Below are 129,732 nucleotides of genomic sequence, written 5' to 3' on the forward strand. Positions count from 1 at the left end.
TTCCAGGACTGGCCCTGTACCCAGTCACCAAATGGATGTAGGACTAGCCTAGCTGCCTTGCCGTATGCTCCCGCAATCAGGAAGATGGGTGCCATCCTGGGACCCACCGTCATTTCAATTTCAACCCTGCTGGCCCAGCCCCTTCCGGCACCGCCTCCATCCTGCTCCAAATGAAGCCAACCTTGATGTTCACCTGGCAGCTTTATAGGAGCTCTGAGTCTCAGTGGGATGGACGTGAGTGGTTCTGCCTGCTCTCTTGCCCTACCTTAACTCACCCATCAACCATCCCCCCAATTAACCTGCCAGGTGATGTTAGGGAATGATGTGCACTTGGGGCTCTTACCACTTAATATTTTAACCAATTCCCTGCTGTTGCCAATACAACTGAATTGTAATTGATGAGGTCCGTGATCAAAGGAGTGAGACATACAAAGCAAAGGTCAAGCAAAGCTTTATTTTGCGCCAGTATTGAGAATCAAACCGACCGGTCAGGGCCGTCTCTTATGGAAAGAGCAACCCCTCCCAGCCTCACAGACTAACTTTTATAGAGCAAAGGCCATGTGGTTGAGCCTGGCCACACATCGGGGGCCAATGAGATTGTAACAGATTGTAACACACAGAGAAAGTTGCATAGTGATGCTAGGTCACATACGGGTGGCCAAATGAATTACAATTCACCCTATAGTAGCTGTTTGAACTAGCCTATCACCTTGGTCAGTATTAGCCCCCAAGTTTGGCGCCCAAAAGGCGGAGCCCACATTCTTTAGTAGTCAGAGAGATAGTATGTGTGCTTTACTGATTGGATGTCTCCACCTGGCCTGACTCGTCCGTGTATTCTGGGCTCTGTTATCAGGGACTGGTCGACCATATTTTACTGGTTTCCCAGACTTGCTTTTAAGTACGTTCCTCTGGGCGGGGGGAGGCAGGGTCAGTTTAACTTTTACTGCACAAACAACAAATGGCTGTTTAAACAAGATGGAGTCGCTCCGGCTAAGTAGGCCCTTACAGTAATCACTGTCCAAACCTAGGCTCCTCCATCATGGTCTTCTTGGCCTAGATCCCTACAAATGGATTTGCAGTAAAGTGTAAGTTTGTAAGTATGGGGAGTCATTTTTTAAAAAATGGTATTTGTTATGTCTGTCTTTTTTTGTTGATTGTTTCCAAGTTTCTATCATTCTTTGATTTTGCTACTAAAATCATTTTTAGGGGGGCCTGGTTTGTTCCATCAGTTGAGGGACTGTCTTTGGCTCAGGTCTTAATCTTGGGGTCCTGGGATTGAGTCCCTCATCAGACTCCCTGCTCAGTGGATAGATTGCTTTTCCCTCTCCTTCTCCCTCTCCCTGTGAGGACTGCCTGCTTGTGCTCCCTCTCTCTCTGTCAAATAAATAAATAAAATATTTTAAAAATATATATTTTTTTAAGATTTTTATTTATTTATTTATTTGACAGAGATCACAAGTAGGCAGAGAGGAGTAAGCAGGCTCCCTGCTGAGCAGAGAGCCCGATGCGGGGCTCGATTCCAGGACCCTGAGATCATGACCTGAGCCGAAGGCAGAGGCTTTAACCCACTGAGCCACCCCGGCGCTCCTTTAAAAATATTTTTAAAGCACTCAAAAAGAGCAAAGGATCGCGGAGGGAAATTGTGGGAATCGGGGCAGTTAGGGACAGGAGCTTAAGTCCCCGGACCCAGGACAGCCTCCCCTGGTGCTGAGCCAGAGGGAGTGCGGCAGAGAAACCAGGTCTTGGCTCCTGAGCCGCCAGTGCGCCCAAGAACGCATAGGGTCCAGCTCCTGTGAGGGGCTGGGAGCCTCGCCAGATGGCAGAATGCCACGCCTTGCTATCAGAGCCTGAGACGCACGCACCCAACACCATCCCCTGAGAGAGGTGTGCACAGGTGCTAGCCTGGTGCTCTTAGACCCAAGACATCTATCAGAGCCTGAGACGCACTCGCCCCACACCCTCACCTGAGAGAGGTGTGCGAAGGCGCCAGCCCGGTGCTCTCGGACCGGAAAGACCAGGCACTCCCAGCCCGGGCCAATGGGAAAATCTAGTGTGTGATCACTGCTTGGAACTCTCTGGCACTCTGGAGCTGCCCAGAGAGCCGCCGCTGCCGTGGTTTTGGGTACAAGCAGGAGAACCTGCATCCCCAGGGACCATGACTCAGCACCTGCTCTGCCAGCGGCTGAAGGGGAACTTAATGTGCTCTGGAGACCCAGAAGGGAACAGACTGAGGCTTCTCTCTGAGAGGGAGGTCGGGGTGCAGTTTGCTTTCCTCTAAACCTCCAAAAAACATCAAAAGCTGTCAAGGTGAGAGAAAACAAGTGAACAAACATAAAAACCTCCAGAGAACAAAAGCCTGAAAAACCGGTTTCCTCAGAGCCCACCCCCTTGAGGGGGGCAGGAGGACTTAACTCAGGGAACATCACTGACTGAAAACCCACGTGGCAGGCCCCTCCTCCAAAAAACCAACCAGGAAAGAAAAAAAAAAAAAAAAAAAGATGACAAGAGAACAACCACCACTACTTCATAGATATAACTTTTATTTTTAACTCGTTCCCACTATTCTGGTTCTTTTTTTTTTTATTGTAGATAATTTAGATAATTTAGATAATTTTTTAACCTATTTACCATCACAGTGAGATGTCCAGTACATCAAATTCCATAATAATCTTCTAACCTGAACTATTTGATACATACACCCGTGTTTTTCTTTTGCTTTTTTATTTTTTTAATATTTTTTAAATTTTAGTTTAGTTTAGTCTAGTTTATCAGTCTTTTTGTTTGTCTGTTTTTGTTTGTATACTTCATAAATCTTACCTTGGGACCCATTTGGGCTGAACCTTCTCTTTTATCTTCCCTTTTTTTCCTGTCTCTCTCTCTTTTTCTTCTTTTTCTTTTCTTTTTTCTCTCATTTGGGTGGGGACTCTTGATCGCTCAGAAACATTACAGGGTGCACCTTGACTGCACCATGGTCGATATATCCAGTTACATCCGTTCAGTCATCTCTCACCAAAATGACTAGGAGGAGGAATGCCCAACAGAAGAAAAATACAGAGGATGGGTCTTCTACAACAGAGCTAATGGCTATCGACATAGACAATATGTCAGAAAGGGAATTCAGGCTAACAATTACCCAGGCAATAGCTAGGTTGGAGAAAGCCATGGATGACCAAACGGAATTGATTAGGGCAGAACTGAAAGCCACCAGGGATGATGTTCACAATGCTCTCAATGAGTTCCAATCTAATCTAAATTCTCTAAAAGCTAGGGTAACTGAGACAGAAGATAGAATTAGTGATCTGGAGAACAAACAGATAGAAAGGATCAGGAGGAAGCCTGGAACAAACAGCTTAGAAGCCACGAAAACAGAATCAGGGAAATAAATGATGCCATGAAACATTCCAATGTCAGAATTATTGGAATCCCTGAAGGGGAGGAGAAAGAAAGAAGTCTAGAAGATACAGTGGGACAAGTTCTCCATGAAAATTTTCCCAATCTCACGAATGGAACCAGCGTTAATGTACTAGAGGCAGAACGGTCTCCCCCCAAGATTATAGATTCTTGAAAGTCCTTGAGACACCTAATAGTAAGAATGAAGAATTATAATTGTAGGCAGACCCTCTTGAAAGCAGCTAGGACAAAGAAGCTCCTTACGTACAGAAGAAAGCCCATCAGAATAACATCAGACCTGTCCACAGAGACCTGGCAAGCCATAAAGGGCTGGAAAGATATATTCAGGGCACTAAATGAGAAGAACATGCAGCCAAGAATACTTTATCCAGCAAGACTGACATTCAAAATGGGTGGAGAGATAAAGAGTTTCCAAGACCGGCAAGGCTTAAAAGACTATGCAACCACCAAGCTGACACTGCAGGAAATATTAAGGGGGGTTTCTATAAAAGAGAAAAAATCATAAAAATATCATTGAACAGAAATATAGAGACAATCTACAGAAAGAAAGACTTCAAAGTTAACACGATGTCAATAAAAATGTATCTATCAATAATCACTCTCAATGTGAATGGCCTAAATGTGCCCATAAAATGACACAGGGTTGCAGATTGGATAAAACGACAGGACCCATCCATATGTTGTCTACAAGAGACCCGTTTTGAACCTAAAGATACACCCAGACTGAAAGTGAAGGGATGGAGAAGCATCTTTCATGCCAATGGGTCTCAAAAAAAGGCCGGGGTAGCAATTCTCATATCAGATAAATTAGATTTTAAACTAAAGACTGTAGTCAGAGATACAGAAGGACACTACATCATTCTTAAAGGGACTATCTACCAAGATGATCTAACAATTATAAATATCAATGCTCCCAATATAGGAGCAGCCAATTACATAAGAAAACTATTAATAAGATAAAGAGTCATATTGATATGAATACATTAATAGTAGGAGATCTTAACATGCCTCTCTCAGTAATAGACAGATCATCCAAGCAGAAAATCAATAAAGAAACAAGAGCATTGAATGACACATTGGACCAGATGGACCTCATAAATATATACAGAACATTCCACCCTAAAACAACAGAATACTCATTCTTCTCAAGTGCACATGGAACCTTCTCCAGAATAGACCACATACTGGGTCACAAATCAGGACTCAACCTGCATATTCTCAGATCACAGTGCTTTGAAACTGGAGCTCAATCACAAGGAAAAGTTCGAAAGGAACTCAAACACCTGGAACCTAAGACCACCTTGCTTAAGAACGCTTGGATCAACCAAGATCAAAGAAGAACTTAAACAATTCATGGAAACCAATGAGAATGAAGACACTTCAGTCCAAAACCTATGGGATAGAGCAAAGGCAGTCCTAAGGGGGAAATACATAGCCATCCAACCCTCAAAAAAATTGAAAAATCCAGAATACACCAGCTGTCTCTACACCTTAAAGAACTGGAGAATCAACAACACATCAAACCAACTCCACACAAAAGAAGGGAAATAATCAAGATTAGAGCAGAGATCAATGAGGTAGAAACCAGAGATACAGTAGAACATATCAATGAAACTAGAAGCTGGTTTTCTGAAAGAATCAATAAGATCGATAAACCATTGGCCACACTAATCCAAAAGAAAAGAGAGAAAGCTCAAATTAATAAAATTATGAATGAAAAGGGAGAGATCACAACTAACACCAAGGAAGTAGAAACAATCATCAGAAGTTATTATCCACAGTTATATGCTAATAAGCTAAGCAACCTAGATGAAATTGATGCAATCCTGGAAAACTATAAACTCCCAAAATTGAATCAAGAAGAAATTGACAACCTGAATAGACTGATATCTAGTAACGAGATTGAAGCAGTAATCAAAAACCTCCCAAAATACAAGAGCCCAGGACCTGAAGGATTCCCTGGGGAATTCTACAAAACTTTCAAAGAAGAAATAACACTGATTCTCCTGAAGCTGTTTCAAAAAATTGAAGCAGAAGGAAAACTTCCAGACTCTTTTTATGAAGCCAGCATTACCCTGATCCCCAAACCAGGAAAAGACCCTAACAAAAAGGAGAATTTCAGACGAATATCACTGATGAATATGGATGCTAAGATTCTCAACAAGATCCTAGCAAACAGGATCCAACAGCACATTAAAAAGATTATACACCATGACCAAGTGGGATTCATCCACCGGTTACAAGGATGGTTCAACATTCACAAATCAATCAATGTGATAGAACAAATCAATAAGAGAAGAGAGAAGAACCACATGGTCCTCTCAATTGATGCAGAAAAAGCATTTGATAAAATCCAGCAACGTTCCTGATTAAAACACTTCAAAGTATAGGGATAGAGGGAACATTCCTGAACTTCCTAAAATCTATCTATGAAAGACCCACAGCAAATATCATCCTCAATGGGAAAAAGCTTGCAGCCTTCCCGTTGAGATCAGGAACACGACAAGGATGCCCACTCTCACCACTCTTATTCAACATTAGTATTAGAAGTCCTAGCAACAGCAATGAGACAATAAAGAGAGATAAAAGGTATCCAAATTGTCAATGAAGAAGACAAACTCTCTCTCTTCGCAGATGACATGATTCTTTATATGGAAAACCCAAAAGACTCCACCCCCAAACTACTAGAACTCATACAGCAATTCAGTAACGTGGCAGGATATAAAGTCAATGTACAGAAATCATTGGCTTTCTTATACACTAACAATGAAAATACAGAAAGGGAAATTAGAGAATCGATTCCATTTACTATAGCACCAAGAACCATAAGCTACCTGGGAATAAACCTAACCAAAGAGATAAAGGATCTCTACTCAAGGAACTACAGAACACTCATGAAAGAAATTGAAGAAGACACAAAAAGATGGAAGACCATTCCATGCTCCTGGATCAGAAGAATAAACATTGTTAAACTGTCTATACTGCCTAGGACAATCTATACTTTTAATGTCATTCCAATCAAAATTCCACCGGTATTTTTCAAAGAGCTGGAGCAAATAATCCAAAAATTTGTATGGAATCAGAAGAGATCCCGAATCGCTAAGGAAATGTTGAAAAACAAAAATAAAACTGGGGGCATCACGTTACCTGATTTCAAGCTTTACTACAAAGCTGTGATCACCAAGACAATGTGGTACTGGCATAAAAACAGACACATAGACCAGTGGAACAGAGTAGAGAGCCCAGATATGGACCCTCAACTCTATGGTCAAATAATCTTCGACAAAACAGGAAAAAATATACAGTGGAAAAAAGACAGTCTCTTCAATAAATGGTGCTGGAAATACTGGACAGCTAAATGTAGAAGAATGAAACTCGACCATTCTCTTACACCATACACAAAGATCAACTCGAAATGGATAAAAGACCTCAATGTGAGACAGGAATCCATCAGAATCCTAGAGGAGAACATAGGCAGTAAGCGCTTCCATATCAGCCACAGCAACTTCTTTCAAGATATGTCTCCAAAGGCAAAGGAAACAAAAGTGAAAATGAACTTTTGGGACTTCATCAAGATCAAAAGCTTATGCACAGCAAAGGAAACAGTCAACAAAACAAAGAGGCAACCCACGGAATGGGAGAAGATATTTGCAAATGACAGTGCAGACAAAAGGTTGATATCCAGGATCTATAAAGAACACCTCAAACTCAACATACACAAAACAGATAATCATATCAAAAAATGGGCAGAAGATATGAACAGACACTTCTCCAATGAAGACATACAAATGGCTATCAGACACATGGAAAAATGTTCATCATCACTAGCCATCAGGGAGATTCAAATTAAAACCACATTGAGATACCACCTTACACCAGTTAGAATGGCCAAAATTAGAAAGGCAGGAAACAACATGTGTTGGAGAGGATTTGGAGAAAGGGGGACCCTCTTACACTGTTGGTGGGAATGCAAGTTGGTGCACCCACTTTGGAGAACAGTGTGGAGATTCCTCAAGAAATTAAAAATAGAGCTTCCCTATGACCCTGCAATTGCACTACTGGGTATTTACCCCAAAGATACAGATGGAGTGAAAAGAAGGGCCATCTGTACCCCAATGTTTATAGCAGCAATGGCCACGGTCACCAAACTGTGGAAAGAACCAAGATGCCCTTCAATGGATGAATGGATAAGGAAGATGTGGTCCATATACACTATGGAGTATTATGCCTCCATCAGAAAGGATGAATACCCAACTTTGTAGCAACATGGACGGGACTGGGAGAGATTATGCTGAGTGAAATAAGTCAAGCAGAGAGAGTCAATTATCATATGGTTTCACTTATTTGTGGAGCATAACAAATAACATGGAGGACATAGGGAGATGGAGAGGAGAGGGGAGTTGAGGGAAATTGGAAGGGGAGGTGAACCATGAGAGACTATGGACTCTGAAAAACAACCTGATGGTTTTGAAGGGGCAGGGGGTGGGAGGTTGGGGGAACCAGGGTGTGGGTATTAGGGAGGCCACGTATTGCATGGAGCACTGGGTGTGGTGCAAAAACAACGAATACTGTTACGCTGAAAAGAAACTTTAAAAAAAATATTTTTAATCACCAGTTCTTCAATTTTTATAATTGCATTGTTTTGCCTTTAAATCCTGTATACCACACTATATACCCACTTTATTTTTAAATTTTCCAAAGTTTAATTCCAGTTAGCATACAATTTTACATTAGTTTCCACTGGGCAAGCAATTTTAATTAAAAGACTTTTTCTTGACTTTTTTTCTTGAATAATCCTAACCTTGCCCACTGCTTTGAAGTCCCACCATAATTCTGTAGAAACCTGTGTGCTCCCTTAGTTCTAATTCCGTACTCAATTCTGCCTTGTCTGGTGGGCAAGTAATAAAATGCTATATCTTGAAAACATTCTAAAGAATGTTTTGCTATATCTTGATATATCTTGCTATATTTGCTATATCTTGAAAACATTCTAAAGACTAGAAAAGCCTAAATAGGCTAAACACATGAAAATCCCTGGCTGTTTTTTCAAATGAGTCATAGTCATTGCCTTAAGTTCCAGAATATAATAGATTCTATTAGCCTATTACTTTGAGGTTGGGTTGAATTTAGACATTGATTTACTTCTTCTGAGTTGCAGAGCCCTCACTAAGATTTTCCTGGAAAACCCTTGTGCTCATAAATGATTCCAAGGAAGACGTGTGTAGATGTCCAGGTTACTGTGAAGATAGCACCACAGAAACCAGCCCAGGTGCTTTCTGGATAGTGGCCATGCCTAGTGCGTGTTCCGGTTGGTTGAAGAGTCTGGGTTGTCTGGTGGAGGGCAACCCAGGTGAGAGGGTATAAGGAGAAAACAAGAGAATCAGAGGAGAAAACTCTGGAATATTGACTCAGATGAGACCCTCCCAGACATCACATGTGGACTGGGTGTGTGCCCTGCCCTGAGTCCAGCCCAGTCCTCGGGGGGGCATAAGAGACCCTTAGTAATTACTTCCTGGTCCTGTATTAAGCACACCTGAAATGCATCCTTCAGGAAGTACCTACCTCTTAATGGTACTTGGGACTCTTTCCAGTAGGTCTTCTTCCTACGCCTTTCAGAGAAGTTGTACCACTTTCTGCCCACTGGTGTTACAGGTCCTGCACTTGGTTTCTTCCTGAAGGTCAGAGTCTGCACCCCTACTTATGATTGGCCCTTCACCAGAAGAATGTAAGGGCCTCAAGGGAAAGGACTTGATCTGTTCTTTCCCTGCTCCTTCTCCAGTAGATATAATAGTGCCTGGTCGAGACTATGTGTTCAGTTCACATGTCAGAAGAGAATGGATGGATGCATGATTCAATTTAATGATGAATCTGGTGGGAAATCTGACAGATTTATAACTCTTATGAACAACCCCAAATACCAGAGAGTTGATCTGATTACCACTAGGTTCCTGATGACTTGCAGGAATCTGCCAGTGTGCTTTCTGGGCAAAAAAGGAGGGGAGGGGCACCTGGGTGGCTCAGTTAGTGAAGCACCCAACTCTTGGTTTCTGCTGAGGTCGTGATCTCAGGGTCATGGGACTGAGCTCCAGGTCAAGCTCTGTGCACAGCATTCAGTCTGCACGAGATTCTCTCCCTCCGCCCCCCCGCATCCCCTCCCCCAGCTTGCTCACTCTCTCTCTTTATAATAAATAAATAAATCATTTTAAAAAGGAAGGGGAGGGCAGTGGGAGAGAAGGTGGTATTTAAGCTGGAAAATCGGGGATACACGGGCAAAAATCAATAGATAATTAAATGCAATTTGGAAAAATATTTTGTAAATATCTTGGATCGACACGTGTAGTATATATGTATGTATGTATGTATTTACACCTGCATGGAGAAAACACAAATCTCACACCAAAATAAACCTAATGAAAACCAGCCAATGCAAGAGGAGGATGAATCGGGATGTGCAAAAAAAAAAAAAAAAAAAAATACATAGAATAAGTAAAGAGGTGGTTCATTAAGAAACCAAGGGAGCAGCCAAACCACCACTGCATCCTAATTAAGAGAAAAAGAAAGCGCTGAGAATCTTTGAAGGGAGAATGAAGAAATGATCACAGAGAGGGAGCAGGGATGATAAGAGAATAATTAGCATGCCTCTGCAAATGAATGGAGAAACCTAGGCAAAAGGAATGGTATTCCACACCACTCTGCATAAAATCACCTTGATCACTCTCCCCCTCCTGGCTTCATGTTCCCCTCCCCGAGCTTGCCCCCAGGTCTTTGCTTCCAGGAGGGTAGATCTCAAGCTAGAAGTTCTCTCCCAAATAAATAAGTAAATAACCACAAAAGAACACAAGATCATTTCCGGATGGCTATTTTAAGGTTTTGCAGGCGAGGTAAACACAACACCAGGCGAGGTAGGCTTAAGGCAAGATTTATTAAAGGCACTCTCAGGTGAAGTTTCAGGGCTCGGGAGAAGGGGAGCCAGGAAAGTTGCACCTGAGAGTGCCTTTAATAAATCTTGCCTTGTGTCTACCTCGCCTGGTGTTGTATTTTTCATTAACATCTGGTCCCTGTGGTGCCACCGCCTAACCGCCCTGGTGGTATATGATTAAGTTGTTTTTTCAGGTTTTAGCTAGTTCCTCTTATCTCAAGTCACGTACACAGTGTCATCCAGTTAGGGATGCTCGGTAAAATGGCTTCCCGGCCTTCAGATTGGCCATTCTTATGCTAACCCACTCTTACAGTACTAATATTGGGTCCCCAGTTCCGGGAATGCAGGAGGAACAATAGAAATGACCTCTGGGGCCACCATCTTCCAGTCCCCTCCACCCCTTCCTTAACCCTAGACTCTCCCGACCAAAGGGTGTATGCCCAGGTCACATCTCCATAGGTAACCCGATACCTATGCAGGAAACAGGAGTATCAGGAGCCCTCACCTCATACCTTCCCATCACCAAATATGGATGTGAGCCCATGCCCTACCTTGGCCAGATAAAAACCCCCGCCAACTCCCTCCCAGTGCGACTTCCTCGACTCCCCCTTTCCGAGTCACAGAACCTCGCTTTATAAACCCTTGGTTCTGAGAACTCGGGGTCCTTGTTGAAACCCTCTGCGCCGGGCAGATACTTGGACCCCAGCTAGCTGGAAATAAACCTCTCTGTGTGACTTGCATTATTGAGAGTGTTCTCTGTCTAATCGAGGGGTGGTCGACTCCATACCCTAACAGTACCTCAGCTATAGTGATGGTATGTATGTGTGTATGACCACATTCAACAATGTGTGTACAGTAAATGTGTGCAATTTGTTGAAGAAAAGGGAGAGAGAGAATATAAAGTCAAGGCATATCAGGGAAGAATACATCAGGATGCTTTTGCTGTGCTTGAATTTTCCCTGCAAGTTTCAAATTATATCGAAATTAAGTTACTTAAAATGTTTAAAGGGGCCTAGAGCTGGTGAGTAAAGCTTCTAAATTTCTATTGTATCGACTGAGAGGAGAGGCAGAGCGGAAATAAAAACAGAAGTATTTATTTGGGGTCTCAGGATTGCAGGTGCCAGAGCTCAGATTTGGGCAGCAACCCAAAAAATGTTGATGAAAACAAAAGGCAAGAAAGATGTAGTTTAAATTAAATCTCCTAACAGTTTGCAGCCCACTGATACGGACCTGAAATAGGCAGAGTGTGACATGCCTCAAGGAGTTCATGGCCACCTTAATGCCTTCATGTTTCTATTAAAGACCAAAATTAACCTTATCTTGACAATAACTAAATCTTCAAGGTCCTGTAAGACACTTTCTGCATACAGAAATTCCTTAGAAACCTATGTTATCTCTACCATCTCTCCCTCCACAAAACTTAAAATATATAATCAGCCTCCCCTCGCACCTGTAGCAGCACCTCTTTCTACCCATAGGTCCTGTCCCCGTACTATAATAAAATCACCCTTTTGTACCAAAAATGTCCCATGCCATTCCATCATGAACCCAAAACTTCAAATCACATCATTTACATCAGTGTTCCCCCACCTCCTGAGAACAAAAGTAAAATGGTCTTTTTTTAAAAATTTTATTCATTTTTTTGGCAGGGAGAGAATGGATAGGGGAAGGGCAAAGGGAGAGGGAGAAGCATACTCCCTGCTGAGCAAGGAGCCCCAGGTGACTCACCATCCCAGGACCCTGGGATCATGACCTGAGCTGAAGAGAGTCTCTTAATCAACCGGGCCACCCAGGCATTCCCAAAAGTAAAGGGTTTTTTAAAGACAAAAGGGAATGCTTGTATATGTTATTTACAAAGAATACAGATTACAAAGATCAGTGTTGGTAGCAGAAAACTAATCTTGGCTGAACACACCTGGTTTTGAAGGTTAGCACAAAGCAAAGTCTCTTACTATAGCAAGTTCCAGGTGTTTGGGCTGGGTCTCTGGAATATTTGCAGTTTGGCCCAGTTCAGACACTCATGGTTCTCCTACAGGTAAAAATCAGATGGGCATAAGGACCATCTCCTTACTGGCCTCGGGCTCTATTTTAAAACCCCTTGATGTAAGCGACGATTTCATTTCACCTTTTACAATGTAATACATCAAAGAAGATAATATTAAGAGGCCAGAAGTGAGGCTTGGGCTTAGATTAGTGTTATGTTAAAAGCACCAAGGTCCCAGTAAAACTCCGAGGAGGAAAGTAAAAAGGATGGCTATGGACTGGTGCCATCATCTGTCCCTAAAAGTGTAAATAAAAGGTACATGATTGGTAAATAGAGAACTTGTTGCCACCAGCTCATAGCTGAATGTTGGCAAGCCTATTCTCTGCCCAGCTGAGATTGCCCATGATAAATGGGAGCTCTTTGGATTGTCAAGACCACCTGTTGTAGTAAATAGTAAAGAGTTCTGATTTCCAAGAGGACAGTGGAAAACCTCAGCTCTGATTCAAATGCTACTAAATTCAAATACAACTAAAACACACCCAGGCTGGAGGTTCTGAAAGAATTCTGTGCAGCTTCGTAAGATGACAGCTGGATTTTGGATTAGAATACTTACTGATTCCACGGTTGGATGTGACTTCTTAAGCATCCATGCTATTGACACAAAGGACCTCAGATTATATGGAAGCATAAAGAAACTATTAGGTCTTGGAGTGGTATGGAAAAGTCATTCTAGAAAGACGTGTGCAGCAAAATTACTCTGTAAAATGACATATGCTAAGAGTGGGGGTATTTCTGGAAGCATGCAAGCAGATCAGGTCTCTGCCTCTGGGACTGGTAGTAAAACCACCTAAGTCCTATCTCCATTGTAGAGCTGAATGTTCTGGATCTTTCCCCCACTGAATTAAAGCAAGATGCTTAGCTCTCTGAGGGAGTTGTCACATGGCAGGACTTCATATCAAAGGTAACTGCTCTTTGCTCTGTGGGTAGTGGGACTAGTTGATGAGCATAGAGTTAAGTCTTTGCAGTGGGATAGGTGAAGAATATGGTAGTACAGGAAAAGCCTGGTTCTACCCCAAAGGGTAACATTTGGGTATTGAAAGAATCCTAAGTCGTAAGTAATGACTATACAATATGGTCAAACAAGCTCATGATAAACATGCTGGTGTAGAGTGTTGAAAATTCCATTTGAAAGCCCCATGCGGCTTCTGAAACACAATGAATGTGGGCCACATAATTGCCCATGTAAATGCAAAAGTAATCTACTTACCTAAGGCTGGGATGCTGAAGCGTGTGCCTTTGCTCAGCCCCTGGAGGTGGCTACTTGGGTAAGTGGGATGAATGGGCAGAGTGGGGTCCAAGTCACAAGACCTCTAAGGAGGAAGGGGTCTACCCTTGGAACCATAATTATTGGCTCAGGATGGCGAGAAATCAGAACCCTTGTGCACTGTTGATGGGGATGTGAAATGGTGGAGCAGCTATGGAAAACAGTAGGGAGGTTGCTCAAGAATTTGAAAGCAGAATTACCATAGGATCCAGCAAGCCTACTTCTGGATATACATCCAAAAGAATTGAAACCAGGATCTCAAAGAAGAGGTATCTGCACACCCATGTTAATTGCAGCATTATTATTCCAATAGCCAAAAGGTGGAAGCAAAGTCCATGTCTATCAACAGATGAATGGATAAAACAATGGTGTATAGACATACAACATGCCCATCCTAATGGTCCTGAGTTGATATTTCAATGTGGATTTGATTTGCAGTTTACTCTGATTATTGGAGATGTTGGACATCTTTTCATATGTTATTGGCTATTTGTATATCTTCTTTGGCTCCTCGAACAGGGCTGTGGATGGGGCTGGGTCAGAGGTTTTGACAACCAGTGAGCCAACCTAAAAGCATCTCATGGTGATTCTCACGACTCAGGGTCCATGATCCCTGGATTTTGCTCTTTGAAGTAAAAGCCTGGGGATGGGAGCACTTACCCAAAAGGGAAGGCCCCAGGCACCAGTCTCAGGCTGGTGGGAATCAGGTAATTTTGATCCCGAAAGATAAATGATATTATGCATTTCCCATGTTTGGGACTCACTCATTTAGGCATTCCCTGTACCAACAATATTCTAGATACCCAGTAACATCGGTTGATTGAATGAAAGACAGAATTATAAGTCATAATTACCTTCTCTTCTTCCAGTTCTGTGACCCTTTGTCAGCATTCTATTCTTCTCATTTGAATTCTGGCTTTCACAATGCGGCTACAGAAGTTACACCATGGCTCATGGAACAGAACCAAATTGCAACATAATTTTCTAGGTCACCCCTCCTCATGACATTGACTTCCCACAGCCTCAGAGTCCAATTCTGTCTCATACTGGGAGAAAACATGTCCCCTAGGGGTGTCCATCTCCAATCAGCTACACTCTGCATAAATCAATCTGAGAGCCTCCTTCCCCTGAGGTCATGTGACCACAGACCCTGGCTCTTTAGGCAACTTGGTTGGTGATGTCCAAAGACAAAATTCACAGTGAACGTTGTGTAAGGTATGGAAGTTTTGAATTACTATTTGGATACCTGAAACTAATACAACATTGTATGTTGCCTTTACTTCAATTAAAAAAAAAAATTCAATCAAGTAAATTTGAAGATCTAAGTGGCCATATTAAGTGGTCCACAGATCAGGCAGTACTTTACCAAGCAAGTAGAGAGATGCTCCAAGGAGTTGTACAAAATGGAAGGTTTTTATAAGGAAGAGGGTGGGGTAAGAAGAAAAGATTGTTGCAGCCAGGACAACTTCTTTGGGTCGGGGGAGGGAGTGTCAGGGTTTTTACCATGCACCTCACTAGCACTCATTGGGAAATTTCAGATTAACTTACAGGGTAGAAATGTGAAAATATGCCCCTTACCATGGACTTGACTGTGGTCTCTGGGTAGCTGTATTGTCAGTGCTGGGCAGGCTCTTTAGGACAGTTCAGAGGAACAAATCAATTTAGATGTGGAAAGAAAACGACAGGAAGAAGCTGATTATGGTCTTAAAGGAAATAATAGTTGGTTCCCATTTGGTTTTCTTGTAGGGATTCTGTGTGCCTGGCATGGGTTTGTGTCTTTCAATGTCACTCAGTCTAGTTTATGACAAATGTGTTAGATTTACAGCTAACTGAAACTTCAAGCTTTTACCTTCCCAACAGCCTGGACAAGTTGTTACTTGTGAAATACATCCCTTCATCTGTGTGTCTATTAGTCTGTTTGTCCATCCATCACCCATCCATGGATCTGAGGTGAGAGTTCCAGATGCTTTTTCCCCAGCCATGATTGTGTTAAACAATCCATCTTGATTGATTGGGATTAAGCAATCCTACCTTCTTCCCTTATCTTATTTCTATTTTCCCCTAATAAATCTTCTCTTCCAGGCAGGCAGATTTCTTCACTTACACCCACAAACACCAAACTGCCCACAGATGCAGTACCATATTTCTACCACCTTGTGGACAGAAAAAGATCGCTTTTAAAGACTTATTTCTGGGGCACCTGGGTGGCCCAGTCCGTTAAGCATCTGCCTTTGGCTCAGGTCATGATCTCAGGATCCTGGGATTGAGCCCCCATTGGGCCCTCCACTCAGCAGGGAGTCTGCTTCTCCTTCTCACTCGCTCTCTGTGCTCAGCCTCTCACTATCTCTCTCTTAAATAAATAAAAACATTTTTAAAAAGACTTACTTCTAAAACATTTATTTCCTAACTCACTTCCTTCATGACAATTTCTCCAACAGTCACCCCCAACCTTCGTCTTTGTTTATCTACTATTTTAAATGCTATTCATTATATTTGGTACTTTGGGACATGTTGTCTTGAACTGCACAGTAACTGATTTGATTTGGTTTGGCTTGGGTTGGGTCAGGTTCTTTGACTCAAAGACAAGGTCAATGCCTTCTCCTCCTTTTGTTTTTTTTATATCAGTGATTCACAGTAAGACTGGTGTATAGTTCTCCTTTCTTCTACTTAGTCTTCACCTGATTTTGGTATTAAGGTCACAGAGTTCTCATAGAATAGATTGGCAAGTAGCCCCTTCCACTATTTCATGGAAATATTTCAATCAGATTGGAATGATATCTCCACTGAAATTTTGGTATTTAGCCAATAATACCAATAGGGCCTGGTATGTGTGTATGTGTGTGTGTGAGAGAGATAGAGACACAGACAGACAGACAGACAGTTAGATGGACAAATGGACAGAGACAGAGAGAAGCTTTTAAACTACGATTAAATTTAGTCAATGGCTATAACACTATTTAGAGTTTACATTTCTTTGCAGATCAGTTTTGGAAAGATATGTTTTTCTAGGACTCTGTACATTTTGTATATATTTTTCAAATGCATTGGCATAAATCTGTCCATAAGATCTATTTGTTATCTTTTCTATCCCTGCTGTATCTATAGCTATGTCTTCTTTTTAATTCTTAATATAATTTTTTGTGATTTCTTTTTTCTTCAATAAATCTCATTAAAGACTTACTCCGTTTTTACTTTCCTCAAAAAGGCAATTTTCAGCTTTATTTCTACTATCATCCCTATTTTCTATTTCTTTACATTCTGTTCTCATTTGTGTACCTTGCACTGTCACTATATGAGTTTATTCTGTCATTGTTTCTGTAGAGAGCAAGATGGAGTCACTCATGTCAAGCCATGATGCAAACAGCTAAGGGCCCTGTGGTAGACCAGACATCACCAAAACAAGCCCAGACTAGCATCATCAGGACAGATAACCAGCAAAGCCAAGAGAGCCTGGAAGGACCTAGAGCTGATAATCACTACTAGAACTAGAAGTGGCCAGTAGGGCCCCAGGCCTGATTAAACTCCCTTAAAAATGGGAAGACTTTTGAAGCAAACTGTCAGGCCCTCCAGATGCTGACTCTTCCGCGTCTGACTACATTTGAAAGGCAAATGCCACGAAAGGCTGTGTCACACTGATCTCTGAAATAACAGACTCTCCAAGGCTTGAAAAGAACGAGCAGGAAACGCCTTGAGGAGACCCAGACCAGACTCAATCCTCATCACAAGTGCATGCTCATAGACTGACTTCCTCTTTGGCTCATCAACTTCTTACTCCTTGTTCTATCTTGTTTGTTGTGACTTTGTGTTCTGCTTTGCTTTGTGTGACCTGTATGAAGCCAAGCAAAATGCGGAGTGAAACATCGTTGAGTTTGGAATCCTGAACCTGCTTTGCAATGACGTTAACCTTGTTTTATAATTGAATAAATTGAATTGAATTTATAATTTATAACTTATAAAATTTATAATTGAATAAATAAATTGTGGAAAGCCACAACTCATGCATGCACATTCATAGTGTGCTCTTGGTAGTTTCTAACTTAAGTTGGATTTTCTAATATAAACAATTAATGCTATAAATTGGTGTCAAAGTAATGCTTTTGGTGCATCTCACAGCATTTAATCTCTAGAATTTTCCTTAATATTTATTACCAAACTTTGTCTAACTTTAATATTATTTTTGTAGACATTTGAGTTTAGAAGTGTGTTTTAAATTTCCCAACACTGCAACAGATGATCGTGTATGCAAATCTTTTCATATTTTTGCCAGTATGTCTTTGGGATACATTTTGAGAAGATTCTTGAATCAAAGGGTTAATACCTGTGCAGTTTTACTAGGTATTGTCAAATTCCCCTCCATCTGGGGCTGAATGATGCTTTCTGAACAATAATGTGTGAGAGACCCTATTTCAGCACAGCCACACTAACATAGTATATTATGAAACTTTTCAATTTTTGATGGAAGAGACGTAGTATCTCAGTGTAATTTGCATTTGAATTTGTCTTTTTTGAACAAGGTTAAGAGTCATTTGTCTTCTTTTCCTCTGAGCTGTTTATTCATGTTTCTATCATGTTCTGCTGGAACTGTTGACAGTCTCTTTTCTTCCTTATATTTAGGAAATATTTATAACTTAGAACTTTGTGATTTAAGATACAGATTTTTCCCATTTTGTGATTTATCTTTTTTACTTTGTTTTTTGAATGTTATGCCATGCAAAATTTTTCCATTTTTATATAATCAAATGCATCTGTATGTTCTCAGGGGTTCTTCCAACACTTACAAGTGGTTATAGTCACTCTTCATAGTGATCTTTCTTGCATTGGCAAGGATCAGGCAGCTATCAGTTGAAATAAGAATTCTATTTCCCATGTTCTAGGATGATTTATTTATTTTCCTTTGTTTTGCATGAGCCTAAGGAACTTGGATTGTCTTGAGAGGCTTATGACTTATTCTTCAGTTTGCAAAAGAAAGGCCCTGTGCTAAGCAAAAGGGTAGTGGGGGAGCAGCCCAAGAGGGAGCTGATGGACTAATTTGAGAAGTACTTGTATGGGACCACAGTGAACATCAAGGCCATCTTCCTCCTGTCAGTGCCTGCCTTCAACCATGTCTGTTCGGCCTAAACTCTTATCTGAGATTCTGATAATATTTATTAAATGAAACATAATTTTATAGATTTTTGCTTTCATAGTTTCTTTTGTTGTTTTGGGTTTGGGGGCTTTGTTGTTGTTGTTTGTTTTTATTGTTGTTGTTGTTGTTGTTGTTTTGGTTTGGTTTGGTTTGGTTTTGGTTTTACTATTGCAACAGGGAGATGAGCACCTGGCATTTTGTCTAATGAGGTGACCATAGACTAGAATTTTTGCCTTTGTTTCTCTTTGTCAGTAAAGAAAGAGGGTACAATTTAGAAAGTCAGTGGAACGGAGTCAAGTCAGTGTGCAAAGAACTTTGGTCTAAATTCTTTGCTTGATTCCCAGTTCTCCATGAAGTTTACCCTGCTTTGCACTTGTTTTCTGCAGTTTCCAGAGATTTCCATTTGGAAAGAATTGCTTCTCTCAGCTCTGCCTCACCTAGCAACCACCTCATCTATAAAACAGTGATCTTCTTTTATTTCAAATCTTCGGAAAATAAAAATATTTCTATTAGGGGAGGATGTGCACACTAGAAATCCTAGTTATAAATGAATATATATTTACATAACGCAACCTGGTTTTATGTGTTGTCTCGTGGCCAGACTTTACACAAAACATATGGATCATTTTTATAAATAGTTGTACCACTAATCTATGGGATGGTTTACCATACTTTATCCACAGAGGAACGGTCACATTGTTATAGATTATTTGCTCTTATCAATACAATTGAACAGGGCACACCTGTATATTCATCAGTTGTTATAGGAGCTAATTTTTTTCTTTAATGATTGGTCTCAGAAATAGAATACTAAGGAAATAGTATGGATATTTAATATCTGGTAAAAATGAAAGATTCATGTGCCAAAAAAGAAGTCACTGATTTATATCCTCACTATCAGCATACAAGAGTTCCTATTTATCCACATCCTTAATTACAGAGAATATTATCCATCATAATTAGTCAAATAGGTGATTGAGAAATAATTTTTCTTTTTAACTCCTTTTTCTCAAATGATTAGTGAAATTATGTATATTCACATAGATCTATTTGCCATTTGTTTTATTCTTCTTTTTTTTTAATTTTATTTTTTATAAACATATATTTTTTTCCCCAGGGGTACAGGTCTGTGAATCGCCAGGTTTACACACTTCACAGCACTCACCATAGCACATACCCTCCCCAATGTTTTATTCTTCTGTCCCTTCCTTGATCTTCTACCATTTTCTATTTATTGTTTATTAGAGAGGTGGGAGGGGCAGAGGAAGAGGGAGAGAGAATCCCAGGCCGACTCCCCACTGATCACAGAGCCCAACGTGGGGCCCAACATAGGACTGGATCTCATGACCCTGAGATCATGACCTAAGCCAAAAATCAAGAGTCAGATGTTTAAAGAATGGAGTCACTTCTGTCATTTCTATTTATAGAAAAATATGTTTTATATAGTCTGTATGCTTATTTGCCTATGAATTGCAAATGTTTTCTCTTAAAGTCTGGGTCTTGACTTTTAGCTTTGTGTTGTCTGTTGTGGTACTGACACTTTAATTTTTTAAAATTGTGCTAAAATACACATAACATAAAATTTACTGTCTTAATTCTTTTTAACAGGACAGTTACATTGTTGTGTGTCCAATCTCCAAAACTCCCTTCATCTTGCAAAACTTTCTCTGGCAACCATCATCCTATTTTCTCTCCCTGTGAATTTGGCTACCCTAGGGACCTCATATAAGCGGACTCTTACAATATTTGTCCTTTTATGACAGGCTTATTTTCACTTACATAATGTCCACAAGGTTTATCCAGGTTGTAACCTGTGACGGGATGTCTTCCCGTTTTAAGGCTGAATATTATTCCGTTGTTTTGTATAGTCCACATTTTCTTTATCCACTATTCATCTCTTGATGGACATTTAGACGGCTTTCATATATTGGTTTACAATGAATAATAGTGCTATGAATATTGATGTACACATGTCTCTTCAAGACCCTCCTTTTGATTCTTTTGGGTATATACCCTGAAGCAGAGTTCCCGGATTATATGGTAATTCTATTTTTCATTCTAGGAACCACACTGCCATTATCCATAGAGGCTGCAGGACTTCACACTCCCAGCAACAGTGCACAAAGGTCCTGCTTCCTCCACATTCTCACCAACATTTGTGTTTTGTTTCTTTGATGGTAACCATCCAAACACGTGTGAAGTGGCATCCACTGTGGTTTTGATTCACATTTCTCTAATGATTAATAATGTTGAGCATCTTTGGGGTCCCTGGGTGGCTCAGTTGGTTAAGGGGTTAAGGGTCTGCCTTCAGCTCGGGTCATGATCCCAGGATTCTGGGATGGAGCACTGCATGGGGCTCCGTGCTCTGCAGGGAACCTGCTTCTCTCTCTCCCCCCACCCAACCACTGCTGCTCTCTCTTGCACTCTCTCAAATAAATAAAGTTTTTTTAGAAAATGTATAACTTTAAAAAAATAATGAAATAATGCTGAGCATCTTCTCATGTGTCTGTTGGCCATCTATATATCTTTCTTAGAGAGACGTCTATTCAAGTCTCTCGCCCATTTTTTAATTTTGCCATTTATGTTTTGTTCTTGAGTCGTAAGAGTTGTTTATATATCTTGGATATTAAACACTTATCAATGACTTGCAAATAGTTTCCCCTGTTGCATAGGCTGCCTTTTTCACTCTGTTGATTGTGTCCTATGATGAACATAAATTTTAAATGTTGATGGAGTCCGTTTATCTGTTTTTATTCTGTTGCCTGTGCTTTTGTTGTCATAACCAAGAAATCATTGCCAAATCCAGTGTCATGAAACTTTTGTCCTGTTTTCTTCTAAGAGTTTTATGGGGTTTGCTTTATGTTTTGATATTTGACCAATTTTGAATTAACTTTTGCATACAGTGTCAGGTGAGGGTCCAAGTTCGTGCATGATGCCTTGAATATTTATGGCTTTTCTCCCTGCTTCTGCCTCAGCCTCAGCCGCCCCAGGCACAAAGTGCCCGCCCACAGCCAGCCCTCTGAGCCCCGTTATTGCTGCGCGGAGGCGGCTTGTTTGCAGCCGGGATGAAGAGCCACTGGGTGGCGCGGTTGCCTTGCGAATAACGACGAGGATCGCTCTCCCAGGCGCTGGAGCTCCTGGAGCAGGCTGAGTGAGGGCTTTCCGTGGGGTTGGATCGCTCAATCCTCCCAACCACCCCTGGAAGGAGGCAGGGAGGTACAGAGAGGCCAGGTTGCTTTCTCGAGGTCACACAGCTTGGAGCTAATGGACACAAGACTCAAATCCATAAACCAGTGGCAGAAGTTATCAACTGTCCCTGCTTGGGAAGGGCTATGATTATTTTTTTTTTCTGAAGTCACATCCTTCCTCCTCTTTATGAGTTAAGATGATCTTCCTTTTCGGAAGTGATGGGAATAAATGGATGTGTAGTGCTTTTGTATGTGGGTGCAGGTGTCCTTAATCACCAGAAGGAAACATTTCCTGCCTGATACCTTTTTCCCCCAATTTTCAGTGCCAAACATGAAAAACTGAGGACCAGTTCCTGTAATGAACAAGCTAGAGTGCTCAGTTAGGACTTTCAGATTCATGTGGAGCCAAGAGAATTTTGCTGGTAATCCATTCCTACTGGAATATGCTCAGTGAGGCAACATGTATAGTTACAAATGAACCAAATGATGAGAATTATAACAAAAGGTTTTTGTATCGTATCAAAAGCAATCATTCATGAAGAGGAAGAGATAAATTACAAATAGAATCAAAGATCAGGTTCTCAGATTATTTGATAACCTAGTTAAGAAAGAGGAGTAAATCTGAACATCTTGAAGAATAGAAACATTTTCTTACTGGTTTGACGAGAAACCAGTAGAAAACTCTTTGTGAATTTACATTGGTGACAAATTAGCTAATGAGTATCCCTACTTCGAAGAGCATTAAAATTCAATCAGTTCACCAAAAAAAAACAACCAAAAAAAAACCTCAAAAAGCCCAGATTATGGACATTATCACATGCTGATAGAAGCTCAGTAAAGTCTTTCCCACATCTGACAACAAGCTCAAAAATTTAGATGGTGTCACAACTGAGGACACACCATTTTCTAAGCTATCACTAAGGAAGAACAAATTTCTATCTTCCACATCAGAGAAAAGACTGAAATTTATTTTACTTGTTCTACAAAACATACTAGAAAAAGCACTCTCCGGGGGCACCAGGGAGGTGGCGTAGGTTAAGTGTCCAACTCTTGATTTTGGCTCTGGTCATGATCTCAGGGTCGTGAGATCTAGCTCCTCCCAACCCCCATTGGGCCCCCCATTCAGCAAGAGTTTCTTCCTCCCCCCTTCCCCTCCCCCTGCATGTTCTCTCTCTCTCAAATAAATAAATAAAATATTTTTTAAAAAAGAAAGAAAAAGAAAAAGCATTGTCCTCAAGAGAAGCGATCCAAGACCATGCAAGCAAAATAAATAAATAAACAAACAAGGAGCGGGTAGAATACGGATGGCAGGCATACGGATGGCAGGCAATATACGAAACATTGTTTTCTGGGGTTTGTGATGGCGTGAATATTTTGAAGTTTTCTTAACTCTGCAGGTTGTCACTTTTAAACCAAAATTTGTTTTTGCAGTTTTTATTTTTTCCTTAAAATGATCCACAAACTTGGGGAAGTTTCAGACCCTGTGAAACGTGGATTGGCACTGGCAGGCATCAGCTCATCCTGATCCCGTCCCCATGCCTTGGCCAAGGACGCCATCTTGCTCACCCCACATTCCCAGGTGTCCCCAAAGTGCTCAGTATATATGTGCCTGAGGAATGGTTAATATTTTGTTATTACTGGCTGTCGTCATTATTATTAGCAACAAAAAGGAGAGGAAGAGGTTTCTGACATTTTGTTGAGGATATTTGGGCAAGGGGGGCTTTGAACTTGTAACACAAAGAGCAGCTGAGTTTGCACACCTGTGGCATTATATTCTGGAGCAGAAGCACTAAAAAACACGGCCACCCATCAGAGAAGATTTAGAATCATCCATGCTTATCTTGGATAAGCCTGTTCTAGAGCACCCTAATGAGAGGGGCCAAGGGGGGAGAAAATTCCAGACACCCCAGAGAGGTCAGAATTTACAGAAGCCACTGGAGCCCACTCTGCAGGTGTGTCGAGAGCTCAGCGGCTGCTGACTGGACTCCAGCTTCCCACGAGCTGCTTCCTGATCCACCTGAATGCTGCAGCTGTCCCCTATGGTCCCCAGGACCCAGCATGATGCATAACACATGGTGGGAATTTGTAAGAATTTGCTGATTAAATAGTTGTGCCATTTGAGATGTGATTCTGTTGGTTTGGGATATCTGTGGTTTTTAAGAATCCTCTGCAACAGAGACTCTTAACTTAGGGTCTAGGAAGCTCCTGAAACTGAATGGAAAATAGAAGGTTTAAGTGTGTTTTTCAGGGAAAGCATCTAGGAACTCCCCATATCCTCTACAGTGCTTAAGGCTCCAAAGAAACCAAGGATCATGGAGAAAATGAAGAATGGGCCCCTGGAAAGTTCTCCCTAAACCACTGTCTTACAGACAGTGGCACTCCAGGACTGGAAGGGACCCTTGGGATGGCACAGTGTGGTTGAGCCAACCAACCCAAAGATGAAGACCCAGATGGATGCCTAGATGGGACAAACCTGAGGTCACAGGACATTCTTTGTCCTCCACATTCCCTGGGATGGACCACAGAAAGTCTTCGGACATAAGTGCTTCTATAACCAATAGCAGTTCATTTGTTCCATACTAACTGAGGCTGTACTCTATGCCAAGCTCTGGGCTAGATGCTGGGGACACATGGCGATGAGATTCCCAGGAGGGTGGACACAGGGCCAACTATCCATAGAGTGAGTCTATCTTATTCATCTCTGTATTCTCCAAGCATTGGCTGCTGTCCAGCACATAGTAGACATTCAACAATTAGCAACTGCCTTAAGCAATGGGACAGGATCCTGGTTGAGTCTTTGGCATTTGGAATTTGGGAACATCAATTGGAATCACAGCTTGTCCACTCAGGTGCTGTGTGACTCTGGGCAGGTCACATCATCTCTCTGAGACTCGATTTCCTGATATGTAGTAGAGAAGTCACTTCAAGGGGTCTGGGGGCGGTGAAGAAGTTAATTGGTGAAGGGGCGCCTGGGTGGCCCAGTTGGTTGAGTGTCAGACTCTTGGTTTCAGCTCAGGTCATGATCTCAGGATTGTGACATTAAATCCCGTATCAGTTCCATGCTCAGTGAGGACTCTGCTGGAAATTCTTTCCCCCTCCCTCTCCCTCCCCGCTGCTCCTACCCACCTCCCCAGCTTGCATGTGTGCGCTCTCTTTCTCTCTCTCTCTCTCTCTCTAGTGAATAAATAAATAATCTTTAAAAAAAAAAAAAAAAGAAGAAGAAGAAGAATAAGCAGAAGCAGCAGCTAATGGGTGAAAAGAGCCTGACACACACTGGGTGCTCATCAAGCCACAGCTATTGGAGTCAATACTGTCACCATAATATCAAAGAGCCCAGGTAAAGCCTTGCATCTCCACGCATCTTCTGGAGAATGGGGAGGACTCAGCAGATGGCCTCTCTGCCTTGTCCACACAGGGACCTCAGAATCAGAAATGTGGGCTGTTTTTGGTGGCCATAGAGCAGCATCTAGTGGAAGGGAAGGAAAAGTGACAGTGTCATAGGATATCGGGAAGAGAGAGTTTTAAAGGCAGGGACAAAGCTTGGCAGAGAAGCCAGGAAAGTGACTGGCCTGTGCTGGTGTCTTCAGCAAGGGGAGGTCAGACAAGGTCTCCTGATCAGGACTAGGGACTCTGCCTGCCTGAGCCAAGGGAGCGATGGAGGAGAGGACCTCCCCCTCTCTCCCCACTCCCTCCCTCCCTCCCTCCCTCCATGAGTGTCAGGTTCCCATCTGCACAGCACTGTGTCACCTCCACTGCCCCCAAGTCTCCAGCACCCAGGATGTCAGGGCGGAGGAGGACTCTGTGCAGGACACAGCCAGGCCATCTCCATGGCTCTTGGCCACTTGTCAGCAGCAGTGTCTGTGTCCCTCTGATACCAGGTCCTTGGGTTTCTGGCTCTGCTGGCCTGTACAGGGATGCTCACCACACTATCCCTTCCCCTTGCCCCATCCTCCTGCCTCCCTTCACCCCCCTGCCCACAGCCCTCCCTCCTCTTCATCCTGCCCAAAGAATCCAGAACAAGCCAGCCTTCTCCCCTGGCCTTGTCTGCCACCAAGAGCAGGGACCTAGCAGACTACCTCCCCAGGTTGTGAGAAGTGATTGGGAGAAGTTGTAGAAAGCAGGAAGCACGTGTACAGGCACACATGGAATATTTCAGAAGTAGAAGCAAGTACAGCATCTTCAGGAACATCATCAGTGAAGAAGCAAAGAGCCCCCCTTTCTCCAGGAAGAGCTTCCACGTATTCATGGAAATTCCTGTGTGACAGTTACCACTTCCAGTCCATTTTAAGGATGTCCATGGATATAAATAGTAATATTTTAAAGATATGTTAATCATATGTTGAAATTTGCAAGCCAGAGGCTCTGATTTTCTGAGCACTTTCTAAGTGTCAGGAATAGCACAGAGCACTTGCTGTCCACCTCATAATGCAACAAGCTTAGATTGATAATTATTGCCCCATTTTTTGGATGAGTAAACTGAAGTTCAGGAAGGTCAAGGGTTGTGAAGAAGGTTACATAGCTAGTAAGTAGCAGGGTGGAAGTTCAGTTATGCATATGTCTGACCAGAGACTGTGGTCTTAACCTTTATTATGTGGTGCTGCCTTTCTTAGTGGACCCCACCTCTCTTTAAGGCACCTCAATATTCAATAGGCCGCTCCCCAAATGCTTCATGCTAGTTCTCACCTCTGAGTGCCTCATTGTTCTTCCTCTTGTTTCATGTCCTCCCTGGATCTGCCACTTCAGAGCGGTTACTCCTTGGGCGTATCTCTCCATGTCAGGGACCTCAGTTTCCTTGTGTGCCGAATGGGAAACACAGTGATTATAACACTTACCTCACAAGGTCCTCGTGAGGCTCGAGTGATGACCGTGAAGGCAGTTTATAAACTTTCAAGCCCTGTGCCGCCTCAGTGAATGCAGTCGCAACAGTTGATGCCTGGGGGCTCAGACAGGAAGGGAACTTCAAAGAGCTGCTGTGTCGAACTGGCAGACGCAGAATTGATCTATAGCCTAGCTGCAGAAATAAGCTTTGTAAAAGTGCAAATAAAAATAGCAAAATCGGGATAAGGGCTATTAAAGAAGCAAGGTGGGAAGCAAAGGCCAGCATGGGGCTGATCCTTTGAACTCCAGAGAGAGGAAAAAAATCAACACGTGCAAGAATTGATCGAATGAGTTTCAGGGTGGGGAGAAAAATGGAAAGTCACTTTAGAGGTGGTTGAAGTGGTCCAAGCAAATGGTGATATTACAGGCAGAAGAGTTCAAGGAGGAACAGGGGGTCGAGAAGTGGACAGATTCAACACCCCCAAGACTTGCAGAATCTTACTCAGGGGTGTAGGATTGAAAGCTCTCTCTTAAGATCAAGAATAAGACAAGGATGCCCACTTTCACCAATTCTATTTAGCACTGCACTGGAAGTTTTAGCCACCCCATTAGGCAATATTTATCTCTATTTGTGAGGACACAACCTTACATAGAGAAAATTCCAAAGAATATACATACACAAGCTATTACAGCTAACTAATAAATATATTTAGCAAAGCTTCAGGATATAAGATCAATACACAAAATCAGTAGTATTTGTGGGGTGCCAGGCTGACTTAGTTGGTAGAGCGTGTGACTCTTGATCTCTGGGTTATGAGTTCGAGTCCCACATTGGGTGTAGAGATTGTTAAAAAAAAAAAAAAGGAGTTGACAAAAATTAGTCTAGTCATATTTCCATACACTAACAACAAGCAATTTGAAAAGGAAATTAAGAAAACAATTTCATTTACAATAGCATCAACAAGAGTAAAGTAACTTGGAATAAACTTAACCAAGCAGGTATAAGACTTATCTGCTGAAAACTACAAAATGTCATCAAAAGAAATTTAAAAAGATACAAATAAATGGAAAGATATCCTGTGTTCATGGATTGGGAGATGTAACATTATTAGGATGACAATACTATCCCAAACTACCTATAAATTCCAAGCAATCCCTACAAAAATCTCAAAAGCTATTTTTGTAGAAATGGAAAAACTGATCCTAAAATTCATAGGGAAGATCAAGATTCTCCAAATGGCCAAAACCATCTTGAAAAAGAATGAAATTAGAAGGATCATGCTTCCTTACAGTAATCAAAATCGTGGTACTGCACTAAGAACAGCTATTGGATCAACTGAGTAAAACAGGAATCCAGAAATAAAACCATACATCTATGATCAATTGGTTTTGTTTATTTATTTTTTTATTTGAGAGCGAGAAGAGAAGAGAAGAGAAGAGAAGAGAAGAGAAGAGAAGAGAAGAGAAGAGCAAAGCATGAGTCAGAGGGAGGGGCAGAGGGAGAAGTAAACTCCCCACAGAGCAGGGAGCCTAATGCAAAGCTTCATCCCAGGACCCCAGGATCATGACAGATGCTTAATGACTGAGCCACCCAGATGCCCAGATCAACTGGTTTTCAAGAGGCTGCCAAGACCATTCAATCAGGAAAAAGTAGTCTCTTCGGGGCGCTTGGGTGGCTCAGTGGGTTAAAGCCTCTGCCTTCTGCTCAGGTCATGATCTCAGGGTCCTGGAATCGAGCCCTGCGTCGGGCTCTCTGCTCCACAGGGAGCCTGCTTCCTCCTCTCTCTCTCTCTCTCTCTCTCTCTGCCTCTCTGCCTACTGGTGATCTCTGCCTGTCAAATAAATAAATAAAATCTTTAAAAAAAAAAAAAGTAGTCTCTTCAACAAATGTGCTGGCACAACTGGATATCCACATGAAATTAAGTTGGATCCCTACCTCATACCATATACAAAAATCAACTTAAAATGATTCGAGACTTAAATATAAAATCTGTAACTATAAAAAAATCTTAGAACAACACATAGGAGCAAACAGTCATGATCTTGCATTTGGACATGGTTTCTTGGGTATGACACCAAAACCACAAGCAACAAGAGAAAAAAGATAAATAGGGCATTATAAAATTCTAAAACTTTTGTGCACCATCTGAATAGGCCACTATCAAGAAAGAGAAAAGGCAACCCATAGAGTAAGAGAAAATATTTGCAAATCATATATGTAATGAGAGTCTAGTATCCAGAATACGTTCAGAATTTGTACAACTCATCAAAAAAAAAAAAGACAATCAAACTTAAAATATGAGCAAAGCCCTTGAACAGAATTTCTCCAAAGAAGTTCTACAAATGGCTCACAAGCATATGAAAAGATGTTCAACCTCATTAGTCATTAATGAAATGCAAATCAAAACCACAGTGAGATACCACTTCACACCCACTAGGATGACTCTAATTAAAAAAAAAAAAAAGTAAAGTAAGTTTAGGCAAGGATGTGGAGAAATTGAAATCCTTATGCATTGCTGGTAGGAATGCAACATGGTGCAGTCACTATGGAAAATAATTCAAAGGTTCCCCAAAATGTTAAATGTAGAATTACCCTATGAGCTGTGACTTAATCCATTCAGGCAGCTATCACAAAGTACTATCAGCTGGGTGGCTTATAAATAACAGAAATTTATTTCTCACCATTCTGGAGGCTGGAAAGTCCAAGATCAAGGTATTGGCATATTTGGGGTCTGGTGAGAGCCTATGACCTGATTTATAGACAGCTATCTTCTCATTGCATCCTTGCATGGTGGAAGGGGCAAGAGAGCTCCCTGGGGTCTCTTTCATAAGGGCACCAATCCCATTCACTAGGGCACCACCCTTCTGACTTAATAACCTCCAATAAGACAATAAGACACCACCTCCAATACATCTCTAAGTATACTGGGGATTAGGTATCAATATATGAATCTGAGGGGACATAAACGTCCAGTCTTTATCACTCAGCAATTACACTCCTAGTATATATCTAAGTTAAATAAAGTTATATGTGCCCACACAAAAATTTACACACAAATGCTCATAGCAGCCCTGTTCACAATAGCCAAAAGGTGTAAACAATCTAATATCCATCAACTGATGATGAACAGAGAAACAAAATGTGTTCTGTCCACACAATGGTATATTGTAAAAACCCATAAAAAGGAATGAAGTACAGACCTTTGTTATGACATTAATTAGTCTCAAAAATATAGCGATATCTGAAAGAACCTAGACACAAAGGCCACATGTGGTATTTTCCATTTACATGAAATATGCAGAATAGGGACAGAAATCAGATTAGTGGTTGCCAAGGGCTGCAGGGACAGGAGAATGGGGAGTGACTGCTTAAGGAACACAGGATTTCCTTTTTTTTTTTTTTAAGATTTTATTTATTTATTTGACAGAGAGAGACCCAGTGAGAGAGGGAACACAGCAGGGGGAGTGGGAGAGGGAGAAGAAGGCTTCCCGCCAAGCAGAGAGCCCGATGCGGGGCTCTATCCCAGGACCCTGAGATCATGACCTGAGCCAAAGGCAGATGCTTAATGACTGAGCCACCCAGGATCCCCAACAGGGTTTCCTTTTGAGGTGGAAGAAATGTTCTGGAACTAGATAAAGGTGATTGTTTCACAACATTGTAAAGGTACTAAATATCACTGAATCGTCCACTTTAAATGGTTAAAATGGTGGAGGTGCCTGGGTGGCTCAGTCAGTTAAGCACCCAAGGCTTGGTTTTGGCTCAAATTATGATTCCAGGTTTCTGGGATCAAGCCCCGCGCCCTGTCCGGGACCAAGCCCGGTGTCCTTTTAGGCTCCATGCTCAGGGGGAGTCTGCTTCCTTTCTCTCTCCCAATTCTCCTCCCTCTGCTTGTTCTCTCTCTCTCTCTCTCAAATAAATAAATCTTTTAAAAAATAAAATAAATCTTAAAAACAACAATAAAATAAAATAAAATGGTTAAAATAAAATGGTAGGGTGGGGTGACTGGGTGGCTCAGTCAGTTGAGCATCTGGCTCTTGGTTTTGGGTCAGGTCATGATCTTGGGGTCCTGGGACCAAGGCCCATGGCGGGACTCTATGCTCAGCAGGAAGCCTGCTTGAGATTCTCTCTCCCTCTGCCCTCCCCCTGCCCTCTTTCTCTCATAAATAAGTAAATCTTTTAAAAAATAAATAAAATGGTTAAAATGGTGACTGTAATCACCATTAAAAAAAAAAAGAAAGAAAAAGGCTTGTTGATGGACAGAAGGTGGGATGAAAGTGCCAGAAGGAAATCAAGAGTCTCCTGGTTCCTCTGGGGAGTTATGGATTGGAGGAGCCCTGAGTCCTCACTGGGTTTCAGGCTCCACTGCATCCTTTCTCTTCTTTGTCTAGGCACAGTCAGTCCCACCCCAGGCCCTTTGCACCTGCTTTTTCACACACCTGGAATGATTTTCCTCCAACTCATGGCCGGCTACTGCCATCTCTGAGAGTCATGTCTCAGCTGTGTGGTCATTCCTTAAACACCCTTCCACAATTTGGACTGATTCCTCCTTATCTCCCCAACCCCAAAATCCCCAGTGTCATGCCATCCAGTTCACATGTTCCTCAGCATTGATCACAATCTGTTATTTTATGGATTTGATTACTTGTTTATTGTCTGTCTTCCCCCAGCTCAACTGTGAGTTCCATGAGAAAAATAACATCCTATTGTCAGCAGCTAGACCCCAAGACCGAACGTTACTCACCTGCTTCTACTAACTGACCTTTGTCCTACAGTTTTCCTTATGTTCTTCTTTCCAGTTTATCTCTTAATCTAGACAAAAGACCCTAGGGTCATAGCATCCCATGATGGAGAACCATCTAGAGAAACAGAACCAACTGGATTTACTTATCTGTTTTTACAAGGAATTGGCTTATTCAGTTATGGAGGCTGAAATATCCCAAGACTGGCAAACAGGTGACCCACAAGAGCCAATGGTGTATTTCACAGCAAGTCTGAAGGCTCAGAACCCAACAAGAGCTGAGATTTCTCTTTGAATCTGAAGCTCCCAAAAGACAGATGCTTCAGCTCACACAGTCAGGCTGGAAGCATTCCCTCTAACTCAGACTTCTTTGTTCTATTCAGGTCATTGGTTGGTTAGCTGAGGCCTCTCCACACTAGGGAGGACCATCTGCGTTACTCAAATGTGAATCTCATCTAGCAACACCCTCAAAGACACACCCAGAGTAAAACTGAACTAAATATCTGGCCATCCCGTGTCATTATCAAGTGGACACATACAATTAACCATCACAGCAATGAAGAGTAAATGCTACATGGGGCACAAAAGACAATGTTCACTAGACTTACTCTCTACAGTAAGTAGGTTAAGAACACCTTGGCTTGAATCCAGTCTCTCTATGTTCTAGCTTCATGCCTTTGGCTAAGCTGTTTAACTTCTCTGGGAGCTTCAGGATAAAATACAGATGATGAGAAAAACCTACATCATGGGGTTTTTTGGTGCATTAAATGAGCTAATATGTGAGAAGTTCACAGCCCAGTGCCAGACACATTTAAGTGCTCTAAATTACAGTTATTATCATTGTTATTATATCATGAATTGTGAGGTCATGCCTTCTGCCAGTTATCAGTGTACTGCCTCTCAGCTCCAAATTGCTCCTCTGATGATTGTTCCTCAGTAATAGGCAGGACTTCCTGAGCATTTCTAATTTGTACTGAGCACCCTGCTGAGCTTTCTCAATAGAGGGCACAGAAGGGACAAGGCAGGAGAAAAAGGCTTTCCACCTGGTTCTGGCTGCAGCACCACTGGGCAGTGACACGGGATGAGGCATAGCCTGGGAAGCATGAGGAAAACTGGCACCCAGAAAAGTTTTTCTGCTCTGGCCAGAGGGAGAGTCCCATCACTTCCCAAGATGATGCTAAGTGATGGCGCCCCTAGTGGTGAGTGGTCCAACTGCAGCGGACCATCCATGCCCAACTTCCTGCTGCTGTCAAACCAAAAACTACCAATTCTTATATCTTGGAAGAAAACCTCCAGGTTTTCAAGAAAGGACCAGCGCAGCGCCGGTCAACTTCCCAGACTTAGTGTTTGGCTGAGAAGGCAGAAACGTGGGCTCTGGAAAATGGCTCCCTACAGTGATGCCTAGCCACCCTACTTTTCTAAAGTACCCTAGTTAACAGGGGTGCAGTCAAGGGGAAGAACCACTGAATCAGTCTCTTGGATCCTGAGGTTGTAATTCTGGCTGTGGCTCCCTTGCTGTATGAAGTTGGACAAAGGTCTCTCTAGGCTTGGCTTTCTTTTATAATACAAAAAAAAAAAAAATGAGTGTTGAGGGGTAGGGAGACAAGAAGATCAAGCAGACACACCTAAAGCCCTTAACACAGTAGCTAGCACATAGTAGGTCCTCCATATATGGTTCTAATATATGGTGGGAGGGTATTTGGCTTCCAAGCAACCATTTCACATTCTCTGGGCCCACGGCGGACTTGCCACATTCTCATTGGAGGTAGTGGGTGGGTGGGATTGTGACTCAGAGTCCCCTTCCTTAGCAAGGAGCAGGTGTGTGTCTCAGTCGATGCTCCTTCTTCAGAACAGGAACCTCCAATAGCTATAGCTCCTTTCACCTGAGTGGTGGCGCCCTGACCACACTGTCCTCATCACCAGGTGACTATTCCCAAAGATTTCTCTTTCTGGAACTGCCTTGCTTTCAACCCATTTCCCCAAGTGCTTGCCTCCCCTTAGTGAGACCCACCCATCTGCTAATAATGGTATTCCCATTATCCTTCCAGTTTTTCCCTTTTCACTAAGTTAGCCAAAACCACCTTCTCTGGCTTGTGGCCAAAGACTTCCGACACTGACAAATGGAAAAGAGGGGATTCTGAAACCGGGGTGGGGTGGGGCCTCTTGAGAGCAGGACGAAAGTCTTTAAAGTGGACTTCAAGGCCATAACAGGACCTTGGTCTTCCACCATCCTCCTTGTTCATGCCACTCCAGCCCCACTGGCCTCTGAGATGTTTGTCACACCCAGTGGCACACTCCCACCTCAAAGCCTCTGCACTTCATGTTCCCTTTGCCCAGAATGCTTTTCCTCCAGAAATCCCCACAGTCTATTCCTTCTCTTCTTTACTCAGATGTCACCTCCTCAGTGAGGGCCCCCTCAAGCACCCTACTTCAAAATACAAATCGCACCTGTGTGGGCCCTCCCCGTCTCCTTTGCCTATGTAATTTTTCTCCAGAAACTTCCAACATGCCGCATGATCTGCTTATTTATTTTGTTTTCTGCCTTCTAAGCCCTGTGAGGGCAGGCTTTTGTCTGAGTTGCTCACTTTGGTATCCTCAGCACAATAACCTGACACATAGTAGGTGCTCAATAAATGTTTGTAGACCTGAGTTGCAGTCTGGGTGGCTGCGGTCAGGAGCTTGGTGGAACAAGTGCTGGTCCCAAAGGTCATTGCCTGCCTGGCCCTGGAGGTCCTGGCTCACAGGTGCCCTATTAGGGTCCTGGGACGATCTTTCCCAATAATCTGTCTGTGGGGGAGGGAGCCACTTAAGGCCTGGCCATATCTTGCAAGACTCCTAATAATAATAACAACAATAACAACAACAACAACAACAACAACAACAACAGCTATCTTTTACGGTTGCTGGCCTTTTTTCCTCGGTCTCCATTAAGTGCTTTATCTTTACTCTCATTTATGTCTCATATCATTCCTATGTTATCAAATTATATCCATTTCAAAGGCGAAACCCCTGAGGCTCAGAGCGTCAGTAACAGTCCCGCCATCTCCTACCGCTTCCTGGAGCCTGGCACAGAGCAGACCTCCAATAAAGGATGCCTCCCTGTCCTGCCCAATAGAGGTTGTGAGGGACTTGGGGCTGCGGGCGCGGGGGTTGGGGGGCGGGGGGCGGAGCTTCCGCGGAGGGCGGGGCGCTGGCCTTGGGACCTGAGCCTGCGTCTGGCCCCAGAGGAACCTCCGGCCAGGAACCCGGACGCTCAGCGGCTGCTCTCTGGAGGGGCGGGGCAGCGGCGCGGCGGGTCCTGACGTCACCCGGCGCTGGGCCCCGCCCCGCCGCGGCTGCAGCAGCAGAGCCAGCGAGCAGCCTCCGCCGCCGGCTTGACTGGGAACGCAGCGTGCGCGGCCATGGCCTCGGGCCCCCCTGGTAAGCGGCCGTGGGACGCAGGGGTGGCGGGGGGAGGTGGCGAGAGGACAGCCCCGGGCCTCCGCCTTCAGCTCTGGGCTGACCGGCCGTCCCCCATCTCGTCCCACAGAAGCGGACACGCGACAGAGGCTGCTGCGCACTGTCAAGAAGGAGGTAGGTGCCAGGGCGGGGGCGGGGGTCGCTACCTTGAGGGAGGGGTCTGCTGCAACCCCGCACCCCTACGCTGGGGAAGGTCTCTAAAGGAGTGGTGGCTCCTGGCAACGGGGGCGGCACCTCCGGTGTGGCGCTCACCTGGGTAGGTATTTACCTCCTGCGGGACTGGAGGCCAGTGAGTTTGGGGGTGGGAGCCTCAGGTATTGGGGGGGCTCTGAATGCAGCGGGAGGGCCCCCCCAGGTGTGGGGTACACCTGGATGTGCCTGGGTAGGACCCCCTCTTGTGGAGGAGCAGATGGGTGGGTCTCACTAAGAGGCAAGCACCTGGGGGGGCTGACTGGACATATTGGAAGGTGCGGGGCCTGGATGGGGCTGCAGAAGGAGGACCAGACTTCGGAAAAGGGGAAAGGTTCACTTTGGGAAAATAACAATCCCCCATTCCCCTTCCCCACAATTCTCAGTCCTTGGAGCCACCCTCAGGAGCCAGGGGACTCCCTCCCTGGAAGTCCCTAGTCAGTGGCTTACTCCATTTGTGGGCATGTGCCAGGGCGTCTTGGCAGGTGGGTTCCCCTCACCCACCCCTCCCACCCCCTACCCCCTACCCCCCACCCCCCACACGCAGAATCAGTCCAGGCTCAGCTGCCCTTCTGCCCCTTCTCTCTCCTTGGGGCCAGCTGGGAGCCAGGTCTAGCCTTTAGCTAATAGCACTTGACTTCCCACAAGGGGTGAATCTATAAGCATGGGTTCCTGGGAAGCATTTAGATGCTTGGAATGTGTGTGTGTGTGTGTGTGTGTTTGTGTAGAGCACACTCACGCCTGTGTGGGCGAGGATATGTGGCTGTGAGTGTGTGTATCTGAGAATGTCTGTGCATCTGTCTGGAGATATCCAAGTGCATCTCCGTATTGTGTGTACATGTGTCTGTTTATTCATTTTTGTGAGTATGATGTGTATCTGTGTGATGCATGAGTCTCTGTGTATGTGTGTGAGGCTGTGACCATGTATGTGTAACTGTGTGTGTGTGTGTATCTTGCCTTTCTTATGTCACCTCACATCCCTCACCCTGGGACCCCATCACTGCTGAGCTGATCACCTATCTTGGGTCTTTAGCCTGAGACCAGGAATGGCTGCAGACCTCAGGGGCTGGCCTGATTCCTTTGCCTGTGTGTGTGTGTGTGTGTGTGTGTGTGTGTGTGTGTTGAGGGTATCAGCCTTTGGTGTCAGCACCAAGCACCAAGAAGGCCCTCCCCACATGGTGGTAGACAGCCATCAAAGACAACCTTGATGCTGGGACCTGTTGCTGTCCCTCCCTCCTTGGAAAGCATGGGCGTATGTCTGTGTATAGGTCTCTGTGTGTGGCATGTCCCACGTTGTTTAAAGAATTAGCTCCTGGGCTGGTTGTACACTCCATGATTTCTGAGTAAGGATGCATAATAGGATATGTGAATTCCTCAGAAAGGCCCAGAACTTTTCAGTTTAGCCCTCTTAGAGGCACTGTGGGGACCTGAAGAAAGCTCTGTCTGGATAGACCATCCTTCCAACAAAACCCACAGACCTACAATAGTCTGATGTCTGTGTCAGGGGAGGGTGTCTGTAGAACCTGTTTGTTCATTGTTTAACTAAACCTAGTTAGTTTAGGTCAATTTGTGCTTCCCAGATATTTTCACCTGGAATGGCGATGGGGAGGAAGGTGCCTCTGGGCAGTGCTCAGCTGGGGCCCTGGTCCCAACTCAGCCAGCAGCTCCCTCAGTGCCCTGACCAAGTCCCTTTGCCCTCTCAAGGACTCAGTTTCCACATCTGGAGAAAGAGGCATTGTTCCACTGTTCTTAGAGATCCCACCCATGTTAGTCTACTTTGGGATAGTGGCAGGCTGTGGGGGATACTTTGCCCCTGGTGACCAGAGTTGTGAGCTTGCATCCTCTCTCCTGGGAGCCGCCAAGTTTGGGGCTTGGAATGAACTCTCTGCCTGGCATAAGGCCGAAGCCATCACCTGATCAGAGGGATCCCTTGGCACCCTGCTTGGTGCCTGAAGGGGTCAGGGATAGAACCTTGCAAGTTTGGGTAAAATGCCTCAAGCAGTCCATGACCTGCAGCCAGAAGGCAAGGGTTATGGTCACAAGTTGGTGACTGATTCTAAATTCTGCTTTTCTTGGGTCATTTCAATAATCAAGAGTTGCCATATAGTGGGGGCTACTCTGTGCCATACCCGATGTACATAGTAACTTTATGAGGTGACTGAGATTGTTCACATTTTATGGACCAAGGAAACCAAGCCTAGAGAGGAGGTATGAGCTGCTCAAGGGAACACAGCCAAGAAGGTCCAAAGCCAGGGACTTAAACCACCAGGTCTGTCTGACATCAGAGCCAGTCTCTTACCTCCCATATCCCAAATGTGCCCTTCCATGTCTACATGGCTCCAGAGTCTCAGCATGTGGGTGGTATGATTTCCATCGCACAGAGCTGAAATGGCCCAGACAGAGTAAGTGATGTCTCAAAGGTACAGAACCAGTAAAGAGAAGACAAGTTCAAGTCTTCTGTGAGGTCTTTGTTCAGCATGGGTGCCCCCAAGGGCATGGCGACAAGTCCATGCCCCACCAAAGCAGACCTCCTGTCTCCTTTCCTTCCTCTAACAACGTCTTTGGGGAGCTTCTCTCCCCAATATCAGAGAGCCGGTCTCCAGTGGAATGGTGGAGGGAAGCTTTTTGCCTAGAAATCTGGAAGTCAAGTCTGCTCTTCCTTTTTCCCCCATCTTTCTGGGTTCAGAGGAGCCACATGTCTGCCAGAGGCAACTCCCATCATTCTTTCTGGAAGGTGGCTTAACAATCGGTTTCTTTAGATAAGGTGTGCAAGTTTGGGCTGAGCCACAGAAACAGCAAAGGCCAGCAGAGTCCGTGGGGCTGGGAGCTCGGTCCAGTGCTGACTCTGGGAGCCAGTATGACCCAGTAACCATGAAGCAGGTCAGAAAGGGGCTTTGGGCTCACCCAGAGCTGGGTTTAAATTCTGGTGTGTTTGGGGCAGCGCCTATGTGCCAGACACCGGGCTGGGCTCTTTGGCTACAGCAGCAAACAAGATAAGTCTTGCCCTCTTGGGGCTGACATCCCAGTATGGTAGACAGACCCCAATAGACATTCTGACTGTAATTCAAGGGATCATGACAGGCTTTGCACCAAAGCGTGAAGTAGAGACGCTTGGCACCACAAGAACACACAACAGGGTGATTAACCTCATGCAGGTGGCCCAGGAAGGTTTTCTGGAGGAAGGGATGTTTAAGAAGATACATGAGGGATGAGTAAACCTTCTAGGTGGAGGTGGGAGGTGGGAAGACACAGAGGAAAACCCTTCCTGGCAGAGGGAACGGCATATACAAAGACTTTGTGGCTGGAGGGAGCCCCATGAACTTGAGGGACGAACAGACTGGGTAAGTGGCTGGAGTACAGAGGGAAAGGAGCCTGGTGCCAAATGCAGAGGGGCAGGGCCTGTGGTCTTATCCTAAAAGCAGAAGGAGAGGAGTGGGGAGGACATGAGCTATATGGAGGTAGAGGGTGGAACTAAACTTGACGGCTTGTAGGTTGTATAGTCTTAGACAAACATCTGTCTTTACCTTCACAAGGGTCCTGAGTTTCAGTTTATTCATTATGAGGATGAAGATTACTCACCTGTCAGGATAAGCCACGTGGAAACGCCCACTCCGTTAGGCTGTGCTGCTTCTGGGCAGGCATCTTAATTTTTCTCTGTCTCCCCAATGTTGCCAAGGGAAAACTGGAGACAGGGTGGCCTCGGCACGGGCACAATTTCCTCCAGTTAAACCCAACCAGCTCCATCCTGGCTCCTTCCTTGCTTGTTTCACCCTCCCCTCCTTTCCTCTCCCGCCTCCACCCCTTAATTTTGTTTTGGTTCCCAGAGCTGTGGGGACTGGCTTCTCGTTGCCATGACAACTGCCAGTAAAGGAGCCAGCCACGTGACCGAGGAGTTGATAAGGGAAGCAAAGTGACTAACTGCCTTGTTTTCTTGCCTGGTGCTGGGCCTGGGAGGCCTCTTAATTGGAAGGGAGAAGGCTGCTGCTGGAGGGCAGGAGGAGAGACCCTGGGAGGAGACAGGGGTTACGAGTCAGGTGCTTGAGAGGAGGCTCCATGTACCTCTGCCAACTGGGTCTGGTGTGAGAGCTGCCATGGGGAGCCCTTGTCACAGTGGCTGAGTTTGGGGAGCTATGCCTCCCAGCCCTCCTCTGGGGGGTAATGGGATGGGGGAGGAGGGCATCACATCCTAAAAGATTGGAGGAAAGTGAGAGAATCAACCCATGTTTCTACTAAGACCCCCATGGTGCTTCCACTTTAATCCAGGGGTGCTCAATGAAAGAGGCGTGACAACTTGCCCTCCTCCCCCCGGGTAGGGTTGTCAGATAACATATGGGTCATACAGTTAAATTTGAATTCCCCATACACAGTAAATACTTTTTTTTTTTTTTTTTTTTTTTAGTGTAAGTATGTATTGCTGGATCCGCCAGTCCTACCCCAGGGGACATTTGCTAATGTCTGGAACCATTTCTGGTTGTCAAAACTGGGGGTCCTGCTGGCATCTAGTGGGGAGAGTCCAGGAATGCTGCTCAGCTTCCCGCAGTGCCCAGGATAGCCTCCCCACCACGAAGATGTGTCCAGCCCAGAATGGCACTGTGGTTGTGATTGAGAAACTTCTGTGCAGACCATGTGCTGAGTGCACCCCCAAACGTTCCCTCCTTCACGCTCCACGACAGCCCTGTGAGGAAGAATAATTATCTGCTTGATAAAGGAAGAGCTGGAGGCACAGAGAGGTTAAGCAGCCCCCTTTAAGGTTGCACAGCCAGCCCATGGAGAAGCTAGGATTCAAAACCTTCTTTGTCTGGCTCTGAAGGGTGGCTTCACAGAGGTTTGTCGAGTCCCGGGAAACATGGCTTAGGGTCAGATGAGTGTAGGGGAAGAGATGAGGCAGGACAGGTCCATTTGATGCAGCTTGTTCGGGGCTGTGAATTGCCAGGCTGCAGCATTTGCTCCATCAGATAGTGTGGAGCTAGAGAAGACTTGGGAGCAGGGAGGGTCTGGTTGGACTTGGACTTCAGAAAGTGTCAGCTGATAACAGGGGCCAGGAGGGAGCCTTTTGCCACTTCTTGGAAGAAAACTTTCTCCTTCCTTCCTCTCTCTTTCTCTCCCCACCTCTTCTCTCCCTGCCCCTTCTTCCATCCCTTCCTTCTTTACTTCTTCCTTTCTTCCACAAATATTTATTGAGCATCAACTATATACCAGGTACCACTCTAGGAACTGTAGAGAAGGAGCAAAGCAGCATCCTTGCTCACATGCTGTCATGAAGCATATGGTTCAGTTGGGGGACAGATAGATAAACAATAAAAATATGCAGGCACACCTTGGAGATGTTTTGGATTCTATTCCAGGCCACCAGGAGAAAGCAAATATTGTGATCAATTGAGTCAAAGGAATTTTTTGGTTTTTCAGTGCATATAAAAGTTATGTTTATACTATGCTGTAGTCAATTAAGGGTACAAAAGAATTGTGTCTCAAAAAAACCAATGTATATATCTTAACTTAGAAATACTGTTATGTTATTATATAAATTATATTTTATCTTATTATATACATTGTATACACTTTAAATATATTGTATACTTTTTTTTTTTTTTTTTTTTTTTTTTTTACAAACCCTGGTGTCGAGGGCTGACTTTCAAGAGATCACAGCGAGGGAGCTGCTCTGCTACGTACAAAACCCCGATATACATTTTTTAAAAGATTTTATCTATTTATTTGAGAGAGAGGGGGGAGGAGAGTGGGGTGAGGGGCAGAGAGAGAAGCAGACTCCCCATGGAGCAGGGAGCCCCATGTGGGACTTGATCCTGGGACTCCGGGATCACAACCTGAGCAGAAGGCAGATGCTTACCTGACTGAGCCACCCAGGCACCCCATATTGTATACATTTTAAGTAGGAGATACAGGCTTCCCCCCACAAAAAAACATTTTACTGCTAAAAAATTGCTAACCATGATCTGAGTTTTCAGTGAGTCATCATCACTGATCACAGATCACTGTGATAAATATAATAATAAAGAGAAGCTTGGAAATACTGTTAGAATTACCAGAGTGTGACGCGGAGACAGGAAGTGAGCAAATGTTGTTGGGAAAATGGGGCTGATATAGACTTGTTCGATGCAGGATTGCTAAAAAACCTTCAATTTGCTAAAAAAAAAAAAAAAAGGAAAAAGAAAAAGAAAAAAGTAGTGTCTGCAAAGCACAATAAAGCAAAGTATGCCTGTATTAGAAGCCACAAGTACTGTGAGGAAAATAAAGCTGGAAAGGGAGTGGAGAGGAGGGAGAAGGGCTCTCCAGAGGAGGTGGTCAGGGATGGCCTCTCTGATATAATGACATTTGAGCAAGGACCTCAAGGGAAGGAGAGAACCCTACTGACATCTGCAGGAAGGGTGTTCTTGACAGAGGGAACAGCATATGCAAAGGTGCAGAGTCAGGAGCAGTGAAGGGTGAGGAGGCCAAGGAGCCTGGAGTGGAGTGAACAGAGTGGAGGAGGAGATGAGGTCAAAGAGAGAACAGGAGGCTGCTCCTGCAGGGTCTTATGGCCCTCAGACATGAGATAGCAGCCATGGGAGGATTTTGAACGAGGGGTGGGGGGAATAGGAATTCACCCCTGTTGTAGACTGCTCAGGCTATAGGCTAGTGATAAATGCGGGGGACGAGTGGGGGCACAAGGTCATTAAGCAAGAGAGGAAACATCTTGTTCTTTTCTGAGCTTTCAATACTCAGGCTAGAAACCAGAGCCCCCCAACTCTGCCCAGCTCCCCCACCAGCCAAGAAGGGGTTCCAGAAATGCTTGCCAGTCGCATAGATGCAGGAAAACTGGGTGCAGATATTTTTGGGCTTTCTGATGCTTATAGGGTTGACTCAGATCAGTTCGCATGTATCGTGTTTCCAGGCTTAAGATGGCAGGGTTTCTCCTCATGAATCATGCAGCCACAGCCGTGCCGTGCGTTTGATGCTTTTTTCAGGGCTCTGGCAGTGTGGCTTCCTGGAGCTCCTGCTGGTGCAGGGCCTGGGTTTCAGCACCATGGTCGGATGTGACGAGGGTGACAGAGGGCTTACAGCTTGGTTATGTCTCCTGCACGGTCTGGCTGGGTCTCCCTTGCAGTGACCTCATGAGGGGCTCCGGGAGAGGCTGGTCACCTCTGTTGCTGGTTGGCAGGTAGGAAAGGGCATTTTTGTCACCCTGATGGGCCTGCAGACCCCAGGACGGGAAGGGAGAACACCGGAGCCCTGTCCCAACTCTGTCCCTAAGCATCTGTGGCCTTCGAACGGGTCCCTTCTCCCTGTGTCATTCTGCTTTCTAAGTAGACAAGGTTGGACAGCCCCAGGATTCTAAGAACCTTGAGCCATCAAATTTGGCCAGCATCTCTTTCCGAGAGCCAAGTCTCCCTGCATTTTGTCAACTCCGAAGTTGCCAAGCCTATACTTAAGACCTATTAAAAACTCAGTAGCTGATGAAACTATTCAGGAGCCTTCATTCCACTCAGGGAAAACAAGGGTCAATGAAAGGCATTCTAATGGGATAAAGATTTTTTTTTATTTGTTTCTTAAGCAGCATTTACTGGGCATTTTATATAGATGACCTTGTTCCATTGTCCTGATGCCACCACATGAAGTGGAAAAAAGGCTGTCCCTTAAAGATAAGGATATTGACACACAGAGATGGCAAGTAAATTGCCAAAGATCACAGACATTGTCAGTAGTACAGCATGGGGTTCTGGCCCTAGAACCCTGCTCTGCATTACTCCAGAGCTGAAACCGATGACCTACTTATGGTTAGGAGATACCCTGAGTATGTGGAACTGGGGAAAGGTCCAAGCTTTGGAACTGGACCACTTTGAGTTAAAGTTCTGGCCCTGTCATTTAGCGGATGCATGAACCTCTCTGGCTCCGGCGTCCTTGGGCATCACATGGCAAGCGTACCCTGTACCACACACCACTGCTATTATGCCATCATTTCAGGGCATTCATCAGTATTCATGAAGGGCCCTGGCATACGGCTTGGCTCACCCATTTAAGAGTAAGACAGAACTCAGTTGCAGAGGGACATTGTGCTGCCCTTTCTGGTCAGACACATCTGAACTTGCAGATGTTCTCGGCATGGGATCTGGCTCTCTGTGGGTAAGCCCTGGGCTGGGGGGTGCAGCAGCCACAGGCTGGGGAGAGGTTATTTCATGGGAGTCTGGAGGAATGAGCCCTTGAAGGGGGGCCAGGAAGGCTGAGTCTTGCCTGGCTGCCTCGCCATCCTGAGGCGGGCAGTGGGATCTTCCCTCTAGGTCTGGTGGCTCCTTGGCCTCATGGAGGTGATCCCTCAGCCAAGGAAGGTCTGACCCCCTCATCAGCCTGCTGGCCCCACCACTTGGCTGCTCTGAGCCCACTCTTAGCTCTGAGCAGCTAAGAGTGCTGAACTCCAATGGGAGGCAGCGTATTTTTCTTTCAGTCATACAGAAAGACAAGACATGAATAGATTCTTGTGCTTTGTCTTTGGCGTACCTTGAAGGAACTCAGGTTTATAAAGGGCAGTAACAGTTCCTTTAGCCATGAGTCCCCATTTAAGAATCAAATAACAGAAGCCCCAAGAGTGAAGAGACGTGGTGATACCTGGGACGTTGAATGGATTCTCCTTTAATTTTTATTAGTTAGTAAATAACATTTAATTAGTAAGCTAGAATTACAGCAACTATCATGCATTTTTTGCCCCCCCTTTTTTAGACATAAAGATATCTTTACAACCACCATTTATTAAATGCTGTTCTAAATTGCTTTGTTTGATCTCATTTAATGCATCAAGCAAGCTTCCTTTAGACTAGGTACAAATAGCAGCTCTACTGATGAGGGAAATTGAAGCTGAGAGAGGTTAACAAACTGGACCGAGGTGGGGCGCCTGGGTGGCTCAGTCAGTTATGAGTTTACCTACGGCTCAGGTCATGATCTCAGGATTCCAGGATTGAGCCCCATGTCGGGCTCCTTGCTCCGCAGAAAGTCTGTTTCTCTCATCTCCTTTCTGGTCTTACCCTTTATTTGTTGCTCTCCCTCTTTTTCTCTCAAATAAATAAATAAGTAAATAGTCTAAAAAAATTAAAACTGGACCAAAGTCACACAACTGAGAAGCAGCATAGCAGGGAATTTTTAGCTAGCTGTACCCATTTCAATTTGAGTAATAACTTGCTAACAAAACCAGCTAGAACAATAAATACATATATAAACATAAAACCAAAAGGAAAAGAGAAGCTAAAAAAAAAAAAATCAATTCATTGGTTCAGACGTTTGGGAATTTGGAGTCCATCCAGCTTCAGGTACGGCTCTATCCAGGGGTTCCGATGATGTCATCAGGACCCTGTCTGTTTTCATGTCTCTGTGCTGGCTTTCTGCCTTGCCTGTCTGCGTGGGGAGGGAAAGCGTTGCCCCAGCAGCTCTCAGGATACAACCTGCCAGCTTGGCATCAGCAGGCAGAGAGCTTCCTCTTCCCTGTGGTTCTCTGGGAAGTTTTAGGATTAGGTCTCATCGGACCAGCTGGGTCACATGTACCTTTTGCATCAATTGCTGTTGGGTGCATTGGTCTGCTAGGTCGGGCCTAGAGGGACGGTGTGTTGTGGCTTCAGACCAGTGAGAGTGAGAGAGGGGATCCCGGGGAGTGTCAGGGTAAAGTGACCAGACAGGGACATGGGAACCAGGCAGAAAAGCCACACATGTCCACCTGGACAGGATGAGGGTGCCGGCATCTGGAGCCCAGCCCTGAAGTACAGAGGTTGCCCCAGTCCTCCTGAAAGTGCTACTTGAGGGCCTACTGGGTGCTGGGTGTCTGTGGAATCAGATTCTACTCCAGCATTGTGCACAGCCCTGAAGTTGTACTTGCTGTAGGAAGACCGTATCCTCAGTACCTCTAAGGAGTCCACCGCCCCCCAAATCCAAAATGGTTTAGAACCACCTGGCAAGATGCTGGGATGTGAAGAGGAACATAGTTTACCCGACCTCGGCTCACTCACTCAGAAATGAAATCCTCCCTAATCTCTCAGTGAGCCCTCCAATCACAACCACCCCTACTAATAATCATAATTAGCATTTATTGGGCACCTGCTGTGTTCCGGACCTGTACTGTCCAATGAGAGCCACTAGTCCCATATGCCTCCTTACATTTAAGTAAAACTCAATTAAATAAAAAATCCTGTTGTTCAGTCGCATTAGCCGAGTTTCAAGTGCACAACAGCCCCATGTGGCTAGAGATCCCGCTTCGGACAACACAGGCTTAGAGCATTTCCAGAAAGTTCCTTTGTGCCCTAGACATTGTGCTAAGTGCTTTACATCCATTAACACAGTTAATCCTTAAAACATCTCAGGAGGGTAGGTCCAGTTTATTATCTCCCTTTACAGGTGGGTACATGGAAGCGTGGAGGAAGTGAAATGACCTACCCAAGGTCACACAGCTGGTGAAGGGGCAAAGCCAACGTCCTAACTCAGCCCTTGGATGTGATCCTGGACTGCTTTCCATCCTAAGCTAGGCTAGAGGCAGTTTGTGTGTTTCCTGGTGCGCCCTGTGCATGTTTGAAGCAACCTTCTGGGAATTCCGGCTCTTCTTTCCTGCAGCTGCTCAGAGCCCCAAAGAGAATCGAGGCTGCTCCAGACTCTATGTGTGCCTTCCTCATCCACGAGGCCCATGGGTCTGTGGAAGCGAGGCGCGTTGTCAGGGGAGGCGCCTCCCGCAGCAGGCAGAGCCCCCAGGAGAATGCTGGCTGGTCTCCAGGGGGTGAGCTGGGAATGTGAGACACACAGGCCGTTTCCTCTGGGAGTGGAGGGGCGGCAGGGGATTGACTCTGCACAGCTCCATCATCTCCCTGAGTGGCCGTGTGTGGGAGTAGAGCTGGAAGGAACTCTTTGCCAAGATGCCTCCAGATAGATGCCAGGCATGGCAGCAGGGGCGGGTGGACCTCCTTGTCAGGGGGTGTCTGAACACCCGTGCAGGGCTGCGAGGGGAGGCCTGTGTGTGGGAAACCCATCCTCAGTGTCCAGAATGCCAAGCTTCCAGGTCAGAGCAGGTTGGCGCGTCCCTATACCATGAGGGAAGGATACGTGGTGCCTGTTTATAGCATCCTAGTAAACCATTAACTGGGACCAGCCTAGCAGCTGCCCAGTGAAAGAGAAAGGCTTTTGCTTTTTGCTTGCAAGGCCCACAGCCACGTTTAGGGCAGGTCAACAAGGAAGTGCGGGAGGGAGGACTTTTCTAGCCCTCCGAAATCCACGTGCCGTGGCGACATCACTTACGGGAAACCCCTCCCTGGTCCCCTGCTCTCTCCCACCGCACAGATGGGGCTGCAGAAGGACCGTCCTGTGTCTTGGCTTTCATCTTCCATCTGTGTGGATGTGGAGGGTGGGGTGGAAGTGTGTGGATTGGAGGGCGGGGCAGATCTCTCTGGAATTCCTCCAGGAGAGGAAGCTCTGATCCATCCATCCACCAGCGGCTGCTGCACTCCTGCTGAGTGCCAGACCCCTGCAGACCCCTTGTCTGAGAAGACCCCAGCCCAGTGCAGGCCATGATGGTCTGAGGGCGTGGAGGACCCCGTCTGGGAGGAGGCAGTTCGCCCGTGTGCCACAGCACGGCACACATGCTGACATCCTGTACTAGCCCCAGAGTACAGGAAGGATATTTCCTTTTTCCTTTCTTCTTCTTCTTGTTTTTTTTTTTTTAATAGACTTTATTTATTTATTTATTTATTTATTTAGAGCTAGTGGGTTTTTTTTTATTTTTTATAAATATATAATATATTTTTATCCCCAGGGTTACAGGTCTGTGAATCGCCAGGTTTACACACTTCACAGCACTCACCAGAGCACATACCCTCCCCAGTGTCCATAACCCCACCCCCCTTCTCCCAACCCCCCTCCCCCCCAGCAACCCTCAGTAGACTTTATTTTTTTAACAGCAGATTAGGTTCACAGTGGAAATTGAACAGAGAGTACAGAGATTTCCTATACATCTCTTTATCTGCCCTAAAAATCCTCTGTGCTTTGCCTATTCATCCGTCCCTCCCTCCAACCCCTGGCAACCACTGATCTTTTTACCGTCTCCATAGGGTTGCTCTTTCCAGAATGTCCGGCAGCTAGAATTGTACAGCATGTAGCCTTTTTCACATTGGCTTCTTTCATTCAGTAATAAGCATTTCAGGTTGGACGTTTTCCCTTTGTGATCATGATTCTCCTTTGGAAGCCGATGTGCAGCAGGGAGAGGGAGCCGTGAGGCGCTGGGCATACCTGGAGGAGGTCAGGGATGAAAGGTCATGGCAGGACAGAGGTGGAGCCGGCTGGTGCCCTAGGACTGGGACGTGGGTAGCAGTTGGCCATGACTATGACACTTGGCTGTACAGGGCCGAGGGAGCAGGTGCACTGGCCACCTGGAACTTTGGAGCAGGAGACCTTGATTCAAATCCCAACCTCTTCTTGGGCCAGATGGTCTCTGTCCCTCCTAGGTCACCTGCCTCATTGGGAAAATAGAATAACAACAGTGACACCCACATTGCATGCTTGTTGTGAATCTTTGGGTTCATGGATGTGAAACACCCACCTGGCTTGTGGGATGCACCCATCGTGTTGAATGAATAAATGAACCTACTGTGTGCCAGGCTCAGTGCGAGGACAGTTAGTCTTAGGTTCGAGTCCCCACTCTGCCATTCAAAAGCCATGTGCTCTTGGACAAGTATTTAACTTCACCAAGACTCAGTTTCCTTATCTGTGAAATGGAGTCCTCATACCCATCTCACCTAATTGCCCTGAGGAGTAAATGAAATAATGTCCCCAAGCATGGTGCCAGGCTCAGTAAATATCTGATCAGTATCTGAAGCACTTACTCTGGGGCTGCCACCCTGTTAAATACTTTCGATGTATTATCTTATGCCTGTGAGGCAAATAGCTGAGACCTATTTTACTGGTGGGAATGCTGAGGTTCAGAGAAGGGACACAATTCGCCCAAGATCATGTGTGCAAGAGCTGGGGTGTGAATTCTGGAAGTTTGCCTGGAGAACCCAGTGCTCCTAGCTGACCATAAGAGCTTAGAAGAGGGAGGAATCACATCAATTCTGGGGGGGTCTCAGGGGGGTCCCCATCCTCCAGAACTCACTGAGGAGAAGGGCACCTCAGTGAGTTCTGGAGGACGGGGTGGCTTCTCCAGAGCTGGAGATGGAGATAGGAGTGGGTGGGGATATCAGGTAGAGGGGCGGCACAAAGCAAAGGTGGGGCCTGGGAATGGTGAGTCACAAAGAAGGAACGGCACCTGTGACTGGTGGAGCTGGGTGCAGGAAGAGGAAAGGACAGGATTTGGCAGGAAAGGAAGGTAGGGCCACACAGTGGAAAGAGTCACAGCTTGCAGCCCTGTTCTAGCCTCTCCCAGCTCACCTCCTGGGCGCCCCACCTATAACAAATTAAAAAATAAAAAGCCGCCGGCTATTTCCGTGTAGTGCTTTTCCCCGCCACACTGTCCTTACATCTGTTCCTTCCTTTGAGCTCCATGGTGGCTCTGTGGGGGCGGTTGCAGGGGAAAGCTTTTTTTCCCCTTTGCTTTAGAGTTGGAGAAACCACAGACCAGAGAGTTCAGTTCTGTTTATACTTTAGATCTTTAGTTTATACTTTATACCTCCTCCAGGAAGTCTTCCCTGACTTCTTGACCTACCTCACCAGGTCAGGTTTCTTTGTTATTTGTTCTCATGGAACCACATTCTTTGGCTGCAGAGAACTGGCCTCACTTTTTGTTGTAATCTCCCCATTTGTTGGATTTGGTTAATGTCTATCTTGGTGCACTGTCACCTCCAAGAGGACAGGGCTTCTATCTGCTTGTCACCTTGTACCAAACTCATAGGAAGTGCTCCATAAATGATGAGTGAATCAGGGACAGCTTTGTCTCATGTGATAGGTGCTGGGAAGGCAGGTGTTAGCAGAACATGGGAGAGGTACATTTATCCCTGCTTGGGTATGGAGAGTCCAGGAAGGCTCCCAAGAGGAGGAGGTGATATCTGGGCTGAAGCCTGAGTTGCACTTAGTGAGTTGGAGCATGAAGGGAAAGACACCTGGCAGAAGGCATCTGGGAGCAAAGGCACAGAAGATCCCACGGCACTGCCTTAGGGAGCTGCGTCTTAGGGTCAGCAGTCCAGGGCAGGGCTGGAGACGCTGGTCTACTAGGGGACCTGCATCTTGTCCTCAGCATCCAGAGTGCCTGCATGGGAGGCAGAGCCAGCCCTCTGCTCACTGCCCTCTCCTCCTCATCTGGCCCAAAGGCTGAGAGCTATTTTTAATGCCACCCTAAAGGCCCTCCAGACATCCTAAATTAACTGGCCTTTCCGCTGTGAGTTTCTCACAGACGTGAGACTCTGGGGGCCTCCATCTCATTAGCTGCTGGGGGCTCAGCATTACTCACCCACCTGCACTGCCAGCCGCCAACCCTCTGAGACCCCAGCCGGGTATGTTGTGCTCTGAGTCAGGACCAAGGCAGCAGGCCTTGGAGAGGAGCAGGTGGCAGCTCGGCTAGTTTGTATTTTGGCCGCAGGTGCACTACAGGCACAGTGCTGGGTGCTTTATACCAGGGGTCTCCGTGGGCCAAATCCAGCTCGGGTGTATACTGCCCTTAAGCTAAGAACAGTTTTGACATCCTAAAAAGGGTTGTGAAAACAGGAGGCGATGGGGCATAGGCTGTATGTGACCTGCAAATTGGTTTAATGGATTTAGCAAATAAAAATCCAGATGGCCTGATTAGATGTGAATTTCAGAAAAACAACAAATAATCTTTTAGTATGGATAGGGTCCATGCAATATTTGGTACATCCTTAACACTAGAAGAAATTCCTTACATATTGGAAGTTTAGATGTCACTGGGCAGCCTGTATTTTTCTGGCAGTCCTGCTGTCAAACCTGATGTGTTTGCCCGAAAAGGTTTGCCTGCCCTGGCCTTGAACACACAGCAAATGAGATCAGGTGTCAGAGGGACTTAAAGACACTGCCTGGAACCAAACTTGATGAGCATTAGCTGCTGGAGTCAGCATTGTTAGAATCATCAGAGTGGTCATCAGCATATATGGAGTACCTGCTGTTTGCCTGGCACTGTCCTAGAGGTGTACACTACTAAATAGATAAGCGCACAGATATATAGTGAAAGTCAGGCTGTCATAGATTCTAAGCAAATGTATACAGCGGCAGAAGAGGTAGCAAGTGCCATGTGTGAAGCTCTCTTTTCCATAGGGTGGTGGTTCTGAGCTCCTGCCCCCATTCTGAGCGCTGTGCATGGTTCCTTCATGAAATCCGCACCTAGCAGCCCTGACAGGTGGTGTGAGCATCATCTCCATTTTACAGATGAAGAAACTGAGGCCTGGGATCACCCAGCCAATGGCAGAATTGGAATTTGACCTGGGCCTGTTGACACGTGAGCTGACTTTTACTGACTTCACTCAGGTGCCTCCCTTTCTATGGTGCCAGCTGTGTGCCCAGTCCTGTTTGGGGCCATCTGCTAACATGTTTCATAATCCTTAGGACAGCCCTGCTGACTGGGCTGGACTTTTCCTCTCCAGGCATAGGAGGGGTGAGCACAGCACTACGTGGAGAGGCAGGGGGCAGTAGTGAGTTGACCTGAACCTGGCAGGGTTCCAGGTAGGCAGCATGAGGGTACCTGGGTAGGGGTGGACAGGTGGCAGGAAGGAGGCAGGGGGTGTCGGGGAGACAAAGCAGGCCTGGGAGCCCTAGGAGCCCCTCTTCCGGCTTTGGGGGTTGGCCCCATTTCCCTGCCTGACTCCCTCTGGAGAGTACTCCTCCTCTGTGCTATTTAAATATTTGCAGGTGGAAGGTGGGAGGGCGTGACTGGTTTCTGAATGGTTGCAGGGTGGGCCGGAGGTGGGCAGTGGCTGATGCTCAGAGGTCCCACGTGGAGGGGTGGGTCCAGGCCACTGCCCCAGAGGCCAGCAAAGTCCTGAAGAGCCGCATGGATGGGAAGCTGGTGGGAAGCTGGGGTAAGTGCATAGAGCTGAAGGGCCCCTTAGCAACTGTACGTTCTCCAAACTCACACTTACAAATACCCACTGGGTGCCTGGACCATGACCCGGGCTATCCCTGTTATCTAAGACTGGCTCCTCTTCGTAGAATCCCTGCTGTGTGCCAGGTGCTGTCTCCACAGGCTCATTCAAGGCTCCCATTACCCAATGAGCTGGGCTCCAGCATCACGAGTGGTCAAGGATTCGATGCCAGGTCAGTGTCTCCACATTCTGGCTCTTAGCCTCTCAACTGCCTCCTAACATCCTGTCATTAGAGCTAATAAACTGGTTCCGAAAGAAGTGAGCTCCCCATCATTGGAGAAATGCGAGCAAATGTTGGAGGTCTCTTTGAATGGATGCTGGACAGGGATGAATGCTTCCTGACCACTTTGACCTTTGAGGTCCTCTTGTCCCGGAAAAGCCCCCACGGCACGTGGTTGGCAGTGTCCTGACTCCCAGTTCAGTGCTTTTTTTGGTCCCCACATTGGGTGAGACTGAGGAGCCACTTTTCATAGGTTTCTCAGCACCTTGGGGTTTCAGAGGGCCTGACCCATTTCTGGGTAGGGCTGGAGGCATTGCTGACCTGAGTTCAAGTCCTGACTGCTCCCTTTCCTGGTTTTGTAACCTTAGGGCAAATTGCGTAAACTCTGAGCCTCAATTTATCTGTCTTTAAAGCGGGGCTAATGATGTTCCTGTGCAGAATAAATAAAGTATTCTATACAAAGTACTCCGCACATGGTAGATGCCCAGTAAACAAACGGTCTCACTCTAAGCTGGACAATAACAGAAGTATTTTGTTCAAAATGACCTCCAGCTTCTGTGATGAGACAAAGTATTTGTTAGAACAAAGGTCCTGGGTCTGATCCTGGCTCCTCTGCATGACCTTGGGTGGGTTATCTAATAGCTCTCTGCCTCAGTTTCCCCATCTGTGAAATGGGAATAATTCAGTAACCTACTTCATTCAGGTGATCATGCTAGAAACAGTCCCAGGAAAACAGTGAGTGCTCAAAGGAAAAAAAAATGAGCAGCAAGCTTCAGCATCATAAAACTCCTACTGTGTGCTAGCCAGGTCTGCCCTTTTGTAAATAACAGCCCATTTAATCCTCACCCCTGGACACAAGGGACTGAGCTGGAACACAGATGTTGGTCTGTGTGACCCCAGAGTCCCACTAGCCTCAGCCACTGTGCCTCGTGAATCAGGCATGATTCCAGGGCCGGAGCATAGAGAAATCACAGACGCTGCTGCAGGGAGCCAGGGGGGCCACGCTGCCACTGCCGCCATCCCTAGACCACCCCGAGGTCCCTCACACCTGTCGGCCTCCACAGCGGACCAAGGCCAAGCCCACGCCTGGGAGCCCAAGAGACGGAAGGAGATGGAGCTAAATTTCGGAGGCCTTCTGTGGCCATCCACCCCGTGCCCACAGATCAGATCAGGCTCCCATGATGGCCCCCCACCTCACAGGCCTGGACACAGCCTCTTCCTCCCCTGTAAGGCTCTCACCAATCTTCCGGTGGAGGCCTCCACCCCACTGCCTTTTTAATTTCCTCTTCTGGCCTCAGGCTGTCAGCCTGTTATTAACTTCTGGGGGCCGGTTCTAGCCCACAGCTGGGAGCCTGTGAGGGTGGGGAGGCACCTCACTTCTCTGAGCCCCTCCCTAGGCCGAGTACTAGCCACGGGTGCTGCCTTACCCCCTCCACCGCCCACCCCACCCCCAGATCCATCCCCAGAACGAGAGGCCTGGAGCCAGCCTTCCTTGGGCATGACCATGGCTGAGTTTCAGGGTCCACAGTGATAAGCAGACAGCCTCCTCCCCTCAGCAGTTTGGACTCGAGACAATGTGCATGTACAGTCTGGGTAACAATAGGAAACAGATGATTCCCCCAAACTGAGTACAGTAAGGTGCATTTAATACAGGCACTCCTGACCAAGGCAGGGTGGGGGCAGGGTTGGGGGAAGGATGCAGCACCCTGTGGTTGTAATAGTGGGAAACTGGGAACTATTAGCTTCCCTAGTGTGACCTGGGGGCAGGGAGAGGTGCCAGAGAGGACTAGCTGTGTGGGGAAGGTCCCAGAAGGGGCAGGAGCCATGACTGCTCAGTATCTTCCTAAGGATTTTGGGACAGCTCCTTGTTTTCTATCCTCCCCTTAAATCCCCTGCTGTAATCTGAGCATGCACGAGAATCCCTTGGAGCCCTTGATGAACCACCCGGAGCTGCTGACTGCATGGGTCTGAGGCCGAGCATCTGTATCTGCAGCCAGGGCCAAGGCTGCTGGGCCCTCTGTCAGCAGCTCTGCTTGGCCACGTTGCACCTACCCGTGCCTGTCTTAGCTGGTTCCACCTTTACCTCACTGGAGTGAGCGGTCTTCCAGGGCGGGACTGCCTGGTTCCATCCCCGCCGCTCTGTGTGCTCAGGGTAGGGGGGCTTCTTGCCTCCGGCTGAACTGAGCTCCCCGGCATTGGGAAGTGTGTACAGCTTGTCCCTGTTGGCGGTTGTCCTGAGGCCTAGTTGCCCCTGAGCGAAGGCCATTGTCGAGATGGAGGTCAGCATGCAGGCTTGTTTGGGGTTGTCTTTAGGATGAACACCCAGGGAAGCGAAGTGAGGCAAGCAGGAGGGACCCAAGGGAGAAGATGGGCCATGAGGCTTCCATGGAAACCCTGCAGGACATTCCCAGGGGGCCGGGATGGCCCTTCAAAGCTGTCCCAAGCTGGGGCAAGGAGGCCAGATCTTACAGCCCACATGTTCCAGCTACAGGGTGGGGGCCACCCCGGGAAGCAGTGAGGCCTTGGGGGAGCTCTCTGCCTTTGGCCGAAGGGATTCCCTGTCCCCTAAGGGACTAGTAGCTGAGGGTTCTCTTGTAGATCTCCAGCAGCCTCCAATCCCGGAGGGGTCTGTGGGGCACACTGTGACATGTGCCACACCATCTGGACTTGTCCGAGGAGCCAGGGAGGGACCAGAGGCCTCCCTTCCCTATCCCTGAATCCTGTGGCCCCTGTGCCCCAAACCAAAAATGTTCTCACTATCCCTCAAGCACACAGAAGCCCCTGACTGTGGGTTTGCCAACAGCTGCCTTCTGAATCTTCATTTTGCTGGGCCAGGCCATCTTGGGACACAGAGAGGCAGAAGCCCCCCAGACTCCACCCTGGCTTGTGCTGAGATGCGGAATAAATGCATCAGTATTGTTACCCGCCATATGCAGTGGTTAGGAGTCCCCTGGGCCTTCTGGAGACAGGGAGAGGGATAGGAAGGGATTGTGTCTTCTCTCATGTAACTGAGGCTGGCAACCCCAGTGAGAGCATCTGACCCCTATTTCTGGGGCAGAGTGTGGTGGGTAGAGGCTCCCCTTGGAGTCAGAGTGACCAGCATATGAACCTCAGCAGGGTGACCTTGAAGTTTTCTGATGACCTTGGCTAGGTAGTCACCGATACCTCTAATTTCACCATTTCCTTGTCTGTTAAGTGGGTAGGAACTGTGTTGTGGGGATTACATGGGGCTTGTCATGCATCTCAGGTCAGGCTGCTGCAGCAGAAGACCACAGATGGAGTAGTCTAAGCAGACATTTATTTCTTGCAATTTAGAGGCTGAGAAGTCCTGACAAGGTCAGGGTGCTCGCTGATTTGATTCCAGGTGAGGGCTCTCTTCCTGGCTTGTAGACCACTACCTTTTCACTCTTCACTGCTCTGATTTCTTCCTCTTCTTCTTTTTTTTTTTTTTAAGATTTTATTTATTTATTTGACAGACAGAGATCACGAGTAGGCAGAGAGGCAGGCAGAGAGAGAGGGAGAAGCAGGCTCCCCACTGAGCAGAGAGCCCGATGTGGGGCTCGATCCCAGGACCCTGGGATCATGACCTGGGCCGAAGGCAGAGGCTTTAACCCACTGAGCCACCCAGGTGCCCCCCCTTTTAAAAATATTTTATTTATTTATTTGTCAGAGGGAGAGAGCGAGAGAGTGCTGCACGCGAGCACAGGCAGACAGAGTAGCAGGCAGAGGGAGAAGCAGGCTCCCTGCCAAGCAAGGAGCCCGATGTGGGACTTGATCCCAGGACGCTGGGATCATGACCTGAGCCGAAGACAGCAGTTTAACCAACTGAGCCACCCAGGTGTCCCTCTTCCTCTTCTTTTAAGGACACCAGTCGCATGCTGAGGCATCACCTTCATGTCCTCATGTCACCCTAATTGCACCCCAGAGGCACCTCCTCCAAATACCATCACACAGGACTGAGGGGTAGGGCTCCCTCATGTGACTTGTGTGGACACAACCATCTAGTCCATACCAGCATGTCTGCTTAGCATAATGCTGTGCACATAGTAAGTGAGAATAGTATTAATTACTATTTTCAGAGACAAGCCATTGGCTGAAGCTTCTAGAGCAGCATCAAGAGCCCGGGTTTAGATTCTGCTTCTGCCTCCTGTTCACTGTGTGACCTTGGGCCAGTTGCTTAGCCTCTCTGATCTTCATTCTCATAAAAATAGAACCAAGCCTCCAGGGCTTTGCAGAGGGTACAGAGAGTTGATAATACGGTAAGCCTAGAATTCGTTCCCTCGTTCAATCCTTCATTCTCTGGCAGAGAAGTGCTCAGAGGGATGAGGGTGAAGAATGTGATGGCGAGGATGCTGCTGGCAGCTTTGGCATTCTCTCCTGGCTGCTGTCACAAGGTACCACATCCTGGGGGCGGGCGGGGCTTAGACAACAGAAATTTGATTTCTCACAGTTCTGGAGGTTGGAAGTCTAAGATCATAGTATCAAGCGGGTTTCGCTCCTTCCAGGGTCCTCAAGGGAGGGCCCTGGGGGAGTCTTCATGTGGTCTTCCCTCTGGAGTGGGCTGTGTTCACATTTCCTCTTACAAGGACACCAGTGGTACCGATGATGACCCACCTTAATGACCTCATTTTAACATAATTACCTCTGTAAAGATCTTGTCCTCAAATAGGTCAATCACATGCTAAGGTACTAGGGTTTATGATTTCAGCATATGAGCAGAGGGCAGGGACACAGTTCAGCCCATAGCAGTGGAAGAGGTGACAGCCTGCAGGATCTGAAACGTGGGTAGAAGAGGCGTGACACAGAAGTGGTGCAGATCTTTGAGCCCAGAGGGTAAAGTGAGGCCCCAAGGGACAGTGCCGGCCTGAGGACGCCTCCTAGTTGGTATCCCCGCCAGAACATAAAGCTGAGGTATTTTCCATCCTGGCTTCCTTGTGTGGATGGAGCAGATGGTGCCTGGCAGTCTCTGTGTTTGCCACGAGGGGAGGACACAGATAGGTGCAGGGCCCCTGTGTCAGAGTGGTCCCAGCAGGCGACAGGCAGATGGCCACCACCGAGGAGCAGGGGGACCTTGGTAGGAGGACTGCAAGCTGCCTAAGAGAGGGCTGGACCCTGGGAAGAGCTGAGGCTGGCCCCATGCATGGTATGGTCAGCCGTGTTAGTGCTCACCCCAGAGCTGTCCCCACTGTGTCCCCACTTAGGTCCCCAAGGCAGGCAGCCTGGGCCACCCTGGTGCCCCCAGGCATTCTCATGTGGGATCTGTGATTTGGGAAGACACACTCCCATGCATTCCTCCTTTATCTCACACTCTTCCTGCATGACCCTGCGGACCCTAGAGGGCTGTGGGTTTCCTACATGTTGGGCAGGTCTCTGGCCCCAGCTGTGTGGCCGGCCACTGAACTGAATTCTGATTCTAGTGACCTGGAGTCAGTGTCAGATCCCACAGGTTTGGGGCCCAGTCCTGCAAGCCTGCCCCCCGCTTCAGATACAAGTCCTAGATTGTCTCCAAGCCACGCACTTTCGGAATTTTTATGGAGGCTTCATGACATAGACATGATCAATAGTTAATTCAGTCTCCATCCCTTCCCCTCCCCCCATTCCTGGAGAATGAGGGATGATGCTGAAGGTTCCAAGCTTCTCACCATGGCTTGGTCCTTTTGGTGACCAGTCCCCATCGTAACATGATCCAGGAGCCCATCAGGCATCACCTCATTAGAATAAAAGACATTCCTATCACGGAGGAAATTCCAAGGGATTTAGGACTTCAGTGTCGGGAACTAGGGTCAAAGGTCAAATGTCAGACCAGAAGATGCTCCTGGTGCTATTATCACTTAGGAAATTACCAGGGCTTTATAAGCTCTGTGCCAGAAACTGGAGACCAAGACCAATAGATAACATATTTTTTATTATTTCACTGTCAGCAAACTCTTGCCCAAAGGACAGAACTGGCCCTCCACTTGTTTTTGTAAATAAAGTTTTATTGGAACACAGCCACACTCATTCATTTACATGTGGCTGCTCTCATGGCACAAGGATGAAGTTGAATCATTGAGACAGAGACCAGATGACCAGCAAGGCCACAAATGCTTGCACTGTAAATCTCTACAGAAGAAGTTTGTAGACCCCAGCCCTTGGGCCTTGAGGTCCGTAGTTCTGGGTGCCGTGTCTGCCCCCCAAACTTCCCTGTTGTGCCAACTTGAGGAAGTGTCTTAGTCCATTTGGCCTGCTATAACAAAAATACCATATAGTGGGTGGCTTAAACAACGAACACTTATTTCTCATGGTTCTGGACATGGGGAAATCCAAGATCAAAGTGCCGGTAGTTCAGTGTCTGCTGAGAACCTGCTTCCCGGTTCATAGACGGCTGTCTTTTCTGTGTCCTCACATGGCAGAAGAGGGAAGGGGGCTCTCTGGGGATTCTTTCATATGGGTACTACTCCTGTCCTTGACCTTATCACCTCCCACAGCCCCTCTGCCCCATACCATCACACTGGGGATTAGGGTTTCAACATAGGAATTCTGGGGGGAATATAAACGTTTAGTCTATGGCAAGGAGCGTCCTCCTCCCCAGAGTCTCTGTTTCTTCCTCTGTAAATGGGGAGACATTCACCCTAAATTGTCAGGATGATCCAATGAGGGAAGGCAGGCAGGAGAGCACTTTACAAACTGGGACACTTTTGGAACTTACTAGCTCTCCTTCTCTGCATTCCACTTGCTTATAACACCCCCCACTTCCTCCCAAGGCAAAGCCCCTTCTTCCCACACTGCCTGCAGCCCCGCAGGCTGCCTTTGGTGCCTTTGGTGCCTTTCCTCTACAAGATTGATTTTCTTTCATTTTAACCTGGTTTTACCTGCATTCATGTGTTGGATGAGCAGAGGAGTAGGGTGCAAGGACCAGAGTGACTTGTTCAAGCAGCAGGCTGTCTGCATGATCATTATTAAATTGCCGCTGTTTATGGTGGAGCATGTACCCTCTATCAGGCATTACGCTGAGTGCTCTTTCTCACCTCATGTAAACATCACTGTGGGAGGTCCACATTCCTCCCACAGATACTGCATGCCTACTATGTGCCAGGCATTCTCCAGGTCTCGAGAATAGGGCAGTGATTGACATATGTGGAATTCCTGACCTTGTAGATGGTAGAAGCCCATGAGATTGGAGATGCCCAGGACAAAATAAGCACCATGTGTAGCGGGTTAGAGGCGAGAAGCGCTCTGGAGAGAAATAAGCAGAAAACGAGTACGTTGAGTGTTGGGTGCGGGGAGGCAGGCAGTTGTAAGTAGCACAATCAGGGGAGGTGGCATTTAAGCACAGAGTTGAACTGTGTTGATCTCTGGGGAGAGAGCGTTCCAGCAAAGCAGACAGCATGTGCGGAGGGCCACAAGATGGGCCTGCGCCCGCGGAGCTGAGCAAACCACAAGGAGAAGCGGTATGTGGACTGAGTGATGGGGACAGCTGAGGGAGGAAGTCAGAAGGTTGGTGGTGGGTCGAGGTTATGCAGATCCTTGTGGCCCATGGTGAGGACTGGGGCTGTCATTCTCAGTGAGATGAGAGCCCTGAAGGGTTCAAAATATTCATTTATTTACACCATGTTAACACATAATATCCATACTTCTAAAAATTGCAGTAAAATACACAGAACATAAAATTTTCCTTCATCCTTTTTAAGTTCAGTAGTGTTAAGTAATTCACATTGTCGGGTAGTCAGTCTCTCTCCATCTTAAAAAACTACAACTCTGTACCCATTGAACAGTAATTCCATTAAGCCAGAATTCCCCATGCCCTCCTCCTCCCAGCCCCTGGCAAGTGCCGTACTTCTTCCTGTCTCCATGCACTTGACTACTCCAGGGGCTTCCCATGAGACCACATCTCTTTGTGGCTGGCTTGTTTCTCTTGGCATGATGTGTTCAAGTTCATCCATGCTGGAGCAGGTGTCTGAATGCCCTTCCTTTGTAAGGCTGAATTTCATTCCCTTGAATGTGTCTGCTCCATCTTGTTTATCCATTGGTCCAGCGATGGCCACTCGGGTTGCTTCTACCTTTGGCCCTTGTAGTTAATGCTGCCATGAACACGGGTGTGCAAATCTCTCTCCCATACTCTGCTTCCAGTTCCTTGGGGTGCATACCCAGAAGTAGAATTTCTGGATCCTACAATGATGTTCTGTTTAGTTTTTTCAGCAATTGTCCTACTATTTTCCTTAGGAAATACCTGATTTTACATCCTTGTAGCAATGCACAAGGGTCCCCATTTCTCCACATTACCACCCATGGTTATTCTCTGTTTTTGGATAGTAGCCCTCCTCATGGGTGTGAGGTGGTATCCCATGGTGGTTTTGATCTGCACCTCCCTGATGATGAGTGAAGTTGGGCACCTTTTTGTGCACTGGTTGGCCATCTGTAGGTCTTCTCTGGAAGACATGTCTGTTAAGGTCCTTTGCCCAAAACAATCGGGTTGTTTTTTGTTGTTGGACTGTTTGGAATTCATCATCAATCTAGACATTGGCTCCTTATCAGATATACGATTTGCAAATATTTTCTCCCACTGCATGGCTTGCCTTTTTCACTCTATAGTGTCCTTTGATGTACAGATGTTTTTTGCTTCAATGTAATTCAGTTTTTTTCACGTTACTTCTGCTGCCTTTCCTTTTGGTGTCACAGCCAAGAAATCATTGCCAAACCCAGTGTCATGAGTTTCTCTGCTATTTTCCTTTGAGGAGCCCCATGGTTTTCACTCTTCTGTTTAGGTCTTTAACTCATTTTGAGTTGATTCTTATGTGTGAAATAGGTGAGGGTCTCACTTCATTCTTCTGCATGTAGAGATCCAGTTTTCCCAAGAGCATTGTGTAGGAAGGACTGTCCTTTCCCCCCACTGAATGGTCTGGGCACCCATGCAAAATCATTTCACATATACTGATAGACATGAGGGTTTGTTTCTGGGTTCCCTATTCTTTTCCACTTATTTTTATGCCCATATCTCACTGTTTTGATTAACATAATTTTCTAAAGGTTTGAAGTCAGGAAGTGTGAGACCTCTAACTTGGTTCTTCCTTTTCAAGATGCTTTGCCTATTCACGGTCCCTTGAGATTCCATACACATTTTAAGGATAGATTTTCCTTTCTTTCTGCAAAAAAAACAAAAACAAAAAAAAAATGCCCAGAAACAACAATAAGGGCAACAAAATGCCATCAGGATTTTGATGGGGATTACATGACACCTGCAGATGGCTTTGGGTTTTATTGACAACGATATTCAGTCTTTTGATCTCTGAACAGGTGGGATGCCTTTCCATTCTTTGCCTCCTAACAAAGTTCTCTCAGCAGAGCTATTAGAGCTTTCAACACCCAGGCCTTTCCGTTCCTTGGTTAAGTTTATTCTTAAGTATTTTATTCTTTTTGGAGTGCCTGGGTGGCTCAGTGGGTTAAGCCTTTGCCTTCGGCTCAGGTCATGGGATCCAGCAGGGAGCCTGCTTCCCCCTCTCTCTCTGCCTGCCTCTACCTACTTGTGATTTCTGTCTGTCAAGTAAATAAATAAAATCTTTTTTAAAAAGTATTTTATTCTTTTTGATGCTCTTGTAAATGGAATGTTGATATTCTTCTTTGGATTGTTCCTTGTCAATGTTTAGAACTACGGCTCATTTTCACATGTTGATTTAGTATCCCACAACTTTGCTAAATGTATTTATGATGGCCAACCGTTTCCTTGTGGAATCTTCGGGGTTTTCTGTGCATAAGATTGTGCCATCCATCAACTGAGATCATTTTACTTCTTTCTCTTGGATTTGCATACCTTTGATTTCTTTTTCTTGCCTTAATTCATCTGGCTGGAACTTCCACTGCTATGTGAAATAAAAGAGACAGGAATAGGCAGCTTTTTCTTTCTTGTTCTTGACTTTGCAGAGAAGCTTTTGGCCTCCCACCATTGCAGTGAATGGTAGCTCTATTAAGTTGAGGCAGTTTCTTGCTATTCTTAGGTTAGTGAGTGTTTTCTGAAGAAAGGGTGTTGGATCGTGTCAGATTCTTTTTCTGCATCAACTGAGATGCTGGTATTTTTTTTTTTCTCTTCATTTTGTTAATGTGGTATATTACCTTGGTTGGAATAGCTTGGAACCATCCCTGCATTTTAGCAGTTAATCCTAACTTGGTCGCTGTGTGCTATCCTTTCTAGATATTGCCAAATTCTGTTTGCTAGTGTTTTGATGTAGATTTTGACATCAACATTCATGGCTGATGTTGGTTTGTAGTTTACGGGTAGTATCTTGCCTGGCTTTAGTTTCATACAACAAAGTATCCCCTCTTCTTCAGTGTTTTTTGTTTGTGTGTTTGTTTGTTGTTTATGGAAGAATTTGAGGAGGATTGGTGTTAATTCTGATTTTAGTTATTTGAGTCTTCTTTTTTTCTTAGTCAGTCTGGCTTAAAGTTTTGTCAATACAGCTGATCTTTTTGAAGAACCCACTCTTGATTTTGTTAAAATTTCCCATCATATTTGTTTTCTATTTTGTTATCTCTGCTTCTTCTAGCCTTGGGTTTAGTTTGTTCTTTTTTATAGTTCCTCATGGTATAACAATAGATTCTTGATTTCAGCTCTTTCCCGGTCTTTTAACATAAGCACTTCCGGCTATAAATTTACTTCCTATTACTGCTTTCTTTACATTTCATGGATTTGGTTATGTTGCATGTTCATTTCCATTTGTCTCAAGGTATTTGCGAATTTCTCCTGTGAATTCTTTGAACCATTGGTTGTTTAAGAGTGTGTGGCTTAATTACCACTCACAGGGCTGGTCTCTAGTTTCATGCCATTGTGATCAGAAAAGATACCTGGTATGATTTCAGTCTTTGAAGATTTGTTAAGACTTGTTTTGTGCCCTCGTCTGTGACATGCTCTATCCTGTATGAGCACTTGAGAAAAATGTGTTTTCTGTTCTTGTTTGGTGGAGGGTAATGTATGTCTCTTAGGTCCAGTTAGTCTATAAAGTTGTTCAGGTTCTCCATTTCCTTATTGATCTTCTGTCTGGTTGTTCTGTTGACTTACCTTTTAACAAGATCCTTCTAGTCATGTTAAGATGAGTCTCTCAGGAGGTGGAGGCAGGGAGACAAGCGAGAGGGTGCAGTGTCAATCCAGGAGAGACGTGACTTGGAGCAAGGCCACTTGGATCAGAGAGGTCCTGATGGAGAGGATGAGAAATGGTCGGGTTCTGGGTTGGCAGAGCCAACAGATTTTATTGACTCTGGGAGTTGGTCCTAGGTAAAGGAATTTGCCTAAGGTCCTATAGCTAGTAAGTGTTTGGGCTAGGATTTGAACTCAGGCCTGTCTGGCCCCGAGTTCTTAGCTTTTAAAGAAACACTGTGTTTTCCGAAAGCACTCCTGTCCCAGCTGCCTGGAGCCCCCATTCTACTCCCAAGGGACGTCCAGGTCTGGGTGCTTGGCAAACCCCACCTGGCAGGTTCCACAACCTACTGGGTGGTAGGCCAGCATCACTGTACCCTGCTTCAGGGGAGCAAAGGAACAAAGGAGGCAGGTAGTGGGAGGCGGGGGGGTGGCTAAATTCTCTGAGATTGTGTGGGCTTAATGGCCTGTTGCAAAGGAACTCAGCCCCTAGAATCAGACAGACCTGGGTCTAACTAACCCTTGACTCTCCTCCTCACCAGCTTTGTGACCCCAGGCAGATGACACCATCCCTCTGTGCCTCTCTGTGCTCCCTTGACAAACAGGGATGTTGCTGCTGCTGCTCTCTATTTACCCACAAATATGGTGACAGGAAAGCATTTTTTCCAACTAAAATATTCTCCCAACGCAAAAGCCAGTCATGGTCTTTCAAGCCATTTGATCCTCAAACTGAATTTTATTGAGCACCTAAGATGTCCCCGAGCCATAGCTGTTCAGCAGTGTGCTCTCCCCTCATGAGGTCCACAGGCAGGCTGGGAGGAAGAAATCAATATAAATCTAATGCGGGTTAGCAAAGCAGCCACTGTGGGGGCCTTGAAAGCTGGGGAATTTATTCTCCTCAGCAGGCACTATTTTAGCAGGGACCAGAATAACTAAAAAGAGGGTTCAGAGAGGGGAGATGCATGCGCAGCTTTAACATTTACCACAGGCCCCTCTGTGCCAGGTTCTGTGCTCAGCACACGGTGAGCATGACTTTGTTCTGTCTTCCCACAGCCCCTGGAGGCAGGTGCTATTCTCTATGCCCTTCACCCGATGGGAATACTAAGGTTCAGAGAGGTGATGTGACTGGCCTGAGGAAGCACAGCTAGAAGCTAAAGGGGACAAGCTATAGCTGCTGGTGCCAAGATCGAAGAAACCAGTATAAGTCAAAAGTCCAGTTGTTGCTTCCTAGCCATGTAGCCTTAAGTCAGCCTGTTTGCCTCCCTGAGCCTCAGTTTCCATACCTATGAATAGAACAAGTTCCACGGGTTTGGCTGGACAGTTTTCAGACTTAGGAATGCAGCTGGCAAAGTTCAGCTTGGGGGCCCTGAGCTCCAAGGTCAGGAGCTGTTCACAGGGAGGGTGCTGACTTGGACGCGTGGGGCAGGGACCCACAGAGTGGGACCTGGGATATTCTGTATTCTGCCTTCCCCTCCAGGAGGCAGGCAGAAGGAGGAGAGAGAAGGACATGTAGGGCCTGAGATTGCTCTCTGACGGGGGCATGGCTGAGCAGGCCCGGCTGAGGCCGAGGCAGAGTGGTCCACAGGCCAGCCAGGAAGCCCACAGAAGGGGTCGGATTCAGAACTGTTCCCGTCACCTCTGCATCACAGCGTGGTGATGTGGAGCTGGAACCGGCATTGGAGGTCATCTCTCCCAATCTCCTCAACCTCAAGGTGGGGAAACTGAGGCCCTAGAGAGAAGAAATGTTTTGCTAAAGTCCCATAGTGGTTCTGGGCAGAGTGGGACCTAGGATCCAGCAAAGCAGAAGGGTGTTCAAGTCACCAGAGTGTCCCCTCTGTGAGCAGAGGCATAGTTGCCCTTTCAGCACTGGGTCCCCCGTACCTGGTATATCAGTGGTGCTCAGAAAATATTTGTTGAGCATGTGAGGATGGTAGGAAGAGCACAGATCTGGGGATTCAGACTCAGCCTGGAATTCTGTCTCCACTCTGGGCCAGCTCTACTTCTCTAGGCAGATCACTTCCCCTCGATGAGCCTCAGTTTCCCAAAACGAGATCACAAACTCAGCTGGTAGGTGCCTGAACAGGGATTTAAACCCAGGTTTGCCAGATTCCAGGGCTGAGTTGTCACTCTGCTTGATTCTTTTCCATACTTTTTTCTTCCTTCCAAAAATATTTATTGAGCACCTGCTATACACCAGGCACTATTCTAGTCTCCGTGGATATAACAGGCAGATGAGGCCCTGCCCCCAGGGAATTCGTGTCCTAGAGCAGGGAGATAGTAAGTAAATAACACGGGACAGGAATAGGATAAGTACCCAGAAGGAGCTATAATAAGGTGTGGATGGAGTCTTGGAGGGGGAGGAGGGTGGTCTCAGATAATGGGGCCCAAGAAGGAGATGACATTTCTTGTGACACCTGAAAAGAACACCCCCCCCACCATGCAGAGCACCCCAAAAAAATAATTCCATAAATTGTGAATTGTGACACTGTGACAGGCCTCAGGCTTTCAGAAGACTCGGTGAGGAGGGCATGGAAGGAAGGCAGTCAGCCAGCCGCCCCAGCTGGCCTGAGAAGGCCCAAAGAGGCAACACAGCCCTCTGGGGTGACTGCACCCTGGGGCACATTTGGGTCTCCCTTTCAGCTGCCTCTGCCTTCCAGGTGAAGCAGATCATGGAGGAGGCTGTCACACGGAAGTTTGTCCACGAGGACAGCAGCCACATCGTCTCCTTCTGTGGTGAGTTCGCGGCCCGTGGCCTTGAAAATGGCTTCTTTCTCCGTGGGCTGCCTCTGGGGGAGTGGCATCCCCCCCGCGAGCGAGCGTTCTGACACTGCTTCTTCTGCTCTGTGACTCCAGAGTTATTTGTAGGTTCCCAAGGGGCTCCATTAGGGAATTTGGAAACATGGAAAAGTCTAGAGAAGAAATGAAGCATGGCCTCTGCACCCCACGGGGAGTTAATCACTGTTGACACTGGAGGGACTGACTGCCTTCCCCTCCTGTTGGCTCAGAGCATGGCGACTCACACCCGTAGTGACGCTGGTCTCGCATCTGACGAACGCCCTTTCCTCACCCTGCCTATGGCTGTTGCCAAATAAAGGGAGAGGATGGATGGGCTTTAAAAATATAGGGAATTAGGAGCTATCAACCCCCCCCCCCCACCGAGGGATCACATCCAGCTGACTCAGCAAAGGTAGCAGCCCCGGGGGCTCGGAGCCTGACTCAGACTTCTCTCCTCGAACCAGCTGGGCTCACAAAGTTTCCAGAAATAACCATGCTGCCAGGTTCTTACTGTATTTCCTCCGCAGCTATAAACGTAGGTTTTGCGTGTCCCCCAAATCAGGATTCAGCTTCTAATCTGTCTGTACATGTAAGTAGGGGTGTTTCTCCCTGAAAAACTTTTTTAATTCGTGACTAGAGTGTCTTGGGAGAAAGGACATGCTGTAATTCCCCTCTCTTGGTCTTGGCCTCCTGCAGAGGCCCCAGCGAGGAGACCCGGCTGGTCCTTCAGCTTCATCCCCACGGCTGGGCGCACCACCCCTGGGAGCACACTCCGAGACCTGGGAGCCCGCTGATGTCTGTTCGGTCCCTTTGCAGCCAGGCAGACCTGGGTTCAAATGCCTTCTCTGCCACTTGTTTTATGGGTGACTTTGGCAAATTTTATTTTATTTTTTTAATGATTTTAATTTTATGTTTTAATGTGTTTGTTTAAATTACAGAGATAGGTATATTTGTGTACTTGCATTTGTATGTGTATACGTAGGGGTGTATATATACACATTTATATGTCTTTGTATACATGTGTAAATATATATATATATATATACACATGTGAATTTGGGGATATTCTCACCTATTTTTTTTTCTTTTGAACATCTCTCTTTGCAAAGAAAATAACAGGCATGCCCATTTCAGAATGTGTGGCCATATCTACCTGTTAAAGACTTAGAGGAATAGAAAGTGCTAAAAATCATGATAATCGTCTAGCTTCAACCACTGTTTTGGGATGAGAGAAGAAATGTAATGGCACTGAATAAGGCCTGCAGGGTCTCCCTGAGATGTCTCTGATTCATTGTTCCTTATGGGCCATTGTTGGAAAGAATCAACCAAGACTCCAATGCCTAGATGATTAAGTTGTTGCAGTAGAGACAAATGAAAAGTGTTGTGCGTATAAGCAAAAATGAAGCTGTGTAGAAGATGCTTACCCAGAATATTTTAAGCCCATAGGCAAATTAGACAATAGAGTGGAATCCATTTAAAGTCATAATTGCCGGGGCACCTGGCTGGCTCAGTCGGTAGGCACACGTCTCTTGATCTTGGGGTTGTGAGTTCAAGCCTCATGTTAGGCATGGAGCCTACTTAAAAAAAATAATAATAATTTTTTAAAAAGCCAAGTAATTGCTAACAACAACAACAACAACAACAACAACAAAATACCCCAAGACAAGTAGTTGAACCAAAACTTCTCAGGATTTTTCCTGGTGCACAGCTTGACCTTGGCCAGGCTCTTCACCCTCGGATTGCTGGTGTTTTCCTTGTATGAAGTGACAGCAACTAGAACACTCACTTCACAGGGTTTTTCCACCAGGAGTAGGGAAGGTAAACTTCAACAGTGGTTGACACCCAGCAGATACCCACTAAGAAGTAGCTCTTACAATAGACTCCCTTTTCCCATCAACACTGACTATGCTTCTGTTACATAGCAGAGTGAGCTCCCAGTCTACTGTGTAAGACAGAGGCAGGAAAATACTTATTAGAGGCCTGCTGAAAGTACCAAAAAGAAGACTGGGGCCATCTGAATGGCCTACACAGGGACTATTTTCCAGGAGGAAAAACTAAGGCCCAGAGAGGGAAAACGATTTGCCTGAGGTCACACAGCAAGTTAGTGGTAGAGCACAGGTGACCACCCAGGGGAAACACAGACACTGGAAGAAAATGACTGCATCCTCTCTTAAAATTTTTCATGGAAGCATAAGTGTTGTGAGCACACCTTGGGCTCAGGCCTGGGTTTGAATCCCAGCTCCATCACCCATTTGCTAGGTTTGGGCACTTCAGCTTACCACTTAGAGCCTCAGTTTTCACATCTGAAAAATGGGGATTTTTTTCCCTTTCTTGGCTGTGACAGAGGTAGAATGAGATGCATACTGTTTGTTCTTACTGGAATCACAGTAATGACGTTGGTGTGATTCTTTAACCCAGAGAAAGCTTGACAGTCCTGTGGTCCAGTCCCTCTTCCCTCACTGGCAGGAGTAATAACTCATGTTTCTAAAGCACTCTCTATGTGCCAGATTTTACATGAAATGCTTTCCATGCATTTTTCCCACCTCATTCTCTTTTTTAAAAGATTTTACTTATTTATTTGAGAGAGGGAGAGAAAGAACAGAGAAAGAGGAAGAAGCAGACTCCTCCTGAGCAGAGAGCCCTATGTGGGGCTCAATCCCAGGACCCCGAGATCACCACCGGACTTGAAGGCAGATGCTTAACCAACTGAGCTGCCCAGGCATCCCTTTCCACCTCATTCTAAAAGCAACCTTTTAAGACACTTGTTTGTACTATCCCCATTTCACAGATGAAGAAACTGAGACACAGGGAGGGTAAGTAGTTGCCCAAGGTCACACAAGTGGTTAGTATCTGGGAGAGGACATCAACACAGACAGTCTGACCTTGGGCAGTGAGCATAGGTTAACTGCAAGCTCTCTTGTTCCCTTTTGAGGGAGTGGGAGGTAGGGAGGCATATGTGCCTTTCCTTAAGAGCCTTTCACGAATTTTGTGATTCTAGGGCCCGCAGCTCTCCAAGGTGCCTCTGTGTGACTGGAGTTCTGAGCTGGGTGCAGGGGAGTGTGGGCAGGGCAGGGCCTGCTGACTGACCGTTGTGTCCCTACAGCGGCTGTGGAGTCCTGCGTCTTGCATGGGCTGCGGCGCCGGGCGGCTGGTTTTCTGCGCAGCAACAAGATTGCAGCTCTCTTCATGAAAGTGGGCAAGAACTTCCCACCAGCCGAGGAGCTCAGCCGCAAGGTGCAGGACCTGGAGCAGCTGATCGAGAGCACGTGAGTGTGGAACATGGGGTATGGTCAGGGCGGGCCTGCGGAGGACAGTCCATGCTCCTCCCTGAGCTCTGCGAGCACCCCTACCTCCTGGCACTCTCTCTAGTCTCCTTTCTGCTCCCCAAACCTGACAGACTCTTTCCTACCCCAGGGCCTTTGCACATGCCATACCCACCACCCAGTTCACACACCCCATCTTCCATGGCTAGTTCCTTGTCATCATTCAGGCCTTCCCCCAGTTAAGGGTAAATTCCAGCCCTCACCCCATTTCTCTTTTAGATCATCCCCGTTTATATACTTCCCTGTGGTTATCACCACCTCTAATTATTCATTTATTTTTTTGCTTGATACTTGTCTATCTCCCCCACTGGACTCTGAACTCCATGAGAACAGGCAACTAAAATCTGTTATTCCCCATTATGTCCCCAGTGCCTGGACAGTGCCCGGCACCCCAAATGCTCTAGAAATGATTGTTGAATGAGTAAGTGCCTCTTGGGACCCAGACCCCATTCTGAATGCAGGGAGACCAAAATTTAATGAAACTAATATGGTCACTGTCTGCATGGACCGCGTGTGACGCTGAGGCAACCATTGAAGGGGAGCAGTGACTTCACTCATGCATCTCAAGGCTGATTGTGTTCGTTGCGGGGAGACTCATGGCCTGAGTGTGTATATGAGTGCCTTCCACCAGAGTTACCCCCAAAGTCCCAACTGTGCAGCCACAGCCTCCATCTGGGGCCTGGTCAGGGATGGCAGATAAGTTTCACCTCCAGTTCGTGTTAGAGGCCACCGGAAAGACCTTGTTTTGAAAGATTCTGGAGCTGCTATTGGGTTTCATGGGAAAGAATGCGTGGATCAATTAGCCATGTCTGTTCCGGGCAAGAGAAGGGAGAGAGGCACATATGCCATGTTTGCCTTCTCTGCTGTGGGTGATCACTCCACATCACTGGATGGGAAATGGCCCAGTGCTTCTGGACAGATCTGCATGATGGGCCAGCATGTGGCTTTGGCGTTGCCAACTCCTATTTTGGAATCTGACTCCTCAGCCACATGGTCTTCAGGTGCCTTCCAATCCCTCTGCTAAATTCCCAGGTGTTTGCTCATAACTTTAAAGGGATGGATTTCCATGGGCCTTCCATAATATTGGGAGAGATTTTCTAATGGAGGAATTAGAGATACCCATGCCAGGTGGTAAGCGAGAGCCATTCATTCATTCATGCAGTCACTCATCCATGGCAGATAGAGGGGGAAGAGAAAGAGAGAGAAAGAGAGGAGAGGGGAAGAGAAGAGAAACATCACTATAAGAATCTGGCTTGTCCATCAGCAGTTTATTAAAGTGTCTGTTCCACTGCAACTTTACGCTCACTGGGTATTGTGACTTTTTTCAACTCTTTACCCACTTGCCAGGAGCAATAAGGGCTCCTGTTGGTTTAGTTGCCATTCCTTCATTTCCCAGAGAGGTAGAACATTTCGCCAGTTGCATATTGGTCCTGTGGGATTTCCTCTTTTGTGAATATTCATCCTCCTTCTTTACTGGCCTTGAAGGCGAAACCAGATCCAGGGCCTCCAGGAGAATGTGCGGAAGCTTCCGAAACTGCCCAACCTGTCCCCACTCGCCATCAAGCACCTGTGGATTCGCACTGCCTTGTTTGAGAAGGTGCTGGACAAAATTGTGCATTACCTGGTGGAAAACAGCAGGTGAGCCGGAAAGACTAGACTCCTGGGTGTGCTCTGCCGCCACCTGCTGGGAATTGCAACCTATTACACAAAGCTTTATTTTCTTTCCCTTGATACGTACTTGATTTGAAAGAGATTAAATAAAGGCTTTCTGGATGTTTGCCTCCAGATTAGCCTAGTATAGAACCTTGGGAAAATTCAGGTGCTTACTGCCAATGCAAGGTCTTCAGATTTGGAGTGGGATGTAGTATCTTGCTATCTGAGGCATCTTTCTTCTCCCATGAATTAAGCTACTGTCTTCTTGCTAACTATGGCCTAAGAGGAGTCATCTAACTCCTCTGTCTCTGCTCTCATTTGGTAAATGGGACAGGGATTGCTGCCATTCTGGAGAAGGGGAAAGAATGAGAGTTAGTGAGTACACAACATTTTAGAAATAATACTTTTTTACATTTTCTTTTCTAGCTCAGATCAACCTGGTGTAAAGATTTTATAGCATGAGCCCTCTTGGCAAGCATTTACCCATCCATCCATCCATCTATTCATTCATCCAGTAAATACTTAATGACTGCCTACTATGTGCCAGGCACTAACCTAGATGCTGGGGATACATTCATCTCAACTGTCATGTTCAAAGCTTAAATGTTATGCTAAGGGCATGGGGCAGCCAGATGAATGAGGAGACTCTTCATGGCCAGTACTCCCTTCCAGCCAGAGAGAGGGGGTGGAGAGAAGGAGGGAAGGAGAATATAAGGGGAGTATCTGAGAATCTCTGTATCTCTTGGTGTATGAAAGTGCTTGTTTAACCACATCTTCACATGCAATAGGTATTATGATCATCTTTTATTCTTAGCCTGTTTGCTAGGAAAATGTGCATGAAAGTGTAGAGCGAAGTGCTTCTTCTCATGAACCTCGTATTGTAGCAGGGAAAACAGGTAAGTGCTAATTGGGATAAGATATGATGAGTATTCCAAGTCAGGTGGGTGGTGTTTTATCTCCACTGGGTGGCCTGGGAATGTGTCCTGGAAGACATGGCAGTTAAGCTTCCATTTGAAGGACATGTAGGCTTTAGCCAGATAAAGGGGGTATGGGGAAAGAGTGATCCCAGCAGAGGGAACAGCTGGTGCAAAAGCCGGGAGGCAGGAGAGGAACTGAAAGAAATCCAGGCCTTGGAGTCCAATTAATCTCTTCATCTTCTTGTGACACATCTCTGCCCTGTGTAGAGACATGGGTTTAGAACCTAAATTCTGCTAAATTCCCAGGGCCTCTGTAGGTATTCCCTTTGGCATATGACCTTGTGTTTTCTCAGTAAGTCAGTCAAAAGGAATTAGTGATTTATTTCAGCAATAATGTCAACCTCTTTCTTCATTAAACTTATTTTTTCAGATTCACATAGAAGCTATAACATTAGAGTCTCTTCTACCCTAGGTGATAACATCCTCCATAACATAGTACAAGGACCAAAATAGGGAATTGCCATTGGTAAAATACTGTTAACTGAACAACAGACTTTATTTGGATTTTGCTAGTTTTTACATACCCTCATTTTTCCCCCTGTATTGTTCTATGGAATTTTAATACATGCATAGTCTTGTATAGCTGACACCACAGTCAGGAATAGAACTGTTCCAGTGAAACCTATCACTGCAGAGGAGCTCCCTTGGGCCACCCTTGATGGTCACATCTTACTCCCAGTCCTACCTGCTATTTTTCAAGGCAGTATTCCCAAGGTTCATGATCAGGTAACTGTGCTGATTTTTGGAATGGAAACTGAGCGGCAGAGTGGAAAGTGTCTTGACACCTTATCTTCAGCCAAAATGTATAAGCTTGCTGCTGAGCGTGTACAGGGCAGGTCAGTTCTGCCTCAGCCAATATTCTGGTGGACAGAAGATTCCTCTGGGGTAAAATAACCATGATGTTGCCACCATTTCATGAGAACTTCCTGGAGATAGGGTCTGTGCTGTTGCTGTACAAGCAGGCCTACCTTTAATCCTCCCAACAACCTGGCTAGGTGAGTTTCATTGTTCTTCCCATTTTACAGCTAAGGACACTGAAGCTCAGAGAAGGTAGTCACCTGCCCAGGTGGGTAGGTGACTTCCGCCACAGCAAGGATGGAAATGGCCGAGCCTGGCGCCCCATCAGTCTGTCTCCTGTCTCCCTCCCGATCCTGTGGTCTTCACCCCCTGCTGTAGGATGGAAGAGCCAGGCTGGCTGGGTGTAGCCTACAGCCACCTGCTGTGTGGCCTCCAACAGGTCACTTTCCCTCCCTGAGCCTGAGCCTGAGACCTCTCAGGAGGGTAGAACAAGGTCTTTATCAACTCTAAAATTCTGTTTCTAGATGGTATGAATTAGCAAAGAATTAGAAGCCACTCCACAACAACTCAAACAAAGAAATGAAAAGCAAAACAGCAGGAACACTGTATTGCCTGCATCACAAGTTGTTGGGAAGAGCCAGGAGCCAGCAGGCGCTCATGAGCACATCAGGCAGGCATCACCTACATGGGCTGTCTGGGCAGGAAGTCTCCTGTTAATACATCTTTTCAGTGCACACAACAGCTAAAAGGCATCTTGCTGCCTCATTTGAAGGGCAGACAACATCCAAGCCCCTAAGCAATTTGCCGTCTGAAATGGAAGATGCGGTAGAAATTGATAGAACCAGCCAGGAGCCACTTTGGTTTTTGTTGTTGTTGTTGTTTGTTTGTTTTTTATTTTTTTAAAAGATTTTATTTATTAATTTGACAGAGAGAGAGGGAACACAAGCAGGGGGAGTAGGAGACAGAGAAGCAGGCTTCCTGCTGCATAGGGAGCGTGATGTGGGGCTCCGACCCAGGACTGTGAGATCCTGACCTGAGCTAAAGGCAGATGCTTAATGACTGAGCTACCCAGGCCCCCGCAGGAACTACTTTGTAATCGTTATTCCTGTTACTCTCATTCCAGCCATTCCATGCAAAGCACAGTGCTAAGTGCCTCACATCTGTTGTCTCTCTCAAAAGGCTTTCCAACAGCCCTAGGACATCTATTTTTATTACACCCATTTTACAGATGGGGTATCTGAGGCTCAGAGAGGTGACTAGAGGGAGACCCAACACAGTTCGCTTTTAACCAATAGGTCAGAGTTGATTGTGCACTCTCTGCTGGTCACCATCCAAACCTGCCTGTCCTTTTCTCTTGCTAGTAAGTACTACGAGAAGGAGGCCCTTCTGATGGACCCCGTGGATGGCCCCATCCTTGCATCTTTGTTGGGTAAGTGGTCCAGTGCTCTGAATTTTATCTGGGTCTCTGGGTTCTGCTCACTGTTGTATCCAAAGGGCCTCTCTCATTGCCCTCCAGCCTCCTCCACCAAAACGTACCTGTTCCCTGGCTCTGGCTCCCAGGGTTTAGTACTGGCCTCTCCTTAGGAAGACCCTGGGGGTACTCACTAGCTGGAGGGGAGAAGTGGTAAAATTGGTGGCCCATGGCGGGGGAAGGTGGACCATCTGAGACTCTAGAGTCCCAGCCCCCATATGCTCTGCAGTGGGGCCCTGTGCCCTAGAGTACACCAAGATGAAGACTGCGGATCACTTCTGGACTGACCCCTCGGCCGACGAGCTCGTGCAGAGACACCGCATCCACAGCTCGCACCTACGGCAAGACTCACCCACCAAGCGGCCGGCCCTCTGTGTAAGGGTGGGCTGTGGAGACCTGGGAAGGAGTTGGGCTGGGTTCCAGACTAGGTGGGGAGGTGGGGGAACAGAGTGGGACCCTGAGGGTCACCCTAGGCGTCACCCTCCACCTCCTCTCACACTGCCAGATCCAGAAGAGGCATTCGAGTGGCAGCATGGACGACCGACCATCCCTTTCTGCCCGTGACTATGTGGAGTCCCTGCATCAGAACTCCAGGGCCACACTGCTCTATGGCAAGAACAACGTTCTGGTTCAGCCGGTGAGAGAGATGTTGGGGCCCAGGTCTTCTGGGGTGGGGAGTGTCCTTCTTCAAGTTACAGAGCAGAAGTTCCCTCTGGCTCCAGGTTGCTCATCCATTCATTCATCCACCTACCCACACACCTGTGTCTTCATTCATCTGCCAGTACTCCATTTCTCTATCCATTCATCCCTGTGACAACATTTCCTTCTATCCATCCATCCATGCATCCATCCATCCATGCATCCATCCATCCAACTGTTCATTCATCCATCTTTATCCATCCATTCAGTCATTCATCCATCCACCTACCCACATACCTGTCTCTTCATTCATCTACTAGTAGTCCATCTCTCCATCCATTCATCCATATGACATTTCCTTCTATCCATCCATCCACGCATCCATCCATCCATCTTTATATCCATCCATCTATCCCTCTTTTTTTAAAAAAAAAGATTATTTATTTATTTATTTGACACAGAGAGAGAAAGATCACAAGTAGGCAGAGACACAGGCAGAGAGAGAGGAAGGGAAGCAGGCTCCCTGCTGAGCAGAGAGCCCGATGCGGGGCTCGATCCAAGGACCCTGGGATCATGACCGGAGCCGAAGGCAGAGGTTTAACCCACTGAGCCACCCAGGCGCCCCTATCAACTCATCTTTATAGCCATCCTTCAACCCATCTTTACATCTATCTGTCCATCCATCCTTATATCCACCCATTCATATATCCATCCGTCAACTGTTCATCCATCCATCCATCTTTACATCTATCCATTCAGTCATTCATCCGTGCATTCATCCATCCACCTTCCCACATATCTGTCTCTTCATTCATCTGCCAGTACTCCAACTCTCCATCCATTCAACCATATGACAACATTTCCTTCTGTCTATCCATCTATCCACATAGCTATTTACCCATCTTTATATCCATCCATCAACCCATCTTTGCATCTATCTGTTCATTCATCCATCTTTATATCCATTCATCCATCCGTCTGTCTATCCATCCATCCTTGTATCCATCCATTTAGTCATCCATCTATCCATCTACCCATCCATTCATCCCTCTATCCATTTACCAGTCTTTACATGTCTCTCCATCCATCCACCTACCCATCTTTATGTGCATCCACCCATTCATCCATCCATCTATCCAGCTCTTTGTCCTTTTATCTTCCAGTCCATCTCTCCACCCACCTGTCCACCCAACTGCCTATCCATCCATTCTCTCTTGTTATCACTCACTCATTCAGCAGATATTTATCCTGAACCTTCTATGAATTAGATGCTTAGGATATCAAGATAAACATCTTCATGGTTAATACTTATGGAGCACTTCCTATATGTCAGGCACCATGCTAAGTTCTTTTAACTGTACTGACTCATTTAAAGCTCACAACAACCATTTGAGGCAAGGAGTCTTATCGAAGGTGAGAACACAGGTGTGCACAGTGGAGAGGAAGGGATAAAGTTATGCTTTGAATTCAGGCTGTCTGCTGTGAGAGTCTGTGTCATTTATCATTCACCTTCTATGCCCAGGACTGGTCCAGGTCCCAGAGATGGGTGGTGAGCAAGACACATGAGGCCCCTGCCCTCAAGCAATAGATATCCCTTTTGCTGTTCCCTTCCTGAGACCACCTGGATCAGTGTGGTGTTTGGGCTCAGTTTGGAGGAAGAGGAGGGAGAGCTGTTGGCTACTCCACCTCTGAGGTCACAGTTGTGACCACCGGGTGACCCTGAGCAAGTCACTTCTCCTCTGAGCCTTAGTATCGACATCCCAGTGGGTACAAGATCCTATCTCCTCAGATCTAAGAAGCTGTGAACTTAAGACATCCCATTTTAAAACACAACCGTCAGGAAGGAAAGTGCTATTAAGTTCTATAAAATGTTTTCTCACTACTTGGAAATTTCATTTTACACTTTTTGAAAGAGCTCTTTGAGATTTATTTGGATATACTTTTTTAAAAATCATATATTATACTTGTAACTACACACAAGGTAACATATAATTTTTTTTAAAGATTTATTTATTTGACAGAGAGAGGGGCAGAAATAGTGACAAACAGAGAGAGAGCACAAGCAGATGGAGCAGCAGGCAGAGGGAGAAGGAGAAGCAGGCTCCCCACTGAGCAGAGAGCCCAATGCGAAGCTCAGTCCCAGGATCCTGGGATCATGACCTGAGCCGAAGGCAGAGTCTTAACCCACTGAGTCACCCAGGCGTCCCCTAATCTTCATGTCACTTTTTGACTGAGAGACATCACTGTCTATATTTTTCCACCAAATATTGTCTTCTGTTCCATCAAAAGAAGGGGTCAACAAACTATATAGCCATGGGCTGAATGCAGTGCTCTGCCTGTTTTTGCCAATAAAGCTTTATTGTAACCCAGCCATGCCCATGACATATTGTGTAGGGCTGCTCTCAGGCTATAAGGGAGAGTGGACTGGTTACCGCAGAGCCTATATGACTCCCAGAGCCCCAGTTTTTCCCTGTCTGAGCCTTTGTAGAAAGTTTTCAGACCTCTGATCGAGAGCGTCAGAGGTTTGCAAATATGTGCACTTAGTTGTTGCTTTATGAGAGAATCTGGAACTGCGGGCATCTGTGCAGCCATGACTAGTGTGTCTGCTTTGCCAATAATCACATCAGTGCCCTTTTGCTCTGTTGCCAGTCTTTCTGCACAATCACTTTTTGATTCAAAGATGAATCAGTCTAGTCTTTATAAAAACATTTAAAATAACACCTGTACTCCACACATGAAGTAACAACCATGCTCAGAATTGAATGGAGGGGTGCCCAAGTGGCTCCGTCAATGAGGCATCTACCTTCTGCTCAGGTCATGATCCCTGGAATAGAGCCCCGTGTCAGGCTTCCTGCTCAGCGGGAAGCCTGCTTCTCCCTCTCCTTCTGTAGCTGCTCCTGCTTGTGCTCACTCACTCACCCTCTCTGTCTCTGTCAAATAAATAAATAAATAAAATCTTAAAAAAAAAAAAAACCTGAATTAAAGTAACAACATCTGAACAGCTAGGCCCGAATTTGCGTGAGATCAGGCAGTGGCCGTGATTGTGAGATGCCACTCTATCAGGTGCATCCCCATTTCAGGTGCATTACTATGTGAAAACCAGTCATGAAATTGTGCTCCATCACGGGGCTGCAGGCTTGTGTGGTTAAATGGGGACCGTGTCCCTGCAGCCGAGCCAGGCTTGGTGCACACACTAGGTGCTCAGTAAATGCCAGCTGTCTATCTCCCCATGGTGTACAGGCTAATTTGGTGGAGAAATCACCTCCTCTATGAGTGAGGCTTGGAGATAGCCCCCTCCCTCACACCCCACTTGGGGTAAAACAGAGGGAGCAGGTGAGAAGCTCTGAAGGCTAACTGGGAAGACAGAGGATTAGGCTGCTGGGGCAGGGAGTACAGTGTGGGTATTTGGGGATTCTGGAAAATGTCTGTGGATGGGACATAGAGCTCAGCTGCCCTCTTTTTCCCCCTTAAGACTGGCCAAAATGATGCCAGATAAATGTCTTCTGTTAAGGAGAGGATAGGGGTGAAGAGGGGTAGAGCTCCTTCCTAATTGTAGAGAGCCACCAGCCCTGCCTTTGCAGCAGTGCTCCTGGACCTTGGTTGAGGGGAGGAGGTGTGAGTATGAAAGTCGGGGAGGGGGAAGACAGTTTTCCTAGCTGGATCTACAGAACCCATCCTGAGGGGTTGGTTACAAACTGCTTTTCTTGGCATGGCCACCTGGAAGGAGGTTCAGGATCTTCCAAATGGCCATGGTCTTGGAGGGCATGACGTAGCCTCTTGGTTCTAGTTATGCATCCTAAGTCAGATGGGCCAGGACCCACAATCACTGTGACACTTTGACCAAGCCTGCACCCTCTCTCTGCAGAGGGATGATATGGAGGCTGTGCCAGGGTACCTGTCCCTGCACCAGACAGCTGATGTCATGACCTTGAAGTGGACGCCGAACCAGCTAATGAATGGGTCGATGGGGGACCTGGACTATGAAAAGAGGTAAGGTGCCGGGTCCCTCTCCTACCCTTCACACAGGGAAGTTTGTGTTCTGTCTGTCATGCCTTGCCCCGGCCCGCTGCTTAGTCGGTTGTTGCAGCCGCGTGGCCCAGCCTGCCTGCCGTGGTGGCCTTATAGGGAGCTCATTGGGAGGATCTAGAAACCAGCAAGAAGAATGTCAGGGCATGGGAGTTAGGCAGACCCTGGTCAAAGCACCACGCAGTGGGAGAAATCTTAACAGAGATCTCGGAAGCCTGCCAATGGCAAATATTCCCCCATCTGCTGCCTCCCTTCCCATCACTTGGTCAAGAAGGAAAGCGGGAGGCCGTGGTTGGTGGGTATCTGGTCTGGGGCTGCATCTCCCTGTGATACCCTGGGATCTGTAAGGCTCAGCAAAGGCTTTGGGGTCATGCTCTGAAGAAACTCAGAAACCAGGGATTCCCTGCTCCAATCCCCTGTCCCAGCACAATAAGGAAGGGCCCTAGAAGGAACACAGACAGAAGACAGGCACTGTGCAGAGTGTGTCCAGCCTGATTATTTCAGCTCAAGGAGTCCTGGCAGCTACATATATAAAATAAGGGCTCTTTACACGGAACATAAACAGAACACCCTTATTGTGTTCTGTTTTGTGTTAGGCTTCAGTGTGAGGAACCCCAGGCCTTGATGTGATTGATGCTGTTCTCTAAGCTGGCCACTTCCTGTGCCGAGGTGGCCATCTGTCTTCAGAGGCAGTCAATGGGAGGTACAGTCTGTTTTGGGCTGGGCCACATAACTCAGCTCCAGCCCGATTCCAGGGTTCTGAAACCCTCCCCGAGGAACAGTGTAGGGCCGATGAGATGCCCCTGGCCCAGGACCTTGTTTCATCCTATTCATCTTAAACCCCGGGCCTTCCCTGACTTGCCAGGTGAATTTGGATTACATGGAGCCCTGAATCTCCTTCATAGCATTTATAAAATCATGCTCACATAATAAATCTGTGCCCACCCATATACCAGCTGTTATGTTCTAGACCTCATTTCCGTGAAGGCAAGGACTCTTTCATGCTCACATCTTCTCTCCAGCACCTGCCACCCGTCAGTGCCCGGATAATCTCTGTGAAATGAAACAGGGAAGTCAGGGGACCTGGATTCATTCATCAGATATTGACAGAGCAGCTGTGATGTGCTAGGCCCTGGGCTAAATGAGAGATAGCAGATGAAGAAAAGGAGAGGAAAACCTTTACCTTTTCAGAGTTTATCTTGTATTTACATTATACTGGAGGGAACACGAATATGTGGGTAAATACATAAATGTACTTTACAAAACCACGTGTTTGCTCGGTCCTCATCCCCCTGGGTGACTTGAGGTATGTTTCTCTTTATTTCTGGGCCTCAGTTTCCCCCCTTCTATCAAATGAGGGGGCTGGGTAAGTGATCTCCCCGAACTCTCAGAGGGTTCCCAAAGGGTTTACAGGGGCTCCCCATACACTGAAGTCTCTTCTGTCAAACATCACAGCCCGAGGGCCCTGTTCGTTGGTTGGACTTAAGCTCAGGGTAGTGTGGGCAGACAACTTTTAATGCTGTTTCAGAGGAACACTGAACCAAAGGATTGCCAAGCAACCCCCACCCCTCCTCCAGCTCAGATCACTGGGGCCTCCATCTTTCTGCCTCACCTTTTCCTCTGTGAACAGGCACATCATAGACACATCGATATTTGGTTCCAGCGGAGTCTGCACTTTCAAGGTCATTACTGATGGGGCTGGAGACTTCCCCTGCCTGGGCTCTGAAACCCCCCATCGATCCTTGTTACTCCTCCCTGGAACCTGGAACTCAGTGAAGGAGAAAAAACCAGTGGGCAGAAACATCAGGGTTAGCGTGTAGGAAATGGGAGCACCCAGGGATTCCAGCGTCTCTTTGGGAACCAAGAGACGATGAAAAGAAGGCAGCGCGGTCCTCATTTGAGGAGCTTCAGGACCTCTTCTCTTGTCCCACCCAGTACCCTCTCTTATACAATGAGGGTCAGAGGTCCCCAGCTGGCTTTCCTAGTGTACACAGGAAATATCACCCAAGAGTGATATTTGGGTGATATTTGGGTGGCTATTTGGGCTCTGGAGTCAGTGTGCACTTGGCTCAGATCTCAGCCCTGCCATGTGGAGAAGCAGCTGGAATTCCCCCCACAGCCACTTCACAGACCAGTTTGGGAGTTTCTCAGGACCTACCCTTACTACGTGACCCAGCAGCTCTACTTTAGGAAGCTGTTAAAACGTGTAAAATGAAATCAGAAGCTCAGTTCTTGCTCATTCCCAGTTGAGTGATCTTGGGCAGTCAGCTGCCCCTTCCCGAACCTCAGTTTGTTCATCTGCTGTAAAATGGGGATATGGTAATGGAAGCTTGGAATAGGCATATAGGAAAGAGTCAGTGAGAAAATACAGGTAGAGCCCTTAGCTAGGAGGCTGGAACCTGGAGGCTGTTTGTGTCAAGTTACACAGCTCCAAATGGACTGTGGCCACAGCTCCTCCTTGCTGGTGTCTGGTGGTAGTTGGAGAGTTGCTCTGTTTACTGGGTGCCCTAGGGCAGCCATTAGCTCTGAATACTATTCTCTGAGCATCTTGTAGAAGTGAGCAAAACCCAGTTATTGTCCAGATCAGCACCTCTCGGGGAGACAGGAGAAAACAAACCATTGCAACCCTAGGACATGGGCATGATGCAGGAGTCTGGGGAAGGACCTCCTGGCTAAGACTCACATGCAAGGGGCTCTGTAGAGGCTGCTACTCTGAAAACCCCTGTGTGCTTGGCTGCCCTCTGAGAATGTTCGCTCCATGGGCCCTGGGAAGGCTGACTCTGCTACAGACCAGAGCAGGAGGTCCCTTAGAGAGCTTCTCTTCCAACTTCCTCATGTTGCAGGTAGGGAAACTGAGGCCCAGAGAGGAGAAGGGACTGATTCAGTATAGTTGGTGGAAGTTGGATTTGAAGTCTGACAAACAGATGTTGGGGACTGGTGGGTCTAGTGACCCACCAGTGAGAAAGACCCACCAGTGAGAAGGGTGCAAAAGCCCATGGGTGTGGTCTTCTGGCCTTCTGGTCCCTTTGCCACGACGAGGTGAGCAGGCACCCTATGGACCTAACCATCCCTCCACTTCTAGCGTCTACTGGGACTATGCCATGACCATCCGCCTAGAGGAGATTGTGTATCTGCACTGCCACCAGCAAGGTAGGGACCGTGGGGGGAGCACGAAGCCAGGGTGTTCCTCCTGCCTCCCCTGCCTGGCCCCACATCCTTACTACTGGTGTAGCCTCAAACAAGTGAATTCTCCTCACTGAGCCTCAGTTTCCCCATCTATGAAATGGAAGCACAGCAGCACCTTCTCTTGGCCTTGTTGTGAACATCCTATGATGAATGATAAGGGCTCAGCATCCAACCCATGGTGTTAGTGGCTAACACCTACTGAGCTTTTGTGATGTGCCAAGCAGGGCTCTAAACAGCTTAGCACGAAGTCACACAGCCTGGAAGCTCCAGAGTTTGGACTCGTAATCAGGTCTTTGTCATTCCAAAGCCGGAGCTCTGAAGATCCAGGATTAATCACTAGAGTTCTCCTTTAAAGTTGAGAAAAGGTACATTCAGAACAAGCAGGCCATCCTGCTGTAGGAAGCTAGGGATCTGTGTCCCACCAAGACAAGAAACATTAAGCTTATTGAGTGAGATAGACCTGGGTTCAGATCCAGGCCCTACTGTGCAGCCCTGGGCAAGGTACATAGCCTCTCTGAGCCTTGGCTCCATCATTTGTAAACTAGACCATAATAGATAGACCTCATAGGTCTATTTTGAGTATTCAGAATACTCAGAAGACACTGCCTTTAATGTGCTGTGCTTACATACAATAAGTGCTCAATATGTGCGAGCAAGTGAAATACTGCCTTGAGAAGGGGAAGATCTGAAACGCCCCATACAAAAATAGGCAGGGTGATTCATAGAGGGTGCTTGAGGAGCGTCGGATGTTTGGGGCACCATTTCCCTTCAGTGGGTAACTTCACAGAGGCCAGCCATACTGTTCTGGACCATGTCCTATACCACCCGGTCAGTGACCCTAGCAGGTAGGATTTAAGAGGCCCGGTGGAGGTTAAAAACTGCTCCCGACCTTCTGCCCAGGCCTTTCCCAGAGCCTTGGAGCAGGTCCCTGGGACTGGCTTGGCATGCCTGGGGGGATGTGTGTGCCGGAAGTGCCCCATCCCCATGCCTCATAGTGACTTCCCATCGGGTCTCCTCCGGCTGGGTCATGGTGGCAGTGGACAGCGGCGGGACAGTGGTGCTGGTCAGCCAGGACGGGATCCAGAGGCCGCCCTTCCGCTTCCCCAAGGGAGGACACCTCCTGCAGTTCCTCTCGTGCCTGGAAAACGGGCTGCTCCCTCATGGGCAGCTGGACCCTCCACTCTGGTCTCAGCGGGGAAAGGTGAGTGATCGCAGAGGCCCCGGGGAGGCTGGAGTGGGGGTTAGCTGTGGGGAGTGATCATCTTTTTGAGAGAGAGAGGGAGAGAGAGGGGAGCATGAGCTTGTGCACAAGCACGGTGGGAAAGGGGTGGGTGAGCAGGAGACTCCCAAGCAGGTTCATGCCTGGCGTGGAGCCTGAAAATTGGGGCTCAGTCTCACAGCTCTGAGATCATGACCTGAGCCGAAATCAAGAGTCGGATGCTTAACTGACTGAGCCACTCAGGTGCCTGGGGCAGTGGTCATTTTTGCCCGTGGATCCTTACATGGCTTTGTGGGCACATATCCCACTGAAACCCTCAGGCTGTACAGATTGTGGGGACAGGCATATCCCAAGGACTGTGCAATGGGACACATTCTTTCAGGGCAAAGTATTTCCCAAGCTGCGCAAGCGAAGCCCTCAGGGTTCCGCCGAGTCCACGTCTTCAGACAAGGAAGATGACGAGGCCACAGATTACGTGTTCAGGATCATCTACCCCGGCATGCAGTCTGAATTTGGTAAGCTGACCCGTCTCTGGGCTCCCTGGATCCACCAGTTAGCTGATCATGCGAAGGATTCCAGGTGTTTGGGATTAGAAGACCAGTCTGGACTGGTCTGGACTCTGGAGTCAGCAGGGGTTGCGGGGGGGTTGGTGCGGACCTGAAACCAGGGAGTTAGTATCTCGGTTTCTCCCCAAATGAGAACCACAGGTGACTTAGCTTAATAATAAAGACACACCTGCCCAGGAGGTGGCCTGGGGTAGTGGCCGTGGGCTCTGGAATCCTGGTTGAACTGGGGCAAGTCTCTTCACCCCCTGTGTCTTGGTTTCCCCATCTGCAAAATGGGGATGTTCACAGCACCTGGGACATAGGGCCCTTGTGGGCATTACATGAGATAATGCTCTTGGCACAGACCACGTACATTATAGCCGCTGTTACAGGGTTGTTCTTTAACTTCGATACATTGTCAGGATTCAATGAGATAAAGAGGTAACCAATGTAAAGTCTGTAGAATAAAGTCCCGCACACAGTAGGCCCTCAAGAAATGGCAGTAAAAACAGCAGAGGGGAAGCAAAGCACAGGGAGCTGGCACCTGGGACACTAATGTATGTCCATTGCATTGCATGGCGGCTTGCCTGGTGCCAATGCTTGGTTCACACAGACTGTTACTGTCAAGGTCATCATCACCACGGAGTTATCATGAGGGTTACATGAGCTAATAGTTGAGAAGTTCTTTGAAAGAGGCCTGGCCTTTATGAAGCATCCTATGGATGTCTGTTCAACAACTCGATATTAAGCTGTAGGTTCCTTTTGTCCACCTCATTTTATTTAACCTTTGGTGGCCCTGTTGTTCCGTCTGAGGGATAATGGCTCTGAGCCTCCCCTTGCATTACTGACTGCAGCTGGTCCATGAGAGGCTCTCTGGAAAGCAGATGTCCTCCTGGCAAGGGTAGGCTAACCATGCCAAGCCCCATGTTTCTGCATCACTGAGAGCCCAAGAGTATCCTGAAGTATTCACCACTACATCTCTTCCTACCCAGGAGCAGGGTCTGGAACCCTCTCAGCCTGTTGGGAGGACATGAGTCTTACTGCCCCACCAGAGAGCTGATTGATCAGAGGAGCCCGATGCCTTGGGCCTGCCTTCCCAGGAAACTCTCTGCACAGGGGCTCACCCAACAAACAATGTGTAGGCACCTGCTGGGAGCCAGGCTGGGTGCTGGGTGTCTTTCTTACTTGGGGGCAGTCCATGTTAGTGTGTTGTGGTTCTGCATGTGTCAGCAGAAGAGACACTGGCTGTGCCTACCCACACCCTCTGTGCCTGCCACTCTGCAGCCAGCCCCCATCCTAGAGTGCCTTCTGCCCATGGCAGGGGGTAGAAGTGTCAGGGAGTCAGAGCCTCACTGGAGCAGCCCTCAGCCAAGGACGGGCAGGAGTCAGTGTCTCAATGCCCTGGCTCCCTCGTGCCCCACCCCCCAGCAAGAAAGCCCTGGCCTGTGTATTCTACACATCTCCCAGACACCCCTCTCCCCTCTGCTGGGAGATCAAGCAGCAGTTGCCCGTGGTGGTAACCCACATGGTAACCCTTGGCAGAACCTTCTCCTGTCGCTTCACCTCTCTCCTACCCATGTTTCTTGGAAACATCTCCCAGATATGCTCCTGGGACTTGAATTCTTTTCTGCCCCTGGGAAACCCCAGTGGACTCAGTTTAACTAGAACAAAGCTTCTCAACGGTAGCACCACTGACATTTTAGATGGAATAATTCTTGGTGGTTGTTGGGAAGGGGCACTATGGGCCTTGTTAGGATATCAGGCAGCATCCCTGTCATCCCCCTGGCCCCTGACTAACTGCCATCTGCCCACACCCCACCACCAAGTGGGGACAACCAGAAATGTCTCCAGGCGCTGCTGGGTTCCCACTGGGAGCAGAATCGCCCTCTGTTGAGAAAAGCACACAACCCTGCACACACCTGTGCCCCTTCAGTGTGGCCATGTGACTTGCCCTCTGCAGGCCTCATTTCCTTGTCTGTAGAATGGGGAGGACAGCCCCATTCTGTTCCCATACAGGATCCTATTCTGAGGAGTTAATGTCAGACACCTAACTTGAAATGCTTGACAGACGCTCTGTCAGTAATACTGGGTACTGTGTGCCAAGCCTGCCTTTGTCCCTCCAGTGTTGTAACTAATTTAATCCTCACCACAGTCTTCCTAGGCACATACCAGTGTCCTCAGCAACCTCTGTTTTTCAGAAGAGGAAACGGAGGCACAGAAAGGTTGAGAAACTGGTCCAGAGAGGCACAGCTAATCCTTGGCACGGTTGGAATTTAAGCCCAGGTACCCTGGCTCCAGAGCTTGCAGATTGTTTTGACAGATTGTGGTCTCACCCATTTCCTCCCCACGTTCAGATTCAGCCCACATAGTAATGGTGCCCCATCCTTGGTTGATTTTTGCCAGAGGCCTGAACCTCACAGAGCTAACACAAACAATCATGCGTGGTTTTCATCTTTGAGAGCAAGAAAGTCCTTCCTGAAGAAATGCCCAAGTCAGAAATGGGCAAACTCCCTCCTGTAGTCCAAATTCGGCCCACTGCCTGTTTTTGTAAATAAAGTTTTATTGGAACACAGCCACGCCCACTCCTAGCCATATTGTGTGTGGCTGCTTTCACACCCCAGCAGTGGAGTGGGATTGTTGTGACAGAGACCGTATGGCCCACAAAGCCAAAAATATTTACTATCTATCTGGCCCTTTATAGAAAAAGTTTGTGGATGCCTGCGGTAAGGAATAAGAGAGGAGTTTGGGCCTGTGGGAGGGATGATGTGGCCATAAATGGTTCTAAACCCCCTCTCAGTATCTTCGTGCCTCTGTCTCCAACACCTGGTCCTTGGGTACAGAGGAGGCAGAGACAAGTTCTGAAACCTGGAGTCAGGTTCAGAGTCAGAGGAGGGCATTTCCAGACTCCCATGTTGCTGGGACTGTCTGTACCATCTGGTGTGGTAGGCGTGAGCCGCATGCAGCTCCCAAGCACTTGAAATGCAGTGAATTTGAATGGAGATGTGCCCTAAGTGCGAAAGACACTCACATTCTGAAGACTTTGGAGGAAAACCAGAAAAGAATGCAAAATATCTTACCAGTCATTTTATACTGATTCTCAGTTAAAGTGGTCACATTAGGGATATACTGGGTTGAACAGAATATATTGCTGAAATTGATTTCATCTGTTTCTTTTCCTCCTTTTAGTGTGGCTACAGGAAACTTCTAAATTAAGCGTGTGGCTCAGGGTGGATTCCTATTGAACAGAGATGGTCTAGGGCAGGGCTGACATACTGGACTAAATAATGATGTGTGATGTGTTTGGTGGGGGTGGGGTGTCTTGTGTCTGGCTTCTACCCACTGGATAGATGCCAGTAGCATCTACCAAATTCTCAGGTTGTGACAATAAAAAATGTCTCCAGACATTGCCAAAAGCCCTTGAGGGGACATAATTGCCCCCATTGAGAACTGCTGGTCTAGATAGTGCATGGATAATATCGGGGGTGGGGGGATATCAGTCAGAAGACTGTGAATAGGGTCTTGGGGTCTGATGCCCTGGGTCGGAGTCCCAGCTCCACTCTTTGTTCCCTGGGTGGTCTTAGGCATGATGCTTACATCTGTGCCTCAGTTCCCAAGTCTGGAAAACGAGATAATAATACTTGCTCTCTGTAGGTGATAGCTGTCATTAGTGGAAAAAGAAGCAGGACCTCAATGAGAAAAGGCTCTTAATGCCAGTTACCACCTGCTAGGGCTGTGGGTGGTTAAGCACTGTTGTCCTTCTGAGCCTCAGTTTCCACTTCTGCAGAATGGGAGAAGAGATGGATCCCCAATGGGGTCACTAAGGATGAGAAAGCAAGCCTGTGCCTGCACAGCAGGCAGCACATAGTAGGGCATTTTACAGACATCAGCATTGTTTCTTCCTTGATGCCAACACAGTACATGGGAGCTGTGCAGAGCCAGGCAGGGGAGAGGTAAAGCCCCGAAGGGTGGGTTCTTTGGCTGTTTCTGTGTTCTGCCCACCTCAGACATTTCGTTTCACTGGTGTTTTTTGTTTTGTGTCTTAAGTTGCTCCTGACCCCCTGGGCAGCACTGCCCCCAATTCCGTGAGACCCACCTGGATGGTGGTTCCTGCTGGCCGGTCCGTGCTGGTGGTGGCCAGGGGCGGTCAGTGGGCACGAACCGGATGGAACGCCGCCTTCCCCAGGCCGGGCCTGAAGCAGCAGCCCCCCAGTAATGTCGGGGCACCTCCCACACCTGGGGCTGGGTGCTGGCCACCTCTGCCATGTTGTCATTTGAATCTTGGTCCCCAGGGCGAGGGAAGCAGGAGCCAAACAGATGCTCTCATGCTGTCCAGCCTCCATGTGACAGAATGCTGCGAAGAGTGTTGTGGGACCTGTAGGGAAGTCGTCCACTGGTGATGCCGGCAGAGTGTGAGGGGCCAGGGCCGAGGCATATGGGCCACACCTTGCTGAAACTGATCCGTGCTTCCCTGAGATTGGTGGAGACCTGGGGATGCTTTTCTAGAACATTTTACAGGGGCTCACTGGTCTTTCGTGGTCAGCTCATCAGTGAGTCAGCTTGGGGAGGATATTTCTGCACTATCCTGGGTAGGGCTGGGCCCTGAGCTCAGGTAACAGGTGGCCCTGGGTCCACAACTCCCCCCTTGCAGCCCAAGAGAAGAAGCCAAGATTACCTGTTATCCTTGGAAGGCATGGCCGGTGGGACAGATGGACACCCTTCTCAGTCTCCTAGGTCAGAGCTTGGCAAACTAGGGCCCATGGGCCAGAGCCAGCCTCATTCAGTGCGACCCATGAGCTAAGAATGGTTTTTACATTTTTTTAATGATTGAAAAAAAAATCAAAAGAATCGTAATATTTGTGACCTGTGAAAAATGATACGAAAGTCAGATTTCAGTGTCCATAAGTAAAGTTTTTTTTTTAAATACTTTGTATATTCGATAGAGACACAGCAAGAGAGGGAACACAAGCAGGGGGAGTGGGAGAGGGAGAAGCAGGCTTCCCACTGAGCTGGGAGCCTGAGGCAGGGCTCGATCCCAGGACCCTGGGATCATGACCCGAGCCAAAGGAAGACGCTTAACGACTGAGCCACCCAGGCGCCCCCATAAATAGATTTTTTTTTTTTAAAGATTTTATTTATTTATTTGACAGACAGAGATCACAAGAGAGGCAGGCAGAGAAAGAGGGGGAATCAGGCTCCCCACTGAGCAGAGAGCCCTATGCGGGGCTTGATCCCAGGACCCCGAGATCATGACCTGAGCTGAAGGCAGAGGCCCAACCCACTGAGCCACCCAGGTGCCCCCCATAAATAAAGTTTTATTGGAACCTAGCCATGCTTACATGTTTTCATCTTGTGGATGGCTGTTTTGCACAATGACGGCAAAGTTGAGTGGTTGTGATTGTGGCCAAAGGGTTCACAAACCCTAAAATGTTTACTGTCTGGCCCTTGATGGAAAATTGCCTACTGAGCCCTGTCCTAGAAAAAGTATAGTCTTTGCACCTGTCTGGAACTGCCAAGAGGCCAGGAAGTTAATGATAGAAATTATAATGTATGAGTCACCATTGTGTTTGCCATGCAGCTGTGGAGACATGGTGATTTCCATGGAGCTGGAAGAGAAGGCAGGGAGGGAAACTCTGAGTGCTGTATCCTGGGAGCCCAAGATCAGGAACACCAATATCCATGTTAGGAGATCAGTTATGCCCTCTTGGTTCTTGAACATGGCTGCTGTTATCAAAATTGTCTTTTGATATACAGACTTAAAGGCTCTATCTCCAGGAGGTTTAAGTTAAGTAGGTCAGGGGTGGGATACAGGCATATGGCTTTTTAATAAGCCCCCCATGATTCTGGGTGGGGGTCACCCACCCGTTTGAGACCTATTGATGGAACAGCTATATGGCTCAGGATGATGGACAGTGCAGGTGGGCTCATCAGCAGGAACTCCCCTGGGTCCCTTGCCCTTGGGAGGCCTGCCTCATCTGTTGAGTTAGGCTCCCTTCTGTCTCTCTACTAGAGACTCTCACTCCCAGAGAGTTTATCTCTGGGGACTCAGGACCATCATCCTTCCCCAGAAGACCCCATCAGGCTCCTCTCCCTTCTTGTTAGCCTTCTGTGAGGACACTTGAATGACAACATGGTGAGGCTTGGCTTCCTGTTCTGGTACTGGGTCTGTTTTCTTGGGTCTTGTCTCCCTTTCTCTCTATCTTTCCCCCCACACCCCACTTCTTCCTCTCTCTTCAGCTATCTTCAGCTCTGCCTGTCTGCTGAGGGCCCCGGGTCTTGGTGGTAGCTTTCACTGAATCAGGTGGACTCATAGGTCTGGGTCAGATAATGATTGGGGTTGCTGTCTCTGACTGTCAAATTCAGGGTCTTTCCCTGTCCCCGTGCTGGCCTAGAGGTGAGCTGCTTGCTTTGGGTTGAGGTTTCTGTGACCCACATAGGCCTAACCGGATCTCTTGCTCCATGCCTCCTGTCCACCATAGTCCCCCAGGACCTAATGGATGTCTCCGTGAGCAACCTACCACCCCTATGGCAACCCAGCCCCCGGAAATCCTCCTGCTCGTCCTGCTCACAGAGTGGCTTGGTCGACGGCGGCTCATCCAATGGCTGCAACCATGAGAGGTATGAGGACCTTAATCTGTGGGTGGAGGTCATAGAGGGATTTGCCAAAGATTTGTAGATGCTCATTCCTTGCCTAGCACTGAATTCAGAGGAGGAACATAAGTTATGGAATCTTCAAGGAACATAAGTTATGGAACATAAGTTATGGAATAACCTTGTGAAGTCCTAGCTGTCTTTGCTTCATTCCATGTATCAGTCAGGATAACCAAGGTTATGTTGCAGTAACAAACAGTCCTGAAATCTCGGTCGCTCAGTAGGACAAAGGATGATTTATCATGTATACCATGTGTCTCTCGTGGGTCAGCTGGGGGCTCTGCTTGGGGCACACTAAAGGGCCTGGCTGATGGAGCCAAACCGTCTAGAATATTCCCAGTCCCAGTGACAGAGCGAAAGGTGGCTCTGGGGCACCTGGACAACAATGAGAGGTTCCACCTTGGATGCAGGATATACTCTCTCTGCTCATGCCTCATTGACCCCATCCACAGCAGGCCAGGAAGCACAGTCCTGTCATGCTCCTGGAAGGCAGAAACTAGAAATACTACTCACTGCCAACCACACGTGCCTCAGTTTGCTCCTCCACCGAATGGGGATACAAATGTTTGCTTTGTATAGCTATCGTAAGGACAAATCAGATACCGGTCTAACATGGCCAGCATGTGGTACCCAGTGCCTGGCAATGTTCAGTAAGTAACGCTTCTTATTTTATTGGATAAAGTTTGATCCCCAGATCATCTCTGTCCTGGCCCATAGATCTCATGTGTCTTCAGGGCTGCCCAGTACAATAATGAGACTGGTCTTGATTACCAGCTGACCCCGCCTGGCCTGCCTGAGAAGAATGGAATCCCTTTTTCCATGCTGGGCGTCTGGCCCAGTAGGTGGTCCAGTCTTCAGCCATAGGAGCTCAAGGTGTGGGAGCTGGCATCACATTTTTGCAGTCATCTAAGGCCTGGCTTTAAGCACATGGTCCAAAAGCAGAATCTGCATTTAACTTGATCCTAAGCTCGTATGTGCATTGTCAGTTTGAGAAGCACCCCTGTAACCAGAGTCTCTCCCGTTTGTGTGCTTCAGAACCACCAGGGGAATGTGACACTGCTTCTGAGACAATTTCCATAGGGGTCCTGATCCAGTAGGTGTGTGTGGGGCCCAGGAATACACATGTTGGAGAAATGCCAAGTGATTCTTGGGCTGTGGTCCAGGGGGCATTGAAAAACACCATTCTAACCTAGTGTCCCCGTTTGTGGCATCTGCTTACATACCTGGAGTGATGGGAAGCTCACCCTCTTTCACATAGCCAAGTCTGTTGTGGGACGGCTATGTGTGTGATGCTGTTCTTAGGTAAACTGACCAACCCTGAGCCCCACCAAGCACGATGAGGGTGATTTTCATGTTTAATGGTTCCGTGTGTGTAACTGGAGCACTTTAGCCACGCCTCCTTCCTGTCTTTTTCAGTTTTCCTGGGTATCCCCAGGATGTCCTGAGGAAAAAATATGCGGATATTCCTCCATTCTGTTCTCTGCGAGGATGCACAACACGCCCATCAGCAGTCCTTGATTTCCCCACTAGTGCTGGGGCCTTACTCCTCTCTTCTCTTTCAGCCAGCTGCACCCCACCGCCCCCAAATTCCCACGCAAGAAGAAGCTCTGAGGCATCACCTATTCTGCAGTCAACCAGACTCTGAGTCCTGGTCTGGCTCAGTTTGGTTTAGCTGGGTCACTTCAGAGGTCAGAGCTCTTTGGGCAAGTGACAGAAACCCACTTCAGACTGGTTCACATACAAAAGAAAATCTTGACAGAACTAAGGAGTCTAGAAGTGCAGTGACTCAGGCATGGTTGGCTCCAGATGCTCCTATGATGCTCTCATTCTCAGGCAGGCCCTCCTTATGCAGGGGCAGAAATGGATCCCAGCAGCCACTGCCGTACATCCTTCTGGCTTAGGGACTCGAGCAGAGAATAGTGTCAATTTCTCTGTAGTTCTGACAAAATGAGTTTGGGGCTCATTGTCCTTGGCTCAGATTGGATCACATGACCACCTCTTACCCAATGCCTGTGACTCCAGCCTGAGTCCTGTACTAGGTCGAATCAGCTCCATCCAAACCCCAGAGAGTTGGAGAGAGAGAGACCCCAAAGCCAACAGGAGGAGTGGCAGTATGGGGAGAAACCGCCGTCCTCCCAGAGTCCCCTTGCCTGGCTGGTTTTAATCTGCCCCTTGCAGGTAATGAACTGTGCTCCTCCAGGAAACATGGGCTCTGTGTGGTCTTTTCTACGTGTCCTCTCTTCCTCCACTGCAGGGCCCCGCTGAAGCTCCTCTGTGACAACATGAAGTACCAGATCCTTTCCAGAGCCTTCTATGGATGTGCGTATCAGCCTTATTTGCCATTGTGGTCTATGGGCACATTTCTCAAATGCCTGTTGTATGGCATCAGCATCAAGGGAAGGAGCCTGGCTCTGGCACCTGAACCCCAGCTCGCCAGTTCCTAGATGTGTCTAGATTAGTGAAGCTATGCAGACATCTTAGAGCCTGAACCTCCTCAAGCAGAGCCTGGGCATAAATTTTATCTCTGGGCTCTAAGAGAGGGCAGCCAACCATGGGGCTCCTCAGGGGAGGGGTTTGGTTAGTCACCATGGCATCCCAGTGCCTGCCTTAGAGAGTTTGTTCTCAGAATGAAATGAGAAACATGAATAAAGCCCCTAGCAGCTGGCATTACCTGTCATAGGTGCTCAGAGTCAGTTCCCCTCACCTGTGGGCAGAAGCAAAAGAGTAAAGAAAAGTTAAAAATTAAAACTTAAACACAGGTATTCTGGTTATTTCTATTTAACACATGAAGAAACGAAGGCACAAGGAAGCAGAGTGACTTGTCCAAGGTCGCACAGCTAATACAGGACAGAGCTGGGACTCAAACCCAGGCCTGCCTGACCACAAAGCTGGTTTGTTTTTGTTTTGTTTTGTTTTTACTCTGCTGTGTTCATTCTTAGCACATTTCATTTTCCCAGCCTCCCAGCCTAAATGGGGGAGAGAAAACCTGTGTGTTGTCAGGGATTCTAGAAAAGTGTTGCTATATCCTGCATGGGCCTGGAGAATAGCAGTGCCAGCCATGTGCCCAAGCCCCTGGAGGGGCAGCAAGAGTGTGAGCTCCCAAAATCAAGGTTTTTGTCCATTCTGTTTTCATCCATCCCCAGTGCCTATTGCAGGTCCTGGCATGGAGCAGGTCCTGGACAGGTATTTATGGGACCCAGATAGAAGGGCTTCATGGAGGAAGGTCCAGATGCATCTCAAACAGTGTTACGTATTCAATGGCTCGTCCCTGATGGGGGTTGAGAGCCCAGGTTCTGGCGCTATGGAGCTTGGGTTCCAATCCCAACTCCGCACTTCCTAGCATATGATCCGGCCAAGAGACAGAAAAAGTCTGTGCCTCGGTTTCCCCATGTATAAGATGGAGAATGTAGGAGTACCTGTTCCATATGTCATGAGAATTTAGTGAGTTAAGGATGTGAGCTCTGGGCAGTTCCCTGGCATGTAGTATGTGCTTATATAAGTGTTAGCCATTTCCTCCTCTTCCCCCTTTCTCTCCTCTCCCTCCTCCCCCTCCTTCTCCTCTTCTCCCTCCTCCTCCTCATTGCTGGTAGGGGCCAGTCCTCAGGCTCCAGATGGCCCAGGGTCCTCTCTGGGAATTAATAAGAGAGAGCCAGAGGGAGGGGGCATAGAGCAAACACAGGCTGGCATTTGCTGAGTGCCTCCTGTGTACCAGGCACTGTGCCTTCCAGGTGCCCAGGGCAGAGCAGGTGAAGGGCAGCAGGTTGGTGGCCTGTAAGAGTGCAGAACCCTCTTTGAGAGCAAACTAGGTGCATCTCTCATGGCCTTCTTTGTCTGGCTGCACTTTGAAAAAGAGTCGTCCACTTCTGCCATTCTCCTTCTCCTGGGATGGATTGGAAGCACCCAGAGGCACTGTGAGCCTGTGGGATCACTTCCTGCCTCCTTCCTACTGCCCCTTCCCTGCCTCCTGCCTGTGGCTTAAATGCCTTGGCTTCCAGGTAAAGAGGTAATATCACCCTGGCCCAGGCTGAGGAAGATGATCAGATGTCCCCAGGCTCATACAACTGTTAAACAGTCAAGCCAGCAAGGGGTTTTGCCCCTCAGAGCTCCTTGCTTGTCTGGAAGAGAAGGATGATGGGACTTTCTAGGTCACAAGGGTCCACAAGGTTTGTGGGCAAGGCAGTGCTTTGAGATCCATGAGGTCAGGCAAGGTGGGTTGGATGGTGGATGATGGCACTCTCCCTCCCTCCCTCGCTAGGGCTTGCCTACTGCAGGCACCTGTCCACTGTGAGGACCCACCTGTCAGCCCTGGTCAATCACATGATTGTGTCTCCGGATTCACCCTGCGATGCTGGGTGCGGGCTGACGGCCAGGATCTGGGAGCAGTACCTTCAGGACAGCACGGTAAGGCTTGGCCTGGCTTGGCCAGCTGTGGGGCAGAGCCAATAGGGGGACCATTTGGTCATCTGAGCAGGAGACCCACCTGGTTATGGGGACTGAAGGCTGTTAGGATACCTTTGGGTTCTTGGGGTGCCTGGATGGCTCGGTGGGTTAAAGCCTCTGCCTTCAGCTCAGGTCATGATCTCGGGGTCCTGGGATCGAGCCCTGCATTGGGCTCTCTGCTCAGCAGGGGGCCTGTTTCCTCCCCTCTCTCCGCCCTCCTCTCTGCCTACTTGTCATCTCTGTCTGTCAAATAAGTAAATAAAATCTTAAAAAAAAAAAAAAAAGGATACCTTTGGGTTCTGCGTACCCAGACTGAAGGTCCCTCCCTTCTTGAGAGTTCTAAGACCCACAGCCCCCTCTGCCCAGATGGGTGAGAATCAAGGAGGATGGAAAGTATGCATGCTTGTCTAGGAGTAAGAATGAATTCTTCTCAAGCATTTATTAAGCACCAGCTGTATGCTCAGTGCTGCAGGAGGGACTGTGAGTTCTCAGCAGGAAGGGACCTACAGTACGTTTGAACTACTTAAAATGACAATGGTAGCTAAATCAGAGGAGGGAGGTGGGCCCAGGAAAGCCCACCACCTTGCAGAACTCTTCCATCTCTGCCTCAGGGCCTGACAATCCTCCCATTAGATACTCCACCTGGAGACAGATTTCTAAGACTTACTAGAAAGCAAATGTCCTCACAAGGAAGGTGTTTACATTTGAAAAAAGTGTCAGGGTCAAAGTGTTTGGGAAACAAGATGAGTCAACTTTTCTGTATCCTGCCGCACTTCCTAGAACCTTGGGTAGGCCAATACGCTTATCTTGTCCCTCTCAAGAAACGGGGTGGCTGGGGGTAGGCGAGCATAAGGAACAAGTCCCTGGAATGTTTAGGGCCCCAGGGACCTTTGCTGGAAAAGTGCCTCCCATGGCCAGTGTGGAAGGCAGAATCCATTTTGACCAATGCTAAGGGAACCGCCCTCAGGAGTGGGCATTCAGAAAGGATGGCTGATACCTCTGCAGGATGAAAACAATGGCTTACTCCACTGGGTGCTTCTCTCCCGGGGCCCTGGGGAAGGCCAGGCCCGTGAGCACCTGGGTCAGCCTGGCTTCCCCACGCCGGGGTAAAGCGCTATTCTGTGCATTACCTTGGGAACACTGGGGGACTCTGGGGAAAACAAACTGGTTCCCAAACCTGGATAAGCAGGAGGGTTGTTTGACTTGAATGCCTACTTACGGTGACAACTCAAATAATGAAGAATGCAGGTGTAGAAGACAAAAATTGTTTATGTACCTTCTTCCTGCCGCAGTGCCTCATGATTCTAATCCCCCAAGTTAATGAATAGTGTCAGTTACGTCAAGACCGTGCCATATTTTTCCTGTGCTTATACATTCGTAGATAAATCTACATAGATATATCTGTAATTCTTATTTTAAGCAGCAATTTCATTTTATATCAAACACGTCTTTCCAATCTCTAGGTGAAGTACTGAATGTTAACACCTTAGCCCCTCACAGATGAGTGGCCCATAATTAATTCACATCTTCCCCTAATGAGAGACATCTGGGCTCTTTCTCTTTTTAACAAATTATTCCAAACAATGCTTCCGTTGACATCTTTATAAGCACATATCACTCTGACCAATGCTTTTATTTCAGGGGTAGATTCCTAGAAATTAAATTGATTGATGTGCATTTAAAATTTAAAAAGATATGCCAACTTACTTTCTCAAAAAAGTCACTCTCCCCGGCAGCCGGGGAGAGTGCACATTTCCTGAGGAATTCAAAAGATTTATAGACTTCTGGGCTCCACTCCAGCACTACTGATTTAGCATCTCTGGGACTGGAGCCCAAGGATTTATATTTTTTCAAAGTTCCCCAGGCATTTCCAGTGATCTCCCCAGTTTGGGAGGTAGTAGTCTAAGAACAAGTTGGTTGAAAAAATCAGTCAAAAATGAATATTTTTTGGTCTAACAGTTTCACAACCCTTTCACAAACTGGACATATTTTTACCCTTCTCGGTTGCATTGTTGTATTAGGGTGGACTGAGCTGCAGTAACAAGTGATCCACATTTTGTCAGTTGCTTGACATCATGGGGTGTATTTCTTGCTCACGGAGGAGCCCTAGGTGGGCATTCCTGGCCAGTGGGCCTCTGTCTTCCCTCCAGAGGTTCTGGGGTCTCTCAGTCTCATGGCGCCACCATCCTCCAGGGCCTCATGGTCATCTGCCTCCAGGCAGCAGAGGGGAAATGCAGAATCTGAAGGGAGTACACCTGCTTCTTCAAAGCTCTGGCCTGGAAATGGCTTATATGACATCCTGTCACATCCCATTGGCCAGCATCTAGTCACGTGGCCACCCCTGCCTGCAAGGGAGGCTGGGAAATGGAGTCCAGCTGTGGGTTCCAGGACCCACACAGGTGGATTTTTGATGAAGAGTTTACAGCCTCAGCCATGAATAGTTCTCTGATTTTTAACTAGCGTTGACAAGGCTTTCTGCAGAATACAAATTAAAATTTCCAACAAAGCAAAAGAATGGCTGGTTTTGCCATTATGGTTGGGTACATCTAAGATGATCATTAAGATGGGAAATCAGTGGGACACCTGGCTGGCTCAGTAGAGCAGGTGACTCTTGATCTCAGGGTTGTGAGTTCAAGCCCCACATTCAGCACTGAGCTTACTTTAAAAAATGTGAAATATGCTTATAATTTTGGGATGTGAAGACATAGGAGGAGATAACCCTACTACCCTTCAGAGTAGCTTTCTAATAGTCATTGGTATTTTCCATACACAGACACACAGACACACACACACACACAAACATGAACAAATAGGACCTGCTGGTCCCCCAACCGGACTAATTATAACTGCAAAGCCTTTGCCTGAAAATGAGTTCTTAAAAAGAGGGCAAATCTATTGGACAATACAGTAGACAGTTGTTAAAGTCATCCTAGTGTGCACAGAAATTATTAGTGCATGAAGAACCAGCTGGAAATGTTCATTTTGGATCAATTTACTTTTAAACAATTTTCTTTGTGCTGAGTCAAGATTAAAAACTTTGAGATAATGTTGCCATATCAACACAATGCACAAAATTGACTAAAAATTAAGTAGAAATGCTAATTCATTCTATACTGGCCTTTTGGGGTTTTTTGCAGAAAAATGGGTTCACGCTAGATACGTCCTGCATCTTGGTGGTTTGTTTTTTTTTTTTCCAGTTGACAATATACTTTGAACATCTTTTTGTGTCAGTTCTCATGGATGCACCTCCATCCCTACCTATCCTCAGGTAGGGATACATTGTTTCCCTATCAGTGAGCAGTTGGGGCTTTTCTCATATGATGCCAGGGTGGATATCCTGGTACACACGGCTTTGCATATTCACACACCATGATCTCTAAAGGCCAGGTCTGAGAAGTGGGACTGCCAGCTCATAGAGCCCTCCTTCTGGTTTTCTGTTGACCAAACCCTTTCCTTCTTCCCACCAACCACAGAGTTACGAGGAACAGGAGCTGCTACGCCTTATCTACTATGGGGGTATCCAGCCAGAGATCCGCAAGGCCGTGTGGCCCTTCCTCCTGGGCCACTACCAGTTTGGGATGACAGAAACAGAACGGAAGGAGGTTGGTGACCCCTGATTGGCAGGAGGGTCTTTGGCAACTAAAGGAGCAAGGGGCCGTGGGGCTGGGGGTGCTCTAATTTCATACTGGACCAAGATGGGGCAGGGGAGCATGGGGGAGCCAGGAAGCTCCAGGGCATGGCTGTTCCCTAGAAAAGTGATGCAGGCTACAGATACCATTGTTTAAAATTTTATTTTGGGAGATAATTATAGATTCAGATAGTTACAAGAAATAATGCAGAAGGATTTCGTGTATCCTTTATCCAATTTCTCCCAATGGTGGCATCTTACAAAACTGTAATACAATATCACAGTCAGGGCCTTGACGTGTGTGTGTGTGTGTGTGTGTGTGTGTGTGTGTGTGTTATCACCACCACAGTCAGCATACTGAACATTTCTGGTGCCAACAGGGTCCTCACGTTCCCCTTTTTTAAGCCACACCTCCCAGCCTAACACCTGGCAACCACCACTCAGTTCTTTCTTCCTGCAGTTTTGTCATTTTGACAATGTTGTATAAATGGGATCACGTAGTATATAAGTTTTTGGGATTGACTTTTTCAACCAGCATAATCCTCTGGCAGTCTATCCTTTCTGTGGCCAAGAGTTCTATGGTATTCACGGCCTGGGTGCATCACAGTGTGACTACCCACCTGTTGGTGGATAGGTGAGTTGTTTCCCAGTTTGGGCTATTGCCGAGAAAGCTGCAGTGAACATTCGTATTTTCATGGGGGCATTAGTCATCATCAAATGCTCAAGTGTACAATTGCTGGGACACATGGTACACATGCTTCATTTCAGAAGAAACTGTCAAGCTTTTGTAGCTGCTGAACCATTTTCTAGTCCCGCCAGCAATATCCGAGTGAGCCACACCTGCATCCCGCCTGGAGTTTTGGTCTTGTTGCTATTTTTTTATGTTAGCCACCTAGACAGGTGTAAAGGATGTTTCCTTGTGGTTTTAATTTGCATTTCTCAAATGGCCAGTGATGTTGAACATGTTTGCACACACTTCCTTGCCACCTGTGTATCTTTGGTGAAGTGTCTGCTCTCATCGTTTGTCCGTTTTCTAGCTGAATTGTTTGGGTTTCTACTGTTGCATTTGGAAGTTCTTTATATGCTCTAGATATTCTTTCTTTATTGGATAAATGGTTTGCAGATATTTTCTCCCAGTCTGTGTCTTGTCTTTTCACCCTCTTCATGGGATCTTGTGCAGAACAAATTTCTAAATTTTTTATGAGGTTCAGCTTATCAATTTTTCCTCATATACACTGTGCTTTTGGTGTCGAGTCTAAGAACGTTTTGCTTAGTTTGCCCTAAATCCTGTAGATTTTCTCCTATGTTTCTTTTCTCAAAGTTTTGTAGTTGCACGTGTTACATTTAGGCCTGAGATCCATTTTGAGCTCATTTTTGTATATAGTGGGTGGTTTTGGTCAAGGTTCATTTTTTGGCCTGTGATGTCCAGTGGCTCCAGCACCATTTGACAGAAAGGCCATCCTTCCTTCATTGAATTGCTTTTGCACCCCTGTCAGCCATCAGTTGGGCACATTAGTGTGGCTTCCCCATTCTGTTCCATTGATCTAATACCACCCCACAGTGAGCCATCTTCAGCTGATACCACCTGGGGCACCTGTGTTCATCTTAATTGTTCAGTGAATGTGTTAGTAGTAGTCCCGTTTTGAAAAGTAGAAAGAAACAGATGCCCATAAATATTTTTTTTTAAATGATAAATTCACGAGGAATTGCAAAAACTGTAACAAAGAGGTCCTGCCATACCCCTCACTTGGCTTTCCCTAATGGAAACATCATGTAGAACAGTAGCCCATTCCCAAAGCCAGGGCATTAGCATTGGTACAATAGGACTCACTTGACTGCAGACCTCACTAGGATTTCACCAGCTTCTGCATTAGTTTGTGTGTTCATGTGTGTGCACATGCATGTGTGTGTGTATGTGTGTATATGTGTGCATATGCTTGTGTGCACACATGTGCACGTGTGTGGGGGGGGTTAGGTCTACATCATTTCATCAAGATTATATTAATTTTAATACTAAATTTTTATTTAACCCAACATACGCAGTAAATTACCATTTCAGCATGTAATCAATATTAAAATTATTGAGAGATTCTCCCTTCTTTTATTCAGACTAAGTTCTTAAAATCTGGTGGTATTTGACATTCCATACCCATGTACCCACTTTGCTATTGTGTATTTGTCAGTAAATTGACTCACTGTGTGTATAGCTTATTGAAAAAGATATTTGATATCCCTGCCATCAATGGAATACTGACATGATTTGCCATAATAGAAGGAAACCAAAAAAATAAATAGGATATGATGAAAGGGCATAAATCAGTCCCACGTAGATGCCATAGCTTGCCTAAGGGCTGCTCTCTCATTGTCAGAAATGGGGATTATGAAGTGTTAAAGGAGATGTTCAAGACACTGTGGCACCAGACTGACCTTCCCCATAATCCAAAGACTTAAAGGGGAGCTGGAAATAGAAACTACACTGTGATTCCGTATGATAAGACCCCATGCCAGTGAATTGTCTAAAATTGTCTCGGGAACAGCAGGAGATCCCCACTATGCTTCACCCCCTGCCTGCTGGGCTCCTGGCAAACAGGAACAGCATTCTCAGGTGCCAGGACCTGTGCTTGGGACCAGAGACCCAGCGGTGCGTTAGATGAGGTCCTTGCTAGTTTAGTGAATGTGCAAAGTCAGATGGAGGCAAACCCAGGGGTTGTTAAGAGTCCATGGGAGGCAGCAGTGTCAGGCAGAAGGCTCCCTGCTCACTTTGCAGGCAAGGGGTGTGAGGAAGGCCCTCTATGAAGAGGGGCCAGCATGAGCAAACCCCGAGGGCAGACTCGTGCATGGTGCGGTGTGGGAGTGTATCTCTGTGGGTTTGTGTGGGAGGGGCGGGAAGTGTGTGGTGGGCATGTGGCTGGAACATAAAGGACAGGAAGGTGGGGATGACAGAGGTGGGGCTGGGAGGGAAACAAAGAGGAAGACTGGGACAAGCCTTGACCAGGCTGGGACAAGCAGGCTCTGGGAAGGAGGTTCCTGGGGTCGTCCTGGTGCACGGTCATGGAAACCTAGTCTAGGAAGGTAGTAGGAATGGGGAGATGTGCTAGGACAAATCTTCTGGAGTCAGTGGGCAGGAGGACAGGCCTTTGTCTGGGCAGGGTGGACCCCGAGCCTCTCTCTGGAAGCCCTGAATAGATAAAGGATTCCCCACTCCTCCCAGCCCAGCCTGGGGCAGTCTCCCTGCCCTTTCTTCGTGCCCCTCCACACCCTTAGATCAGCCTGTCTGCCCCCACCTGTGCCGGAGGCCTGGCAGATTCAGGACCTCAGTTCCCTGGGCCATGTATCAGGAACAATACAAGCTGCTCTCCCACCACACGGAAAATGAAAATGCTTGAAATCTGTAGCCCTTCTCTAAGGCCATTGCAGGAGTAAAGGGAGAGGCTGATTTTGTTCATCTTTGTATCCTCTGCTCCTGGCCCCACACTGGGTACAGGGGAGGCTCTCATAAATGTGTGGAGGGAGTAGATGGATGGATGGAGGGGGCACCCTGCTCATCTTGTTTCTCCTATGCCTAGTGTGGTACCTAGCCCATTGTAGGTGATTCCAGAAATATGGGCAAACGAGTGAATGAGGAAGGAGAAAAGCTAATAAGAAAGGGAAATAAACAGTCCTCTCACTTCAGTACCCCCTTGGCTTAGTATGCTGCCTGGCAGAGTAGAGTTTCCACAGATATTTGAATGTGTGAATGAATGAATGAATGCATGGAGAAAAGAAGGGAGGAAGGAAATATTTAAAGAAAGAAGTGGCCTCGTGTACGTTTGTGTACCCCCAGGGCCTACCCAGTGTCCTGCACATAGTAGGTGTTCCGTTAACATCCATGGCTGTTCATGAATGATGGCTGCCTGTCTTTGGGGCTCAGGGTCCCAGGTCAGGGCTAGCATCCTCTTCTGGCTTGGGCTGGCTCTCCCCAGGGGTGACCTTGCCTCTGCCCTGGCAGGTGGATGAGCAGATTCACGCGTGCTATGCACAGACCATGGCCGAATGGCTGGGCTGCGAGGCGATCGTGAGGCAGAGGGAGCGGGAGTCCCATGCAGCTGCCTTGGCTAAGTGCTCATCGGGGGCCAGCCTGGACAGCCACCTGCACCAGATGATGCACCGGGACTCCACCATCAGCAACGAGGTGATGGGCGGCACCCATCCGGGAGCACAGGGTCAGGGGGGCAGTAAAGGCCGGGATCTGCTCTGTTTAGCTATTGTAGGAATGATGACAGCTGGGTGTCTGGAACCGTCACCCCTAGCATTTGGGTGGGAGGTGACCGTGGAGTTGGACAGACCCATGTTTGAATCCAACATCACCATTTCCTGGCTTGGGGGGCAGGGGAGACCTCAAGCAACCACCTTCACTTCTGGGCCTCAGTTTCCACATCTATAGAATGGGAACAACCGTTTACATAGGGGAGGTTTGTGTGCAGCTCACCTGAGATAGTGCCTGCAAAGCTCCTAGCACTTGCATGTAATTAGCACATGCTAGACTTTCATGTATTCAGAAAATGCTCATTGAGTACCTACCGTATGCCAGAGACAGTTGGGAATGTCCTGAAATGTCAGGAACGCTCCAGCAGCCAAGTCAGAACTCTCCGCTCTTATAGAACCTCCAGTTCAGCAGCCCAAAGAAGGCGCTGAGAAGAAAGTTAATTCTCTTCCCCAGTGATGTACATTCATCAGTTGCCAGCAATCATGTTCCCTAGCATAGCAAGCAACCACCCAAAGCCAGTGACATCTAGCAGTAGACACTGAATGTGTACTCATGGGTGTGGCCCAGGCAAGCACTTCTGAGCAGGGCTGGCTGGGCTCACTCTTGGCACCCGCTGTCAGTGCCTGGTCAGCAGAAAGGTTTGTTGCTCTCTCCCATGTCTGGGGTGCCCCGGCTGTGATCCACATGTCCCATCCTCTAGCAGGCTGAGCTCGGCACATTCTCATCGTGAACACAGATTGTAAAGAGACAAAGTGAAAACGCACAAGGGCTGGTGAAACCTCTGCCCTGTCGAGATTGCTAACATCCCACTGGCCAAAGTAGGTCACAGGGCCAAGCCCTGCATCCAGGTAGGCAGGAACTAGAAGTCATACGGCAAAAGCTTATCAATGGAGAGGGGAATTACAAAAAATCAAGTCACTCGTGCCAACCAGTCACTTGGAGTTGAACTTAAATATTAGCCAGAATCAAGTACAAGGCAGTAAAAGGTAAGGTTTTCCAGTTGCAGGAGTGAGAGCTGGGGTCCTGTGCCTTCTGTGTGGCCCCAAAGGCTCCAGGGAGCAGAGGGAGACCTCCCCCACTTCTCAGTGTGCAAATAGGAGGCTAGGCCCTGAGGGGACTTGCCCAAGTCAGGAACAGAAATGAGACCACACTTGGGGAATCCCTGCCTGAGCTGAGAGCAGGGCCCTCAGGGCCCCAGAGACGGGATACAGCCTCACCCCTGTTCTCTTGGCCCCTTTTTCTATCAGTCTTCCCAGAGCTGCAGTTCCGGCCGCCAGCATGTCCGCCTGCAGAGTGACTCCAGCACCAGCACACAGGTGACCTTCTGGAGGCCCAGCCCCTTTCCCATCTTCCTCTTCCCGTCACCCACCCACTCCCTCCAACATGGAGTAAAGGGATTGGGTGTCCATCACCTACAGGTCACTTAAAATTTTTTGCTTTTTATACTAGCATTAAAAATGGAGTTTTTAGCTAACACAAGTAATATATGAATCTCTTCTCCCTGTAAAAAATTAAAATATTTCAGAGAAAGCTAAATTTGGCTTTGACTATTCGTAATCCCCACTCGCCCTCCCTAGAAATAGCATCATTTTCTGTGTGTCCTGTCAGCCCCCACTGCTTGCCTGTACATACGCAGAAATACATATATAGTACATAAAGCATATATTGCAATGTTTGGTAATTTTTGAAAATTTCTACATAAATGCCGTCGTATGTGTTGGTCCACAGCTTTCCGTTTTATTCAGTGAAATGTTAACTCATCTCACTGGATATTAAATAAAAAAGCAAAGCCCTGCAAATATGCTTACTATGTCACCTTTTGCATAACAAGAGGAAATATTAATATTAATATACCAATTTTCAAGAACAATGGATGAATAAGCCAAAAATGAATCGGAATCATTACCTACAGGAATCAGAGGAGGGCACAGGAAAAGAAATTACATTTCCCTGAATATCCCTTGTTTCCTAGTTCCAACTTTGGAGTTAAAAACATTTTTTTTTTACATAATTTAAAACAATTGAATCAAATTTTTAAAAACCAAAAACGTGATTTTAACAGCAAATCAGGTTGGTGACCTAAACACAGTGAAGAAATAGTTCATTTTCCTTTGGAATGTGGTCTTATATCCTTGATAGGATATGACCTCAGGACACAACCAACCACAAATAAATCCTCGAGATGGATCCTGGAGGCTTTTCCATAGTGGTTCACACATCTCTAACTACTTCTGGAAACCGATCCATAATAGCCAATCACGTGAATATACTATGCTGTTTTTAGCCTGTTCCTTATGTTTTTAACTATTTTTTTACGTAAAAAACTATATACCTATAATTTTGTGCAATGAAAAGTACACTCCTTGCCACTTGAATGCCTGGTGCTCCCTCCTCAGGCAATTTCAATGCTGCCTTATTTCTGGATTATTCCATGCGTTTCCATGCAATAGGCCACTTTTTAATTTTTCACAACGGGAGCCCATATTATGCCTGGCTCCCTCCCCTACCCTTTTTTCTGGCTGTATAGTATTCCACATGCATGTTCTGTATTTGAATGAGTCCCCTGCTGACAGAGATCTAGGTCGTTGCAGAAGCAATATCCCAGTGGACATCCTCGTCTCTCCGTTCTTGTGCTCCTGGTCTTCAGGTGTTTGAGTCTGTAGATGAAGTGGAACAGGTAGAGGCAGAAGGCAGGTTGGAGGAGAAACAGCCCAAGATCCACAATGGGAGCCTGGCGAATGGCACCTGTTCCCCGGACTCTGGCCATCCCTCTTCCCACAACTTCTCCTCGGGCCTCTCAGAGCACTCGGAGCCCAGCCTGAGCACAGAAGACAGCGTCATGGACGCCCAGCGGAACACCCCCCTGGCGCGTCGACCCGGGGACAGCAGCGTGGATGATGGGCAGAGCAGCGAGGCCACCACCTCCCGAGATGAGGCCCCCCGCGAGGAGCTGGCTGTGCAGGACAGTCTGGAGAGCGACCTCCTCGCCAACGAGAGCATGGACGAGTTCATGTCCCTCACCGGCAGCATGGACGTGGCCCTGCCCGAGAAGGAGGGGGCCGCCATGGAGCGCTGGGGGGGCAGCGAGGTGGAGAAGCACAGCCAGGTGGACAGCGAAGACAACCTCTCAGAAGAGCCTGAGATGGAAAGCCTCTTTCCCGCCCTGGCTTCTCTGGCCGTGGCCACGTCCGCCAACAACGAGGCGTCGCCTGTGTCTTCCAGTGGCGTCACTTACTCTGTAAGTCTCCAGGATTCTCCCGCACTCGGTTTTCTTACCTAACAGCTACGGGAGAGTGGGCGTGTCCCATGAGCCTCAGTTTCCCAGCATGATCTCTGGTTTGTTACAGTTTTCCCCAGCACGGATGCTGCTCTGGAGAAGCCCCTTTGGGAGGGAAAACAAGAGCACAGGCTATGCCGTTCCAGCTGTCCCAGGGTCAATCCCAACTGACGCATGTCACTTTAATCTCTCTGAGCCTCAGTTTCCCCATCAGTTGGGTACTTTCCCTCTTGGGCTGTTCTCAGAATTAGTGAGTCCAGTCCTCAGTGCCCGACGTGCAGTGAGCCCTCAGTCTGTAGCAGCCTCGAGGATGAGCCGCTTGGCGTACACTCAAGTCAGCATCTTAAATACTCAAGCTTGCTTTCTTGCCAGAAAATCCAAGCCAAAGGATGTCAACTGAACAGGAGGTTTCCTGAGCCAGGCACGGTGTTTCCATTTTCCTTTAAAGACCTTGTTATTTCTATCTAAGATATGCATGCCCATAGTTGACAGAGTGAAACAGACAAGGCCAAATAAGGAAACCAGAAGTGCTCCCCACCCGCCCTGCCCCCGTGGAGCTCTCCCCAGAGGCCATCACAATGACTTACTCTGCCCAAATTATCTGGCCTTTACCCCCACGTCTGCCAATAACATCCTTGTACTGCTACTTCTTGATCTTTTTTTTTCCTTTTTCTTCAATTCCAGATAGTCCACACCCGCACCCCCACCCCACCAGGGGCACCTTCCCAGCTCCATCCATCCACTGCAGTTATAATAATTTTAGTTAAATGACTGTTTATGGTTCACACTAGAAAACATAATAATGTATATACCATGTAGGAAGCTATATTTATTTTTTTCTTTCCCACAAAAAGAATTTTTGTTTCCCCCAGATATGTTTTCATTTCCTTGTCTCTGTTTTCCTTTCCTATGTTTGCCACATATAAATCATGGTTCACCCCCACCAACCCCCAACCCCAGCCTCCAGACTCTGCCAGTGGTCTCAATCTCTCTTGGAACATCCAGACACGTGACGTTTTCTGTTCGTGTTTATGTCTCGAGAAGTCTCTCCAGTGGCCTTCCCTGGTCCACGGCTTCTGATGCACAGCTGTCATCTGGGATTTTTTTCTCCATCTTCACAGGGAGCTTACTTTCGCTTCCGGGTTACACACCTGAGTGCGTTATAAACCTGATCTGAAACTCTTAATTATCCAGGGGGACATACTTACATTTCACTTGAGCCCTCTATTCAAGACAGGCCGCTGTCCTTGAGACCCCAAATGTTAGTTTTTCTTCCAGGCTTCCCTTACCAGGGATTCGGGTCCTTGGGGGTCCCACCTTAAATGCAGGAGAGTCTCTTATTCGATTCCTTACCTTAGGGTACAAGGACCCCAAAACCATTCAACCCAAGCTTCTGTTTTGCCCATTTGGAAGCTTCCTTCAAGGCAAGAGCCAGATTTGGCATTTACTTGCCTTTGTGGGTTAAATTTTGGCCTTGAAATGTTCCCATATTTTTCTTGCCATATCATTGCACCTTGTTTTCAGGAAGGGTCAAGGGCAGCAAGTCCAGCGTATGGCCGGAACTGGACTCCTGCTCGCTTCCTCCATTCTTCCTGTCGGGTATGGGGGGGGTGGGGGTGCACCTCCAGCTAGTTACGACCCTCATCCACTCAATGGGTAGTTAGTCTGTGCACCTTCCAGAGTTGTCTTGTTTCATTGAAGGGGGAAAAGCCAAAGAACTCTCATCATAAGAAGTAAAAAGAGGCTTTCAGAGGCAACAACAGAAACAAAATGAAACACCCACCTGGTCCCAGGAGAGGAGATGCTTTTCAGGGGCAGCAGGAGAGGGTGAGGAGGGCAGAGGGAGAACCTCTGGCATCCGACCTCTGGGAGGAGTGGGAGTGTAATCGCCCTTTCCTTCCCCTCCCCCGGGGCCTGCAGCCGGAGCTCCTGGACCTGTACACGGTGAACTTGCACCGCATCGAGAAGGACGTGCAGAGGTGTGACCGCAACTACTGGTACTTCACGCCCGCCAATCTGGAGAAACTGCGGAACATCATGTGCAGGTGGCTGAGGGGAGGAGGTCTGTGGGCGCGGCCAGGGGTGGCAGACGCAGGGGGCCCAGGGAACCCAGCCAGATGGCAGCCTCTGCCGCTGTCTCCTTGCCCACTTGTTTATACCATGCCACATTGACAGTAAGGTAACAACCAGAGCAATGATAACAACAGAGCATTTATTAAGCACTTACTGTATACCAGGCACTCCCCTGAGCCCCATACTAAGGCTGTTACGCCTCGCCCACACAGCAAGGCTGTAGGGTCAACATTCCCCCATCTGCAGGGAAGGAAACAAAAGTGGAGGGCTACCACACTGCTCGAGTCCCCCAGTGGGGGCAGTTGGCTGAACAGGAGCTCATACCCCTCTCTCTCAGGTTCTAGAATCTTGTCCTTTATTTCCTTAAGCCAAGACCTGGAGCTTCTTATTACTTTTCACTACACACTGAGTATCTTATTTCTTAAAATATGGAAGTAACTCGGGCTTATTAAAAACCTCTATCAGCAAATCCAGAAGTTCATAAGATCTAAAGAGAAACTGCTTCTCTCTCCAGTCATAATGCCCCCTCCGCTAGAAGAAACTCTGCTAACAATTGAATAAACATCCTCCCAAGCCATCTGTGTATTATGTGTGTAAAATAACACAATAGATCATATATATAATATCACACGCGTGTGTATGTGTTTTAACTTTTTTATATTTTACCCATATGGGATTAATACTGGGTTTTCTACAACTTGCTTTATACACGTGAGAATGCATCCTGGCCATCTCTCCCTGCTACTCTAACTCAGGAGCTCACAAACTAGTAGTATATCCCACAGGCCAAATCCAGCCCACCCCCATTTTGTAAATAAATTAGAACTCAGCCATGCCCATTTGTTCATGTAGTATCTGTGACTGCTTCTGCAGAATTGAGTAGTTCAGACAGAGCACATACAGCATGCAAAGCAGAAAATAATTATTATCTGGATCTTCAGGAAAAGGTTGCCGACCCTTGCTCTAACGCATTTTTATTAATAAGTACTATCTCTTAACTATTCAATTTTGCACTCTCCTAAGCAATCATTCTCTCTCAAAACTGAGTTGAGGAGATACAAATATAAGGAACTTTAATACAGTAAAATGAAGAGGTACTGGGGAAGAAAGGATAGACCAGCTTTTTCTGGGGTATGGCCTTGGGAGAAAACATGGAAGGCCTCACAGGAGGTGACATTCAAGATGGCCTTTGGCAAAATTAGGAGAGACTCAAGAAACCACTTGGCTTTGAGGTGAGGCTACCTGGGTTCAAATCCTGCCTCTGCCATTTATTAGCAGGTGTATGACTCTATGCATGTTACTGATGTCTCTGGGCCTCAGTCTCCTCATCTGTAAAATGGAATATGATAATACCTTTCTCATACGATTATTTTGAGAACTTCATGGTGCAACACATGTTCAGTGGCTGAGTATACAGTAAATGCTCAGTAAAAATTAGTTCTTATTAAATAAGGGGCAGATGGGAACCCCAGGTACGGAACAGCTAGGGCAAAGCACAGGGGCATGAATGTGTGCCAGAGAGGAGGAAGTACCAGGAGGTCGTGGCGGGGACATGAAGATGGATTGGGGGATGACGCTGAATGCCTTGTAACCCCAGTGATGGAGTTTGTTTATCGTCTTGTCGCAGCGGGGAACCTGCGAGCATGTGGGGTTTTGAGTTGAGATTTAGGAAGGCCATTGTGGTTGCTGAGAATAGGATGTTTGAAGAGTGTCAGACGGGCGCAGGGGATGCAGGTGGGACCTCAAGGAGTGAGTGGTCCAGGTGAGAGATGGGGGACCATGCCAGGGAGAAGGGAGAGGACTACTAGGTTGGAGAGACGGGTCACGAATGCCAACCTTGGGCCCCTGGTCTCTCTCTTGTAGCTACATCTGGCAACACATTGAGACCGGCTATGTCCAGGGCATGTGTGACCTCCTGGCTCCACTGCTGGTCATCCTGGATGACGGTGAGTATGTCCTCCCCGCTCCATGTCCAGGGGCACAAATTTTCTTCCTACTGCAGAGGAGGGGAGGTTAACCTCATTTTGTGACTCCACGGAATGGGTCAGTGCAGGTGCTCTGAGGACCTGTTGGTGAACACACCAAGGTCCCAGTGAAATAGAAAGTCTTGTTGTTCCATATTAGCCAGCACTTACTGCCAGGTGCCCAACACCCAGCCAGGCCTTTCCTAGCCACTGATTGTACAAATGTGAATGCGGACAAAGACAAACCCAGGCCCAGGTGCCTTCATGGTGAATCTACCGAACACTTAAAAAAGAAATAATAGCAATCTTTCACAAACTCTTCCAAATGGTAGAATAGGAGGGAATGCTTTCCAACTCATTCTGTAAGACCATTCCTTACATGAGGACCCATCAGTACCTTGATACCAATACCAGACAAAGACATCACAAGAAAAGAAAACTACAGACTGATGTCCTTTATGACTATAAAGGTAAAAATCCTCCGTAAAACATTTGCAAACTGAATCCAGAAAGATACAACAGGACTATATATACCGTGACCAAGAGACACAGAATTCTCATCATATGCAGACTGGTTTAATGAATGAAAATCAATCAATGTAATTCACTATATTAATAGAATAAAGGACAAAAATGACACAGTTGTCTTTGTTGATGACAAAGTGGCATTTGGCCAAATCTCACACTATCTCATGTTAAAAATACTCAACAAACTAGGAATAGAAGGAAACTTCCTAAACGTGATAAAAGGCATGTAAGAAAAACCTACAGCTAATTCATACTCAATGGTGAAAGACTGAATGCTTTCCTCCTACAATCAGGAAAAAGACAAGGATGTCCACTTTTGCTACAAAAGGTTCTAGACAGGACAATTAGGGAAGCAAAAGAAATAAAAGGTAGCTGTACTGGAAAGGAAGTAAAGCTATCTACTTGCAGATGATGTGATTTTTGCATATAGTAATACCAAGGAATAAGAAAAAAGTATTGGCAGGGCGCCTGGGTGGTTCAATCTGTTAGCATCTGACTCTTGATTTTGATTCAGGTCATGATCTCAGCATTGTAAGATCGAGCCCCATGTCAGGCTCTATGCTGGATCCTCTCTCTCCCTCTCCCACTGTCCCCCCCCACACACAAAAAAGTATTGGAGCTAATTTTAAAAGTTCAGCAAGGTTGTGACATATAAGATATATATACAAAAGTCAGTTGCACTTCTGTACACTTGCATTCAACAATCGAAAAGCAAAATGAGGAAGACAGTTCCAATTGTAATAGCATCTAAAAGAAGATATTTATGAATAAATTTAACAGAAGAAGTGAAAGATTTACAAGTTCAATTCCAGATCACTATGATACAGCAAATATTGCATTAAAGTGAGTCAAATGAATTTTTTCTTTTCCCAACACACATGCAAGTTGTGTTTGCGCTACACTGTAGTCTGTTCAGTGTGTAATAGCATTATGTCTAGAAAAATAATGTATATACCTTAATTTTAAAATACCTTTATTAAAAAAAATATTTTATTTATTGGGGCGCCTGGATGGCTCAGTGGATTAAGCCTCTGCCTTCAGCTCAGGTCATGATCTCAGGGTCCTGGGATCGAGCCCCGCATTGGGCTCTCTGCTCAGCAGGGAGCCTGCTTCCCGCCTCCCCCCCGACCCCCCGCTGCCTGCCTCTGCCTACTTGTGATCTCTGTCAAATAAGTAAATAAAATCTTTTTTTTAAAAAAAGATTTTTTTATTTACTTGACACAGAGAGAGAGATCACAAGTAGGCAGAGAGGCAGGCAGAGAGAGAAGGGGAAGCGGCTCCCTGCTAAGCAGAGCCCAGTACGGGTCTCGATCTCAAGATCCTGAGACCATGACTTGAGCTGAAGGCAGAGGCCCAACATACTGAGCCACCCCAGGCACCCCTAAAAACACCTTTTTGATAAAAAATTACTAACCATTATCTGAGCTATTGTCATAATCACTGATTACAAATCATCATAACAAATATAATAATAATGAAAATGACTGAAACATTGCAAGAATTACCAAAATGTGATGAAGAGACAAGAAGGGAGCAAATTCTGTTGGAAAAATGGTGCTGATAGATAGACTTCCTTGATGCAGGGTTGCCACAGACCTTCAATTTGTTTAAAAAAAAAAAAGCAATATCAGAAAAGTACAATAAAACAAAGTATGCCTGTATACCAAAACTGTACAACGTTGTTAACAAAATTTAAGAGCTAGGGGTGCCTGGGTGGCTCAATCGGTTAAGTGTCTGCCTTTGGCTCAGGTGGTGATGATCCCAGGGTCCTGGGGTTGAGCCCGGTGGTCTCCCTGCTCAGTGGGAAGCCTGCTTCTCCCTCTCCTCCTACCCCTCCCCTACACATTCGTATACTCTGTCTCAAATAAATAAATTTCTTTAAAAAGTTAGAGATCAAAATAAATGGAAAGACACCTCATGTTTATGAACCAGAAGGCTTGGCAGTATTAAGTTGGCCATTCTCTCCAAACTGATCAAAATTTACTACCATCCCTACCAACACCCCAGCTGCATTTTTTGTACAGATGGGCAAGCTGACCCAAAAATTCAAAATGCAAGGGACCAAGAATAGCAAAATCAGTTTGGAGAAAGAAGATGTTAGAGGGTGCACAGTTCCCAATTTCAAAGCCTACTACAATAGAGTAATCAAGAGAGTGTGGTACTTCCCCAAGGATAGACACATAGATCAGTACAATAAAATTGGAAGTCTGGAAATAAGTGTTTCTCACACATTTACATCAGGTGATTTTGACAAGGGTGCTGAGACATTTCAGCTCAGTGAGGAAAGAAGAGTCTTTCCGACATATGATGCTGAAACAACCAAGCATCTGCACGCACAAGCTTGAAGTCAGACTCATGCTTCATACTATATGCAAAACTGCTAACCCAAAATGGACCATAGACCCAAATATAAGAGTTGAAACGATAAAATTATTAGAGGAAAACAAAGGCATACGTCTTTGTGACCTTGGTTTAATGACTTTGGGTGTTAAGCAGTGGTTTCTTAGATATGGCACCAAAAGAACAAAGTGAGAAAATTAAAAACAAATTATTCTTGCCCCAAATTAAAAACTATTGTGCTTCAAAGGACACCTTCAAGAAAATGAAGAGAGCCCAAAGAATTGAAGAAAATGCTTGCAAATCACATGTATAATATAAGGGACTTATATCTAAGATATGTAAAGAGCTTTTACAGTTCAACAATAAAAAGGGAAATGACCCAATGAAAAATGGACAAAGGTTTGGATAGACATTTCTCAACAGAACAGACATATAGTTGGCCAGTAAGCCTATTAAAAGATGCTCATTATCTTTCATCACTAGGGACATGCAAATGAAAACCACAGTGAGATACCATTGCACACCCACTAAGATGACTAGAATCAAAATAATGCAAACTGTTACATGTTAGTGATAATATGGAGACAGCAGCGCCTTTGTACTTTGCTAGTGGGATTGAAAATGTTTGACATTTTGGGGTGCCTGGGAGGCTCAGTTGTTAAGCGCCTGCCTTCAACTCAGGTCACGATCCTGGGGTCCTAGGATCTAGCCCTGCATCAGGCTCCCCGCTCGGCAGGAAGCCTCCTTCTTCCTCTCCTGTTCCCCCGCTTGTGTTCCCTCTCTCGCGTGTCTCTCTCTGTCAAATAAATAAAATCTTAAAAAAAAAAAAAAAGTTTGACATTTTAGAAGGCAGCGTGGCAGTTCCTCATAATGCATGGTTCCATTTATTAGAAATTTCCAGAAGAGACAAAGCTATAGAAACAGGAAACAGATTAATGGCTGACAGGGGTTGGGGGAAGAGGGAGATGGGCCATAACTGCTGATGTGTGGAGGTGTCTTTTGGGGGCGAGGAAAATGTTCTGACCTTCTAGAGGATGGTTCCACAGTTCTGAGAATTATACTAAAAATTGGAGCCGTACATTTAAAATGGTGAGTTTGGGGCACCTGGGTGGCTCAGTGGGTTAAACCTCTGTCTTCAGCTCGGGTCATGATCTCAGGGTCCTGGGATCGAGCCCCGCATCGGGCTCTCTGCTCGGCAGGGAGCCTGCTTCCCCCTCTCTCTCTGCCTGCCTCTCTGCCTACTTGTGATCTCTGTCTGTCAAATGAATAAATAAAATCTTTAAAAATAAATAAATAAAATAAAATAAAATGGCCTGTTACCCATGTGGCCCTTCTCCCAATAACCCCAAATCCCAATCTCATTGTGAGAAAAACATCAGAAAATTCCAATAGAGAAGCCTCCCATAGAATACGTGGCAACTGCCCTCGAAACTTCCAAGGTCATGAGAAACGGGAAGCCTGAGAAACAGTCCTGGCCAAAAAGAGCCCTGAGAGAGAGGAGACCTGTATGTGCTAAAAGAAGGGCTATTCAACCTCTCAAGAGTAGAAAGCATGTGGTTAAGACTAAAGAACATTCCCTCAAGTGGGGTACACTGGCTCTCCCTCGTCTGTGTGTTTCTCCTCTGGCTGTGGACCTCATGAGCCAGCTTGGGGCCTTCGACCTTGGGATCACCTTGGGAGCTCGGGTTCCTTGGGCAGTGGCAGAGGTGACCATTTCTCCTGTGCTGTTTCCCCAGAGGCCCTTGCCTTCAGCTGCTTCACGGAGCTGATGAAGCGGATGAACCAGAACTTCCCCCACGGAGGTGCCATGGACACGCACTTTGCCAACATGAGGTCTCTGATCCAGGTATGACCAGTCCTATTCAATCATATAGCTTCTTCCCCTCAGCCCAGAGCTCCCTACATCAACAGACCAGCCACGCGTAGTCTAACTCAGTTCAGTTCATTCTGACTCCGTTAGCTCAAATCAACGCCACTTCATTCTGTCTCACTGAGCCAGGCGCCATGGCTACGTAAATGAACAAGACGTGGCTCTGGCCCTTAAAAAGATGTTTACTTGTCAGGGAAATACAGATCAAAACCACACTGAGATACCACCTTACACTGGTCAGAATGGCCAAAATTAACCAGTCGGGAAACAACAGGTGTTGGCAAGGATGTGGAGAAAGGGGAGCCCTCCTACATTGTTGTTGGGAATGTAAGCTGGTGCAACCACTCTGGAAAACAGCATGGAGGGTCCAAGAAGTTAAAAATAGAGCTACCCTATGACCCAGCAATTGCACTACAGGGTATTTACCCCAAAGATACAATGTAGTGATCCAAAGGGGCGCATACATCCACATGTTTATAGCAGCAATGTCCACAATAGCCAAACTATGGAAAGAACCTACATGTCCATCAAGAGATGAATGGATAAAGATGTGGTATATATATATAATGGAATATTATGCAACCATCAAAAAACCGAAATCTTGCCATTTGCAATGACATGGATGGAACTAGAGGGTAGTATGCTAAGCAGAATAAGTCAATCAGAGAAATACAATTATCATACAATCTCACTCTTATGGAATTTAAGACACAAAACAGAGAATCATAGGGGAAGGCCAGAAATATTAAAACAAGATGAAATCAGAGAGGGAAACAAACCGTAAGAGACTCTTATTAATCGTAGGAAACAAACTGAGGGTTGCTGTAGGGGATGGGGTGGAGGGATGGGGTAACTGGGTGATGGGAATTAAGAGGGCACGTGATGTAATGAGCACTGGGTGTTATATAAGACTGATGAATCACTGACCTTTGCCTCTGAAAATAATAATGCACTATATGTTAATTAACTGAATTTAACCAAAAAAATAGATGTTTGCTTGTACTGGTCCTTTTCCTCAAAGTAACATCTGGGTATATTTCTCACATACACACACAGCTTTATTGAGATATAATTCACATACCATGCCGTTTACCCTTTCTAAATATACAAATCCTGTGGTTTCTAGCATAATTACAGTGGTGAAACCATCACGAATTTCAGAACATCTTCAGCACCCCAAAGGAACCACTGTAACATCTGTTCCTCTCCCCAGCTCCCGGCAACCGCTAGTCGACTGTCTCCGTATGGCCGATTCCGGTCATTTCATAGAAATGCAGTAACAGAACACGTGGTCTCCTGTGTCTGGCTGCTTTCACTCAGTGGCGAGTTTTTGGGGTCCATCCGTGGGGTAGCAGGTTTTGGGAAGCCGTGCCCTTTTTATTGCCAAACGATGCCCCACGGGATGGCTTTGCCACATTTTGTGTATGCAGCCATTCACTGATGGACCCTTGGGTTGGTTCTCCTCTTGGGCTCTTGGGAATTGTGCCACTATGAACATTCGTGTCCAGGTTTCACATGGCCATCCATCTGCATGTCTCTTGGTGACATCCATGGCAGTGACCTCACAGCCACCAACAGGGCCTCCGGTTTCTCCCCACCCCTACAAACGCTTTGTTGTCTGTCCTTTTGATTCTCCATTCTTGTCCTAGAGGGTGTGAGGGGGTATCTCTTTAGAGTTTTGATTTGCATTTTCCTGACGAATTCGCTGAACCTCTCTCATGGGTTTTATGGTTTATTTGCATCTCTTCTTTGGAAAAACAACTGAGTTGACCTGAGCTGGGTCGGTTCTCATTTCAAATCTTTTGCCCATTGTTTAACTCCACCTGGTCGTAGGGGCTGTGTGGTGTCCAGTGAGGGGGTCATCCTCTATTCAGGGGATCCCTGTCGGCCAGCCTCTTCCCAGGAGGCTGATGCCAGCCTTCTCTCCTGTGGGCAGATTCTGGACTCAGAGCTCTTTGAGCTGATGCATCAGAACGGGGACTACACCCACTTCTACTTCTGCTACCGCTGGTTCCTGCTGGATTTCAAGCGAGGTACTAACTTCAAACCGGGGCGTTGTTTCCCAGGCTCTTTGCAGCAGAACCTCAGGGGAAGAAAGGGACCATGGAGGAGAGGCTGGGGGTGTCAGAACACAGCCAGACGAAGAGAGGAACACCCGCTTATCGAGTTCTGACTATTGGCTCACCTGCCCTGGTTTGCAATGACACTACTCTGTAGATGTGGTTACAGATGAGGAAACTAAGGCTAAGAATCTAATTCCAATGTAGGACCAGTGGAGGCAGGAGTTTAGGCCCCCTCTGTCCACCTCCTAAGCCCAGTTAGTTCCCTTCCATTCTGTTACACTGCTTATCAGAGGCAAGGCACCCCTTGCCCCATGTGGCATGTGTCCTGTGTGACTTAGAAATGCGGTATAGCCCAGCTCCCTGGTACTTTGCAAAGTGGGGGTGACGCTCCCCTGCAGGGAAGTGTTAGTAAACATGTGATAACATGTTCGTTACATGCAATCGACATGTAACAACATGCCAGGCAGTGTGCTGAGCCATTTCTATGTATTTTCACCTCAAGCCTCACCCCACTTACGGAGGAGGAGAGGGAGAGGCTGGTGGAGGGGAAGTGACTAGCCCAAGGTCACCTTGCCAGTAAGTGGTGGGGCTGGATTCAGACTGAGGTGACTGGACACCGGAACGCTTGCTCTCCACCATTGCTCTCTCTTATTTCTTGACCAGCGCCAGCGCCAGAGCCAGCAGCCAGCTCTGCCTGTGTTCAGAAGCAAGGGGATACCTCATGGGTGCCAAAGGAGATGTAAGGTGCAGGCAGAAAGGGGAATGCCAGTCAAGGGGTAGAGCAGGGACAAGTCAGTGTAAATCAAACCTGACCATGCTCAGTTCCTTCCCTCACAGAAGCTGGAAACTTAGAACCCCCCAGTCCACACAGCCTTCTCTACAGATAGGGAAACTGAGTCTTCTCATGGTCAAGGGGCGGAGTGCAGGTCTCCTACCTCCTGACCTGAGCTCTGTCTGCTGCACGAGGACAGAAGCACAGGGCGCAGGTGGCCTGGGATTTTCCCAGAGGGAGGGTGGCACTGGGAGCTCAGTGGCTGACCCTCTCCCCACACGTGTGCGTGCTGGTGTGTTGGTAGAACTTGTCTATGATGACGTCTTCTCTGTCTGGGAGACCATTTGGGCAGCCAAACACGTCTCATCCACCCACTATGTCCTCTTCATCGCGCTGGCTCTGGTGGAGGTCTACCGGGACATCATCTTGGAGAACAATATGGACTTCACGGACATCATCAAATTCTTTAACGGTACCCATATGACCAGGGTGTCATCTGAGGCTTATGGGCTTCTGACGGGCCCCTTCCTGGGGCCTCAGAGGGTGGGAGATGCGTTGAGATTGACACGTGGTGGAGGGGATAAGGTGGGGCTGAGGGTTTCCATCGGCTTCTTCTGTCTATTTCCAGATGGACGAGTTGACATCTTGTAACATGGAGAATGTGTTTTTCTCAGGAATCTAGCAGAAGGAGCAGGGATGTTGAAATCAGGCTCAGGGCGAACCCTGGCTCTGCCACTAACCAGCTGTGCCCATGGATAAGTCACTTCCCCTCTTTCTAAGCGTCCCTTCCTCATCTGTAAAATGGGGTCAAAGTGTCTGCTTTTGGAGGGTTGATGGGCCCAAAAGCAGCTCCAGGAAGGCATTTGAAGTGATGTGAGACAGGCACAGTCTTTGAAATCAAACAACTATGGATTCTGATCCCAGCTACCTGGGAGCTATGTGACCTTGGGCAAGTGACTTGCTGTTTCTGGGCTCCAGATTCCTTGGCGGGGGAGAATGGTACTTACCCCTCCCTCACAGAGATGTTGGGACAGTTAATGAGACAACATGGACAAACTCAATCACACTGATACACAGCTCATCTGAGGGGCCCAGAGCTGGAAGCTCTTGCTCCTATTATCACTATTTAAACATTTTTTAAAACCTAGAGGTGATTTTGAAAAAAAAGCAAAAGAAGAAGAAAAAAAAGCCCCCTTTGACCTTACCCCAGAAACATTATTTTTTTAAGATTTTCTTTTTCTTTTTTTTTTTTTTAAGATTTACTTATTTATTCATTTGACAGACAGAGATCACAAGTAGGCAGAGGGGCAGGCAGAGAGAGAGGGAGAGCAGGTTCCCTGCTGAGCAGAGAGCCCGATGCGGGGCTCGATCCCAGGATACTGGGATCATGACCTGAGCCGAAAGCTGAGGCTTTAACCCACTGAGCCACCTAGATGCCCCTTAAGATTTTCTTTTTAAGTAATCTCTACACCCAACATGGGGCTGGAACTCACATCCCCGAGATCAAGAGTCACACACTCTGGGGCACCTGGGTGGCTCAGTTGGTGAAGTGTCTACCTTTGGTTTGGGTCATGATCTCAGGGTCCTGGAATCAAGCCCCACATCAGGCTCCCTGCTCAGCGGGGAGCCTGCCTCTCCCTCTGCCCCTCCCCACTCTTATGCTCTTTCTTGTGCTTGCTTGTTCTCTCTCTCTCAGATAAATAAATCTTTAAAAAAAATGAAATAAAACAAAAAATAAATAAATAAATAAAAAGAATTACATGCTCTCGTGACTGAGCCAGCCAGGCATCCCAGAGACATTATTTTATTTTTATTTTTAAAACAAACATTTTATTTTGGAATAACTAGATTTAAGGAAAGCTGAAAAGATAGTACAGAGGGTTCTTGATACCCTCCACCCAGGCATCCCTAATGTCTCTACATTAACCTGATCCTAAAACATTTGTCACAACTAAGAAGTTAACATCGGCACATTATTTTTAAACTGTAAATTTTATTTGATTTTGTCTATTTTTGTTTAAGATTTTTAGTATTTGAGAGAGAGGGAGAGAGGACGAGGAGGGGAAGCTGCAGAGGGAGACGCAGACTCTCCGAGGAGCAGGGAGCCCAACACAGAGCTCGATCCCAGGACCCTGAGATCATGACCTGAGCTGAAGGCAGACGCTTAACCCACTGAGCCACCCAGGTGCCCCTGGCTTGGTTTTTAGGTGATGCCTTTTTTCTGCTCCAGCATCCAACCCAAGAAACCACGTGGCATTTAATGGGTTCATTAATAAATCTCTCTTCCCCATCCCATCTTTTCCACAGTCAAAAGAAAATATTTTTATTTCATTCTTAAATAACTATAACAATTAATGAGATGTGTGCCCCTGTTAGGCTTGTGTAGCTTCTCAAACCTTAGAACTAGATTGGCACCAGTACCTTCATTTATTTCTTATTCCACAGTGATTTTCACATTCTTTTGCTTTTTCTCAAACTTGCTTTCTTCAACTGCTTGCAGAAAACCTAGTGTTGCAAAGATATAAAGTCATTGATAGGAATGTAGTCCAGTTTGTGACCTCCCCTGTACTATGGGTTTGTGAGGTATTGAGCAGATGTGGAATATCATTCTGTCTCCCTCACAGTTTCATGAGTTCACCAATGACACCCTGGGGTACCTTGGTAGCCAGTTTGGGAACCATGGTCTTGGTGTCTTTTTCTTCTAGTAAATGATTTCTTTATGATAAACATCTAGGTTTAGGATTAGTCTGCTCTAGAGATCCAATCATTTTATGTAGCTCTTAATAAAATTATTATTTTTACTTTCTCCTCTCCCTTCCCATTTCCTGTTGCTTCATTCTTTCGTACCTTTTAACATTGACTCTCTGCTCAGCATCGCTTTCTTTTTTTTCTTTTTTTTTTCCCCAAAGATTTTATTTATTTATTTATCTGAGAGAGAGTGAGAGAAGGAGCGCAAGCCAGGGGAGGGGCAGAGGGAGAGGGAAAAGCAGGTTTTCCACCAACCGGAGAGCCCGATGTGGGACTCGATCCCAGGAACCTGGGCTCATGACCTGAGCTGAAGGCAGAGGCTTAATGACTGAGCCACCCAGGCACCCCCAGCTTTGCTTTCTTGAAAGGTCCCTAGTCGTGGTATTTATATAAGGTGGGTGGGAAGACCTAACTTTTTTCAAGCACGTGCTGTGAACCCACAATCTCTGGTTTGATCTCACAGTAGCCTTGTGAGGCAGAAACTGTTGTAACCCCTATTTTACAGATGAGGAAACCAGGGTCCAAAGGGGCAGGCCTTACCCCAAGGTCTCTGCTTGGGAATGATGCCAGATGGTTATGATGGGGCTGCCCCAGAGACCCCCCTCCCGCCCAGAAGCCTTGAGGGGGGCCCCAGGATGGACACAGAAGGAGGCTCATGAGCTCTTGCCTTCTGCTCTTTCAGAAATGGCCGAACGGCACAACACCAAACACGTCCTGAAGCTGGCCCGGGACCTCGTGTACAAGGTGCAGACTCTGATCGAGAACAAGTGAGGGCCTGCTCCCCTGGGCCGTGTCCGCCAAGCTGCCATCCGCCTGCCCAGCCCACTTTTCACTCCCGGCTTCCCCGGGAGCGAGGTCCCGGTGTCTGTTCATGAGCGTGGACTTCTGTGCAAAGAGAAACTACCCCAACTTTGGCCACCCAGGCAGGTGGGGTCGAGGGGTTGCCCCTTCAGCTTAGCCTTACGTTTTCCCATTTGACCAAAGATTGTTTGAGTCTGGGATTCCTCCCTTGTGGGAGTCGGGGTGTGTCAGTAGTGGTTGGAGGGAGCCTTTTCGTGGCTGGCCTCCAGAAGGGTCGCCTCTCTTATTCTGTCCCAATGCCTCCAAGTTGTTCTGTCAGATAAGACTTGGGGAGGGAATTTTTGGGGGAATTGGTGTAGGAGAGGTCCATGGGACTACCTCTGTGCTCTGAAAGGGGCCTTTGGAGAACAGAACATGGCTGGAAGTTTAGCTTAGAGCAGTTTTTGTACCTTGGCACTATTGACACTGGAGCTGGATAACTCTTTTCTGTGGGGGCTGTGTATTATAGGGTGTTGAGCAGGATCCTGGCCACTACCTGCTAGATGCCAGTAGGGCCCCCTCCCCCAACCAGTTCTGACAACTAAAACATTTCCAGATATTGCCACATGTCCCCATTGGAGAACCACTGATGTTCCCGAGGGCTTCCCAGCATATCTCCCTCCCTGCCTTTTCTTGACACTACGTGTGTCCTGAGGTCCCTTCCCATTCAGCAGAGGCCCACAGGAGTCCACATCCATCTCGGGAGCCTGGATGCCGTTTGCTGTAGTCTCTCATTTTTTTTCTCCTCCACCTGACCCTAGGAGAGACTTCTTTTCTTTCTTTTCAAGAAAGGCCTCTCCCTGGAAGGGTGAAGGAATGTGAGACACACCTGAGGAATGGGACAGCCTGAGGCTCCTCGGGGTCCTGCCCAGAGCCCCCCACCCCCTCCCAGACAGGGCAGAGACCTCATCCCTTCCTTCACCTCCTGGGGAGGTGTCAGCACGTGGGGTCTGGTGCTCCAGAAGCTTGGAAGATGTGTGTTGATGAAAGCCCCTTCTAGAGAAGTCGGAGAAGCTGGCTTTTCCCTAGGTGCCTGGCTCGCTCAGGACAAAGGGGGATAAGGAAGGCAGAGGTCAGCCAGGGTTGACTGGGACATGTGTTTTCCTTGGCAAACATGCTGATGACCCGGGACCAGAATCACGGCTCAGTCTGGGAACAGTCCCCTCCGTGTCATCATGGAGAGGGCTGCCAATCATGGACAGCCACTGTAGGAGCGTTCGTGCCAACCTTTCTGAGAACGCTTGGGAATCTGGAGAAGCAATCTCAGGTTGGAAGTCTTCTCCTCAGAATGGCAGGGAGGATTTGAGAGAGGGGAGGAGACTCAAAGCCCATCAAAGCCCTTACAGAGATGATACGTTGGTCCTCTGTCCTGAGCAAACCAGGATGGGAACAAACCCCTGCCCCGCGTGCTTGTGAAGATTAATCCCTCGGTCCCAGTGCCTTCCACTGTATCCAGCCCCCTTCGTCCCTGCTGTGGGGGCCTCTTGAGCAGTATGGGCAAGATTTAAATGATGCTTACCTCCAAAGAGTGTGCTCCATGACAATTGTGTCTCCTTGCTCTGGGCCCCTGCCTTCCCAAGATGGGGAAGATATGTGCAAAAGCCCCCTTTGGTTCAAAGTGTATCTAGCCACTTGGCTGTTCATTACGGAGGACATTATTTCAGCAAGACCCAGGTCCTAGACCTTCCAACTCGTATTTATTTTCTTGACAGTCCCGTCACAAAGTACAGCACACAATCCCTTCTCCGCCTTCTCTCTCGCGGTGTTACAGCACACAATCCCTTCTCCGCCTTCTCTCTCGCGGTGTTCCATAGAAGTGTCCGTGGTTGTGATTTGGAACATCGCCTATTTATTCAGCTTACTGTGCTTTTTTCGGTCTCCGTACATCGTGTGTGTCCTTGTGTCCTGGAAATCGAGTGTGTAGGAAGTCGTCCTGTCTATGGGGTGCCCGCCTCCTTTTTTCAGTGTTGCCAACATATCTTGTAACTGTTTACTGAAGAGTTGTGTCTATATATAGAGAAAATATATATAAACAGAGAAATGTGTGAATATGGGTTCTTTTTTGTTTCTGCGCTTCGGGAATTTTTTTAATACAAAGGAGAGAAGTGTTTGCCATGGAAGACTGTGTCCTCCCAACCCCACCCCAGCGACCCAAACCCAGAAGGGGACCGAGTCTCAGGGTAGCTGCCTAGTCTTTCCCCAGGAGGTCCAAGGCAGGCGAAACGCTTCTCACTCCCTTGTGTCAGTCAGCTGTCAGCGTGACTAATGCCACATAACAAAGCACCCCAAAGCTCAGTGGCCTCACACTGTCGTTCATTTAGTTTGCAATTCTGTGGGGTTGACTGCATGGGCTGAGAGGGTCTTCTGGTCTGAGATGGACTTCTTCATGAATCTGTGGTCAGCTGATAGCCAACGAGGCAACTGGGCTTCTGACGGTTGGCCGGCTGGTGGCCAGGAAAGTGGGGGACACTGGGCCACAGGTCTCTCAGCCCATGGCAGGACAACTCAGCCTTGTATGTATGGCCGTGGTGGCAGTTTTCAAGAGTGCCAGCAGAAGCGTACGAGGCCTTTTGAGACCTCAGCTGGGAATCAGCATGAGGTCCTTTGTGCTACATTTTGGTCGCTCAGAGTAAGTCACGTGGCTGAGTGCAGATTCAAAGGTTGGGGGAATCCCCCAAGTTCCAGTGCACAAGAGGGGTCCCCAGATGGTCAGCCGTTTGACTCGGGGTCATATCTCTAAGTTGACACCTGCTGCAGGAGCTCATCTCTCACCCCTGATATTCCCACAGACCAGCAGCTTGACCCCCTTGACAGCCACAGTCCCCGCTCATGGCTACTACCATTCCCAACCTTAGCCATCAAGCAATGGGGACCTCTCATGGACGCCCCATCCCTTGCAGCCTCTAGACATGGGCCAAGGGAAACAACTAGCTTTCAGCTGCAGAAGCAGAACTTGATCCAATCTGATGAATACCCATCAAAACTGCAGGTTTTATATAGAAAAAGAGAGTTCTCAGGTGGCTTGGCAGCCTGCGGGAGCCCAGTCCCTACGTTCTCAGAAGACTGTCGGCGGAGGTAAGTCTGAAGCCCCACAGCAGTGGGCAGGTGGAGACTTGCCCTTTGCCAACCCAGACGGGGGCTTTCTTAGCAGGAAGTCCTGCTCCTTCCAGGAGGATGTTTCTGAGCACTAAGACCAGTCCTGATATTCTGCGTTCTACGTGGGCTTTAGAGCCCCCCCCCCCAATTTCCCCAACTCCAGCCATCACTTGGTACATGTAGCAGTCCTCCTGAAGCATCCTGCTATTGCAGCAGCCGCCCGGAATCCCCAGACCTAGGCAGTGCCCCACACGGGTTATGTGTACACAGATGCCTGGCTGTGGGCACCACTGATTTCCGGTCATTAATGACGTATGTTACAGGAAAAGACATCATAAGACAGCATTTTTGTTGACAAGACTTCCCAAATGCATGTGGTTGAGCTTTGCGTAGATGTGAACAGATGAGTCTTGCATCACTGGGCCTATTTTAATGACTTGGTGGCAGGATGGGGAAGTGCTCTCCGTTTCTGTGTTTATGGGTGCAGAGTTGTGGCTGGACTCCTGCCATCCTTTTCCTCCTCCTGGCCCTCCTTGCTTCTTTCTCTTCTCTTCCCCTTCTCCTCTCTACGTTCTCCTCTCTCCTGTCTCATTGTATTGTGGCCGAGAGCATTTGGACAGCATCTTGCCCACAGTGTCCAGGCCCTTCTGGCTGTTCTGCTGTCCCCTTAAGCTCATGCTTTAGCCATGCTCATTGCCTTTTCACCAAGAGTTTCCTTTTCGGCCTGTGGGGGAGGCCATGAGGAAATTGAGAAGCACTTCTCCCATGTGCAAAGAGTTTGGGAGGCCCTCACCATCCCATTTCACGGATGCCTGGCAGGCATTCCTGCATCTGGTGTCCCCTTCCTTCTTCCCCTCCCCTCCTTCCCTCCCAGGCCTTAGGTCCCGGGAGCCCAGGGAGGAGGGGGGCTGCAGTCAAGGGCACTGGGAAGAAGCCCTTCCAATTCCTTACCTTGCCAGCAGATAAACTCTTAAGTCCGGGAGACAGCAGACCCTTGCACCACTGAGTTTTCTCGCACATTCTATAATAGCATTTCCAACTCAAGGCACCTGCCACTGGCCTTTCTGATTTTGACCATGTCTGCGCACCACCTACGCAATTGGATCTTTAGTGGTTTTCTTTAAACCAACTCGCTTTTTAGACTTGTATCTATGGGAGGCCAGTGTCATTTTGCATAAACAGAAGATAATTGTAAAAATAAGTATGTTTATTTTACCAAAATACTGTTTACTGCCTTAAAAAAAAAAAAAAAGACCTTGAGCTGGAATCTGCTCTCTTTTTTAAGAAGAGATGTAGCAGGAGTTTGAGAGGCTGTGAAAGACATATGAGCACCAAACGAGCCTTTCATCTTGGCGGACATAAAGGACAGTTGAAGCCGGAATGGCTTTCTCATTTTGCCAGCTGAAATCATGTCCTGTGTATCTCTGTCCACATGTTGGGGGAGCAATGATTTTGGATCCCAGATCTGCCCTTTCCTTGCTATGTGGCCTTGGGCAAGTGACTGTTCCTCACTGATGGGGGGTTTCACTTTTGTGCACTGAAGATAAGAATGCCTGCCTTTATCGTGGGTGCAGCCCTGGCCCCCCTCTTTCACTGGGACCCTCTACTTCTCCGTATCCCTGGGGATGATTTCCTGGTTGAAACTTCAGTGTCCCTGAGTTGCCAGCATCTACCTAGCTCAGCTTCTCGGGTAAGGCTTGGAACCATAGAGAATATGGCTCCCGGAGGAGAGCTCGGGAAGGGGCGAGCTCCCAGCCCTTTGGGGCTATGACTGAGGAACACAGCAGTTAGGCGTGGTGAGGCCTTCAGTCCTTGGCAGGAGCGAAGTCCACTCTGACTCTGCAGTTAGCATCTGATTTGCTGAGTCAGGAAAAGACTTACAGGTCCCTAGGCTTCTGGCTTTCAAGCCACCGGGCACATGGAAAGCATGAGCCCAGGACAGGTGCAGACTAGAAGAGCACAACCTCATCTTACTAAAGGGCCAGCTTTTGGATCTGTTGCTAAATCAAACCCTAGCAGGATTCAAATGACCCATGGGACCACACTGTTCCCTGGGGATTTTCCATTACATCCGGGTGCCGTGCAGAAATTCTCCAGTGTCTTCTTGGCATGCTTTCTTCAGACCTGTGGGCGCAGTGATTCCCATTAGACAGTGATGGGAATCACAGTGAATCCACAGTGATTCTTTGTAGACACAGGGCTCCTTGAAACAGCGGACACCCCTTGTTGTGATCAAGAGAAAATAAGACCGAGAGATCCCTCTGCCTCAAATAAGGGCAGAATCTCCCTGTAAATCCTTCCTCATTAAGGGCTGGAAAATCACTCCCTTTGGTGTTGCTGAAACAGTTCAAAAGGAAAATTACGGGACTTAGGGGCCATTGAGAGGTTATGACAGAGGGATATGGGTGACAGGGGCCAGGGGCTGAGTTTGAGCTTCTGCTTGGCGGCACCCACTTGCTGCTGGGATGTGGCTCGGGTCTCAGAAGGTCTTCCCACGTGAGACTGACTTGCATGGAAGTGCTCCCACTGATAATGAGACATGCCTCTGGGTCCCTTTGAGCACCACGTGATGGCTTCCGAGGTTTTCTATTACTTTATTCCATTATTCTATGACTTTCTCTTTTTTTAAAGACTTATTGATTGATTTATTTTAGAGAGAGTTATGCAAGCAGGGGGAGGGGCAGAGGAAGAGGGAGAGAGAGAATCCTCAAGCAGACTCCCCAGTGAGCAGTGAGCCCAATGCAGGACTCAACCCCAGGACCCTGAGATCATGACCTGAGCCAAAATCAAGAGTCAGACGCTTAACTGACTGAGCCACCCAGGTGCCCCTCTACATTTTTCTAAAAAAGCTGTCAAGTCACGTTATTGTTCTTTCTGGAAGGTGAACACAAGCTGTATTCTGTGCAGTCTGTGTGTTTTCAAGATCATGGAGTCACTCCTGGGGGTTGTTTATGGATGTTCTTGGTTGAGCATTTAAAGCTAGAAGAGTTGGATCAAGATAAGCTAGGTTGGGCAGAGGGAGCATATCCAGATTTTATTTTGCTTCCATTATTGAGGGTGACAGACCTGGGTATAAATCCCAGTTGGCTCTGCAGCCATAGGCAAGTGACTGTACCTCTCTGAGCCTCAGTTTTCACTTCTGTGAACTGGGGATAATAAAACTATCCTTCAGAAGGAAGCTGGGCATCACGTGTTTTTGCCCACCCAGCATCCTTCCCCCATTCCTGTACCAGCATCTTCTCCCATGTTCTGGGCAGCTGTATCTCCTATGTTACAACCATGGTCTTCTAGGGAGACTGCTGATGTGCCCCTCCCCCTAGGGGCACATGACTCTGTCCCGACCAGTCAGATTCCTTCCCTGGGAAGAGAGCCATTCATGCTTTCCTTCCACAGTGGCCAAGGTAGGAGAAGGCCAGCCTGGAGCTGTCTATGGTCATGTCTCCTGCGGGTAGGGGAACAGGCATGGTTGGATCCACATGTTCAGATGAGGTCCTTAGAGCCCCACCTCTGTCCATGTCATGGTTCCACTCTCCTCCATGCTGATGTACACTGATTCCATGCCCATCTCTGGACCAGTCTGTCCCACAATATCTTAGCTTTATTGGCTAGAAGGGCTCATTTATCCATAACGTGGGATAGTCAGAGAGTTGCTGGGGATCATCTCCCCAGGAAAGACTAAGGCATTGCTCCCAAAGAAGGGCAATGGGTCATGATAGTCAAAAGCTGTAGACAGACCCCAGCATCCCTGGCAGAGGGAGCATGTGCAAGTGGCAGAAGTGTGAAGAGGCCTTCCATGGGCCCAGAATTCAGTATGGCAGAGGGAGAGGGACAGGGGTTGGGTGTGTACAAGAAAGAGGCTGAAGAGAGAGGTTGGAATGGGATTCAGAAGGGCCTCTTGTGCCCCAAGTAACAGGTCTCCACATCAGTGGGACTGTTTGCCTGGGGTGGGGGATGAGACAGGTCCCCCACCCCAATATCGGACATGCTTTTGTACCAACTTTTCTTGTACGTAATGGCACTCACTAAATACTTGATTGGCAAAGAAAGAATCCTTGAATTCCCCAAGAAAAGAGGAGTTACAACGATGGAGGGGTATGAAAAGGAATAGGCACGTGCCTGTTGAAAGATGCAGTGTTGAAGGGACAGCTCAGACTCAGAAGTCCTGGGTACTCTCATTTCTTTACGGAAACTCTGCATCCAACCTGGGGCTTCAACTCAACAACCCGGAGATCACAAGTCCCCTGTTCCACTGACTAAGTCAGCTGGGCACCCCCCTGGGCATCCTTCACGAATAGATGTAGTTCTCCTCCTAAGCAGTCCTGGGAGGTAGGGATTATAATAATAAGCTCAACTTGATTGAATACAGTAGACCTTAACGTGGTGCTAAGTGCTTTATTTACACAGAACATCTCAAGTTAATTCCCATAATGACTCTATGAAGGAGGCATTATTTCACACACACACCCCTCCTCCCCCTCCCATTTTAAGGCATACATGGTGGTCCAGAGAGGTGAAGTGATTTGCCCGAGGTCACACAGCACAGAAGCTGCAGAGGTGAGGTTTGAATGTGGATTTATAGAGATTTCATACCGCTGTGAAGTGGACCCTTTTTGCTTCTCCTGGGATATTTTTATTTGCTCATTTCTGGCATGAGGATGATTTTCTCAGTGTCACCCGAGAAGAGGATGATCTTTCCCTGGACCTTGGTCATTCGGGGCCATCCAATCATAGGCAGGAAGCTGGCTAGGACTGCACTGAGGATGGCAGTCACATAGCCCCAGCCTAGCTGGCACTGCCCACCATGGTATACAGAGGAGGCTCCACAAGCATCCTTGGCGAATGGGGAGGCCAGGCTGATGGTGAAGACCAGCAGGCCCACAGTGATAGACGTAGCTGGAGACAGCAAGAAGGAACACCAGTGTGTCAGTCAAGGGGCTTTGGGCTACCCTCATCCCAAGACTCACTGATCGACCCTCCTATCTACCCACCTGTCCATCAACCCATTCACTTACCTACTGACTTATCATCTATCCTTTTAGCCCATCACTCAACTAGTCCTCCACCCAGCTGTCCATCTACTCACCCATCCATTCAACCATATTCTAACCCTCCCATCTCTTCATCCCCCATCCACCTATCCATTCACTTATCTATCCATCTGCCCATCTGCCCACTTAGTCACATGCACCCCACCATCTATCCATCCATCTACCCACCCATCCATCTACCCACTCAACCATCCCCCATCCACCCATCTACCCACTCAACCACCCAACCATCCATCCACCCACTCAACCATCTCTGTCCACCTACCCATCCACCCACTCAACCATCCATACATCCATCCACCCACCCAACCATCCATTTGTCTGCCCACCCATCCACACACCCAACCATCCATCTATCCATTCATTCACCCATCCATCCACCTACCCATCCATCCATTCACCCAACCATTAGTCATCCACTAATATATCCATAGATCCATCCATCAGTTCACCTACTTACCTACCCACTCTCTCATTCATTCATTGACCAACCCACCTTTCGGTGCATGCATTCATTCATCACAACTGTTACAGGTGCTCTGGTGGGCACTAATGACACTAAAGAAATAAACTGTACACCTCCTCACCTTCAAGGCACTCTCAGTGCAGAAGAATCACATAACCCTAGCTCCTCTTGCTGCTCTTCAGCCACATTGGTCTGCTTACAGTTCTTTGACCCTGCCTTGCTCCCTTGTCTCTAAGCTTTTGCCCCCAATGTTCCCATTACTGGAGTTCCCTTCTCTATTTGACCAATTCCCACCTGTACTTCCAGACTCAGATACCTCCTATAGGAAGCCTTCACTAACATCCTCTATCCTCCTGGGATTTGTCCTTGCATCTTACGCTCATCCCTATCTTATTAAATACCCACTGAGTTGTAACTGCCTGATGCAACCTGCCAGACACTGCACAAGCCTAGGACAAGGATTATATATAGCTCCATCCATCGATTCATCAAATATGTAGTGAGCATCTATTATGTGCAAAGGCACTGTGCCAGGTGCTGGAAATGTCAAGGCAGA

General features: G+C 47.2%; 2 protein-coding genes across 6 annotated transcripts in view; one reads left to right on the forward strand and one right to left on the reverse strand.

The window, feature by feature from the left end:
• Positions 1-34,894: 34,894 nt before the first annotated feature.
• SGSM1 (small G protein signaling modulator 1) lies at positions 34,895-121,102 on the forward strand. Of its 5 annotated transcripts, XM_032883255.1 has the most exons (25): positions 34,895-34,928; positions 35,038-35,081; positions 65,175-65,250; positions 68,396-68,558; positions 70,101-70,253; positions 73,405-73,472; positions 73,744-73,889; positions 74,020-74,151; positions 78,019-78,143; positions 81,262-81,329; positions 82,403-82,566; positions 82,967-83,099; positions 89,606-89,744; positions 92,032-92,096; positions 94,033-94,178; positions 97,691-97,819; positions 101,834-102,016; positions 103,339-103,407; positions 104,739-105,329; positions 107,289-107,413; positions 109,305-109,387; positions 114,010-114,119; positions 116,080-116,176; positions 117,283-117,450; positions 120,409-121,102. In XM_032883255.1, exons 1-25 carry the CDS (start codon positions 34,910-34,912, stop codon positions 120,495-120,497), a joined length of 3,285 nt encoding a protein of 1,094 aa, XP_032739146.1. In that variant the 5' UTR covers positions 34,895-34,909; the 3' UTR covers positions 120,498-121,102. The 5 variants fall into 5 exon arrangements, with proteins under 5 accessions (XP_032739146.1, XP_032739147.1, XP_032739148.1 ...); XM_032883256.1 differs by lacking the exon at positions 101,834-102,016; XM_032883257.1 differs by lacking the exons at positions 116,080-116,176; positions 117,283-117,450.
• Positions 121,103-128,292: 7,190 nt separating this feature from the next.
• Positions 128,293-129,732, reverse strand: part of TMEM211 (transmembrane protein 211) — a 3,617-nt gene continuing 2,177 nt past the window's right edge. The window contains exon 3 of the mRNA XM_032883261.1: positions 128,293-128,555. Coding sequence (XP_032739152.1) covers positions 128,293-128,555 — 263 coding nt within the window. The remainder of the gene's footprint in view (positions 128,556-129,732) is intronic.

This window comes from Lontra canadensis, unplaced genomic scaffold (genome assembly GCF_010015895.1).
Source record: "Lontra canadensis isolate GAN:19392208 unplaced genomic scaffold, GSC_riverotter_1.0 scaffold87, whole genome shotgun sequence".
Classification (NCBI taxonomy): domain Eukaryota; kingdom Metazoa; phylum Chordata; class Mammalia; order Carnivora; family Mustelidae; genus Lontra; species Lontra canadensis.

Bases quoted from the DNA above. Each gene is read 5' to 3' on its own strand.
- SGSM1 (XM_032883255.1), top strand. The intron at 82,567-82,966 runs GTGAGTGATCGC...ACATTCTTTCAG, and splicing joins TCTGGTCTCAGCGGGGAAAG to GGCAAAGTATTTCCCAAGCT. The intron at 109,388-114,009 runs GTGAGTATGTCC...CTGTTTCCCCAG, and splicing joins GCTGGTCATCCTGGATGACG to AGGCCCTTGCCTTCAGCTGC.